At 32.8% G+C, this 131,394-nt stretch overlaps 2 protein-coding genes and 1 non-coding gene across 3 annotated transcripts; 2 read left to right on the top strand and 1 right to left on the bottom strand.

The window, feature by feature from the left end:
* Positions 1–26,262: 26,262 nt before the first annotated feature.
* Positions 26,263–26,335, top strand: Trnaf-gaa. Its single transcript has one exon. It is a non-coding gene; the product is annotated as a tRNA-Phe (tRNA).
* Positions 26,336–63,732: 37,397 nt separating this feature from the next.
* On the top strand, positions 63,733–126,995 carry LOC123704557. The gene is made up of 2 exons (XM_045652937.1): positions 63,733–64,777; positions 125,267–126,995. The coding sequence occupies exons 1-2, from the start codon at positions 64,084–64,086 to the stop codon at positions 126,610–126,612; spliced, it is 2,040 nt and encodes a 679-aa protein (XP_045508893.1). The 5' UTR covers positions 63,733–64,083; the 3' UTR covers positions 126,613–126,995.
* Positions 75,156–82,777, bottom strand: LOC123704565. The gene is made up of 2 exons (XM_045652945.1): positions 82,308–82,777; positions 75,156–77,100 (listed from the first exon to the last, which is right to left on the bottom strand). The coding sequence occupies exons 1-2, from the start codon at positions 82,316–82,318 to the stop codon at positions 75,429–75,431; spliced, it is 1,683 nt and encodes a 560-aa protein (XP_045508901.1). The 5' UTR covers positions 82,319–82,777; the 3' UTR covers positions 75,156–75,428.
* Positions 126,996–131,394: the final 4,399 nt, after the last annotated feature.

Below are 131,394 nucleotides of genomic sequence, written 5' to 3'. Positions count from 1 at the left end.
CGTCCTTTCGCGATAGTTAATGCAAACTCAGCGTGATTGCATTAAGCGGCCCGCGTCGCCCGACCCCCCGCCAGTTCCCCTCCGTTTCTCTGCACAAGTACATTCGTCGCCATACTGTAGGAAATATGGTAATACTGTGTTAATACTATGTATATCAATTATCAACTACCTAAAGCAACAATTTACGATGTAGGTAACTATTAAAATGATTACCTAACGTAAAAATTTTGTACAGATTTTTTTCAATTGATAAGAAACAATTGCAGTCAATTGTTTACGTAAAAACTACTGCGCGTCATTGCCGACATTCGATAAACATATTTTAATGTTATTTTTATTCTATCCATGTGTAGCGTCTTGTTTAATACCTACCTAGTCACTTGCAAGTTGTGATTTGTGAATCAATTGAACACACGTTGGCCCGAACCATAGAGTAAAAAATAATATATCGGGCCCGAACAAAGTGATCGCTATAAGCTAGTAGACGCACGTGACTTTTTGTTTTATAAAATTTAGCCCTCTGATAGGTCCTATGTAAATAATATAAATCCGCCCTGCATATCAAATGCCAAAAATACTTTTGTATTTATTTAAACTTATTATTATTTATTAAATTTAATCTTACACTGATTGCAGTTAGATACTTATAAAAAATGTATGCGCTGTCAAATAATATTATATGTTATATTAAAGAGGTATAAATTATCGTATTACATGCTTCGGCAGGTTGTGATCAGTAATTATACAGCCAGGCATCACGACCAATTAATCTAAGTGTTGAATATTATTAGATCTAAGATACAGTACTCACAACCAGGAATATTATCTAATTACTCATACCTTCTTACCTAAGAAGGTATTAGTAGGTAGGTACCTACCTACCTACGTTTAAAGTTTAAGAATACAGTTATTTGTTATCATTATCAATGTTATTAGGTAGTTACCTAGTTGCAGTTTTACTCAGGGGTTTATTTCGTTACCCAAGAACTGCGTCACAAATAGCGGATTTTATTTTTTATTATTTATGATTAACACACAAACAAAAATACTTACTTTACAAAATAAATATTGAAGTGACCAAAGAAAAGCACAAAAAACTTATCAAAGACTAAAATAAATTATTAATTCTTGTGTTAGAGAATTTATTTTATTAATAAAGTAGATAGACATTGACAATACAACACATTTATGCTATATATGGGTAACATGATAACTTAGATCCTATCCGTCGCTTATTGTTAACTTCATGAATCATCTAAATATGCTTTAAAATTGTACTTTAAGTGATTCATAGAAAATGTAATCTTTTGTGCTGACATTTTCCGCGAACATGCAACATGCTTCATTTTACTTTATAGCATCTAATAATCACTATGAAAATTTTGCTTCCTCGAATGTCTGTAAATTGTGAACTTTGGGAATTAAAAATAAGGCCATTTTAAAAGTAACAATAATTATAAGTATGGGTGATAAATAAAACTAGGTATTTTCCGGCAATTTCCTTAAAAATTATAGGTACCTATCTACAGTTAGGTACCAAATGGTCCCTCAAACAAAAAAACAACCTTCCTCCATATACCTATAGTAATATACAACACAAAAATTTTATTCAGTACGCATGAGTACTTCCTGAGATTAAGCCTTTTAATCAAACAAACAAATTCTTCAGCTGTATAATATTATTAGTTCAGTCGGATGTTTCATAAATTATTGGTAAAGCCACGCGCTCCTACTAGCTAAGATAAATGTACCGATAAAATAGATGACTGCAATATTGTATTCATCTCTCTCACGTTTTGACATCAAAGAAGCCTTTGCTAGATCTTCATTTCAAATATTATAATTGTACACAAAGGAAAATAATATTTTTAGACGGCACGGGCGTTATAAAAATAATTTGGCACTTGAGTGGCTAACTCTTAATTTCCTTGTCTTTAAATTCTATTTGGAAAGTATTAACGAGGCGCCTTATTTTCCTTGAAAACAATAATTGTGGGTTTTTTATGAAGGAAGCATACTTATACAGGGCATCCCACTATTGGTATACTAAGCGCGACTTGTAGTTTTGCATACACTGACCACGAAAATAATACTTAAACAACAAAATTACGTAACAAATTTTTTGCTAAATTTTTCCTGAAAATCCATGTTTTCTTCTCTAGCTTCGCGCAGTCGGCATATACCGCTTCTCTAATGTGAGCAATTGAGCATTTTGTTTATGAAAACATTATCTTAAACGATAGCTCACGTGCTGGTGGCAAAGTTGGGCGGGTTGCTTGTTTTGGGTGTGCACATAGAGTTTTAAGAATTCATCTATTTGAAAAAAAAAATGGGTCTGGAATTTTATAAGTATTTTTTACATACTCAGCGTATGCAAGACTATAACTTCATTTGAGCTTAGTATACCAACAGTGGGACACCCTGTGTATCATTCTATATTTTTATTCGACAATTTGGTTTTTACAGTGACAGAACTAAGAAATGATAATTAATTACTTGTGTTTTATATGTGTGTGTATCCCTGCTAAATTCTACAACATAATTAATATGACATTTTTATGTGCAATGTGTTCACAAAACGCAAATAAAATAATTAGTGCTTAAAATACTTTTCAGCTGTTTTTTTTAATAAATAATTTAAACTGTTTTACTGTTCTGTGTATGTATAATATGCGACAGGTGTACCTAGATTGTGTAATCTTGATTGTAATAATATTTAGACCTCTAGGTACCCGAAAATCACAAGGGGCATTGTAACAAGGGACGTTATTGTGATGGACATATCTACGTCGTTTGAATTAGCTATTGTGGAACACATTATATAATTTATGTATTGGTTTCAATATCTAACTACATGGTGTTTATTTTATTACGCAAATAAGTATTATTTGGCCCTGATAACCATTTTTGTTATGTTTTAAATAATCCAGATGATGATACATCTGTTTCAATAATCGCCTATATACCTATATGGACAAGAAGATAGTAAATCACTGTTGATGTTTATATTTCAGTAGTCGCTACAACTCTGGGATCTTTGGTTACGTCACAGAATAATAACTATGGTCACTGCCTCCTTGGTACAGTGGTTGCCGCGTGAGCGTAACACTGAGGCGTCATGGGTTCGATTCCCGGTGGAGACGAAGAAAAGAAAATGTCTCGGTCTGGTAGGACACAGAAGGCTGATCACCTACTTGTCCCTAAAGAAAATCGATCAGTGAAACAGATGTATAATGCATCTGCCCCTTACCCCACTAGGGGACATGGGACTTCACTTCACATGTGTAGGTACTGAAAAGAAGCAGTCAGTGTTAAGTGAAAAGGAATAATCTTAGCAATTTCAAGTTGTTTAGCAAACCACCTATACACCACACTTACTACAAAGTTATTTAGTGACAATAGTGTCAAAACAGTGTAGACGTGATGACGGTGCGACACTAAGATCTGACTATAGGACTATAGGTATAAATGTTTATGACTTCTATTGTGCTGCGTGTCACTATTATATTATTATAGTGTTATTACTTTGTATCATGTATGTATTGCTTCCATGTTTTGTACTGTTTACGGTACTGAAACTGTGACGTTTGAAAAGGTTGACTACTTATAGGAAGATGCTGGGATGTTCTTTTAAGAGGATTACAAGAGCTAGCTGAAATTGAGTAACTCGCGCACACATTAACACAATCGTCGACGGTTGATGGAGATCACGCCGGAGTATTGTACTAGATGGCGCCACAGCGACGTGAAAATAAGCTATTTATAACAAAACATACCAAAACGCACAAAGATAACAATTATTACAGCTTGACTTAAAAATAAGGTACAATTAGACACAAACGATACAATATTTAACATTAAATAGGTCCACTTCAGATTTAGCACGTAAAAATTTATTTAACAAATACAGATCTAAGAAACAACTAGAGGAGACAATTTGTTTATTTTTGGTTTGTTGTATTATTATTGGAAAATAAGGATATGGGTGATTAAGTAAAACTAAATCAATGATACTTATACTTTTTTTATTATTTGAAATAATATGTGATCGACAAAAAAAAACATATTTTAATCGTAACAGTGTAAAATAAAAATTATTTAAATAAGTATACTTTAAGTAAAATTGTACTAAGGACAAGTGATAACTGCGTTAAAAACAACCGACTTCAAACTTGCACTTGCAAAATTTACAAATACCTACAGACAAAAATGCTCATAAAATAAAAACTACTGGGCCTATCCCAATAAAATTTTTATGGGACCAATTCGACACCATCCTGCGTCGAACAAAAAAAGAATCACGTAAATCGGTTCAGAAACCTCGGAGTAATCGGTGTACATACATAAAAAAAAAAAAAAAATATACCGGCCGAATTGATAACCTCCTCGTTTTTTTGAAGTCGGTTAAAAATTGAAACCGACTTCAAAAACTAAAGTAAAAAAAAATGTTGTGTGGTTTTATGAAACCACGGTAAAAGTGAAACTTTTTTTCACACTATAGACATTTAACTAAAAATTATCGTATTTGTACGATAATTATCGTACGGATCGTGCGTCACGCGACACTTTAAAAAACAAGCATAGTCCAGAAGTCTAAGCATAGTCGGGATTCATATTGGATATAATTATTGAAGTGAAACTTCTTTATCGGGGTTAGAAAAAAATTGAGCGTAACATTTTTTCTATACGCGTGACATTTTTCCGTTACGCGCCATCTTTTTCTTATCCCTACCACGCGTGATTTGACGTATTTCTGTAAAGTTGCATACAGTAAATTATTTTTTGAAAAATAAGGTCATAAAGAAGTTTCACTTCTTTTAGCACACGCCACATTTTTTTTTAGTTTAGATTCTTTAATGTGTTTTTATTTATTTACATTTAGTTTTAAGCTGTGTTTCAGATGAACATTACCGTAATATTTAGTTTTAAGTTTCTTTTCAGGTGTACATTACCATATTTAGTTTAAAGCTTATTTCAGACAGTTACATTATATCGCATTTAGTACTCTTTTAGTTTATATTACACCAAATCAATATACGTATTTAATTTTTTTAAAGTTACTATAAGCTACTAAAATCTAAGTAACGTATACAGGTTGGCATATGCTGTGAATCGGTTTGCTGGAAATTTGTACCTACTTCTTTGTCGTTATCATCATCTTTGGTTTCGTTTTCCTCTTTATTTTCACCTTTATCTCCATTTTCGCTATTACTTTTGTCTTTGCTTTCAATTCTGTGTTTGTCTGTATTTTCATCACTTTTCTTTATATATGGTTCTCGAATTTTCATATTTCTTGAAATTCGGGGATCAAGTATCTCAGGTAAAATACAGTCAAAATAGAATTTACTCAATTTGTCTTTCATTTCTTTTTCCCAAAAAGTGTCATCTCGTGCAATAATTTCTGTTTTGAGCTTTTCTTTTTCATTCTCCCAAACGGCAAACAAGCAATATTTTTTTAAGGTCACGTGCAGCTGTCCTTGGACTTGGTAATACCAAGCATGTTTTTTATTGATGACTAGTTCTCCTGTTTTTTTTTTTGCCAGAAGTTAACTTTTTTTTTTTCAATGGCTGCTGCTATGCCCATTTTGTGTGCTGTCAAGGGACACTTTACTTCAACCACAGTATCCTCGCCAGTTAACCCATCAGGCGTTGCACCCAAAAAACACAATTCTTTGTCTATAAATAAACATTACAAACATTATTACACATTGATGAGTGGCCGTGAACCGTCACGGAGATTAGTCGCTTTCTAATTTACTGTCGGATTTTTATTCAAGTTCAAGTGTGTAAATCTAATTTCTTACCTTAAATTTACTATAATTATAAAGTAAACTTCTCTGGCTAATGAACAGTGCAAATTTTTTATATAATTGTCAAGATATATTTAAAGTACAAAGAAAATAAACAATCGTTCAAAACTCGTAACGGCCAATTCATCACTGCAATACGCGGTAAGCGGCCGAGGTGATTCATCGCTAGCACAACGTTCCGCTAAGCTGAGTCGCGCCGCCCGAGCGTCCCACCCCGCGTGCGCCTATCGCTTGCGCGGTGAACTTTGGACTCGACTCAACCGCAACGTACATTTTAAATACCTAATACAACGATGTCGGCGTCCGCTTCGTGCAGTGGATGCGGTAAGCGAATTGTTACCCTTGAATTTATGGAATGTTGTAAATGTAAGAAATTATATGACCTGGCGTGTCTAAATATAACGCACTCCACTTTCAGTAGCTATGATACCCACTTTAAGGATCGATGGTTGTGTCCACTGTGCCCTCTACCTAAGGGTGACAACAGTGGCACTCCGGTTAGATCGACTAGTGGTTCTGGGTTTAATACTACTTTTACACCAAAGGACACTATAAATATGACCCGTGGTAGCCGCGCCAGAGCCCAAATAAATTCAATAAATTCTGAAATTGGTAAAAACTATAATCCGGAATCAGAGATTCATCAACCAAAAGCAAAAATACAGGAGCCGAGTACGACAAATAAATGTAAATGTATGGATCAAAATGACATAAGAAATATTATAAGGGAGGAGCTGCAAAGTTATTTTGGTGGTCCATTTGTTAGTACATTTGTCAATGAAATAGTTCAGCAATTGATTGTCTCAAAATTGACAATTCAAAAACCAAATTGCAACTTGTCACCAAAACAAAAAGAATGCAGCATTGAAGCGGCGCAAACGGAGCAAGAACATCTTAAACCAGCCTCTAAACAAAAATCGAAGGCAGTACCACCGGTGTCACCATCTACACCTCTGCAGGGCAAACCTAGCCAGGATAAAGATTTCGCTAAACGCACGCTACCTACCCGGTCTAAACCAACGGTTTCATCTCCTGACACAGTCGTCAATTTGGAGCGCTCGGCTGCCGTAGATGATCCGGAAGCAACTACCGATTGGGTCAAAGTTGGTCACAAAAATAACCAACGTCCAACCCGACTATCCAGGGACGTGCTTCGAGGTACAGCAGCGCCTGGTGCAACAATGTTGCACGCTGCTGAGCGTCGCAGGTACCTTCATTTGTTTTATGTACGTGAGGGTACCACTGAGGAGCAGGTGCGTGCCCATCTCGTGAAGATATGTGGAGAAGATGTTTGTACCGTAGAGGCACTTAAAGCTCGCGGCCACTATGCGTCGTTTAAACTAGACGTCCCGTCCAAGCTTTCTGAGTCTGTAATGGCCCCATCAAATTGGGCACAGGACATTTGTATAAAACCTTGGAGGCAGAACTTTCGTGCCAAGCAAAAATCCGAAACAAACTAAAATTATTCAGGTCTTTTACCAAAATGTGCGTGGTTTACGGTCAAAAACGACAATATTTAATAAAAACATGTTGATGAGTGATTTTGATATAATAGCTCTCACGGAAACATTCCTAACCAGTTCAGTACTCTCCGGTGAATTGTTTCCCCCTGGATACGAAGTGTTGCGCGCGGACCGTGCTGGTGACGTAGGCTGGGGTGGTGTGTTACTGGCCGTACGTGACTGTTATGCGTTGCACAGACTTACAAATGTTGATGGGCTTACGTCGGACATGGAGATAATATTTGCTATTGTTAGTTGGAAAAATGTAAAGTTCTTGTTCTGTGTTGTTTATCTTCCACCCAACTATAATGATCACCAATATCTAAGTGTTTTGAATTGTATAGAAAATATTATATGCCAATATCCTGACCTCGAAATAATAATAGTTGGAGATTTTAATCTTAACTCATGTAGTGTAAATGTAAAAAATAATTTTGACTTCTTCTGTGATTTTTGTGAACTGACTCAATATAATAATGTATGTAATAAGTATGACGGATTATTGGATTTGGTACTGAGTGGGCTTGGATCTAATAATATTTCGGTTTCAGGAAATGTTGAGCCTCTAGTTCAACCAGACGCGTATCATCCGCCGTTATTAGTAAAAGTATCTTTTTTGCGTTGTGAATTGCCAACTGTTCAGTCAGCTCCTTCGACATCTCGACCTAATGCACCACCAAACTGGAACTTTCATAAAGCCGATCTTAGTGCACTCTACTCAGCCTTATGCCAATTAAACTGGTCGAAATTAAAGGGTACTACAGATGTTGACTGTGCTGTTGAAACATTCTATCAGGTATTGTATGAATGCATTAATACTTACGTGCCTCTTAAAAAGCAGCCCCGTTTACGTGACCGATACGTGTATCCATCGTGGTTTACTCCAGAGATCATTCGAAATATCAAACATAAATATTTTCATTTAACAAAATACAAGGCTAAGGGTAAAATGTTTAATAAGGAACTGTTTAAATATTATAGAGGGCATGTTAAAATGTTAATTGACAATGCGTACTCACTGCACATTAAAAAAACACAGAATAGTATTAAAGACGAACCTGCTAAGTTCTGGGAATACGTAAAAGATAAGAGGAAAAGCAGACGCAAGTGTGAATCTTTCATGTGTGATAATGTAAAGGTTGAAGGGGCAGAGGCCGCCGCTGCATTTGCTCGTTACTTTGAGTCAGTCTTCCAGCCTAGTATTCCGCGGCTAGATCCTGAAGCAGCATCGAGTTTTTACTCACCAGACTCAACGCGGATTACCATTGATTATCTTTGCGAAAAGGATGTAGATGCTGCAGTGAAAAGGCTCAAACTACGCTCTTCGATAGGACCTGACGGTATTCCAACCTTTCTTGTCAAGGATTGCGTATCTGTGTTAAAAGAGCCGCTTTTATATATATATAATTTGTCGCTCGAACAAAAATAACTGCGTTAAAAACAACCGACTTCAAAAACGGAAAAGTAAGAAATAAAAAAGATTTGATATTATTAATTACTACATATTATTTTTATGTGCTATTTACTAAAAAGGTTTGATGTCGGTGCATGGGCTTAATACTAAGTGCTTAGTGTTTGGCACCGACTTCAAACCTATTTAATAAATAGCACATAAAAATAATATGTAGTAATTAATAATATCAAATCTTTTTTATTTCTTACTTTTCCGTTTTTGAAGTCGGTTGTTTTTAACGCAGTTATTTTTATTTAATACTTTTTAGTGTATTTTTCAACACGAATCAAACGAGCCCAAACTCGATAAAGTTGAGTCAATATATTACTGAGTTCCTATGGCCACCTTCCGATTCCATCATCAGATCAGCTCCATGTCATGATAATGTTTCATCGCTATCCAATTTACATTCGTATACAAAATTTCAGCTCAATCGGTTACCGGGAAGTGAATCAAAGTTACTTGCTACATTGAAATTAAGTCATCGAGTACAGACAAAAATGCTCATAAAATAAAAACTACTAGGCCTAGCCGAATAAAATTTTTATGGGACCAATTCGACACCATCCCGCATCGAACAAAAAAAGAATCACGTAAATCGGTTCAGAAACCTCGGAGTAATCGGTGTACATACATAAAAAAAAAAAAAAAAAAAAAAAAAATACCGGCCGAATTGATAACCTCCTCCTTTTTTTTGAAGTCGGTTAATGAAATAATATGTGATCGACAAAAAAAAACATATTTTAATCGTAACAGTGTAAAATAAAAATTATTTAAATAAGTATACTTTAAGTAAAATTGTACTAAGGACAAGTGATAACTGCGTTAAAAACAACCGACTTCAAACTTGCACTTGCAAAATTTACAAATACCTACAGACAAAAATGCTCATAAAATAAAAACTACTGGGCCTATCCCAATAAAATTTTTATGGGACCAATTCGACACCATCCTGCGTCGAACAAAAAAAGAATCACGTAAATCGGTTCAGAAACCTCGGAGTAATCGGTGTACATACATAAAAAAAAAAAAAAAATATACCGGCCGAATTGATAACCTCCTCGTTTTTTTGAAGTCGGTTAAAAATTGAAACCGACTTCAAAAACTAAAGTAAAAAAAAATGTTGTGTGGTTTTATGAAACCACGGTAAAAGTGAAACTTTTTTTCACACTATAGACATTTAACTAAAAATTATCGTATTTGTACGATAATTATCGTACGGATCGTGCGTCACGCGACACTTTAAAAAACAAGCATAGTCCAGAAGTCTAAGCATAGTCGGGATTCATATTGGATATAATTATTGAAGTGAAACTTCTTTATCGGGGTTAGAAAAAAATTGAGCGTAACATTTTTTCTATACGCGTGACATTTTTCCGTTACGCGCCATCTTTTTCTTATCCCTACCACGCGTGATTTGACGTATTTCTGTAAAGTTGCATACAGTAAATTATTTTTTGAAAAATAAGGTCATAAAGAAGTTTCACTTCTTTTAGCACACGCCACATTTTTTTTTAGTTTAGATTCTTTAATGTGTTTTTATTTATTTACATTTAGTTTTAAGCTGTGTTTCAGATGAACATTACCGTAATATTTAGTTTTAAGTTTCTTTTCAGGTGTACATTACCATATTTAGTTTAAAGCTTATTTCAGACAGTTACATTATATCGCATTTAGTACTCTTTTAGTTTATATTACACCAAATCAATATACGTATTTAATTTTTTTAAAGTTACTATAAGCTACTAAAATCTAAGTAACGTATACAGGTTGGCATATGCTGTGAATCGGTTTGCTGGAAATTTGTACCTACTTCTTTGTCGTTATCATCATCTTTGGTTTCGTTTTCCTCTTTATTTTCACCTTTATCTCCATTTTCGCTATTACTTTTGTCTTTGCTTTCAATTCTGTGTTTGTCTGTATTTTCATCACTTTTCTTTATATATGGTTCTCGAATTTTCATATTTCTTGAAATTCGGGGATCAAGTATCTCAGGTAAAATACAGTCAAAATAGAATTTACTCAATTTGTCTTTCATTTCTTTTTCCCAAAAAGTGTCATCTCGTGCAATAATTTCTGTTTTGAGCTTTTCTTTTTCATTCTCCCAAACGGCAAACAAGCAATATTTTTTTAAGGTCACGTGCAGCTGTCCTTGGACTTGGTAATACCAAGCATGTTTTTTATTGATGACTAGTTCTCCTGTTTTTTTTTTTGCCAGAAGTTAACTTTTTTTTTTTCAATGGCTGCTGCTATGCCCATTTTGTGTGCTGTCAAGGGACACTTTACTTCAACCACAGTATCCTCGCCAGTTAACCCATCAGGCGTTGCACCCAAAAAACACAATTCTTTGTCTATAAATAAACATTACAAACATTATTACACATTGATGAGTGGCCGTGAACCGTCACGGAGATTAGTCGCTTTCTAATTTACTGTCGGATTTTTATTCAAGTTCAAGTGTGTAAATCTAATTTCTTACCTTAAATTTACTATAATTATAAAGTAAACTTCTCTGGCTAATGAACAGTGCAAATTTTTTATATAATTGTCAAGATATATTTAAAGTACAAAGAAAATAAACAATCGTTCAAAACTCGTAACGGCCAATTCATCACTGCAATACGCGGTAAGCGGCCGAGGTGATTCATCGCTAGCACAACGTTCCGCTAAGCTGAGTCGCGCCGCCCGAGCGTCCCACCCCGCGTGCGCCTATCGCTTGCGCGGTGAACTTTGGACTCGACTCAACCGCAACGTACATTTTAAATACCTAATACAACGATGTCGGCGTCCGCTTCGTGCAGTGGATGCGGTAAGCGAATTGTTACCCTTGAATTTATGGAATGTTGTAAATGTAAGAAATTATATGACCTGGCGTGTCTAAATATAACGCACTCCACTTTCAGTAGCTATGATACCCACTTTAAGGATCGATGGTTGTGTCCACTGTGCCCTCTACCTAAGGGTGACAACAGTGGCACTCCGGTTAGATCGACTAGTGGTTCTGGGTTTAATACTACTTTTACACCAAAGGACACTATAAATATGACCCGTGGTAGCCGCGCCAGAGCCCAAATAAATTCAATAAATTCTGAAATTGGTAAAAACTATAATCCGGAATCAGAGATTCATCAACCAAAAGCAAAAATACAGGAGCCGAGTACGACAAATAAATGTAAATGTATGGATCAAAATGACATAAGAAATATTATAAGGGAGGAGCTGCAAAGTTATTTTGGTGGTCCATTTGTTAGTACATTTGTCAATGAAATAGTTCAGCAATTGATTGTCTCAAAATTGACAATTCAAAAACCAAATTGCAACTTGTCACCAAAACAAAAAGAATGCAGCATTGAAGCGGCGCAAACGGAGCAAGAACATCTTAAACCAGCCTCTAAACAAAAATCGAAGGCAGTACCACCGGTGTCACCATCTACACCTCTGCAGGGCAAACCTAGCCAGGATAAAGATTTCGCTAAACGCACGCTACCTACCCGGTCTAAACCAACGGTTTCATCTCCTGACACAGTCGTCAATTTGGAGCGCTCGGCTGCCGTAGATGATCCGGAAGCAACTACCGATTGGGTCAAAGTTGGTCACAAAAATAACCAACGTCCAACCCGACTATCCAGGGACGTGCTTCGAGGTACAGCAGCGCCTGGTGCAACAATGTTGCACGCTGCTGAGCGTCGCAGGTACCTTCATTTGTTTTATGTACGTGAGGGTACCACTGAGGAGCAGGTGCGTGCCCATCTCGTGAAGATATGTGGAGAAGATGTTTGTACCGTAGAGGCACTTAAAGCTCGCGGCCACTATGCGTCGTTTAAACTAGACGTCCCGTCCAAGCTTTCTGAGTCTGTAATGGCCCCATCAAATTGGGCACAGGACATTTGTATAAAACCTTGGAGGCAGAACTTTCGTGCCAAGCAAAAATCCGAAACAAACTAAAATTATTCAGGTCTTTTACCAAAATGTGCGTGGTTTACGGTCAAAAACGACAATATTTAATAAAAACATGTTGATGAGTGATTTTGATATAATAGCTCTCACGGAAACATTCCTAACCAGTTCAGTACTCTCCGGTGAATTGTTTCCCCCTGGATACGAAGTGTTGCGCGCGGACCGTGCTGGTGACGTAGGCTGGGGTGGTGTGTTACTGGCCGTACGTGACTGTTATGCGTTGCACAGACTTACAAATGTTGATGGGCTTACGTCGGACATGGAGATAATATTTGCTATTGTTAGTTGGAAAAATGTAAAGTTCTTGTTCTGTGTTGTTTATCTTCCACCCAACTATAATGATCACCAATATCTAAGTGTTTTGAATTGTATAGAAAATATTATATGCCAATATCCTGACCTCGAAATAATAATAGTTGGAGATTTTAATCTTAACTCATGTAGTGTAAATGTAAAAAATAATTTTGACTTCTTCTGTGATTTTTGTGAACTGACTCAATATAATAATGTATGTAATAAGTATGACGGATTATTGGATTTGGTACTGAGTGGGCTTGGATCTAATAATATTTCGGTTTCAGGAAATGTTGAGCCTCTAGTTCAACCAGACGCGTATCATCCGCCGTTATTAGTAAAAGTATCTTTTTTGCGTTGTGAATTGCCAACTGTTCAGTCAGCTCCTTCGACATCTCGACCTAATGCACCACCAAACTGGAACTTTCATAAAGCCGATCTTAGTGCACTCTACTCAGCCTTATGCCAATTAAACTGGTCGAAATTAAAGGGTACTACAGATGTTGACTGTGCTGTTGAAACATTCTATCAGGTATTGTATGAATGCATTAATACTTACGTGCCTCTTAAAAAGCAGCCCCGTTTACGTGACCGATACGTGTATCCATCGTGGTTTACTCCAGAGATCATTCGAAATATCAAACATAAATATTTTCATTTAACAAAATACAAGGCTAAGGGTAAAATGTTTAATAAGGAACTGTTTAAATATTATAGAGGGCATGTTAAAATGTTAATTGACAATGCGTACTCACTGCACATTAAAAAAACACAGAATAGTATTAAAGACGAACCTGCTAAGTTCTGGGAATACGTAAAAGATAAGAGGAAAAGCAGACGCAAGTGTGAATCTTTCATGTGTGATAATGTAAAGGTTGAAGGGGCAGAGGCCGCCGCTGCATTTGCTCGTTACTTTGAGTCAGTCTTCCAGCCTAGTATTCCGCGGCTAGATCCTGAAGCAGCATCGAGTTTTTACTCACCAGACTCAACGCGGATTACCATTGATTATCTTTGCGAAAAGGATGTAGATGCTGCAGTGAAAAGGCTCAAACTACGCTCTTCGATAGGACCTGACGGTATTCCAACCTTTCTTGTCAAGGATTGCGTATCTGTGTTAAAAGAGCCGCTTTTATATATATATAATTTGTCGCTCGAACAAAAATAACTGCGTTAAAAACAACCGACTTCAAAAACGGAAAAGTAAGAAATAAAAAAGATTTGATATTATTAATTACTACATATTATTTTTATGTGCTATTTACTAAAAAGGTTTGATGTCGGTGCATGGGCTTAATACTAAGTGCTTAGTGTTTGGCACCGACTTCAAACCTATTTAATAAATAGCACATAAAAATAATATGTAGTAATTAATAATATCAAATCTTTTTTATTTCTTACTTTTCCGTTTTTGAAGTCGGTTGTTGCATGGGCTTAATACTAAGTGCTTAGTGTTTGGCACCGACTTCAAACCTATTTAATAAATAGCACATAAAAATAATATGTAGTAATTAATAATATCAAATCTTTTTTATTTCTTACTTTTCCGTTTTTGAAGTCGGTTGTTTTTAACGCAGTTATTTTTATTTAATACTTTTTAGTGTATTTTTCAACACGAATCAAACGAGCCCAAACTCGATAAAGTTGAGTCAATATATTACTGAGTTCCTATGGCCACCTTCCGATTCCATCATCAGATCAGCTCCATGTCATGATAATGTTTCATCGCTATCCAATTTACATTCGTATACAAAATTTCAGCTCAATCGGTTACCGGGAAGTGAATCAAAGTTACTTGCTACATTGAAATTAAGTCATCGAGTACAGACAAAAATGCTCATAAAATAAAAACTACTAGGCCTAGCCGAATAAAATTTTTATGGGACCAATTCGACACCATCCCGCATCGAACAAAAAAAGAATCACGTAAATCGGTTCAGAAACCTCGGAGTAATCGGTGTACATACATAAAAAAAAAAAAAAAAAAAAAAAATATACCGGCCGAATTGATAACCTCCTCCTTTTTTTTGAAGTCGGTTAAAAAGCAATCTATCCTCAACGCTGGAAGAATTCTAGAGTTACTCCTGTTCCTAAGACGGATAAAAGTGTCGAAATCTCGAACTTTAGGCCTATTGCGGTGCTTTCTGTATTTGCTAAGATCTTTGAATCAATGTTGGATAACCAAATTAATCAACAGGTATCTAACTTCCTGGCTGACTGTCAACATGGTTTTCGTAAAAACCGGTCTACCAATACCAACCACATCAACTTTATTGATTATGTTGCTTCTGAAATGGACATTGGTAACCAAGTTGATACTGTCTATTTTGATTTTAAAAAAGCCTTTGACCTGGTTGATAATGACGTTCTACTCCAGAAGCTGGCTGCGGCAGGTTTCACTCCTAAGCTTTTAAGATTTTTCTCAAGCTACCTGAAGGACCGTAGCCAGTTTGTGCGTATTTCTGGTCATGAGTCAGATGATTACTATACGCGTTCTGGAGTAAGTCAGGGAAGTACGTTGGGTCCAACATTGTTTCTGCTTATGATAAACGATCTGCCTAGTGCCGTACGATCCGCGAGGTGCCTTATGTTTGCGGACGATCTAAAGCTCTTTTTGAAGATTAGTAATGCTTCTGACGCTAAAGTTCTCCAGGAAGACATTAACGCTATAGCTCAGTGGAGCAGTACAAATCACTTGCCCTTCAACACTGACAAGTGTAAAGTTATGACTTTCTCGCGATCGCGTTTTCCTCTTTATATGACCTATAATTTATTTGACGTTCCATTGGAAAAAATTGATGAAATACGTGACCTAGGATTAATCGTAGATAGTAGACTGGACTTTCATTCACATATGATGGATATTTGCAAGAAAGCTAACAAAACCCTTGGCTTCATTATTAGAGTTTCCTCAGAATTTAAAGACAATAGAGTTGCCATGCTTCTATTTAATGCCTATGTGCGTAGCAAACTGGAGTATGGTGCTATGATCTGGGACCCATATGAAACGAAATACTCCTTAATGATCGAGAGGGTACAACGTAAATTTGCGCGATGTATATACAAACGTCGCTACGGATATTACCCACGTCTTTATCCATCGATGTACGTATTGGGTATGGTGGGTTTGAATACTTTGGCACTCAGGAGAAAGATTCTGTTGGTGGTGCATTATTACTTGATAATGCACAACAAAATTGATAACCGCGATGTTCTGGAGCGAATGATTCTCGGCCTACCAAGGGGTGGTGGGGACGGCGCGCTTACCGCGCGGCGGCCGCACCGCCTCTTTGCACAGCCGCTCACGCGAACGCACCGCGCTAGGAACGCGCCCACCGCGCGAGCGCGAAAGTTGCTCGGAGACTTGCTTGCCCAGTACCAACATCTTGACTTCTTCACTGACAGTATGACTGTATTTATTCGGTACGCCATTTATTATCTGGATAGCAATTTTTAATTAAATTGAGTAACTTTCTAATCTGTCTGATTTCTTCTGTTTCTGTAAATTTCCATTGTATTGTGTCCTATTATATCTGTATATATTATTATTATTTGTATTGTCATAATGTTAAATTAATTGCAGTTAGATATAAGTATTTTTCTTTTGTATTTTGACTTGTATATTTTGACTTGAATTGTGTTAATAATGATTAAATTGTACTGTATAGCATAGTGGTGCTTTGGCGTGACTGTAAGCCACTATGTTCTTGAAATAAATAAATAAATAAATAAATAAATAAATAAATAAATAAACCACAGGGTTTAATTGTTATGCACTCTTGTACAGCCAATTGAGCCAGTGCTGTTTTTTCATTTTTTTGACCATGGTTAATGGATTCTACGTGATTGATATTGCTTCGATAGAGTATATCTTTTACTAAATTAGCACATGGTGTATTAGTACGCCTTTTTATAACCCTGCCAAAATTGGATGCCGTCAATAAAGACCTTCTCATCTCTAGCCATTCTCCATTAGCACTTTGTAGAATTGTTTTTCTTTCTATCGTGGCTCGCTCTTCATCTGACTTTTTTAATGTTTTCATGAAATCATTTTTCATCTTTTCCAGTATTTCTGCCGGTATATCAGGCTTTTCACATGACTGGCCATAGTCCTTATCTCCTTGCTTTTTACCGAAAACTAGTCGTCTCTTTTTTTTTGTATACCTTTTACTAAGCACTTTTTAACCGACTTCAAAAAAAAGGAGGAGGTTATCAATTCGGCCGGTATATATTTTTTTTTTTTTTTTATGTATGTACACCGATTACTCCGAGGTTTCTGAACCGATTTACGTGATTCTTTTTTTGTTCGATGCGGGATGGTGTCGAATTGGTCCCATAAAAATTTTATTCGGATAGGCCCAGTAGTTTTTATTTTATGAGCATTGTTGTCTGTAGGTATTTGTAAATTTTGCAAGTGCAAGTTTGAAGTCGGTTGTTTTTAACGCAGTTATCACTTGTTGTTTAAATTTTCTATCTTCCCATAGTTTTAGTTTACCTCTTGGGCTTTTATTGGTCATTTTCTTATAAAGTTTTGACAGTGCATTTTCTTCATTAAATGACACTGCAGAAGCATCGCATCGCGTCTGATATGAATTTTTAAGGGAAAAATTTACTCTCTTCCCTCCTACGTATTTTGCGATAATGCTGTGATAGCGTTCTACTACGTTACTGTCCACGTCATGAAGTAAACTTCGAGCATGACCAGCAATACCTTGTATAGTTATACAAATTCTTTGCCACAGAGAACTTAGAACAAAATCTTTTGGAATATCCTCTTGTTCCAAAAGTCCCGTTTTATTACAGAAATATGATTTGCATTCAAGGTGATTTCCAAAAGCGTGATGATGTGCTTGCAAAATATCTTCATATAGATATTGCTTCTATTATAAAATTTATACCATCGGTGTCTTGATTTTCAGGCTGGACATCATTTTGACTTTGTAAATTATCATTAGCCACCTAAAATTCCAATATCCCATTATTATATATGTGAAATAAAAATAACTACGTTAAAAACAACCGACTTCAAAAACGGAAAAGTAAAAAATAAAAAAAGATTTGATATTTTTAAATACTACATATTATTTAGATGTAAATTAAATTTTTATTAATTTAAATTTTTATGGGACCATTCCGCATCAAACAAAAAAAGAATCACGTAAATCAGTTCAGAAACCTCGGAGTAATCGACGTGTACTGTATACCTACATAAAAAAAAATATACCGGCCGAATTGATAACCTCCTCCTTTTTTTGAAGACGGTTAAATAGGGTTATAATAGGGTGTTTTAAAACTTATTTTTTTTTGGAGTTAATTTTACTTTATAAAAACTAGACTTTATGTATAGCCTATGTCACCCGGACAATTTTTACAAAGCTATTGATACCTCATTCATTAAAATCAGTTCAGTGGAACAAACGAAAATACATATATACATACTATACTGCCAAAATCATTACCCTTCATTTTGGCTTCGCCGTAGTCGAGTAAAAGGTGGCACGCATGGCAAGATAATGTTACCATGCAACGTGTGGGGAATACTTTGAAAATTACCTGTATACTATTATATGCTTCTTCTAGTACTGGCTTAGATGAATTTGAACTTGAATCAATAACTTCACATTCATGATCAGTATGGTATACCACTGTATCCAATCTATAAAAAAATAAAATTACGTGAAAAGCCAGTTTTATTTTGTTTTTAGTTCTATGGTTCTCAAGATAATGTTGGAATATTTGTTTATTTCTTTTTGTGGAAATCGTGAGCTCGATGGTACAAGTAAAAGACTAGGTATACTAGTAGTAGTAGGCAAACAACTTGAACAATGACCTTGGCTGTGCAGAAGCGATATTTTAGATATGCTTGAGAGTTTGCCATTAGTGGACCTGCGCGAAAGTACCCCCACTCCGTCACCCAATGTTCAAGTTGTTTGCCCCTAACTATACCTACCTAACAGTCATACACACTTATAACAAAAAAAAAATATACCAGCCGAATTGATAACCTCCTCCTTTTTTTTGAAGTCGGAAAAGGTAGGTACCCAACATCGCAATTTTCCGATAAATCAGTTTTTACAAAATATTACTTACCTTTAGTATTATTATGCACTAGCTTCCGCTCGCGACTTCGTCCGCGAGGAAATAAGAAAAAGGTTTTTTTCATACGTAATTTTCCGGGATAAAAAGTATCCTATTTTATGCCCAGGATAATAAGGTATAATTATACCAAGTTTCATCGAAATCGAACCGTTAGTTTTCACGTGATGCCTTCACATACAGACAGACAGACAGACAAAAATTTTTTTTATCACATATTTGGGTTTGGTATCGATCCAGTAACACCCCCTGCTATTTATTTTTTCAATATTTTCAATGTACGGAATTGACCCTTCTACAGATTTATTATATGTATAGATTACAGCCTATAGATAAGGGGTGTAGGTACTTACGTCTGTAAAGTAATTTCCGTGTTGATATTTTCGACTTTCTTTCTTCTGTAAAAAATATTGATATGAAAACTTTCATAAAGATAATTAATTTTTTTTTATAATAATGCTTTATAATAATATATATACTAAATATCACTAAACATAATATCACTAAAATGCTTCTTACCTTTTACTATCGTTCAGACGCTCTGCGTTTGATTTATATGAACGTTTTTTAGTCCTCGTGACTGGTTTTATTTTATTTCCCATACTTCAAAACTAAATAAAATGAATTCTAAAAATAATTTAACAACAAAAACAAACAATTCTGGCGGGAAAAAATCAGCGAAACAAGCGACACGTCCGTCTAGCAACAGGCCTTGGCCGGTAGTGTCGGTACACAGGGGTTCACGCACACATGCGTACGTTTTTGGAAGGTTTTTGGTTTGGGATTAAGAATTTGCGATTTACACGAAATCTATTGATTGGACTAAAAAAATAAATCGACATTATTTTAGTATGTTGCTTGTAGAATTATTTGCCGTAAAAACAGAATGATTGCATGTAGTTTAGTATGGTTTTTAAGCATCAAAAGATTTTTTTAGAGGTACCTTTGTGATTTTTTTCTATCGAATAAAATAAGTTGTATTGTGTTTTCAGCTCGATATCTTACTAGTATATATCCTGAAGAATATCATAATTTATCTTAGATTTTTTACTACAGTTAATCAAATACTTTAAAGCATTATAAAACTCGAGTTTTGCCTCGTTTAGCTCTTCTAAGCCCCTTAAGGGAAGCAATTAGAAAATTATTGTATTATTTATGGATTTGCCATAGGATTGTTTTATAACAGTGTATAGTGCTTTTTGAATTTCTAATGATCCTTTCTCTGTTTATTTTTGCAAATAAGAATGTCTCATAGATGTACGCTACTTACGAGGACGGAATAACAAGGTAATTGTCAATTGTTCTGAATGATAGCAGTCGTTTGTTTACTTCTTTCATAGAATAGGTACCTACCTTATGTAGATGTTTTTACATAACTTACTTATGAGAGAATAGCAATTCCGACAATATTTTGGCATGTTTATTGTAACATCGTTCGATTTTAATATTTCTTTTGTAACAAATTGTTGTAGGTACCTACATGTTACAAATAAAATATATCATTTTAGGTTGTATTTTTAACAAAGGATGTCTGTTCATTTTGTAAGCAATAATAATATTATATTTTATTAAATTGTATAGGTACCTAATAGAAAAATAGACAGAGTTTGTTATGAGGTTTAACGAGCCAAAATAATATATCTAGTGTTCAATAAGAAAAACTATTTCACATACCTACCATGTAATTTACATAATAAAAAAGATTCCTAGAAAAATATGAGCAGCATTTTACATCATGTAAGTAATTTACATAGTAAAAAAAGAAAAGTTTCCTTTAAAAAATATGAGCAGCATTTTACAGCCGATAGCAAGGAAAGGATGCACTAGGAGTAGTAAGTGGCCCAATTACCTATATCCTGCGACTTTGCTATTCTCAAGTGTAGGTGTTTCATCTAAATAGAGGACATGAGTATAAGTGCATTAATGTCGTTTCATTTTAGTATTGCATCTTGCGTTTTATGCAATTCATAAATAATTAAATTGCTATAATTATACAGTATTTTTTGTATTTGTTATAAATTATTTAGATTTTAAACTACCTACAGCTAGCCTAGGCCCTAGGTATTATAGGTATCCATATTTGTCTACAGGTACCTATCTATCCTACCTATATCTAGGAAAAATTTCATTCACTCCATCTTAATGTTTTAATGTGAAAAAGTAAAATATTGATGTTCTCATGATTAAACATACATGCCAATAACTTTCTATCTTACAGTACCTAGCTGCTAATCAATTTCAAAAACATATTGTTCTTGTTAGACATTGGTTCGTCAAAATATAGCTACACATGGAAAGTCAGCAATTTGCCTGAACTTGATCTGCGAGTCATATTGCCTCTCCAATTAGTGCAAAGGGTAATCAAAGAGCTCAGGAAGCATTTACCAGGGTCCCTTAATCGATGAGAGCTGATGACGGCCAATTGTGAGCATCCGTTTGCTATTCTTGTCAACTGCGTGCCAGTGAACTTGCAAAGGCCATTCTTGTTATGTTTTTTCCTAAAATAGTTTTTCGCACTACGCAAATGTCGCGGCAATTAACGAAAGATGGGTGCAAAGAATATTTTTATTGCGTTTAATGTTTTGGTTGTGAGGATTTTTTGTCGTTTTAATGTGCTTAACTGATTAAGATGAGGATGGCAAATTGTTTATCTTGAAATGCCAGATTAGAACTAAAATTAATAAATAGAATTTCAACGAGTTGACTTATTACCCAAATCCTTTTGAAAAACACAAATTCCGAAGTAGGTACTTAGGTAGTTAGCAGACGGCCAGACGCATTCAAATGTCTAAAAAAACTATATCCTATGTATGTAAATATCGAAATATTTGTTCGCTCATGACGCTCTTCTTCTATATTTAACAAATAACAAGAACACGCATCTAAGGTATATTGAAAATACTCTAATATCGATTATCACTCAATCCACTTGAAAAATCTTATCCAATCAAACACTGACTTTTGGTAAGTGGTATGTAAATTGAATGTCATCAATCACGAAGAGCAAAAACTGTAGGTACATAATTGAAGTTAGGGTAATCCCAGTCAATCATTATATTTGTATATAGTTAGGTACCTAATGGTTTTGTGTATAAATGCTTTGTTTTTACGATCGTCGGGTTTTCCTTTACAAATGCTTGGAAATGATTTTTTAGAATAGTTATTAGTTGTCAAGTTGTTGGTATGAGCGTTGGACACGAGTTTAAAACATGATTTTGATGGTTGACGTTTTTGTCAAAAAATATAAAACCGTGGAATATTTTCTGTTCAAAACGTGCCTCGACTTCATCGTTGGCTCTTATCTATACTTCTAATATTATAAAGCTGAAGAGTTTGTTTGTTTGTTGTTTGAACGCGCTAATCTCAAGAACTACTGGTCCGATTTGAAAAAATATTTCGGTGTTAGATAGCCCATTTATCGAGGAAGGTTATAGGCTATATATCGTCAACTTAAGACCAACAGGAGCGGAGAAATGCAGGTAACACCGCGGGGCACAGCTAGTGTGGTATAAAAACAAACATCATTATATAAAAAAGATATAAAATATATTATCATAACAGTGATGACAAGTTGTGAATAGAGAAAAAAAATGCTGTTTTTAACAGAATGTATTTATTTTGCACAAAAAATCAATATTGCTGTAACCACAAATGTTTATATTATTTTATCCATTTACCTAGCGTTCTTATCTTATCTCTACATAATATTATTTTAACGCAAAATACATTAAGCACACAGTTTTTAAGGACGCTATAACGTATTTTTACAAAAACACGCTGTTTTTCGGTACCATTTTAACTTAAAGCAATTACACGTGAGAACATAGTAATATCTTAATTTAAAGATAATATATTCAGCTCTACGTTCATCTTATAAAAATTGTACGACGTCATACAAAATTGTCGCTGAAATACGTTTTTTCCATCACAATAAACGCATAAAATGCAAAAAAATGGGGTCTAAACCGGTACCATTTTAGGAAAATTAAGAGCCTAATCTATCTTCTTAACTGTATCTTATTGAGGGATATATAGTCCTTTATATATGGTGTAATTTTTATGAATCTAAATCAAAATTTTATTTCAATAATGAGCTAAATTAAAAATACTTGTCGATTTCTTCATACATTTTGTTCTCGCGGTTCGTCAGACCGCGCTCAGAAGCGCTCTTGGAAGGACGGGTGTATCGCTCCTCGTGCCAAAAATAAAAACGAAATAAAAAAGATTATTGTGCGTGCACTGTCTTTATCGTGATTTGAAATATTTGATACTTTTTATGAGTAAACTGTATAAGTTTCATATTCCAATTATTTGTAATTTAAAATTATGTTTTTAAAATTACCTTGCCTGATATCCTCTTTTTTATGGGTTGTTGAATAGATTGGTGGGGTAAAACAATTCAAGATGGCGTCGATGAAAATTTGGCTTTTTTTTGTGATGGGTGTCATTTTCATAGTTTTTGGGGTAGCTATTACCGAATATGAGGTCAAAACTGAAATCCAAGATGGCGCCGACGAAAATTTTACATCTTTTCGTCATGGGTGTCATTTTCATGGTTTTTGGGGTAGCTATTAACGAATATGAGGTCAAAACTATAATCCAAGATGGCGCCGACAAAAATTTTACAACTTTTCATCATGGGTGTCATTTTCATGGTTTTTGGGGTAGCTATTAACCAATATGAGGTCAAAACTGAAATCCAAGATGGCGCCGACGAAAATTTTACATCTTTTCGTCATGGGTGTCATTTTCATGGTTTTTGGGGTAGCTATTAACCAATATGAGGTCAAAACTGAAATCCAAGATGGCGCCGACGAAAATTTTACATCTTTTCGTCATGGGTGTCATTTTCATGGTTTTTGGGGTAGCTATTATCGAATATGAGGTCAAAACTATAATCCAAGATGGCGCCGACAAAAATTTTACATCTTTTCGTCATGGGTGTCATTTTCATGGTTTTTGGGGTAGCTATTAACCAATATGAGGTCAAAACTGAAATCCAAGATGGCGCCGACGAAAATTTTACATCTTTTCGTCATGGGTGTCATTTTCATGGTTTTTGGGGTAGCTATTATCGAATATGAGGTCAAAACTATAATCCAAGATGGCGCCGACGAAAAATTTGACATCTTTTCATCATGGGTGTCATTTTCATGGTTTTTGGGATAGCTATTAACGAATATGAGGTCAAAACTATAATCCAAGATGGCGCTGACGAAAATTTGACATTTTTCGTGATGGGTGTCATTTTCATGGTTTTTGGGGTAGCTATTAACGAATATGAGGTCAAAACTAAAATCCAAGATGGTCGTCGAATTTCAAGATCGCGTCATGGTAATACTGTCGCGTTATGGAGCAAGGCGGCGATTTTGGTATCTATGAATCTCGCCAAAGAAGTTTCACTCCTGACACGTTTTCTCGGCACACACGTTCTTTTTTATTTTATTCTCTTCGTTTAAATGTTTTAGATAAACTTTATTTTAAATAAAGTTTAGCGAATATATTTAAAGAATATATTTAAAGTTACTAATATCTGTCAGAATATTAACATGATTGCCACAGAGTTGCGTTTTATATTAAATTTCTAAATATGCATTTCAATGTTCTTTAAAATTGTTTTTTTTTAAGACTTTCTACAAAACTGTGGTTGTTAACGTTTTTGTTATTTTATTTAAGTTTACTTTAAAGGAGTAAGAAAAATATACCTAATTATCGACGGTTACATTGGGGATTTGGTAATAGCTGTCTCAAAAACCTTGAAAATGACACCCATGCCGAAAAGATGTAAAGTTTCGTCGACACCATCTTGGATTTTAGTTTTGACCTCATATTGGTTAATAGATACCCCAAAAACCATGAAAATGACACCCATGACGAAAATATGTAAAATTTTCGTCGGCGCCATCTTGGATTTTAGTTTTGACCTCATATTGGTTAATAGCTACCCCAAAAACCACCCACATTTGCAAATGTGTTTGCTACTTAGGAAAAGTTCATATTTAAAGATATAGGTAATGTGAATGTGTGGTAACGAATTTAATTTATTTCATTCCGACTGTTTCTCGGAATAACATACATTTACTAAGAATTGCTTACAATGCCGGGTTTAATATATTGCCGGTAACATATAATATTATGTATGATAATAATTCTTAAAAAAGTATTTTATACATTTCTTAAAAAGCTTCGATATTGTATACAATAATACAATTCATATTCAAATTGTTGTAAAATAGTCACACTTTTTTAAGTTGGTTGAATACACTAAAATACTTATAAGGATCGTACCTACTAATAATATGTAGTAACAAAATGAATTTTTAAAGTTCCCAGTAATCTTCTGGAATCAATTTCAATAAAAATATAAAAAAAAAATAATATCAAGTATGAAGATGGTCTATAAAATGGAATGCGCTATGTTTACGTGAGCGCGATGTTCCCGCGAACCACGTGGCGACGTTAGATACCTAAATTTGAGTAACGCAGATTTGTGACAGCGTCCTTAATACATAATCTCCAAATACAGTGCCGATAAACTTAATAGTAGGTAGTTAGGTACCTATCTATACATATAATAAATCTGTAGAAAGGTCAATTCTGTACATTGAAAATATTGAAAAAATAAATAGCAGGGGGTGTTACTGGATCGATACCAAACCCAAATATGTGATTAAAAAAATTTTTATCTGTCTGTCTGTCTGTCTGTATGTGAAGGCATCACGTGAAAACTAGCGGTTCGATTTCGATGAAACTTGGTATAATTATACCTTATTATCCTGGGCGTAAAATAGGATACTTTTTATCCTGGAAAAATACGTAGAAAAAAATTAATCTTAATTTTTCAGTTTTATCCATAGACGTTGTTCCGTAGAACCGCGAACACACGTTGCGTATTATTATAGGCCTAGCCGTATTTGGGAATTGGGTCCAATAGATATTTTTAAGATGTTATTGACAGATGTCAAAATGGAGAAATAACCATCCACGCGAAGACCGACATCCGCGCGAACGGAGTCGCGGGCGGAAGCTAGTACAAAATAAAATATTAGATTTTAATAAGTATAAAATTAAATTCTTATCATCATTTAATTTTTATTTTATTTTATTAAAATTATATGATATTGTTTTGTGGTATTTAAGACCCATTGTCATCGCCGAAATAGCTCAGTTGGGAGAGCGTTAGACTGAAGATCTAAAGGTCCCCGGTTCAATCCCGGGTTTCGGCAATTACTTTTTGATTTTTTTTTAACTTAGTGCATGTAAGTTATATACGTAGTGATGGTATATTTATAAGTACATACATTTTCCTAGATCATGAAAAAAAATCTTGGTATAGAGATAAGAGTGAGATGTTAAAAAATGAAAATGTTGGTAAAATTAAATAACGCAGAATACTGATATTATTTCCTCCCTACTGGACTCCTCATAATATTAGGGATTAGTTTTTTCTTTTCCTTGTTTTTCTCTATTCCCAGCATTAAATTGTGTCTTTGACTAATAATTAGCGCGCAAGAGCAACAAGTTGCGTCACTACGTGCGCGCACTTTCTTACTAGCCCATCCCGTCCGATTAGGGCCCTTCTGGCCTCCTCCACTCAAGCGACAGCTCAAGCCGAGGTTCGTGGTCCCCGTCAAGGGGGGACGCCCTTGTGCATGTCGCTACCAGGGTGAACCTTCAGTTCACCCCCGCGTCCGCGTTAAAATGTAGAAGCCCTTCTGGCTAACATTGAGAGACACCACACAAAAAAAAAAAAAATACTAGCCCATAGAGTTGATGGGAGAGACAAAATAGTTGCGGAGACAAAAGTTGCTCTTGCGCGCTAGCTCTTATTTTTAATTATAAATTGTGAATTGTTCATGCATTTTGTTATCACTTAACATAATATTATTTATACATTATATTTTCAGAATTGTCACACCACAGAAAATAGCATAGCATCAAATAATAACTATCCTTGCACTTAGTAACAACAAAAAGTTATCTATTATTTTTCGGTTTAACGACGACGAGTTTTTGCGATCTAACATTTAATTTAATGTCTTTCTTTTGTTTCTTTTAAAATAATTAATTTGTGTTTTACGTAGGAACACCTTCAAGTTTTTATAAATAATGCTGATTAAATAAATTAAATTAAATAATTATTTAAATAATCCTATTCGAATATTTTGTCCGTCCGTTGTTTGATTTTGGCCGTATTTAATCGTAATGATAATGAATGACGTAGATACGGTTATTATTTGTATCTACTAATTAGCTGACATTACGACAATCTGAACATGTGATGACTTCATTATTTGTTAATTAACCACAGATGTTATGAGAAAAATTGGTGCACGTGTGGGAAACAATGAACTTAAAAAGATTACATGTAGATAAAATTTGATGGTGCCAAAGATTATTTATGAAAAAGAAGTCTATTTTGTCTGTCTGTCTCTCGTTGTATAAAGCTTCTATCATATATCCTACTAAGTACTGATGAGATTTTGTCTGCTATCAAAAGGAATATTATTTCCGATACATTCCCGTTGGCTGTGTTATAAATTATGAAAACTGGACTTTGCCTCCAAAAATATTTAATGAAATCACACAAATAAGTAGTTCCTGAAAGAATATGATTAATAAACCTTCTCAGTATTATAATTATTGTACCTATTAGCTATAGGTTGTACATAATATTATGTACAGGGTGTCCCAAAAAGTAGTGATGAACGGAAGCTGGGAAGTAGAGGACCTAGAGGGCTATCCGAATCACCCCCATGTATGTTATGCGATTTTTCGTATTTTCAGAGTTATGATGTTTTTTTCAATTTTTCACCCATCGCCGAGTACGATGATATTTTCACTCATGGTGACGTCAATTATTGCGCTAGATGTTTGATTTTTTTTGTGTGCTAAGCTGAAAGATAGGCCAATTCATTATGGTTACATTTACTATCGTTAGATCTTCGAATGGAATAAAAAAAAAAAGAATTAAATGCCAAGAAAGATAAAATTACCCAGTATGTTCACAACTTCAAGGGCCCGTAAAAAAATAAAATCACATAAAAAAAGTTTTCCGTTTTGCTTTTAAAAACTTGCTCTATCTATCAGAGAGCTACTCTGAAAATTTCATTTTATTATTCAGAAGGCTTCAATCGAAAAATTGAAATCTAAATGTGGTAAGTGCGAAAATTGAATTAACATGATGATTAATAAAAACAAATTAAAACCAATAATAAGGTGTTTAATTACCAGAAATTTTTAGAAGGACCCCGCTGTTGCTCAGTGCAAGTGCAACATCACTGTAAAAAGATGTCTTTAAATGTCTGAATGCCCTTTTATCATTTTTAATGGTTTCTTCTGCTACTATGAATTTCCGGGTTATTTCGTCCAAATTGTGGCAGTCTCTCGTCTTTGTAGTATCCCCACGGAAAAAATCAATAGGTTTTATGTCTGGGGACCGTGGAGGCCAGGCTAAAGGGCAAAGATACCCTGAAAGATGGATTGGTCCTTGCAGCCTGCGCATGCGTCGGTGACGACTGCCTTAAAACCTGGCCTCCACGGTCCCTCGACCTAAACTCCATAGATTTGTTTCAATGGAGATACTAAAAAGAGCTCGGCTACTTAAAAGAATGCCGCAATTTGGACGAGTGATGAGTGAAAATATCATCGTACTCAGCGATAGGTGAAAAATTGAAAAAAACGTCATAACTCCGAAAATACGAAAAATCGCATAACATACATGGGGGTGATTCGGATAGCCCTCTAGGTCTTCTACCTCCCAGCTTCCGTTCATCACTACTTTTTGGGACACCCTGTATTATCTGAGATATTAGTATAAATATATTAGACACATCCAGTTATTAGATAAAGATATACTTAGATGTATTCTACTGATAGATTACCAAATAGAAACGGTTATGATTATATGACATGTAAAGTTCAAAGAAGCCGTCATCTCGGCGCGTTGCGTGTGCGCAAATAGCCGCCTTCCGCCACCACTTCCCGTTAGGTGACTCGGCATCAACTGTGATGCATCATAACTCACTAATACTTGTGTAATGTTATATGTTTATATAATACTGTATGTTATGTAACTTGTGGCACTCTGGAGCGGTTTGTCAATATAATTGGCCAGGAAATCCTTGTAGCGGATTTAAAATGCTAACTTCCAGGGTAATATTCTTCATTTACCTATATAGTATACATCCGCATTTATTTTGGTTTCCATTTCTCTGTGCTTGCTTTGCTCTTACAAATAAGCTATACGTTCGGACTCTAAAGTAGATAATGTAACCAAGACTGTTCGTAGGTTACCAAAATATTAAGTCAACGATATTTTATAAACTTGTTAGTTTGAATGTTTAAAATGATCCCAATCTAAAAGGAGAAGTGAAGAAGTCATGATCCCCAGAATACGACAATGCAACGACCTGAAACTACATCAAGAACGGAATTGAAAAGTTGATCTTGATTTTATTCCAAAGGTTTTCAAGGCACACTACGTACATAGTATAAAGAGAACGTATCCATAATTGTAACCACTTTATCCTAGTTTGTATAATCTTGTCTTATTATACGTATAGTTATATCTAAAGATATATTTTCCGCCTGGACTTTGCTCTTGTACAAACACTACAGTCGTAAAGCTGGAAAATGCCGAGATCTGAAACATTCCGAGCGTTAGTGCTGCAATTATGTTTACAGCTGTCATATGGGCTATGGCGTCAATCAATTTCAGGAATTTCACGCACTGCGGGAGGTAGTCACTAGTTTAGATATTGACATGTAGGGAAACGTTTTGAAGTGTAAATACACGTGCGATAAAATTGTATTTTCTACTTTAAATCTACCTACTAGCACAGAATACATAATAGTAGCTAAACGCTACAGAACGGACACTCTCCGCCTCCCGCCAAAATTAAACACTTACCTCACCCCGCACGATCAGACATGTTATGGTACCCATTTCCCCGCAAGGACGATACCAACGACGTCTTTAGACGAAACGCAACGAAGATTGACAACATTAATCAAATTGACTTAAAGCAATTTTATTATTTTGGATTTGTGATTATCGTTTTTCGTAGAAAATGGTTAGATATTGTGCTGTTTACGGATGTATTTCATAAAGAGTTTACACACACATTTGCAGTCTCTACAGTGTGACTGTCAAAACTATAATTTTGTATGGAGTGTCCGGGGTGTGCTACTAGTAAAAAACAAATATTTATGCAAATATTAAGAGAAATGAGCGTTTCATATTTAAATCTATATTGAGGCTAATTTTATATGTCTAATAAACGTTTTTTATATTATGCACCGTATAGTTACATCCTATAACATAGCTATTTAATGGTTTTATAATAGCACGTACAAGTTTTTACGTTTGCTCCTTTTTCCTTTACTACGGGTACCAACACAAGAAATATAAATAATTGGTAATGGTCATAAGAACCAAATGGGTAAATAATAACTTATTAATTTCGTCATTTAAATTTGCATCGTCTTATATAACTGTTATCACGATCAACCATTAAAGAGCAATTATGCAGAAATTATCGACAAAGTAAATGCGTCTAATTCCTCACGATTTCTGCTCATTTGTAAAACATCGTGAAACCACGTGTTGTTAACAATTATAAATTGCTTGTTGTTTATATATTATATTAAATCCTATTAAATGTAATACTTTTTAATGTCAAATGTTATTAACTATAAACTACAGTCTACACGTTAATTGGGTATACCATATAGGTAATTATGAAATCTGAAATACAAATAACTAAACGAAATATTACATAATCCATTTCTTTGGTATCGTTATTTGTTTTAAAATAATATAATACTTATACTACAGATCTTACAACTTTTCTAAATCATACAAGGATTAAGAAATACGTCAGCTCTCTGCTCTCTTTGCGTAGCATCCACAGGTAGCATCTGAAACAATACAAATTTAACATTAATTATTCTAAGATAAAGTGGGGACATATCAAAAGTCCTATTAAATGCTGGATAGAATGGTTAATTCGGGGGACATTCACCTTTACTTTATAACCTTTATTCACTACCTTTTTGTAAACATTGAGATTTAATTGTGAAGATGCTCAATACCATAACAACTTGTATAATCTGTACAAAACAGCAGTGCGTAAAGAGTCTCCTGGCTATTGAATGTCAAGGCGGGTTGTGGCTTGCGGGTAACCGAATACGTTACCATTTAGCAGTTCCTACACGTGCCGTAAGCAATCACCTTTGATGCTTTTAATTAACTCTTACTGGAAATGGTGTTTGTATTAGGTAATGCAGTACAGTCTCGCAGTTTTAATGTATCGTATGTTGGCAAGGAAAACATATGAGGTAATGTGCGGGTAAGAAACAGTTTTCAAGATTTGTAAGTGAGAAAATAGGCGATGTTTCATCTGGTAGGAGAAAGACATACCGCCTCTTCTTGCCATGGGATAGCCAAGATGCGAACATGCATTTTATTATTAACTGGATGATTACAAGCAACTTATCCAATTGATTATATTCCCAAGATTGTTTTAATAATTTTTTTTATAACAAATTGAAAAATTGTAACTTTGCATGCATGACGTGCATCATAAGTGTAAGTAAATAACGGAAATTTGCTCAACGGCAGCAAATGGGTTTTTAAGTAACTGTAGTCGTTGGAAAAGTCAATATTTACATTATTTACTCATGTTCTTAACGGAATTTTTTATAACTTTTATGTATTATGTACTTAAACAAAATTTCAGATTTTCCTGAACATAAATATTATTTTTTATGTGTTTTTATTTCTCACCTTTTCCCTGTTGTTTTACATATCCCATTAGTTAACTAATTGATTTGTTTACGGATAAGTAGAAAGGCTAGAGGTATGACCAACAATTATTATTAGTATTAACTGGTGAATAATGCTTCATACATACGTCGTTTCTGAATGCGTCGAGAACATCTAGTGGTTAATTGCGCAAATAATATGCTAATTCAGCCTTATTTTATTACATTTTGATAATTAGCAATGTAGAAACCTAAATCTGCCTACCAATTGTTAACAATGAAATAGGAGTTCACACTCAATCAAGGTCACTGAAAATCTAAGCTTCATTAAAGCAAAACTAACCCCAAATGTTCGGAAAAGTCATAAAGGCGCCATTAAAATGTGGGTCATGGGCGGTGCCGAAGTTGATGAAACTTTGCTTCGAGGACACTCGACCTTCCAAGGATTCTTTGGTCCCTGCTGCGTATATATTGCGACGAAGGGCGATTGTAACTTTAATAAGATCTTCACGGGTTGGATATTTTTAAACGAGTTTATTCAGCATGTTATCGAAATGAATTTTAATGCTGTGTCTACGCAAATGTTATACAATTGAAAAGAGAACACGATATTTAATAATTATATTAAACTAGAGCTCCGCCCCGGCTTCGCCCGTGATACATATTTCGCAATAAAAGGTAGCCTATGTCCTTTCTCGGGTATCAAAATATCTCCATACAAAATTTCATGCAAATTGGTTCAGTAGTTTAGGCGTGATTGAGTAACAGACAGACAGAGTTACTTTCGCATTTATAATATTAGTATGGATTAATTAATTTCACCATTTGTACCTATATGTTATTACGTTCTACAAACAATACGAACTCATGTCAAAGAATATGTTTTATATCAATACCTACTGTACATATTTTTTACTAAAAAATATCAAATAATAAAAAAAAAAAAACGTAACTACATTGTTTTTTTTTTTATTATTATTTGGTAGTTAAATATAAGAAAATATAACATATACCTATACCAAGTCAATAAAATAACACCGAGAAGAATTTTTCCAACAAAGCTTCCCAACTAATTGGATTCGATTTCACCTTAGCTTTTAAAAGTTTCGGCCATTTTGTCTTATTTTCGAGCTTTGACCGGCCAAGACCAAATTGCTGACTCGTAAGTTTCAACTTTATTGTTAAAACTTTGTGGCATATAGGTAATAGTATTTTTCATACATTTGATTTGTGCTTTTATATATAAAATTAAGAATTTACCTACAACCGATTTGGATAGTGTATTATAAATAAGTTTGAATGCAAGCAAAACAAATTAATGAATCGAAATCGAATCGAAACGAATCACATACATTAAAATATTCTGCTCTGGAGTTATAGGTAACCTACACTAGGTACTTCAAACAATTTTTTGTCTTTTTCATGTTTTTTTTTTTGTACATGTGATTCTCCGTATTTAGTATAATTTACATTTCTCAGAATATAAAACACACTGTGAAATCACCAGAATCGAACATAAACGGAACTTCACGCTACAGCATTTTCCTGAGAATTTTCCAAATTAAAAATGCAGTAAGAGATAATATATTCTAAAATTTAATGTTACAAAATTTAACATGTAGTGTCATTGAAATAAAAATCGAATGGTTTTCCACTATTAAAAATAGTTCACATATCGTATTAGTATGTACTATGTATGTTAATCTTACTTCTTTTACATAAACCAAAAGAATAGATAATGAAGTTCCAATGTGCACAAAAGAAAGTCAAATTGTGGCATACTGGCATAACTCAATATTCCTAGAACCCATCAATCTGTAACGTATGCAAATAAACATATTTCAATACATTTGCAGACGTCTCTATTTATTTTACACATTTCAAGATCGCTATAAATGCGTTTATGGCCGCTAAATCTTGGCTACAAACATCGTATTCGATATCTCAATATATACGCATTAACGTTTATTATTCCTACTATGTAAATTCAATACCTACTTACGACTGAAACATTAATATATATTTAGAAACTGAAATAAGTTGTAGGAGACGAGAAAATCAGATGAAAGATTTTCATTTCTAATCAAATTTTAGTTATGTTTGTTGGAAATGGATGATAAAGTCCAGCTTCTATTGAAGCTAAGAATTACAAATTAAATGAAATATTTATATCCAAAACTGAGTTTTAATTAATCATTTTAAATAGCTCTACGTATAATACAATGCCTGCAATGATAAAACCCAGTGCCTTTCTTACTAGCCTTCCATTTGAACAATTCAACTTCGATTCAGAGAATATGAAACTGTCTTTGTGACTACGCAAAAGAAAATGCTAGATTAAAATTGTATACCTAAAAGCAAAGAGAATATAACTACTAGTATGGTTGAATTTAAAAACTGCGAACAGCTCTATTTTTCTTTTTATATTATAAACATGAATTAACCAACAAATTCTTTAGAATACATTTAGTAGCATAGTTAATTCTAAAGCCTTACCAAGTTACTGTACTTTTAATAAAAGCTTTGAATTGCCTCATGCTGTTCTAATTAGCTGTATGTGGTTTTCAAAATATGAGTAAGACTGAAAAAAGTTCATTCATAAGGCCTTCATAAAACGTTTCTTTAACCCCGTCCTTTCATGCTGTTTGTATTAAAACCCGTGAAAGCCTGCGAGAGCTTCAGTTGCCGCGAGGGCGTCGAGCTATCCGCCCGCCCGCCCTACAACTCTTTTGTATGAAAGTTTTTGGTCCATATATTTTGGTAAGTTCTTTATTGATAATAAGTAGTTGAATAGAGTTAATTATTAAGTGGATTATAATTTCATACCAAATATTGTAGAGTCGTTTTTATTATACATTTTATTATTTATTATTATTTCAAATATATTGACAGCATTATTATTATACACGCATTTAACCATTTTCAAAATTTCCTGATATACTCTGTAGACTTAGATTACTTAGGATATCTTATTATTGTAATTTTTTATTGACTTAGTTTATTTTAATAATTAAAATTATTTATCTGTGATTGTGATAATTTAAATAGTGATAATAAGCGGTAGCTCCAATAAACTATTCGAATTTATTTATTTATTTATTGTTGTTTAAATATTCAAGATAGTATCAAAGTCATTTACGAAAATTTCGCCTTAATTTCTCCTGTTGTTTTGGGGCATCTCCATGGAAACGGAGTGTTTAACGTGGTTTAACCCAGCCCAAATAACACAGTTTTACTCAGCAAAGTATAGTTATTAGTTATTAAAATAAATAATCAATTTTCGCATTTAACTGGTAAGTATACGTAGATATCTCCGCTTTTATAAACTAAAGTAAAAAGCTTACTTTATTCATCAAACTTTACTTCTTTTATAAGCACTTTTAAATCGTCAGGTGAAATATAAGTGGAAACGGAGTGAGCAAGAATCTTTCGTATTTCTTCTTTTCAGATAAGATAAAATATACTTTAACACAATTGTACATTTTCAAATATATTATGATTCCTTTTCTTTGAAACACAAGCACATATTTGCAAGAAGTTATAAACACAGATAGATTTGCCATTCGTAGACCATAAAATATAGAATTCGATATTGCGTGAAGGGTCATGGGCAATAAGCTACTCCTATAATTTCTTTACATGATTTTGTTACCCAGATTACGTTTAGTTACAGTAAAAGCGTCCTTGGCCTTGATAGAACGTTTAGGAATCCATAACAACATTAAAGTCTATAGTTTTAATAGATTGAATCTAAAAATATGCTCTATCTAATGTTGTTTCATACATTCGTTTAGCACGCAATGTATCATGTAGGACAGACAAAATATATATTAATATTATAAAGCTGATTTTGTTTGTTTGCTCGAACACACTCAGATTAGGAACAACGGGTCCGAATTGAACAATTATTTCACTGTTAGATAGTCCATTTATCGAAATAGGATTAATGCGGGTAAAAACGCGGGTCACAGTTAATAATACTAGTACATGGAGCATGCATCTACAGTTTGTAGTTGAAGCTAAATTTTTAACAATACCTTTGTCTACCCTGTACGATGACCGACGTATATGGGTCAATTAATGTGCTTCGCCAGACAAATGGTTTTTCGTGTTTTGAAACAGCTTCGGTATGAATTGTTCATGAAAACTCACACGGGAAGATATTATGAACATGATGGTTACGTACATGTAGCGTTGTGGTTAGCCACAACATAAACAATGTTTTGAATTATAATTGCGATACATTTGTTGCACAGGTACCTAGGAATGTTGTTAAAGAACTATAATATGACGTTTATTTTTACGCTGACTTAGATACGAGATGAAACCCTAATTATGTTATTGCCCATTATCTATTGGCATACTATATTTCAGCTCTTTAACAAACTCTTATGATGCAGTTTAAATCATTCGAACAATTATTAGGTTTATTAAATTTTCATCGTATCTGACAAAAAGCTTATTATGATACATTAATCTAGTTTTGTAATCCACCTGCAAATAAAATTTTTTGAAAATGCTACTTGATTTTTGGTGACATAAAATTTCACTCCCTTTTGTTCTCCAATTCATTTACAAATCACAAATGGAAAACAGATTTGAGCGGCTAAAAGCTTTTTGTCACGAATTTTATATTCAGTCACATTTTTTTTTATCTCCTTAAGATCTATTCTGATTTGCTATTATAATATTAGCTATTACTATCAATAAATGCGATAGTTTTTAGAGTTTTTGCACCTGAATCATACCATTATATTTGGCCAGTATTTTTATTAAAGTTGTAGTAAACAGGATGTTACGTTTGAAACTGGAAAAAACCGGAATTCAACTGTAAAATACGCGTGCCGAGTGCAAGTAATTTACATATCCATCTCCTACACCATAAAAGTCGTTATTTAAAATGGCTCAATGCAGCTATGGAATATAAAACAAAGCGATCTATCGTCACGGATGCTGCGCCACAATGACGCGCCCAAGGTCACTGTCAGCACAGATAATATACTAGCTGTCAGTTTACACAGATAATGCAATGCTATTGTGAGCACCACATGATCGTATTGTGTTGGTAATGTCACATTACAGGTGTAAGAGGTGTAGTATTGATATTATACTATTTTTGTTTTTCTAGAGATAAGTTGTTTATACAAATGGGTTACGATCTTGATGATAATCTAGGGAGATCCAGCTCTTTTCATTACATCTGACAACATATGCGGAAACCAGAAATGTTCAAGTCCTATAATTATAGATATTATTAATATAGTTTGCACTTTGCATCGAGCAAACTCAAAAACGATAACCGATTTTTCATTCATCAGCAGATATTTCTGGGATTTCTATACATGCAGTTTTTTATCATTCGACTGTGGTAAGTGAGCTAGCTGTGTAGAGTAAATATTATGAAAAATGAAACATGAAAAAATATCTACGTAATTATATATATAATATATATCTAGTGAGCAGAACTTTTAATAAAGCAATGACTGGGAGTAATATTATACTTTATAACAAAGATGGATGGATACAATTTATTAAACTATGACTGATCACTAATACCTTGATATAATATTTGCTTTAGCTCGTATGAAAATAAATATATACTTGGAACTCTATTTTACTTTTAAAATGGCGGATTTTAATAAAATAAACACAAAATCTTACAACATCCGGTCTTGGAGATTAGCAGTATAAACAAACAAACAATTTTTTTTATATAATTGTCTTTTGCTTTCATAAGCGAAATACTATCTTATGAATTAAATAAAAAAACTACGTTTAATCATTTTTAAAATACGCTCTATACCTGTATGGATTCGATACATAAGAAATAATGTTTCTTTCTTCTATAATGACCTAATTTATTTTATAAAATGAACATAATTGCTAATGTTTGTTCATTTTCAAGATCTTATCCAACTCGTGTGGACATCAAATTATATCAAACATGTTATTTTACAAATATTTATTTATATAAACGTGTGTTTATGAGAACTGTGTGTCGTTTCGTCAGTTCTTCCAACTCATCGGACTGTGATATTGATTGAGTGCGCTTGCTAATTGTATCAAAGCATACATAATACTGCTTGTACTTGTATGTTTGTTTGCAATATTCTGCTATTATGTAGATTAAAATCTGTAATAATGAAATAAAGCCGATGATTTTGTTTGTTTTTCTGAACGCGCTAAGCTCTGAAACTATTATACCGATTTCAAAAAAATGTTGTGTGGTTTTATGAAACCACGGTAAAAGTGAAACTTTTTTTCACACTATATACTTACATTAAACAAAAAATTATCGTATTTGTACGATAATTATCGTACGTATCGTGCGTCACGCGACATGCGCTACGCAGACCAAAAAGTTTGAGACGATGTAATAAAAGTTTCACTTTAAAAATATTTAACGTGATCCTTAAATGCTAAAGGCCAAAGTATGACCAGGGGCAAAGCCGGGGCAGACCCTGTAATATGTTGAATATCAACGATAAAATATGTTGAATATCAACGATAAAATTATTTAGATTACATACATCACAATAGTGCAACATAACAGCGTCACTGTAATCCAAGCGAGTGTTGTGTCGCTTCAAAAGCAAGCATTCGCAAGTAATTGCAAGAGGATTCGATTTGCCGCTCTAACTAGAAACTCGATATATTCATCCAGAGAATTCGTTCTGGTTGGAATAACGTGTAAATGAACGTAACATACGCTTTGCTCGTGGATACAGTTTGTAGCAGTATTTTTGGATTAGTTTTACGTTGACCGGTTTACTGACAAAAATGTTAGTAAAATCTTTGATAAAATTTACCCAAGTTTCGTTAATAAGACACTGTATTTTTTCTTGAGTTTGATAATTAACTTTACCTGGTATGTGTAACGAATAAATATCGCGTTAAATATTAAAAAAGTAGGTTTCTATAAAAATAGACTTTCTGGCAAAATCCTTATGCGATACCGCGATACGTTATAGGAATATATTTTTTGCACTAGTTTGGCCTGGCATAATTTTATTTATTCTCAATTTTAATAGATTTTATGAAAAGTTCTTCAATATTTATAAATATTTTCTCTTATTTGTTATGCATTATAATAATGAAGGTCGTGTTATTGTGTAGCGCATCTGCGTTGCAGTTTTATGAAATATTGTGGTAAAGCGGTCGTCGCTAAATGACAATAAAATTGTATTCTTTGTTATATTCTGCCCGCAAAACATTGTAGAGACTATAATATTATGTGCCTTTATATTTTACTACTCCTTTTCGATAGTGCAAGCAACTGCGCCTGGTTGTACCTACGTAATATTACATACTAGCTTCCGCCCGCGACTCCGTCCGCGCGGATGCTGTCTTTGCGTGGATGGTTTATTTATCCATTTTGAGTAACTCGGAAAATGACATCTTATAAATATCCATTGGACCCAAATACGGCTAGGTCTATAATAATACGCAACGTGTGTTCGCGGTACCTACTACAGAACAACGTCTATGGATAACTGAAAAATTGAGATTAATTTTTGCACGCCTCATAAGCGAAGCGTTGAGGTGGGTACTACTGTCACTTCGCGCAAAACATCTGATTTTTCAAACTTATGATGTCTTTATGTATCATACATTGCACTTGTAAGATAATACATACACACACATATTAAGAAAAAACACTATTTTTAACATTCATGATATTTTTGATGTCATTTTTGTTATTTAAACTAGTTAAAAACAGTTTAAAAAAGTTCTGTCTTGGACGTCCGTGTGTCTGTATGTGCGGAGGATTTGTTAACACGATAGCGACCGAAATACTTTACCTACTAATCGAGTCTATTTTTTCTCTTACGCTTGAGTATGCTCAGGAATAGAACCCTTTCATTTTTCAGGGTCTGATTCGATGTGGTTTAATTGTTATTAAATAAACAAAAAAAAAATATCGACTGTTCTCCATAATTTTAGTATATCTATATATATTCTTTATTTTTTTTTATATTTATAGTGTACTCAAAATTCACCATTATAAACTCGATTCTTTATACTATAAGCCAAGGTTTAAAAAAATAAGTTGGTAGTCAGTCCCTTAAACCTGCGCAGTTTCACGTCTAGGTGGGGCCACAAGAAAAATAGCTCAATTATTACGGTACCGCTTTCTTTACTTTTCCAACTGTTTTATTTTATTTCTTTTTTATATTTATAGTGTACTCTTTATAAATAATCAATTTTATTGTAAAGGATGAGATTATGAGGCGTGCACTTTTGGATTTTCCAAACTATTTTTCTACGTATTTTTCCAGGATAAAAAGTATCCTATTTTACGCCCAGGATACCTAATAAGGTATAATTATACCAAGTTTCATCGAAATCGAACCGGTAGTTTTCACGTGATGTCTTCACATACAGACAGACAAACAGACAGACAGACAGACAGACAGACAGACAAAAATTTTTTTAATCACATATTTGGGTTTGGTATCGATCCAGTAACACCCCCTGCTAGTTATTTTTTCAATATTTTCAATGTACAGAATTGACCCTTCTACAGATTTATTATATGTATAGAATATTCAGATTTTGTTTGTAAAAGTACACGGGAAAGTAAAATGTGCAATTTATCTCAAAAAAAAATGATACGTTGAACTTTATTTTTCTGTTCCAATAAACGAATGTTTTCAGGAATTGTGTGAGTCACAGAACGAATGCAGTTTCTTGGTACAACTGAGGTCGTGAGTCGAATTAACTGCGGCTATCGGTCAAATGCTTTATTGGCGAAATGTTATTACTACTGCAGTTTCTGAAAAGTCCCAATATAATGATAAAATATATGACATGATGTAATAGAATATCAATTAATCATTTATCGCAGTACTTTATTACTATTGTAAAATAACATGAAATTAGTGAAGAAACTGTAACTACTTGGTGCATTTTATAAAGTTTTAATTACATTAAAAGGGGGAAAATAATTATAGAATTAGGATTATGCGGCTCTAGGTATTTTACAGGAAGATTTAGGTTATGTACTTAGTCAATTTCACAAACGAAATAAATAGCTGACAAGATACGTAATTGCCTGTTTTAAATACATAAAAATAATATAGTCGATTCATGTTCCCACTCCCAGGTACTTCAATTTAAACACATACATAAATATGTGTTCCTTTACTACTTTTCTTCTCTATCCTTCCTTAGTTCTTGTGATAAATTCTTTGGATACAATAACATATGATGTTGATGTATATTGTGTTTTCATTCAGCGTCGTCCACTTCATCGAGCTTCGATGCTTTGCCTTGTTGTTTACTATCTTTTACAATACTTGGACCGTGAAAAGACTATAGAACTATCAGTTTCTGTTAAAACAACAGTATAAAAATATGAAATAAGATATATTGAAATAAAATTACATACATGCTAAATATGTTTATTTATTACATTGTAGTTGTATACCTACTACAATACTATGTATTAGGTATTATTTAACATTTTTTTTTATTCCTAAAAATATTCTTACAAGAGTCCATCATTTAATTCACCGAGAACTAGTTTTTAATTGAAATAGAGGTATCCTTTTATAAAAGCTTTGAGATATATTCTGTACAAATGTTTTAGTCTGATAGTAAATAATATAATAAGGTTGTTTTCGTCAAAGAATTCTGTAATCTGGCTGTCCCATTAGATCCTTTTAATATTAGCCACAAAATCCTATTCCAGCTTGTTCAACAAAGATAAAGCAGTATTATCTACGTTAACAACGTAATGTTACATATAGTAACTGACCTTTCATAACATAAGTTGCGCTGAAACAGACAGGGGTTGCGCTGACTAGTAGAGAGTAGATTTAATAATGAACTCTTTCCTTAAATAATTTCATTAGATAGGTAGGAGTGAAAATAAGAAACATAACAGAAAAAAAAAGCATTAATTTATTAATATAAGTAATCGAAATATTAATTAAACAACGGTTTTTTTCTTTGTTTATGTTACTTATAATATAAAAAGGAGCCATTAAAATTGACGTCACATCGCATTGGTTCCGTATCATGATGTCAATCACATGAATATTGATGAAGTACATTTATTGGTCGGAGATTACCTAATTCTGTCCTTGTGCAACGTGGTATAAACGATGCCATCATCATCATCAAATTAAAAATAATTAAACTTCAATCTTTATAGCTATAGAATATAACTTTTTATGCGAAACTTTTTTTATTATGCTTGCTTACTGTAAAAAAAAAGAAATATTAAACCACAATTAATGTGTTTTATTATACAATACTATACAGTACTTAATAGTAGAGTTGACTAGAATACGAATTAAAAAATACGGTAACTTTATAATACAAATTTAATATTGCACTTGGTTGCTTTTTATTTATAAAAAAAACTCGTCCGTCAACTTCATCCAAGTAATGAATCAAAAGAGAAAAAGCTGAGATAGTTTCGCAGAGTTCCAGAGGAAATTGATTCGTCGGCGAAGGGCGGAGGATGGATGGATTTTCTTGGCTTTTACGAGGCAATTTATACGACACTAGTTATTGAGAGATTGACCATGGCTGGGTAATTAAAGAACACATTACACTATACATGGAGACTGTATTATACTTTATAGGCTACCCATATTTCATATGTTACAATACTTCTAAATAATTTTAAATTGAAGACAAATCGACACTTATAACTAAAGTTATAAACATAACTTTAGTTATCAAGCTATCAATTTAATAAAGTTAGATTACTGCAACAGATTACGTCAGGCTTTTTATTTAGACGTAATAGATTATTGTCGAAAATAAATTATTTTTCTTAGCTATCACAATAATTATTATTATAAAAAAGTGAAGTCCCATGTGGTGTAAGTGTAAGGGGGAGGTGCATCTTACATCTGTTACACTACTTTCCTTAAGATACAAGTTATAGATGATCAGCCTTCTGTGTTCTATCAGACCGAGACATTTTTTTTTCTTCGTCTCCACCGGAATCGAACCCAAGACCCCTCGGTGCTACGCTCACGCGTCAACCACTAGGTATATCAAGGAGGCGGTCACAATACTATAGGTAACTAAAAAAAAACTACCAGAAAGTACAAATTCAAATTGATTTCATTCCTAATCTTATTTTAAATAACGATTTGACACATCCCTATATCAAAAGACAAAAACATTTCCTCGAACAATTTAACGATAGCCAGAAAATAAATAGTCGTGAAAGTTCCCTCGAAATAATTAACGACTTCAGTTTACGTTGTGACGTAAGTGCTGAAATGTAGATTATTATTTAATATACACATATAAATTCAGACCTGAAGTTGTTTATGGATTACTAAAGTAGTCAATTAAAACTTAAATATTAAAATAAATACAATGTAGATATATGATTGTATTTGTATCAGATTATCGCAAGCATCAGCTAGTTTTATTAATTCACAAGCGAATTAAGCAGAATTATAAATAACTGTATGCAAATATTTGAAGACCGAACAATATGGTTTTGTTACAAACCGTTGTTTCGAAACAATAGAAATAAATTCATACACCGTTCTGTGACATTAATCTGCGAAAATATATTGTTAGCATTTATTTAAGTCCTTGAAACAAAAACGATAAAAGAAAGAACAATAAGTTGGAAACACATTGTTAGTATTTATTGGAAAGTTTTGGTGAGAGGCTAAGGAAAATTGTATGTAATTTTTGTTGAAATACGATTTCCTTGTATTCAATTAATTTTATTTATCAAGTTTTTTTTCACGAATAACGAGAGCCTGGGGGCTCGAAGAATAGTGATAAGAAGGCATTGAAAATGTGAATGAAATTACAGCGCGCTAACGAGGCATACAAAAAATGTCTAGTTATAACTAGAACTTTTTTTCTATTTCTTCACTACTTAAGGTAAAGGCTCCTAATACGGCGGTAGTCAAAATCGCTTCCTAATACGGTGGTATTTCTATTTTCGAGTTTTATTCCTGTTTTATAAATTTTAAGTACACCAAAACGTAAGCTATTTATTCCAAATTTATTACTCCATGACTTAACTAACGTTTGCAAGTATAGCACATAGACAACACAACAAGATCAATCAATCTGTGTAACGGCATCGACATGAGAGGTGTTTCCATACAAACGCGAAACAACAAAAGTAAGTACACTAATATTTATAAACTAAGTTTTTCGTATTAAAAAACCGTTCAAGTTTGTATATGTATTGTTTATTGCATTTTCCTACTATTACACTCACTATTTAAATAGCTTGTTTCATATTTGTAAGTCATTTTCTACCCAAAAAATAAGAAATAAAATACCGCCGTAATACGATACAAATTTTATAGATTAATCCTAATACGGTGGCATAACTCCGAAATAGGAAAAATACTGGGCATGTTTAATTGTTTATAACTTTCATTTTATTTACTTATTGAATTAATTCCAAGATTAGTGGGAATAATTATTAATCTGATAAATTAGAAACCATATTCTGCGGTATGTTTTCTTAATTAGAAATCCAGTTAAATATGAAAATGGTTGAGTACAAAATGTTTGTTTCTTAGAAGGGGTAAAAATAGGAAGGTGTATTTTAATGTATCACAAATCATTTATTTTGTATAACTGTTGATTTGAGTTTTACACATCTGAGCCAAAAAACTTTTAGCATTTGATTAAGCATTTACATTCTCTTGTTTATCGAATTTTTGATGGGTCAGAATTAGGATTATTAAAAACACAAGTAGTTTTCCTATTACGGTGGTAGATATTTCCAGGTAACTCTGTATTAGGTTATATATGATCTCCTATTACGGCCCTATTTCATAGAACTTAAAATTATCAGATTTAGGGTTGCGTAAATAAATAAGAAGTTTTGTGACTTTTTTTGTGGATTCTTATTTGATATGCGTGTTTTTTTTTTCGATAAAACTAAAAGCATAAAAGAAACACAGTAAAAGTGAATCAACGTAATCAAACCAATGGTTAATGAATAAAAAACTTACAATTTACTTTACTAACACATTCCTATTATTTAACAAATATTATTTGTACGGAACTTCAATGTATATAATATCTGACCCTCCGTATTAGGTGCCGCCTACCGCAGTATTAGGCTCTGACCAAAATCATACCTCCGTATTAGGGAAAATCGACATGACTATTTAAATATTTTTTTAAAATAAGAAATATCATGAAAATAAACATAGACTCAACAGCAATACAAAATTTAAGTTCCACTTTTAACGATAAAGTGGTTTGGCACCTTTAGAAAGACTTAGAAATGCTTATTTTTGATACTTACTTTCAAATGTTGCGAAATACCTCCGTATTAGGTGCTTTTACCTTAGTACTTTTTCACATAGAGCGATGACTCTTCTTTTTCTCTTAATACCACTAAAAAGGGTTATCGCCAATGTCCAGAGTATGTGGGAGAGACAGGACTCAAATTTCAGTCAGTAATTACAATTATTACAGTCAAGTTGTACTTAAAATGACAATTTTCAAGTCGTCCATTATTATTAAATAATGTGATCCACAATATATCTAGAAAGCACTGGAATGTTATTTTTTTATTTAAATTCCTTGATAGAACGGCACAAGGAGTGAAACAAAAGCACAAAGGATCCACTATAATAATATTTTTAGCATTTTTTTCACGAATAACCGCGGGTCAATTGTTTACAAAAAAATGCGTATTGCGTACAGCTAAGTGCAAAACCATGACAATTAATGTCACAAACACATTGTTTTGTCAAAATATCGGTACCTAAATATGTGGTAAATACATCCGTGATGCGGGTATCCGGATAGTTGTTGAACCAAAAAACTTTTGAAAATATTGTAAAAAGTCCAAAACTAAAACTCTAGTATAACTAAACTCGCTACTAGCATTTTTAATGACAATCCAAAAACGACCCAGAAAGGTTCTGAATTCGCTGGTTTTTTATGATTTATTTAAAATGTTTTATTGACTATACCTATTTAATCAGTAAAATATAACGTCAAGAATGGTGTTTAAAGAAAAGATGAATACTGTTGAAAAAAAAAAAACTGTTTCAAAAGGCAACAGACTCAGTAAAAGGCAAGAGCTGGCCAACCACGACTAGTAATGAATCTCTGAAGTATAGAATAATAAAAAGACGTATAATAAAAAGAAGTCTCCAACCTACAGAGTTGTTCCAGTCTTATTTTGTTCTAATTAAAAATGTCGCTTATTTATTCCGTAGTATACAGAAGAAAGGAGAAATAAACAAACATTAATTAATGTAAATAACGTAAACATCTTTCAATTTTATGGAATTCTTAAATCCTCAAAAACAGTATTTATCTAAATACCTATTTGAATTAATATTTTTATAGGGTGGCATCGGTTTTTTGGAAAATAGCTACAAACTTCGAATCTTCATACCCCATATTATATTGTTTAAGATCGGTACGGAGAACAAATTAACAGACATTTTATTATGAAGTAATAATATGATATGTTATTCTAAAAAAACGAACACGAATATTTAACGAGTATATTACAATTGCATTTATTAAAAACTAGCTTCCGCCCGCGACTCCGTCCGCGCGTATGTCGGTCTTCGCGTGGATGTTTTATTTCTTCATTTTGAGTAACTCTGACAATGATATCTTATAAATATATATTGGACCCAAATACGGCTAGGCCTATAATAATACGCAACGTGTGTTCGCGGTTCTACAGAACAACGTCTATGGATAAAACTGAAAAGATTAATTTTTTTTTTTTTGTAAGGTGTTTCTCAATGTTAGCCAGAAGGGCTTCTACATTTTAACGCGGACGCGGGGGTGAACTGAAAGTTCACCCTGGTAGCGACATGCACAAGGGCGTCCCCCCTTGACGGGGATCTCGAACCTCGGCTTGGGCTGTCGCTTGAGTGGAGGAGGCCAGAAGGGCCCTAATCGGACGGGGCATCGCGCGGCGCGGATCGCAGTCCTTATAATATAGGAGTCGCGGTCGTGGCAGGCGTGGCATCGTGCGGCTCTCGTGTGACGCAAACGGTTCAAGCCAAATCCGACTTTCGGAGCTACAGGTTACGGCGCTGAATCCACTGCGGTACAGAACAACGTCTATGGATAAAACTGAAAATTTAAGTTTATTTTTTTTCTACGTATTTTTCCAGGATAAAAAGTATCCTATTTTACGCCCAGGATAATAAGGTATAATTATACCAAGTTTCATCGAAATCGAACCGTTAGTTTTCACGTGATGTCTTCACATACAGACAGACAGACAGACAGACAGATAGACAGACAGACAGACAAAAATTTTTTTAATCACATATTTGGGTTTGGTATCGATCCAGTAACACCCCCTGCTATTTATTTTTTCAATATTTTCAATGTACAGAATTGACCCTTCTACAGATTTATTATATGTATAGATTCCCAAACAAGAATCGATTTTCAAAGTCAAACCACTTAACAATGATTGAGTTTATTTTGTTTCGTTAGCGAGTTAACGTGACGAATAATCAATTGTTTTGATCGCTGTTTTATGCACAAATATTTACTATTATTTGTGTTCAAAAGTACTCTATGAATTGCGTCAACGATTTAGATTTGTTATGATAAGAAAAAAATATGTTTGCAAGTCGAACTAGCTGTGGATTATATCAATGCCCAACGATTTTTATTGTATTGAAAAAAATTAATTCCATGCAAAGTTCAACTACAACTATATGTACAATAGTTATAATGAGTAACTTATTTATAGATTATGAATAGTGTAGCTTTTGTCCGTTATTTTACCAGAAATGTAAAAATTATGCCTACGATTATAGAATCTATGAGGAAAACATTTAATACGCATTTTTTCCTCTTAAATTCGGAATTTGGACTTAAAAACCATAAAATAAATAATTTACACAAAAAATAATAGAATTTATAAATAGACAACATCTCTGTTTCATTATCCCAGTACCAAGTGACATCGAATATGGCAAAGTTATCGTTTCGTGGTGCGGTGGTGCAGGCTCTGATGATGTCACACTGATAGCCCTAATATGAAGGCATTATGTGATAATCGCATTCTTATGACAAGAGCAGCCTTCAACTATGTTATCACTAGTCCTTCTATAGGATGGTTTCTTACAGGAATTATAACGACAAAGTGCCACATTAATATTTTTTTGTGACATTAATAAATTTAATAAATATTTTTATTTTGGTTATAACTAGTTTGTGCGATAACTTTTGATAATACAAAATATTATTATGTATATAGTTCGGAGTATTATGGGAGTATTTTAAGTTCTTTTATTACAGACGTATACCTACCTCAAAACATCATCACCATTAGGTATAGTTTTTATTTAACAACGTGACAATTCGTAACAATTGTAAAAAAAACATTGAGGCTTGGGATTTCTATGGGCTTGGGCGACATTTGCAATGGACAATGTCCACTTTTTGCTACCTTTTTTTGTAGAGCTATGGCCAAAGCTATCGTTTTTTAATACTTCAAAGAACTGACAAACAGACTTCACCTAATCTTCCTGCGAAGTCCCTGTGGTCTTGAATAATGGAATCTGGTTGAACGTCTACAAACCACGCTCGCACCAAAGCAATTGTTTGGGCTACGCCTCTTGCATACAAATGAAGCGTGCTACAGAAATTTCTGGAAATTGTCGTAATCCATACACTTTATTCTCTATGCGTCACGTTTTGATTCGATCATGCGTTTTCTTTGAATAAATTTAAGTACTTGACTTCGTCGTTAAAAATGAAAAACAAAATGGTAAATTTTCCATAATTAACTTCTTGTACTGTTTCGAATTGCAATGAAAACGTTTTAAATTGCATTGTATTTATTGCTACGTTGTTTCTGCTGTTTCACTCGCGTGACTTCGCGTTATCGCTTAATTTCATCGTGACCCAGGGTAATCTAAACTTTATTATTCTATACTAAATTCTATCAAAATATGATGTGCTTGAATGACCAAAGGAGCATAGGGTAGAATAACTTTAGTATGTCTAATACTTCAACCGGCGACTTTTCTTACCTCCACCTATTCTACAAGCTAAAATCTCTTTTATATATATATACTAAAACTTCTCAAAATCGGTCCTGTCATTTTTTTGAAGATCATCAGCCATCTGAGCCACACTTCATTTTTACCTCATAAAACAATCCGTGATAACGTCGCATTTCAATGCATCGTTGTTTCCAAGTGTATGCTGATTGCTTGTGGAGAGGCAATTAGCGCACATTCTAGTTTTCCTCATGGCTTAATGAGACAAATACAATAAACCTTTAATCGGAACTCGGTCACGGGCGCGCCATTGTATCAATATTGGTTCAGTCGCTATCCAATGCGACAGCGACAGTTATATTATGGAATGTGTCTGAAAGTCGTGGTTGCTTTTGTTCTGATACTAAAATAAGCCCGCGGCTACGCTATATACATTTACAATTTACTCGCTCACGTAATTGTTTAGTCTAATGTCAACCAAAAGAGCCCAGCGGTTCGACATAACAAACAGACATATAAAAGTAAGCAGGAAGGAAGCATTTGTTTACTAATGTCACAAAATAATAGTAGCTAACGCTAATGTTATAATTCAAACAATTATACCTAGTACATAATATTAACTCAATGATCTACCTATGTATGTTCCAATTGCACGAAGCAAGCGCCAAATAATGTTATTTTTTATTTATTTCATGACAATTTTCACACACGGCACGATCTGATCCCATACTAAGCTTTCGCTTGTTATTTAATCAACATAAAAATAAACTATACATTTAAAAAGGATACAAGTTATAAACTACTATTTAAACTTCTGGGGGCGAAATGGGAGATAGAAACTTGTATGAGGAATATTGTGATAAGGCGGAAAACTAGTCAAATCTAAAACAACCTTGTTATACAGATATCTGACAATACAAACGCCACCGAGACAGGTTTCTTTCTAATTGGACGTGTTCCTACGGAAACCGAGCTTCTAATTAAATCAATGTAGTACTAAACTACACTAAATATCTCGCTTTGATAAAACTGGTCTATTGATTAAATTCTACGTAGGTTTGATCTGTTTCTTGTTTTGATTCTTACCTGTTCTGTTTTTCTAAATTATTATTATCTTAAAATATGTTATGAAATCACGTTTTGTGCTTTTGTGCTTACACAGAGTGTAATTTATAGCCTAGAAAGATACATGGTGATGCTAAATCATATATATCGTATTACAAAATACAAGTTTACAATACAAGTATTTCAATATTTAAATTAATGAGAATTTGCGCAGAAAACCAACATAAATCGTTGTTTTGTGTTAATCCTATGTCACAGCCAATTGGTTAAATCAGTCGTTTCAATAAAGCTCTTGATTAAGGAGCTCAGTTTAATTAACTACCTGAATGACCGTTTATATAACAATAGCGTAACGTTTAATTGACTAATTAAACGGCGTAGTATTAATAATCAAGCAAGAGCCTATAGTATATTCACTGCGATATAGTTAGGATTTAAAAAAACACAGTGACAATTTAAAAATGTAAAATATTACCTTCAAATACTTTTTTTTTTAATAAATCGTACACTTTTAGTACATGACACACACAATTATCTATAAACTATAAAAATTATTTTAAAATTAGGTATTTTGCAAAAGTTTCGTATTTTACATTCATTTTGTATTGAGATTTACAAAGACGTAGTTGAAATAGGTTAAGGCAAATAAAAGATGATCATAATATCGAAGCCTAGGAATCTGCAGAAAACCTGACGTTGCCAAAAATGACCTATATAATATCACTGTTAGCTTTATTTCTTCAACATTAATTTAAATACAATTTATAAGTTTTAGAATTATACTGTGAAAACTGTCAACATTTTTAAGGACGAAAAAATAAGAAGAAAAAAAAATCAAGTTATTTAAAAAGCGAACCTGTTTGACGGGAATAAAATAGAAAATATTCGTAAACCTGATTGAATTTTTGCATATTTAAAGTAATTAACATATAAAAATTTACATTTTTTTAAGAAATCTTGCCAGCCTAGTTGTCTAAAATGTCAAAGGTTCAAATTCCAGGCCGGGAAACTAATTTATTGATTTTATCTTAAATTATTATCAGCACGTGTCGCTTTCAGTCCGACTGATTTCTCATGTTTTTGTGATTCTTTATCTGTTTTGCAATTGGCAGAGAATTGAAGATGAAATAAATAATAGATATTGAACTGCCTGTAACTCAAGTTTCCGGTTAAGAAACTTTGAGCGCGGGTATTAATATTATTTATTTATTTATTATTATTGGTATTCGATACCTGAAAAAGATATTGATGACTATAATATACTCCTTATTTCATCAATTTTTATACAGAGAAATATAATGTATTTGCAAAAATTAAACCTTAATTTTTCTATTTATATACTTTTTTGTTGTTTCTCATTTATGTAGAGCCGACAAACGTGAATAAATAAAATACCACTATTGATACGCCTTTTGATGTTTGTCAAATCGGTTTTAAGTAGAATTTACGATCTCAAACATTGAGAATAAATATTATTATAATATACCTACGGTTGGTATTATGTTTAATAGATACGTCATTATTCGGTTTAGTTTGTCCTTGTTAAAATTCTTATTTGAATAATAGAATTTGTTAAAAGAGTAGGCCAAGCGAACTTTGTTCGTACTTGTTACATATTTTAAAATTAATTAATAAAGTAATTTCTCATTTGATTCCATTTTTAAACTTTATAATAACGTAATAAGAAATTTCTAAGTCGGTAATCTGAATTTTTTTAATGTAATTACTCCATAAAATATCGGGAGCAGAAAAAAATTAAAATAGGTCAAACAGTCCCATAATATCTTTTATTAATAGTTAAGTAGGTAAATAAGTAAAATAAAAGAAAACGACACTCAAAGCCATAGCACCTAGGTCGTTTAACGTTACGCTAAAAGGTTTCTCATTAAATTTGTTTTAATTACATTTTATCCCACTCCGATGTTTTATAATTATATGAAAATGTATACTTTGAACACTTTAATATTATGTAGTAATATGTAAAAGTTTTCTAATTTATAACTTGAAAGATTTATTGACTCTTGCTAAAAATTTTTTAAGAAGATTGTCTTGTTTTTAATCAGTATTTATAATATAAATCTTTAAAGAATATGTGGCGACACGTACTTATAGTTATACCTAAATATGTGAAAATGATGACAGCGCAAGATGCGACTTGCGAGCGTGCGTTGTGTTACAATTTTATTTCATACAATAAACCAGTTGATATCTAGCGTCCGAGCGTTTCACTTGTCTCCTTTATTCACGCAACTTAACATTGGTGACCCCGACGTGATCTCAGCACGATACGATACGTGAAGTGACGTGGCGTGAGAAGTGATATCAACTCGCTATGTTTCCCATGTCAGGAAAACAAGTCGCAGCACCAGCTACGGAACCGACGCCAACACCAGAAAAACGAGATTCAGATAGAGACGCTACATATAAGATGGAGGAAGGACAAGGAGAATTAGCAGCAATCAGCGTCGGTTCTCGCATACCAGAGTTTTGGACTGCAATGCCGAGACTGTGGTTTTTCCAACTAGAAACCATAGTACGCCCGCAAAAGTTAGGAGACGCAGCGAAATACGACCTTGTTATCACCAAATTAGGATGCGAAACACTGCAGCAAATCAGTGATATCTGTTTTTCACCACCTGAAAACAACAAGTACGATGCTATAAAGGAGCGGCTCTTGCAAGTGTATGAAGAAAGTGCAGACAGACAGTTCCAGAAACTAGTAAGTGAAATGGATTTGGGCTCACAAAAACCGTCACATTTACTACGGCGCATGAAGGAACTTGGCCGAAATACCCAAGTTTCTGATAAAACCATCCATAGTTTATGGCTCTCAAGGTTACCATCTTCAGTACGAGCTGTCTTAACCGTGAGTCAAGATCAGACGCTAGACAATCTCGCGAACATGGCAGATAAAATATTGGAAAATATGAAGGGAGAACAGATTGCTGAAGTCCATAGTTCCAGTAGTCAACACCAGTTTCCAGTCAGCGATTTGGTTACTCAGATGCACAAAATGAATTTGGAAATTGCATCACTGCGCGAGGAGGTGAAGGACAGGCGACAACAATACCACCGCAGCCGTTTTCGAGGGTATGGCCGTGGACGAGGAGGATTTCGAGGAAGAGCGCGTTCCAGATCATCGTCAAGACCACGCATGACTCCAGAACATCCAAACTGGTTGTGCAGATACCACTTTCGTTTTCGTGAGCGAGCTCGAGCCTGTGAAAAGCCGTGTGCCTGGAAAGCGCCATCTCGGTCATCTTCACCGGAAAACTAAGTGCGGTACGGATATCGGCGGTGGATCACGTACCTAACAAGAATCACCGTCTTAGTGTATTCGATAAGGAGACCGGAATGACATTTTTAGTGGACACAGGTGCAAATATTTCGGTGGTACCAGTAACACGTAAGCAGAAGCTGTCCGGTGAGTGTTCTAATTATAAACTTTTTGCCGCGAATAATAGCGAAATTAAAACTTATGGTGTAAAAACAATACATTTAAATTTAAATTTAAGAAGGTCTTATCGATGGACATTTGTAATTGCAGACGTAAGCCAACCTATATTAGGAGCGGATTTTTTAGAGTTTCATAATTTATTAGTAGATTTAAGAAATAAGAAACTTGTTGACAGGGTAACTAACTTGAATGTTGTTTGTTCTATAACTAATTCGTCGCAGGCACCAATATGTACGATTATGGATACACACCCGCTTTATAATTTGTTGAAAGAATTTCCTAATATAACAAAACCAGTTTCGTTTAAGGAAACACCTACTCATGCCATTTATCATCATATTGAAACCACTGGTCCACCAGTTTACGCGCGGGCGCGGCCATTGCCGCCAGATAGGTATAGAAGGGTTAAAGAGGAGTTCCAGGTAATGCAAGAGATGGGCATATGCAGGCCATCGAAAAGCCCTTGGGCTAGTCCGTTGCACATAGTACCTAAAAAAGGAGGCGAGATAAGACCAGTAGGTGATTATAGGAGGCTAAACGCTGTTACTATTCCTGATAGATACCCTATTCCGAGACTAAGGGATTTTACTTACCTGTTAGCAAATAAAAAGATATTTTCGCGGATAGACATAAATAGAGCTTATCATTGCATATTAAATCATCCAGACGACATTCCCAAAACTGCGATTATTACACCTTTTGGATTGTTTGAATTTACTAGAATGATGTTTGGCATGCGAAATGCTGCGCAAACGTTCCAAAGATTTATGAATTGTATTGTTTTACAGGGATTTGACTTTTTATTTTGTTATTTAGATGACGTCATTTTAGCAAGTAATAGCTTAGAGGAACATAGGGAACATTTAAAATTAATATTTGAAAGATTTGACAAATATGGTATAACTATTAATTTAAGTAAATGCGATTTTGGTACCTAAGACAGAAATAGAATTTTTAGGCTACAAGGTAAATACAAACGGTATCCATCCATTAGAGAGTAAAGTAAAGGTTATTGAAAATTTTCCTAAACCAAAAACGGTAGAGGAACTACGTAGATTTTTAGGGATGATCAATTTTTATAGGTCACATTTACCTAAAGCCGCAGAAAATCAAGCTATATTAAATTCATTTATACATGGTTCAAAGAAACGCGATAATACTGTAATTACGTGGAATGAGTCAGCTGACAAAGCATTTTTGGAATGTAGGCGACAGTTACGACATGCTGTAACGTTAGCGCATCCGTTGCCCGATTGCGAGTTAGCACTTTTTACTGACGCCTCGAACACATGCATAGGTGCGGTTTTGCAACAATTTGTTAATAATGAATGGCAACCATTAGGTTATTTTTCCAAAAAGATCACAGATTCCCAACAGAAATACTCCGCATATGATCGCGAATTATTAGCTATTTATATGTCAATACAACATTTTCAAAATTTAATAGAAGGGAGACAAATAATAGTCTTTACAGATCATAAACCTTTAACATACGCCTTTACTAAAAAGAACTGTGAGAAAGAGGTAGCTAGGAGAACAAGGCAATTATTATATATAAGTGAGTTTACAACAGACATACGTCACATATCAGGTGAACAAAATGTAGTCGCGGACTGTTTATCACGAATAGAAAGTATATCAGGTCAAAGTGTAATAGATTATAATGAATTAGCGGAAGAGCAGAGTAAAGATAGAGAATTACAAGAGTTAGTCAAGGACAATACGCAATTTAGGGAAATTTTAGTACCGACATGCGATAAGTCAATTGTTTGTAACGTTAGCGGACAGAAAGCTCGTCCTTATTTAACAGAGAAGTTTAGAAAAATCGCTTTTGATATAATCCATAATTTAAGCCATCCCGGTATTCGCACTAGTAGAAAAATGGTAGCAAATAGATATTACTGGCCAGGTATGAATAAAGAGGTAGGGCAGTGGGCGAAAACATGTATTAAATGTCAACGTGCAAAAGTACAACGTCATAACAAATCCGAGTTAGGTACTTTCCCATCATGCCAACGCTTTGAACACATACATGTAGATATAGTAGGTCCGTTACCTAGCACACCTGAGGGCTATAGGTATTTAGTCACGGTTATAGATAGGTTCACGGGGTGGCCGGAAGCTTTTCCTATAAGAGATATACATGCGGAAAAAGTAGCAAAGGTTATATACAATGGGTGGATAAGCAGGTTTGGATGTCCTATCAGGTTGACAAGTGATCGAGGAACCCAATTCGAAAGCAATTTGTTCCAGCAACTAATGAAATTATTTGGAATAAATAAAATAAGAACAACTAGTTTTCACCCAGAGAGTAACGGAAAAGTAGAAAGATGGCACAGATCTCTTAAGGCAGCCCTTATGGCCAGAATGAGTGAGTCAAATAATTGGTTAACAGAGTTAAGTACAGTATTGTTAGGATTAAGAGTAGTTCCACGCGTAGATACTAGTATTAGTGCAAGCGAAATGGTGTATGGTACAAACATAAGAATTCCAGGTGAATTTTTTGAAAATAGCGAACATCATTTTAACGAGGCACATGATTATGTTAAGCATATTAGAAATATAATTAGCAAATTAAGACCTAAATCAATACGTCAATATAATTCTAGAAATATTTTCGTACATTCAGATTTGAAAGAATGCAATCAAGTATTTGTTAGAAATGATACGGTAAGAAAATCACTTCAACCACCTTACGATGGCCCATACAGCGTCATAAGTCGTGGTAATAAAAGTTTTGTTATACAAATGCCAAATAGAAAGGTTAGGATTTCTATCGATAGGTTGAAGCCAGCCTTTATATTAAAAGATGATGTTAATGTGGAGAACAATATTGTTCCGCATAACACTCCTGTATCGAAGTCGGTTCAGCATGCGCCGCCCATAAGCGTAACTAGGAGCGGTCGCGTAATCCGACGACCCGTGCGATTCGCCGATATATAGTACTTCACACGGTCTTTAATTCTAAGCATTATCTGTGCTGTTATTCAATGTATCATACTTGTGTGTTATATACATATTTTTATTTTTTTTTTTTTTTATTTTACATGTAGCTATCGCGTTTTATACAAATTTTTATATTAATTGTTCACTATACAACGTTTTAAAGTAATTTAGTTTGTTTTTATTGTTTCATATTATTACTGTTTATCATTACATGTTTTACATAAATGTGATTAACATTATATTGTGCATATTTTACATTTTTGTGTACCTATTGCGAAAGAATAAAGTAATACGATAGTTTTGTTTTTACGCATTGAAGATGCCTATTTAGTATTTCGTGTTTTATAATAATTAGTACCTATTTACTAAGTAAGTTACATCGGATTACATAGGTAATAATATGGTCACTCTTTTAGCATTTTTATTAAACTTTATTTATACAGTTCAATCTTGCAATTAGTTAATAATTTATATAATATTTTTTGTAACAACCTATAGGCCGCAACATTCAAGTAAGGAACCCCAATTAGTAAGTAAGTCTAAGCGAAGCGTTGCATATTTTTATGTAGGTCACAGTTACAATGCAATTTACTTACGTCTTATGATATTTGTTTCATTTGCTATCAAACCTCATTAAAAGTACATTACTTATCTTATTTTATTAATATAAAGTAAAATTATTTTCAAAATGGGTAAAAGTTACAGTAAGAACGAAGAAATAATTATAGCTCAAAATGGAGCTAATCAATTGGACTTTAATAATATCGAAAGACACATGAAGAATCATTATTACTTATCTGTTACAGTTCTATTGTTAATTATAATTATTTTATGTTATTTGTGTTGCGGTAAATGTACTGGGAGAGTAAAGAAATGTTTTAGAAAGGAGATGGATAATGTTATTCAGAAACGAATGCAGCAAGTTTAAATAGGTATGTAATTTATAAACATAAAATATGTTATATTATGTTCCTAGCTTATTTAAAATGTTTGTAACTAGATAAACTAAATGGTAATGTTTTTGTTTTAGGTTTTTATATATTGTATTGTATAATTTTAACTATTGTTACACATTTTTTTTTAAAAAAGGGGGGGAATGTTGTGGCGACACGTACTTATAGTTATACCTAAATATGTGAAAATGATGACAGCGCAAGATGCGACTTGCGAGCGTGCGTTGTGTTACAATTTTATTTCATACAATAAACCAGTTGATATCTAGCGTCCGAGCGTTTCACTTGTCTCCTTTATTCACGCAACTTAACAAATAGAAATAAAGTATTTGAATGTTATAAACTGTGGTTATAAAGCTATAAATTAAGTACACATTCATTCGGGTTATTTTTAGGTTCGCGTTTTCTGCGAAAAAAAAATGAGTGCTTATTATTTTTACCTCGAAAGCACTCGCCCACTACACACCTCATACTACCACGCAATTGTCTATTAAAAAAAAAACGTCTAAATAAATCTCGTGATCCTTACTTCGAATTAAATTATAGCATTGATAGATACAACACTTGACCTTCCAAGTTGATATGGGACGTATCTCGGTGGCGGGAAAATTAATAACAAATTGGTTTTATCTCTGGAGCGTTATATTCTGGAATTTATTTCGTCTACTGATTGAACGTTAAATGAATATGTTTCAAGGACCGTATATTACATGAGTTAGCTTTTTATAATAATTATACTAGCTTTCCGCCCGCGGATTCGCCCGCGTTTTGAAAGAAAAACCCGCATAGTTCCCATTGCCGTGAAAAGTCCGGAATAAAACCTACCCTATGTGTTAATCCATATTCCATTATCCAAGTTACCCTATATATATGTGTGCTAAATTTCACTATAATCGGTTCAGTAGTGTAAGTGAAGGAGTAAACACATACTCACAAACTTTCGCATTTATAATATTAGTAGGAAAACTTTTAGAATAAATAAAAAACAGTTACGCTACACAATAATTAACATGGAGATATTTTAAGAAAGTAACTAAAATAACTTAACATTTAGGATTATAATAATAATTGTTCAATAATATTTTATTAGTTTCATATTCGTCATATATACTGGTAGGTTTCAAAATCAAAGTACCTAATTAAATTAAATTTTACTAGAAACAACCAAAAATTTCACGAAATAACAAGTCTAAAGGTCAATTAATTGTAATTAAAATGTAAAATTTACCTTTACTTCATAAAATGTCCGATTATTTATAAATCTAAATCAGCATAATATATAGAAATTGGTCCGCTGTACATGGAGCAGACTTTTGTTATACGTATAGTTATGTACCTGTGTGTGTGTAGAGTCAGGTGTTCAAAGCTATACCACACATAATATCCTCGTATACTAGGCTGAGTCGATGCATGTGTTATTTTTATATGCAGCCTGTAGTCTGTAGGTCAATAGAACTTGTGGGTAATGTAAACAAGTTTTAGTGACTTAAATCCAGTTCATGCGTACGAAGTACCACATCTTAGTGTTAAAAGGACTAAATTAATAGGACAAAAGAAAAAAGCTTTTCTCGCGTATAGAACAAACTGTCTATCTCCATTTCATCAATTTTAAGTTTATTTTCTTAATTGTCAATTTCCAATCTATCACTATATGTAAAATTACCTCAAAATCGGTTCAGCAGTTTCGTAACGGAATATCAATTTTAAAGCATAATATGTAATCTAAATTTAATGCACCACCACTACAAAATATGTAATCCTTATGGTTTTTCGGGTTGTCTGGCAGAAATCGCTTACACCGATAAGACCGCCCTCTGTACATATTATAACTTGTATCACTCTTATTTTGTAGTCTTGTATTTTTGTATGCAATAAAGAATTTTTCATTCATTCATTCATCAATATACACTACAACCGAGACATCCTGGCTTCGATCGCCGGAAGAGTGCAATGAATTATGTATCCCACTAGACTTTGGGAAGATATTTAATAACACTTTATACTCCTATAAAAATATAAAAAATTATCCATATTGCACACTAATATAATACACTACACAATAGGACAATAGAGATGGCTTCTAAAGCAAAAATGCTTTCGCAAACGGTTCCAACACAGAAAGGAGAACTATTCCATCAATATTGAACTGCACCTATACCTCCAGTTATTATAAAAAGTGCAGATAAATAAACAACAAGGGATATCCTTTGTCCAACTGGACATCAAATATTGGCAGGTGTTAATTCAACTTGGACAACTAGATTATGAATTTTATTGTCATACAGAGCACTTTTCTTTATTAAGTTTTAGGAAGTTTTGTGGAAATGTATTTATTTTCATCAGCGAATGTCACGTTTTTGTAACTGCGTCAGTTGGCTTTTGTTGTTTATTTTTTCGAGTATTTGTATGTGACAATACCGTTATCAAAAATATTAATAATGTGGCGAAATATTTACTAAAATTTGAGTTAATAATAACTAGAGACTTTTTTCAGATATTTTGGGAGTGTCTTCTAAAGAATGGTATTGGTAACATAATATTAAACACAGTTGAATACAATAAATGCGTTGATTGCTAGAAAAGCATGAATAATATATAATCTACATAGTTGCTATTTTTATCACTGTTACATAACGTATACATGACTCTATTAAAGACGAAATATTCAAACGTATATACGCAATTTGTATTTGAATCACGGACTCTGCATTGTTGAGTGTTACAGATCAAATTAATGCACCGTATTTTAGGTCTTATACACCTGCTAGAAGGGTGATATTTCTACGATGTATTTTTTAATTTATGGGTGGTATTGTGGTGTTTGATACACCGGAGCATATTTTGATTGGGGCTTCCCGCTTGGGACTTTAAATCACTCAGGTATTGCGTTTGAAGAATGTTTGTCATAATAAATCGTATGATAATATATCTTTTGTGGACGAGGTGCAGACTTTTAATGTGTATTGTGACGGCTTATTCCTATTAATAAATATTTTTTAGAGATATTTGTATGTGAATATTTTTTATCCTTAATTTTTGCGTGAGTAAATACAATACTTACGTTTTAATTCTTCGTAACACAATATCTAAAACTTAAACTAATTTTGTCTCGATATGCGTCTGAGTTTAAATGGCTATTGGTAGAATATTTTTTTTCGTTTGCTAGTCACATAAAAATATACTGAAGCTCTAGGTGTAAAGGCTAATTTTCTAAACGTTTACTATATATTTTAATATCTCAGCGTTTATAGTTGTCAGTTTGTCAAGAGAAACCAAAAAATAATCGTTTAAACTTCCCGGTAATTCCTGTGGTATTTTCATAGGTTTCTCTCCCATAAAAGTGCAGTACGCCCTAATTTTAACATAAACGCAACATTGATTAATCCAAGATTTATAAGAATATTTTTTTATATAATATTTATTTTTTATTACCCGAGCGAAGTCGGGTCCTACTTGTTTTACAGTAATTATATGTATAAAAAGAGTAAAGCAGGATCGAACCACCAACCTTTTTACTAGAGGATGAGAAATTGTTGATATCGAATTTTATCAACACAAGTGTAGATGATATTACAATACAATATATCATTTGACCCATATTCCAAGTGTGCCCAATTTCTTACACCAATTGATAAAACTTATCTATAGATTATAGATTGTTTATTATATTTGGCAATATGATCTTTTCGTGATGTTAACAGATAAGTTTTCTTTATATTATTTTGTATAGTTATTAGCTCTTATTATAAATAGTTACCACTGTTCTAAATTCTAATCATTAGAACGTGACCATTTTATTATGAAAAATTGTCATGACATTGCCTACTGATATTTGGCACAACATGCATAATTAAATGGTTGTAATAATCCGATAGAAACATTTAGAAAAACTTGAATGAAAATAAATTCACAAACAAAGGCAACCTATTTTTTGGAGACACCAAAAGGTGTCTCTATATCTGTATAGTGTTAAGTCTACTATGTGTCTCTACGGTGGCTGGAAATTCTAAGAACTTATCTGTAGGTATGTGTAGGTAATTATAATTCATGAATTATAATATTGAAAAAAAGCAAATGCAAATCAGAATATCGTAATATGCAATAGTAGCACGAGTAATGAAGTAATGAAAACATGCGTGGCCTAATACAAATAAAAAAAAAAAAATTTAGAAATAGACTAATAATAGCTTTGTTTACATTCATGAGGAATTAGACTAATATCAGCTTTGCTTACATTCATTATCAGGAATTAGTTATCTATTTTTAAAAGTGTAATATACAATCCGAAAATAAGACGTTTGGAACCCTCGACGAGAGTTGTCATAAACATCTATATAGATTCTAGAGTTATCATAATCTAGATTCTGCAATTATAACACATATGAGTTAATTAAGCGCTGTCATTATTGCGTTGAATTGCAAACATTCCGATTAGTGGATATGCTAATTACTAACCTACAATTCTGAATAAACACTGAAACGAACACGAGGTTCCAGCGTGATTGCTGTACAAACTAATAATATAATATGTCTCAGGTTAAGTGGTTAAAACTTGGCTTCATGAAGTCGGGTATTCGAAACCGTAAAAAAAAAGTAAAAGTAAAGTAAAGTAAAGTAACTGTAAAGTTACTGTTCATATTTATCACAGAAATTTTCGCATTTCATGATTTCTATAAATAATTTATATGTGCAGAATAAATTAATAAATTTAAAGTGACCACAGATAGTAAAAACTGATTTTCAGGAGCCTGTATCTTCAATGAACAATAACACATGACATGAATATGAAATATACAAAAAATATTAAATAGAGCTTTGAGTTGATGATAATAGTGATGATATTTCTTTACTCTTAATATAAAAAAAAAAAATATTGGAGTGTCAAATGTGCTCTAGCTATGGTCTATATATATATCCAGGTCACAAATTTCGGCTTTGTCAGTCTGTTAGTCACGATCCACTGTACTGATTTATTCGTATAGATTGTTCCGAATTTGGGTCACGTACAATTATGCTGTCCTTCACCGCCATTAAATTGTATTAACGCAATGAGTAGGTTTTAATGTGTATACACACGTGTACCTTTGGATTAGGTAGATGGAGTTGGTATAACATTTTAAGGAATTGTTCCAAAGTTCTAAATAATATAACACATAAATCATTGAGTAAAACAGAAATGCCAGGAATATAAATCATAGTTCCACAGAATAAATAAATGAAAAACTAAATAGATACTTGACGTAAACCCAGAGATACATTTTTTTATTATTTTTTTGTTTTTAAGCAACTAACTTTCAGTTCATAATAGTAAAGCAGTTAAGTAAAATAAAAAGTACAAAAGCTAAGTCAAGAGCTATTTTTATTATCTAGTCTTCAGTCTGTCTTAATTATTTAAATTAAAAAATAAATAATGCACTCTACATTTCTAGAATGTAATACATTTAAACGTTAATTAAACATTAACTGCTTTAATATTATAATATTGCATTAATCTAAATATAATGAATAACCGTTACTTCCCGAGATCAATTAAGATAATTATTTGTTCATTAAAACATAAATATATGTATAAAAAGTCGTAGAATATAATATGTGATCGAATACAGTTTAGAGGTATCGATTAACAATTCCGTTAATTTTTATTTCTATACATTCATTTAATAATCCAAATTGTATATTTAAATCTAAAATATAAGAACTTACATGTTTCTTTTTAGTTTTTATGTATGTAGAGTTTTCTTAATATTTGCGGCGTGCACGCATCAATTAAAAATAAATGAATGACGATTATTACGCAAGAATAAGTATAACTCCGATTTTATTCTTCACATATTTATTACGAATGTATTATAACTGAACGGACAAAATAATGTAAACTTTGCGGTCATAATTAACCTTTATTTTAATTCCATACGTCTTGTAAAATATTGAATTATTCTCTACATTCACCGAAACAATATTAGACGATATTATATTATTTTAAATTAAATTCAAATTCAACACAATATCTCAAAGAAACGGTATCAATCCAAAAATAAATGAACTTTACACAAATATTCGAACTCTTCCTCAGAATTCTAATTAGACATTTAGCAATATTAGTATGAAAATGGCTATTTAAACTAAAATTTATCGAGTTGTTCACCTTTGAACGATAGAGATACATTCAATAGTAACAGCAGTAGATTTTAGATTAATTATTCAAAACGGTTGATTGTTGAATTGTCATTGTCTAACTTAAGCTTGAAAACTGCACACGACAATAACTTAACATGAATAAGTAATATACATATTTAGTTCTGATAAAGTTATCGGAGTGTATTGTTTTGTCGCTACAGCGCGTATATTATTATGATTGTTATTTGTTGCAGGTGATCGCCGCGCGCTACGGCCGCATAGTGGATTAGCGCACACATAACTTGAATCGGAACGGTCGCGGGATCAAGTGCGGAACCGCCGGGCAGTGCGCACACGCCGCGCGCCGCCACTCCGCATCGCTCTGCCGCCGGGGAAACGCGTGCTCACTCCGCCGCCGAAAGTTTCGAAACAGCCTCTTACAAGTGTTGCAACCGCCGCCCGCAACACTCTCGAAATCGTGTGTCTATCGGAATTACGATTCGCAACATTTTTTTGTCGGTCGTTTTCACCGAGTGCATTCAGTGTGGAAGCCGCATTCCGAACCGGTGTTCTTTAATGGACGAGTGTACTACTGTGTGTGTTCAGTGACTGGTTTAGTGTCGCCGTGAACTAGTGCTTAGAAAGTTCCCCTCGAGTGAACCCTCCCGTGTCGTTCATAATGTAAGATTGATAAAAAGCTACTAGAAATGGCTCTCGGTGCGCTCAGTGAAAACGAGCGTCTTTGCTTGGACGCAAAAAGCCAAGAACGACAGGACGTCGAGAAACCGACGTCGGACGTGAAGTCGAACGGTTTGAGAGTTCGCTTTCTCGATGAGGAGGGCAAAACTGAAAGAACGGTCGACGCCGATGAAGTGGACAGTGCCGTGAATCGGGTCAAAAAGATACACATTCTTAAAAACAGGAGCTCGAGCGAAACGAGCATTCTCTTGCGAAACACCTCTCTCATAAAGAGGCGTTCGACGGAGCGCAGATACAGCGATGGGAATCCAGACAGCTTGAATAACAATTCGCTCAGAGAGAATCTGAACGGTAAAAGTGAGATAGAAAAGACTGAAGACGGTACCAAAGAGAGTCACTTCCGACGCAACAGCAACGTGTACAGCGTCAACCAGGCGAAGACGTTGACGCCGGAGCGGAAGCGAATCCCGCTAACGATCCCGCGGCTGATCAGCCACAGAGAGCACGTAAAGAGCATTCTGCCCGCGGAAGTGTGTCTCGCAGATGTCGGTACCGGGAAGGACTTTACGGCCCGTGCGATTGGGAAGTTGTCCCGGGGTTTAGGAAGGCTGCTGCGTCGCACCAACAGCGTCCGGATCAGTGAGCCAGATCCTGTGTACAAAGTTGCGTATCTTGGCAACGTGCTCACCGGCTGGGCTAGAGGTGAGTTATCCTTATTTGCTACTGATAAGAAATTAGCTTATGTTTCCGCTACCATAACTTCTGTTATCATAACTGCAGTCGTACAGTTAATTCACAGAACAGATTGTGAGAAGTATATTCAATTGTATCACTTGGGTGCGATTAAAACATGAACTTGTAGGTACCATAGAACACGGTTTTATCCGCCTGTATTTAAATTAACCATTTAAATGATTAAACGTAGCTAGATCTTAAAGTTTTTTGTAATTACTTCCTGAGACAGGTAATTAAGCGACAATGTTCCGCCAACGAGGTTTTTGTAGAGTCTTCAAGTTCATACGTACTTAACAAAGATATTGAACATTTAAATTAAAAGAGCCTTTACGTAATTACTTAATACGCTAATGGTTTTTATGAAACAAATAAATGAAGTAATTTTTTATGTACATAGAGTCAGAATGTGAATTCTCTACATTTGCCATGAATTAGGAACACGTTGATAAAGATACAATTTTAAATTACTTTTTTGTGTACTTGTATACTACCAAAGTGTAAATAATAATTAAAAAATCTTTTTAGCATTATCTTTATAGGAATATGTCCTATTATTAACCTCATATCTATAAATTCATATTCCCATTTGTAATCAATTATTGGTTTTACGAGGATGAATCAGAAACTAATTTTGAAAGTGTTTATACAAGAGGCACATTTGTACATAAATTCAGTTGAATTTAAACACCTGTTTGTTGCGATTATGTAAACAAACCGTTTCAAAATAACATCACGTTTTCGTATCGGTAACTAGACTTTTATTGGATTTCGACGTTTTCGTTCAGAAACGGAGTCGGATTTAGGAAATTGTAAGGAAATCTTTAGTGTGAAATATTTCATAATTAATTGGAATTTATAGGTAATTTGCGAAGTAGCAATAACTGATAGCAAGGAATGATTAATTGGAATTTATAGCTAGTTTAAAAATAGAGTCTAATAAGAACTTGTCACAAGGCTTTTTATAAATAGAGTACGTAATGTTTTCAAACTTATTAATACTTAGATTGTTATTTATAAATTATAGTTGCAACTCTTAAAAAATAATGATATCCCACCCACCTTTCAAACAAAAGTTAAATTTAATTTATTAAATTAATTTTTCGAGATAAATAAATATTGTTATTTTCGTTGTGAGTAATCATCAAGCTTATTCTTATAAGACACGTAAATGGATAGTTTTAGTGCTTCTTATCAGACTCTTTGTAAAAATTCATATAAGCACATGAAAATCTGTAATTGTTTACTTTTAATGCATTTGTTCGTATTTCATGCGGCGCTATCTAGAGCGATTGACGTGATTTACTAAAAACATCGGAAAATGCAAACAATAACCTAAGATAGTCATATCAAGTAATAATTAAACCGTTTTAAATCCGTTTTATCTCCATGATATCTAAATTAAATAAAACATCATGCAGCAAACCCACTGATCTAAATAAATACGGTAGTTTAATCTTGTACAATATGATTCACAGTTTAAATAAGAGATAGATTATAGTATTTAATTAATGAAGTAAATGCTATAAATGATATGGTTTTCTTTACATAAGAGGATCTGTGCCATATTTGTTGTTGTGACTAGATAGTGGACTAATCTTTTTTTCCTTTTATATACATTTTATGAATGATTTGATGGACTGCGTGACTTCGCTCATGTATAATTTAATTATTATTTTGTAAATATTAAATTATTTGATTTGGATTTTACGTTTTGAAATGGTAAATAGATTATTTAAAAAAATTAATATGTATGCAGTTCAATCGAATTTTGAAAATCATTTAAAGAAGAAGTGTTTCTATATTCATATTAATATAAAAAATGCATATACCTAATATACATACTATCGGTTTGCGAATAAATTATATTCAAATTGTATATATTATATAGTTACGTTTGATTAAATTTTATAATCAAAATCTGAAGTAATGCCCACTGATGCAATATCAATAAATTTAGATATTTGGTATTTGAAAAGATTTATGTGTATTTATTGTATTAATTAAATAGCATTGGCTTAAGTCCAGCCAAAGCTTGTTGATTTGGTTTCTAAAGGGCAATAATTTCAAATTAAATCAAACATGAATATAAAATTACACGCAATGTTTTAAAGATCAGTAACTTGTTAAATAACAAGTTCTTGGACATTTAACTTTCCTGAAAATTATTTTCGGTTCCGTAACTAATTCGATAATATTGTGGAAATAAAACAATATTTTAGTTATAGATTTTTGTCATTAACTAAACTCTACATCAAATTGTTTATCTTTATTCATGCAAGGGGATAGTACCTAAATAATACATATAATAAAATATTTTTGACTATATTTAATAACTAAATTCTAAAAAAATAGCCATTACTAGGGAGTAGTTGAAACACAGCAAATCACAACCAGCTAGCGAGTAAAACCGCAGGCAAAAAGCTATATTACAAACTCGTTAACAGGTCTGTAATCCATTAGTTTGAGGGATTTGGAACAACACAGAGGGTTTAACAAAGGCCATACATCTAGTTCAAGGCGAGTGCATCTGAGCAAGACGACTTACTCTTTATTATCAGATCATTTATATATTTTAGAAGTGTATTTAAAATCGCTCTATGTAGGTATTTAACATAATAACATTAACGCTGGTTATGTTAGTTCTGAGTGACATGCTATTTTTAACTGTCGTTTGAAGACAGAAGGTTCTTTTTTAACTTCCGACGTTAAACAGAGTTTTAGCAAATAGGATATAATATGTGTAGATAGTCTATGTGCCTATTAAACTACTCTATGTGCAATGGTATTTCATATATTTTTTTGCTTAAAAGAGTAAAAAATATTCTTCAGGGATTAATTTTTGATTATTAATCCCAATATTTATTATATTCATAGTTTCAAAACTGCATTCTCGTCATTGAAAGGCTTAATTTGTAAATATGATTTTCAAATATTAAGGGTACTATAGTGACAGATATTCTTAATAACCCACTTTATTAATAATAAATCATTCAACAGAATTCAATTAAACGTCGTTCAGACACAAGCCTAATTATAGACGATAATAAATTATTAATTTCTGAAATAACTATTCGTTATTGGTTAAGTATTGTGTAAAATGTTAATGCAAAACAACTGTTTCGTTAATATCAATGTCTTGAAATCGATTACGCTAACTAAATTAATATACTTATACCGTATGACTAAATAGTAAAATATGTTATTATTTTATGGTGACTCGTTGGCCGTATATATAATATAATATAAATATGCAAAATACTGAAAAAGTAAAAAATTTAATATTTTAGACCTATAAATATTCCATATAGAGATGATTCTGTCATAACATAATTTATGATTTAATAACCTAGTTGCATAAGTGTTTTGCATAATTAGTATTTATTTTAAACGATCACAGTTTAGTATAATCAGTATATTTATAATATTTGGAATGTAACATTATTGCAGCAAGCGCTATAAATTTAGGAATTTCGATGCATCTGGAAAAATATTTTCGAGTTTAACAGAGCGAAGATTGTAAAGATACGTGTGATGTTGTAATTTTTCCGTGCGAATAAATTACATTTGTCTGTTCGTGATGTATGTCTATCTGTATGTAGATTCATAGTAGATATTGAATATTTTTTTAGTTGTATATGATGTTGTATTTGATTTATAATAATCAAAACTGACAGTAAACTGTATAACAACATTTTAAAAAGATCTACTAAGTATGTCAGATGAACACCGAGTTTAGCTTAAGGTTCCTGTTATAATAATTATAGAAAATGAAACCAGTAGAGATTAAAATGAATAGATTTACCTAAACAAAACTGTATTTTGCTTCACAAAAAAAATAATAGAGCAATATCTGTTGAAATTTGGTTGGCCTATAGTTTACTTCAATAACATTTATTGGAATCAGCCGAGAAGCCTCATTAGTAATTTATACCTAACTAGCAAACCGGGCAAACTCTGTTTCGCCAACAGAGACACCTTTTCTTTGCTATAAACCTCAAGGAGCCCGAGACTTTTCCAACGAATGCAAAACCGTGGAAATCGCTTCGTGCATTCTGGAGTTATAGGAAATATCAGGAAGGAAAACCCGACTTATTTTTATTTATGCCTAATTATGTATACAAGAACAGTCGATTAAATATTAAACACGGATTAAATTGAATCTGCTTAATGGATGATCGGTACTACATACCTGAACCTATGTAATGAGAACAATTCATTATTCTGTCTTATTACGTGTTGAAGTTAGCGGTGGAATTCTATGAATCATTATTATATCATACTGTATATAAATAGCTTTATTAGTTTTTTTTAGAAGTAAAGCGAGAGAGAGAAAGATATTGAATAAAATAAGAAAGAAAGAGATAAATATTGTCAATAGCTTATGAGTCTAATAAGAATGGTCCATTCAATTTATTCTAATTCTAATTAAATATATTAACATAAAAAAAGATTTTATGATGCATAATTGGTTTGAATTTCATAAAGTTAAATGATAATTAGTTTTACCAATCTTTTTTTTATATTTAATATGTGTGACTTTGCTTAACAATATAGGATAGTTTTTTATCCGGATTAAATAAAAAAAGATAAATTAAAGGAATCACGTGGCGTAAAATTCGGTACAATAACGTAATTATTACGTGTGAACCAATTTTTTGTGGACAAGCGTTTAATGTGTCTGACATTTGTGGGAATTTTGCATTTTTGTTAAATTCTCATCAAACTAGAGTAAAAATAAGAGCAAAGGACCTAGACAGAAAATAATCAAAAAAATTGTAATAATTATATTTTATTCTAGTTCTTGTGGGACTTGCGTAGTTGTTGTTTTAACGCTCGATACTTGAAACAAATAATTGTATGCAATTAAATATTCATATTTCTCAGCATTTAAGCACATTTCATTACTACATAGTATAACTAGTGTTGCCCAAATTCAGTCTTGGTCTTGCAGTCTTGGTCTTGTTCTTGCGTTTTTGCAAGACCAAGACCAAGAACAAGACCGCGTATTTTTAGCAAGACCAAGACCAAGACTGACCGTGCAAGACTTGAGCAAGAACAAGACATAGCCTGCAAGACTCTTGCGTCTTGCAGCTAGGACTTTGATTTTTCGAAATTCTTATCAAATCTTCAGTTATTTATTAATCTGCTTGATCTTTACCATGGCTATGTTAATTCAAGCTCACAATGTTCCAATTGTAATACGTTTTTCTAAGATTTAAAGTAAACTTTAATAAATAGTAATACCTAGACTAATAGGTAATTGCAAGACTTGCAAGACTCTTGCTGCAAGACCAAGACCAAGACCAAGACTGAGAGCGCAAGACCAAGACCAAGACCAGGTGTATTGGCGCAAGACCAAGACCAAGACTGGCGAAGTCTCGTCTTGTTCTTGCATTTGGCCAACACTAAGTATAACAAAAATGGTTTATTCTTATAAGCACTTATAACAGTCAACGTAAATAGGAATGAGATAACTTTAAAGATTGACTTATTTCATTAATTAATTTTCTTACAACATACAAAATCAAAAAATACTTACTCAAAACGTTAAATTTACTTGAGAGTCTCAAGTACCTGTCCGGGATTTAAACAGAATGCTCACATTATTTTGGTAGGTACTAAATTCATGACCAATTATAATAACAATCTATAAATAATACAAATTAATGCAGCAATACTTGTATTTTATGTTACCACCTGGTAACTTAATTGTAAAGGTGTAATCTGAACATTATTTTTGAACAAAGAACAAAGTTTATCAATCATTTGAGCTGTGCCATGGGAATGGCAAGTCAGTTAGAAGTCAGTATATATAATATATTTATTATTGGTACTGTAAATAATCATTATCTGATTAGAATTAATGTTTCCTCTACTCATTGATTATGTTTTAAATAATACGATAAAAAGTGAAAGGATGTAATTATTTCCGCTTTCTTTCCCTTCTACCTTCTCTATACATGATACAACTCAAGAACGGATGAACCATAGAAATCTAAATAACTGCCTAGTTATTTAGATTTCTATGGGATGAACAGATTAAAAAAGGTTTTAGTGACTAGGTTATATTTATATCATAGAGGAGTATGTCAGACCTGCTTCAGGTAAGTCGATTAAAATCTTTCAAAATATTAGCTCTTGCAAATTTATCTCATTATTAGATTACCACCCACTCGCACAAATACAATAAGATTGTATTAAAAACTAAATTAAACTATGGTGTTAGGTGGCATATCTTAATTTGTATTATATTGTATTTTGTGCCTAATGTAGGTGTATACAATCATGTGATAAATATCAATTTTTTATCAAATAACCTACACAATACATAAGTACCCTTGATACATAAAGAAGTATACCCCGACCTAAGTGTAACTTATTAAATTTTACCCAAGTTAAAAGTACCTAACTAATTTTATTTATCTTTATTGATGTAAGTTTTATACATAATAATAAACTGGAAATGGGAAATAAGAAAAGTTACTCAATTTTCGGGAAAATTTAACACAACATTAAAGATATAGATATCTATCAGAAACTTTTCCTTATAGCCTGAACAAATGGATAAATGTATAATTGCACAACTAATTAAATAAGCTTATAATACTGAGCTGGCTCAAAATTTACTGCAAATTAGTTTTGGCGTGCAAACGAGTTATTGCATTTGAGTCATAAGCCGTTGATATGTCTAGTCGCTTGTTTGTATCCGGGTTTTGGTTAATTATATGAGGAATTACGTCCTGGGTAACATTTAGAGAACTAGAGGTTGAAATATACTTTGAGGAATAATCTGCAGAAGAAAATGCGATGCGATTATCATGAAAGTGGCAAAACAGTAGAAACTGACAAATGTGAGTTGTCGAACTTTATCACACAAATCATACTCAAATGAGTATGATTTGTGCTTGATTGAAAAAGTGGCTTATACTATAATTTAAACTCTAATATAATAGTTATTTTAATCTGTTCATCCGTTCTTGAGTTGTATGTAGAGTAACTAGCATGACTGTTTTATATTAAATTACAGTTATTAGGTTTTAACATAAATAATATGTGATATGCAACGATGGTTAAAAATTATATTATAATATGCATTCATGTTGGTGCTAAATCAGATATTTTTATGACAAAGAAGTAAATAAAACATCGATTATATAATATTATGAATTTAAACTGGATTATACAATATGCATACAAAAATAGATTCAAAGACTAATTCAAAATTGAAAATAAAAAACCAGTTTTTATATTTTTATCCTGTAACCATAATAACGGATTTTAATTTGATTTATGTGTTGTTATGTAATGCAATTAAAACCATTTTTCATAACTCCGTAATATGACATGAGCTGATATACTCTATAATCATCGCAAAAAACTCTACATCTGGTGAGGCAATTAACATATTAACTTTTTGCTTCAATTTATAAGCAGAATTAAAACATCAAAACTAAACACAACCAAGTGTTAACCAGTAAGTATATCGGTTATGCCAACAATACTATGAAACCAGACATTCAGCAAATTTATGATACATTTGATGTAAACGAAATGGAACTTTAAGTTGATGACAGTAAAGGTGATAAAGAAACCGAAATGGAAATGGTATCAAAAACTCTTTAGACCGTGACTGTGGGAGCGAACAATGATGTTAGGAATGTGGTAAAAAAAACGAGTGAGAAAGATCCCGTAGAGTGGGATAGATGCTTCCGTTAGCGGCTTGCATGTGAAAATAAAACGTCTCCAAACAGAAAAAAAGTAAGAGGCCTTCAAGCTTTTGAACATCAATTTTGTAAGGTTTGAAGATCACTTGTAAGATAGTTGATGGCTAAATGGAAAGTAGATTTGGAGTGAAAGCTTTTGTATGGTATAGTCCGTCTTGTTACTGTAATTATGTAACAGACTGCTTTGTTTTCAATTGTGAATGTCAATAATTATGAAATGTCAATCAAATGTAATGAGGATGGTGGTCGTAAGACATAGTTTTAAGATTATAATTTTAATGCAGATCGAATACATTTGAGTAGTGTAATCTTGAAGAATATTTTCATACTAAACACACATAATATGTAAGCTGAGGCACAAACATAATATTTGATGACACCTGCAGTCACCACAGCAAGAGAAGAGATTATAAAATCTTTGGTATTATAACTTCTTAGTTGAAAGTAGTGCTAATAATTAATTACTTACACAAGAAGTCTTTAATCGTCTTTTCAATTTCGTACTAGCTCATAAATATTTGTTAATCTCAAAGTTTAAACTTTAAATTAACGTTACAAAAAGAAAACACAGCCGCGTGGCATTTAGATGGCCTTGAGATGCCTTGAGCTAGCTCGTGACGTCAGAATGGGGAATGGCTTTATCAACATCTTATAATTTATAGATTTAAAGATGTATGAGCTAATTCCTTACGTTATGTTTCATAATACTTTTGGGGGAGTTGTCTTCACGCTTTCGTAATCATTTTGTAACATATAAAATGTAGTAAATGTTATAAATTTATTCAGCCGCGACGAATTTCACTTTTTGTGAGTCGTAATCTGTAATGCTGAATAGAAAAAATATACCTATTACATTTATCTATAGTTATATACTCTATCTACTACCCATAGTAGAGACTACCAAAGCGTTTTATACATAATCTATTTTATGCAAATCCGTACAAAAATGTCAAACGTGAACTCTTAGCGTGAACTATCTAGCTAAATTATGAACGTACGCAGTATGCACATAACAGTAGGTATAACTCATGTATAACTTTATCCCTATTATAAACATCAAAATATTTATCAACAATAATTCATGTTTTGCTATTGATTTATTGGTCATTAAATTTAAAAGCGATATAGGTTATATTGATTACCGTCTGCTTTGATAGTTGCTAATATTGTAACAAAAACAATTAGTAATATGTTCCCACGGATATCTGTAACTAGTAAATTATGCATTGTTTAATGCATTAAAACTAATTTATCGTAAAAAAGTGTGCTAGAAATTGCTGCTATTAATTAATTAATGATATTACTGTAATTATTAGCATAATGGTTATAAAGAGCCTTTCTATACTAATATTATAAAGCTGAAGAGTTTGTTTGTTTGAACGCGCTAATCTCGGGAACTACTGGTCCGATTTGAAAAATTATTTCGGTGTTAGATAGCCCATTTATCGAGGAAGGTTATAGGCTATATATCATCACGCTTCGACCAACAGGAGTGGAGCCACGGGGGTGAAACCGCGCGGAGCAGCTAGTTAGTTATAAATTCCAATCTTTGTTTAGTCAGGTGTTTTGTCGCAAGTTAAAATTTTCCTTGCAAGTGTTATATTTATCAGTAAACATCTACCAGTATTATAGAGCTAATCAAACTTTAAAGTACATTTTTAATTGATGAAACCTATAGACAGTATAAATAAGTACGTAATACTTCCCGAGCATACATAGCTGAATATCAAGATAATATTACAGTTACCTCAATAATATATTATGTATGTAGAAGTAGGTATTATAAAATTTTAATGTTCAAAGTCACTGTAAGAGCTAGCGCGCAAGAGCAACTTTTGTCTCCGCAACTATTTTGTCTCTCCCATCAACTCTATAGGAAGTTGCGTCGCTACGTGCGCGCACTTTCTTACTTGCCCATAGAGGTGATGGGAGAGACAAAATAGTTGCGGAGACAAAAGTTGCTCTTGCGCGCTAGCTCTAAGTGCAAACGTAAGTTACGTAAATAGGCGTCTATTTTCTCTATTTGAAAATAATTTTATATAAAGATAACAATCCTAATAATTTTCAACAAAATAATTTACAAACACGAAGTTTCTATTGTATAAAATGTCAAAGTTCATAATTATCTTTGATGGAATTCAATGAAAGTAGGATCATGGGAGCAAAGGTTAGGTTTCAGTCAGGAATAGAGAAAGTCGGGGTTATAATGAAATTCCATATCCGATGGAAAATATTCAATATTGAAGCGAGGTCTGTGTAAACAATATTAGTGTAATACGCTGTATTTGTCCCTGACTATATTGCGTTGAGTTCCAGGGTTGGTGTTTGGAGAAATATTTGTTCCAAAACATAATCTTCCGACAGTGTGTTGTGTATATATACCATAAAAATCGCCTTAATTATGTAAAGAAATACAAAATAAAACTATCATAATATTTGCTATCAGATTAGGTACTATAAATAACTGTGTGAAAAACAAAATATACCTACCTACGTACATGGTAAATGCGCATTGTGATTTTTAATTTTACATAATTAGCTAATAACGTAAACAAGAAAAAGCGTGACATTTACATACTAATTATATCGACCAGCCCGCGAAGGCGCAAAAAAAACCGAAATTTACTTTAAATTATTTATTGTAAAAAAAATTACATAATAAATTACTCCTAACTTAACCTACGTCCCTCCCGTTCGATGTTAGAACTAAGAGTGCTCGTCCTCCTCGGCGGGGTAGCTGCAGCGTCGCGGTGGCGATGATTGCCGCAACACTCTCTGGAAGCGCAGGTGTGCGCGATGTCGCAATTCCTAACAGGTGCAGCTTCTTGGGTGGCCCCATGCATCCTCTAATCTTATATGTAGGTACATAACACCTCCCTCCTGAAGTTCAGCGATTATTGGCGGGCAAGGCTCGTTAATATCGCTGAAATTTCACCCTCCGCCGATTGATGTTCTATTTCTTCTTTTTGATTACCATGAACACTCGTAGTAATAGGCTTTGATGTACGCAGTCTCCGTACGACGTACCATGTCACTAGGGCAACTGCACTCGTTATTAATATAACATATATCGGTATTATGGAAGGCTGCATATAGAGAATCTCGTATCCGTTGTTAGTACTGATAGGCATTTCCATTGATATAGCTCTGTTACTAGCGTGTAATTTATCCAAATTTATCGAATTCAACTTCAGAACTTCTTCATCTGTATTATATTGGCTGGAATCTGGCAGGTTTGCAATTTTCATTATCTGTCCTTTGATATGGTCTTCTCGATTGACTATCTTGAAAGCCTCCGTTTGAAGAATGCAGTTTTTGGGTATTGTGGCTAAGTAGCTTCCTTTAATGACGTCATATTGATCTTGCGAGCATGATAAGTGGATTTTTGATGGCTTGGGGAAACTGATGACGTAGTGGGCGTCGTCTAATTTTTCTAGTGCGGGCGCTCCGAGCTCCACAGGCGTGAAGAGACAAGATGCGACGACTCGTTGCGTGGTAATAAGGTGATACACGCAGTCATTTTTGGATCGATGATGGTTCAGCTTGTCCTCACATAGATACCCTAGGCCAGACTTCGGGCATTCTGCCTCCATGTACATAAAATCCTCGTTGTGAATTGCCACAAAAGGATAGGGTGGAATTAGGACTTTACTATCTTTATTAGGAACTATGGATAATTTAAATAATTCAAAGGTAGCAGGAAGGACAACCGGGAACATAAAAACTATAACTATATTCCTATTACTATAATAATAGCCTAGTTTAACTAAATCAAAATATTCTCTATAATTAACTTGAGGGATTTGCTCTTTACCATAAAATTTGTGTAATTTATTTAGCATTTCTTTTAGAGAATTTGAATTGAACATAAGATGATGCGTACTTTTCGCACGAATAAAACCTAATAAATTTTCTAATCTATGTAATTCTTCAGATATATCATCTATATTATCTGATAAAATCGCTACGCGTTGAATTAAATCTATGTATAGAGTAACGTTTAAATTATTGGCCTTTAAATCATTTATAGCTATTTCAATTTTTTCCTGATTTTTAATTAAGTTGTTTAAAATATCAGATTGTTGTTCTATCCAATCTTTACTGAGGCTTATATGATTATTCATTTCTGTGACCAATTTATTCTCATTATTTTGTAATAATTTAATTGCGGTATCATATTTAATTGCATCTGTATAGTCTAGATTACCAGAAATACTTTTTATAACTGAACCTAAACCATCTATGAGACCTCTCTTTATGCGATTGGGTTCAAAAGTTTCCAACTGATTTGACAATTTAATAATCTTATAATGCAAGTGTTCAATATGTGAATTATAAAGCGAAAATAATTTATCGTGCAAATTAGGCGTTAATGAATTTAATTGATCCTTTACTATGGTTATACTATCACGAATATCCTTTAAATTAATAATTTGCAAAAATGAATGATAATGAGTGACAATTCTAGCAGTTCCAATATTAAATGGTAATATACCAGGTCCGTCATCCAAGCTAGTCAGGGTGGGATCTTCTGCTTGAATCTGGCACAGGATCAGAGGAAGGATTCTGTAACAATTTAGGTACCCTCTTAAGCCTAGATTTAGCAACAGCGCCATATTTCTTCTTAGTATAGATATGAATAGGTAAATCAGCCAGTACAGTATCGTGCGTAAAACGCGGTGCGGTCTTTTGTCGACTAGCCCTAGGATTTCTTACAAAAATTTGTTGATCTGGATAATACTGTATTTCGGGTTCGCGGTTCCTATTAATGTTTTCTGTAATTTGAGTACGGCGTTCCAAAGACGATTCATTAATAATTTTGAATACTTTGTGCATACTATCGCGATGTTCTTGCATATATTGCTGTAAGACATTTTCTGATAGATCGATATCTACAGGATCGCGGGGATCTAAATGACCGGTTATAATGTCAAGAGGCCTGCACTTCGTAAAACTGTGGATCGAACTATTATAGGCAAGAACAGCATACGGCATTAAGTTAATGATTAATTCACCACGTCGTTCAAGTTTTAGTAAACGTATGTGTTCTAATAAAGTTGAGTGAAGCCGTTCTACCATACCATTTTCGTTAGGTGCATGAGCTAATAACTTATGGTGATTTATTCTATGAAGCCTTACAAATTCACTGAATATTTGGTTCGTGAACTCAGGACCTCGATCCGTTACGACAGTCATAGGTAAGCCATGATGTGTACCAAACGTCAAAAGAGCCTGAACTACGCTTATTGCGGTTGCGTCCTTTAAACAATATGCTTGAGCATACTTAGAGAATGCATCTATTATAGTGAGATATTTCTGAGAATCAATAGTAAGTAAATCGAGATGTATTATTTCAAAAGGTTTTGTAGGAGGAACTACGATTCGAAATTTTGGATTTACTGGAATTCTATCATATTTCCCTTGACCACATATGCTACACTCATTAATATATTTAGTTACTGCTTCCTTCATTTTAGGCCAAAAGTATTTCCTAGATAAAGATAAATGAGTTTCGTTAATTCCGCGATGGTTAGTTTTGCCTTCATGATAATTTCGTATTATTTCCTGTTGCTTAAAGTAATCTTTGACATTTTGCAATTCTAATTTTGTAAGAACTAAATCCATACATGAACTTTTAAAATTACTCTGTATTATTGGAACTATAGTACACATAGCATCAGGGGGATGAACTAGAATTGCAGTTTTTATCTTAGGATCTACATATTTTTTAATTAGTGAAACTATTTCGCTATCAATATTCGCTTTGTTAACATTAATATCTATCTTAGTATGATTTTCAAAAGGTTTTGAAATTATAGGCTTACTCGGTACTCTATCTATTAAAGTAATAACTATCTGTCTCTTAAATTTATTCAACGGGTGATCTGTTATAGGTATATCTAGAATTGGGTTCTCCGCGTCAGTATGAACTGTGACGGTGTCGGAATTTGCTGTAAGAGTACTTGATTTCGAATGTGCAGTAATCGTACTTGAATTTGAATTAACAGTAATTGTATCTGAACTTCTTCTTATTAACGAAGGTGTTGTTTCTGTTGGATTAACCGCTAAAGAATCTGTTTCCTCATTGTTAATTTGAATACGCGATAAAGCATCGGCGTTACAATTTTGCTTTCCCTGCTTATAAATTACGGTGTAATCGTATTCGCTAAGTTTGAGCCTCCAACGTGTGAGACGGGAATTAGGTTCCTTTAAATTCATGACCCATTGAAGGGGCCTATGATCAGTTATAATTTTAAACTTGCGGCCAAAAAGGTAAGGACGGAAATATTTCGTTGCCCAGACAATTGCTAATAATTCCTTCTCAATCGTACTATAATTAATTTCGCTACTATTAAGTGTACGTGAAGCGTACGCAATTGGTTTATCGGAACCAACGGGGCCTTGCGAGAGTACAGCACCGATGGCTAAATTCGACGCATCAGTCGTAAGAATAAATTCTTTATTGAAATCAGGATACTGGAGAATTGGATCGTTCATTAATAATGTTTTACACCTATCGAAACATTCAATGTAATCTTTAGAAAATGTTATCTTTGAACCCTTTTTTAAGCATTGTGTCATGGGCTTCGTGATTTTAGCGAAATCTGGTATGAATTTCCGATAATAACCTAATAGACCTAGAAATCGTTTAATATCGGTTGGAGTTTTCGGAAGGGGATACTTTTGGATGGCAGATATCTTATCTGGGTTAGGTTTTATCCCATCTTTGCTAATAATGTGACCTAGATACGCGGTTTCGAGTTTAAGAAATTCCGATTTATCCATTTGTATTTTAAAGTTGGATTCACGCAATTTCTGAAACACTTTCCCAAGATTAACGATATGCTCCTGTAAAGAAGTGCTAAATACTATTATATCATCTAGGTAGACTAGACAAATAGAATTTTGCAATTCTCTCAGTACATTATCCATTACTCTTTGAAAAGTAGACGGACTATTCTTTAGACCCATGGGCATTCTTAAGAATTCAAAATGACCATGTTCTACACTAAAAGCGGTTTTTGGAATGTCAGCTGGGTTCATTTCTACTTGATAAAACCCACTTGCTAAATCTAACGTTGTGAAGTATTGACAGTTACCCAATTTATGTAAGACATCTGTAATATTAGGAATCGGATATTTGTCATCCAAAGTTTTCTCATTTAACTTTCTAAAATCAACAACTAAACGCCATTTAACTTTGCCGGATGCATCTGCCTTTTTAGGTACCACCCAAATAGGAGAGCTCCATGCTGAATCTGATGGTCTAATAATACCCTGTTCTAACATCTTACTTATCTGATTCTGTACTTCCTGTCTATGAATAAATGGATAGCGATAACTTTTCGTATAAACCGGTATTTCATCCTTAGTTCTAATAGAATGCTTAATTTTATTCGTAAATGTTAAGGTTTCTCCTTCTATATAAAATACATCCGCATACTGTGAACATAATGACTCTAAATTTAAACGTTCCTCATTATTTAAGTGATCAGTACGCAAGCGAGATAATACCTGTTTCACACGGTCGGACGAACGTTTGGTGCGCGTGCACTCGTTATTATAAACCTCGGCACATACTGGTCGATCCATTGAAAAAATTACGTCATTACGGGTTGGATTAGAAATTTCCACGATAGCGCGATTGCTTTTCGCCTTCGTTAAACATTCAGAAATATGACAATTACATATAATTTGTTCCGGTATAATAGCGTCTCCATTCTCAACATCTATAGGTAATCTAACTAATTTACTACTTCCTGCGGGTATGACGTCCTCATAAAGATTAGCGTTCCGTGAGTCATATACTAATAACCGATTCGTAGCATTGCAAGTATTTAAAGTTTTAGTTTTATAATTAATTGATGCTTCCCATTTATCTAACAAATCTGAACCTATTAAGCCGTCGAAATAATTGTGAAATTTATAAACAAAAAATGTAATATCGTCAGGGTCATTAAATTCAGGAAAACTAGGTAATGTTATAGAATAATTACTACGAGTTACAGCATGAACATTACTTACTTCAAAGGGGTCATAATTAAGAGTAACGTCAGGAAAATATCTCTGTACTGCATCAGGGCTAAGAAAAGATTGGTTAGCTCCAGTATCAATTAACAATTTAAGTGGAGGATTATGAATTTGAATATAAGGAAGTTGACGTTGCGTGTGTAGATTTAATTCTATTTTGGTTTTTCTAATTTTGGTGGATTCTGAAAATCCTGATCGTGTTCTGAACGTACGTCACACGTTTCATCAGAATTTTCAGGTGCGTCTGTCTGTTCGCAATGTACATAAGGTTCATATTCCGTACAGTAATATTCATTATTATAATAGTTATCCTCATAAGGATATAAATCGGTACAGTAATATTCTTCGTTATCTATATATTCATTATGATTCATCTCCCTAGTCTTAAAGTAATTACTCGGGGGTGGATTACCAAATTTTGACCAATCATGAGCGCGTGCAAAAGGTGTTGGTGGTAAAGTCTTTGTAACGTAATGGCTAACGCCACTCATAGGATGCGGTTTCGGTTGCGCGGGATGTTTAGGCTGTAATCTGAACGTATTGCTCTGCGGGTTATAGTTAGGGGGTGCAGCGCGGAAAATTTGCATAGTACGAGTAGGACGTGCTGGTCCCTGTGGTTGATTAAAATTTCGATTAAAATTTGGTGGCTTAAATTGCGGTCTGAACGAATGTAAAGGCTGTAGTTTAGAAGAGATAGGTTCACTAAAATCATTATGTCTATAAAACGGTTCATTCGAGTACGGCATTCTAAAGGGTACGTGGGGTTTCCTATCAAAAGTTTCATTACGTTGTTGAAGGTATAAAGTGCTTTGTTCTTCATTCACGTATTCTAATGCTTTTTCAATGGTTGCGGGGCGCATGCAACGTATACGTGAGCCTAACGGATCTCGTAGGCCACGTAGGAAAGCCTGTAGTGTTAATTTTTGATACAGGTCCCTTTTTGCCTCACGAGTAGTAACGACTGTTTCATGTAATGCTATATACGTCATTATAGTACTAAAAAGATGTTGACATTTTTCGTAGAACTCTTGAGGAGAGCTACGACCTTGCGTTAATAAGGCTAAATCGTTATAAAGGGCGGTCTCATCTCTATGGTCAGAAAAGTTATTAACTAATACGCTTTTGATACCGTGCCAAGTAGTAGGTATACCGTTTGCATTAATAACTCGGGCTGCAGGCCCAGTGATTTTATTTAAAATACCATTACATAACGCGGCAGTTTTTAAAGTATTTCCGGGATCTTTTTCTATAAATTCCTCAGCCAATTGGTCACTTAAATGTATAAATCTTGTTAAAACGTTAACATTACCATCGAATTCTGGCAAAAGCCTAAGTGCATTAAAAATTTTATCTAAATCTGACATTTTAGATATCTGTATTTCCTATACTTATAATATAAAATATATTAAATTTAATTAAATTTATTAACTTCGTTAAACTAATATAAAAAAAATAATAATCTTTACCTAATTAATATATCTGAATTATGAAATGAATTAATTCGCAAAATTTGAAAATTAATTAATTCGTAATTAATTAATATTTAAACTTATTAATCTTTTATCAACCTAATATCTATATTTGAATTTTACAATTTGATTTTGTAAAATTCGAAAATTAATTCGCGATGAATTAATATTTTAAACCTACGCGCTACAGTTCCTCGGTTCCCGTGAATGGGTAATCTAGGAAAACTTACAAATCTAGGAATGGCAAGTCACTAAGAGAATTAGTGTACTTACAGGATTTTCATTTCGGCCTTTCTTGCAGTATCAATGTTCGGATACCCTTCGCGTTGCGGCGGCCAATAGATGTAGGTTCTTGGTCCCCGTCGTCGTCCCTCCGATGGAATGGCAATTCTCGATGCTTGTAGTTTCGCGTTCCGAGAGACGGCTCTCGAGGATCATCCTACCGACTGCGCCAATTATATCGACCGGCCCGCGAAGGCGCAAAAAAAACCGAAATTTACTTTAAATTATTTATTGTAAAAAAAATTACATAATAAATTACTCCTAACTTAACCTACGTCCCTCCCGTTCGATGTTAGAACTAAGAGTGCTCGTCCTCCTCGGCGGGGTAGCTGCAGCGTCGCGGTGGCGATGATTGCCGCAACACTCTCTGGAAGCGCAGGTGTGCGCGATGTCGCAATTCCTAACAGGTGCAGCTTCTTGGGTGGCCCCATGCATCCTCTAATCTTATATGTAGGTACATAACATACTGCTATAAATATGTACACTGTGACGCAGGACATGATCTAAACATTCGGATTAGCTCTTATCTTTTAGATAGCGTGGATTAGTCTTATAGTCTATCTACTGGGCTTGTGATACATTAAAAAAGGGTAAGGTGCAAGTCTATGATATATAAAGTAGTAAGTATATCAAAGACTTAATCGTTAAGTTTTAAATGTGTGTAAGATAACAAAGTAGGATTTCATTAATTATACATAGGTACGATTTTTGAATCACTGCCAAACTCAGAGTTTAGTTTTGATAAAAAGATAGGTACAAAAATGTTTAAAAGTATTTTCAAGTAAAACAGTATTTTCTTACGTTTTAATAAAATGATTAGAGTATTGCGTAATAAGAAATTCATTTGAATACGCTATGTACCTAAGTTATTTTATTTTATTTTATTTAAAAGTTACTTTTTAGTTTTTACATCTATTTTTTAGTTATAGTCTTGCACCAGTAAAAGCTACTTTATCCCTGAGCAACAGAGGCTATATTCATTTGATTATATTCCAAGTCAACGAGAGCCGGGCGAACGATCTATTCAAAAGCAAAACAGACTAATTATAACGCTCACAGTTAAATCAGTTATTACGAAATGATCATAATCATCAATCGACCACTGTATACAGTTATGATGGGTCACGGTTCAATAATGCTTTCACTATCGGTTGACCCCTCGGGAGCAAGTTATCTGGTGACCGTCTCAAGTTACGAGTTGTTGTTGTACTTAATGATAAATTTATATAAAGCTATGATTAGAAGTTGGATAAGAAATGTGTATCGAAGTAAATGCTGTATCTATAAAATTAATTATAATTAAAGAGTATGTTTGTTTTGTTAAAATAATTGGCTTTACAATAATTGCATATATTCTGAGTATTTATACCACAGAAAAGGTTTCCAGATATTTAAGACTTAAGAATTTTTATACAACTATAAGATTTAAGTGCCGTAGGTATAACGAAGCTTTTTTGTTAAGTTTTTATTTTATTTTTTTCGCAGGTGCTATAAAAAGATTTCTATTTAATTAATTTAAAACGCTTTTTGCTTTTAGTGCTCTACGGATTTCTTGAAATTCCTTGACCTTTAACTAATTACTAAAACTGTAATCATCATCACCATTTACATTGCTCGTTAAGTATCTCAAAAACAATTTTGTGGTTTTTCTCGCCATAAAAACCTAGTAATGGACTCTTTAAGGTCAAAGATGCCGTGAAATGCAAACACCATTGTAAACACAAACAGTTACAGTTTTTATATTTAGTAGTAGTTAGTATACAGTGTTTATATTTAGTACTTTGCGCTTATATCTACATATTATAGCACTAAAATTCGACTAAGAATTACTTTTTATTGTGCTTAATAATGCGGGTGATAATAATTCTTCACCTTAGTTAGAAGTTTTACTCAAGTGCTAATTCTAATCAGCCGTTTTGCGGCTATAACAACAGACACGCGTCTATGCATAGTGCATACTTTCTTTCGCCTTTATATTGTTATATTTTCTATACAATGTAGGATTGTAGGTTAAATATTTTTGCCACATTCTCTAACGTTTTGGTAATAGTAAATTACATATTTTTTGCTAAAGCAAAACAGTCTCTATGATAGTAAAGTTGAGTGCACATAGGTAATCTTTTTCACAAAATATTATGTAACTCATTAGTATTAACAAAAAATATCAACAATATCATTATATTACATTAAAACATGTGTGAATAATAAATATTGGGCACTGATGATGAATTGAGTTTTAGAAGTGGGTATATTCGAAATAATATTTAATTATTGCAAAAAGTGTTGATAAAAAACTACCTGGGTCAGGCTAATATCCGTAATAATAATTATTATTTGAATATTAATTTAAGTCTAGAGGTTTATTGTCAAAAGGTTACTATGCTTTAAAAATTAGTGGAAGATTTTGAAATATATTTTCACTATGAATTACGATATTAAAAGAAAAATATCAGTCTAGTTTTCTAGTTTACCAGTTCAATTGAATGTTCGTTGTATTTCATACAATACATATGTAAATTTAAAATGTAGTGTATAAGAAATTATTGCTTGGTTATACATGCAAATTAGGTAGATTTTATAATTAAAACAAATTTAATGAAAATGTAGCACTTTGTATGATAAATAAGTAACACCTGTGAATGTATTAATGTATTGTGTAATATGTAAGGTGAAGTGAGTGAATGATAAAGTAAATGGAGAGATCTAGACGAAAAATCGAAAAAAGTGAATGTAATAACTGTACTTAGAACTAGCTACTTGAATTAAACTGAAATAAAGCCATTATGATTTTTATTTATTTATTTTCGATCGTAAAAAGTAGCGATATATAAATAGTAGGAAGGACTTTTAAAAATAAATCATCATTCATTTAGGAATTACCATGACATAAATAGGAAATTAATAACATTGGGACAATACTGCTATTGTTAATTTTATTGCTAAGTTTGCAAAGACAACTCCTGGATTTATAATTATTAAAAGCAATTGAAGCTGAAGAGTTATTACTTTTCATTAATGCACTTGAAATTATAAAAATGTTTATTTTTCGTGACGCATTGAAAAGTTGAAACTTTCCGAAATGATTATTACATCCGTATTGGAAGCGTTTTACATCTTTCATCGTGTTGTTTATTTGAACGATCGAGTCTGAGAGCCACCTGCTTCAATGTTATGATCCCAACATTTCCGAAGCGTTTAAATAGATTTTATTAAAGGAAAATTTCACTCACATTGGGCTTTTCATTTATCTTTATGTGGTCTTTTTCATACAGATTTATGGTAATTTTTAAAAGGAAAACATTGTAAGGTTGTAATTATTTGAAAACATTTATTCTTTTTGATTGAAAGCTTTCATTTGAACAATAGGACACAGTATCATCTATACTATTGGGTATTGGGGAAATAATTGTTTTCCTTATCTCTATGTAAAGATGTCGCCAATACTTTGCAAGTGTTATACGTGGTCTTTTCTAATATTTATTTATTAGGAGTTTGTTTTAACGAGAAAAAACTAAGAAAATATTATATTAAGTATTAGCTTACCGCCCGCGGCTTCGCCCGCTTTGTCTAAAACCTAATAAATTATATACTAAAACCTTCCTCTTGAATCAATCTATCTATTAAAAAAATCGCATCAAAATCCGTTGCGTAGTTTTAAAGATTTAAGCATACAAAGGGACATAGGGACATAGGGAGTAGGGACATAGGGACAGAGAAAGCGACTTTGTTTTATAATATGTAGTGATGATATACTGTAGGCCACTGTTATTGTCTAGTTTCAGTAATGTTATCAATAAGACTATAAAATATTTTATTAATAGTTTTTACTCAAATCCATACTTAAAGACACTACACAAGATAAAATATTATTTTATTCCCCAGTCACCCCAATTAAAATTTGTTGTTCTTATGATAAATATATTTTGTCTAAAGTTATATTTGTATGATATGAACGTTATTCAGCACTTATGATAGAGATGTCTTGTAACAATATCATTCAGTTTGATTAATTATTGTTATTTCATAATAACTGATGTCTAAAAATGACTCTAAAATACGCGTAGTATTTTTAGATATCTACTAATCTATGTTTAATGTTTATAATTTAAGTGAAAACATTACGATATATTCTGTCTTACCACAAAAAAAACTTTAGACAGGGTTCTCTTGTCGTATTTTACATAGACAACTATGAAAGTGACAGATCCCTAGTTTAAAGTTAGACTGTGTTTAAATTGTTCTTGGTAATACCAATTATGCGGAATACTAGTTGATATAAAAACGAATTAATGGTGTTTTATCAACAAGATACTTATTAACTTTTTAAAATAATTCATTCTATTACCTCATACATAACGAACCTAAAGACAGGTTTATCGTTAGACTATCAGCGCAATATCCGGCCTGTAATTGGACATAAGCTGTATTAGTGATGTTCTTGTGAAATGCATATTTCACAGTATTTAGTTCTCGTTTTATATTGTAACTTACCACGCCCATAGAAATTGGAGTTCTTGTATAGGAAAAGTTTAAGTAGTCGATGTGTTTTAGATTAATGGTACCGTTTCCTTTAATGCTTGGGATTTTAATACTTAATGAATCGTAATTTGTGCAAATAATCAGGAAGAAGATAATATCTTTGGAAAGTGTATGATAATAGTTATAATATATAGATAAACAAACATACATATAATTTATAGCTAAGCCGTAAATTACGATTTAAACGCCAGTCTCTATATCCATTTGTAAATAATCTTGAATCACACAATAATAATTTAACCTACTCGGTCAAATTAGCTACGCACACGAGCGACGCCGCACACTCAAGCTAGTCTAAAATTCATGCGTATAATATTTATATTTACATAATATATTTTTTATTAAAACTTGTTAAAATGTTTATCCAGTTATAACATTGCACCGAGCGTGGTCTGCATGACCATAAAAAGCGAATCGTTATCGGAACGTTGCGAAACTTCACATTTACATAAATATATTTTTTTCATATAATAACGTATTACTTTCTTATGAATTTAGGTCACGAACAAGCATTGTTTATGGATTGTTTTGAAACGTTTTAATTTTGTTTGTCATTCATGTGTAACCTTGAATATAGTATGTATTTAATAAATATAAATTATGCTATGGATATAGCGGTTTAACTCGTAGTATGAAATAACAAGGAAAAGAACATCTCTCTGTGGTATGCCGTATGAGTATTGTGAAATTCCATGTTTAATAATTAATTTCATTTTAATTATTAATAGTATGTACCTAGAAGGGAACAGAACAGCGACAGAGTAGAAGAAGACAAAAACATAAAAAGCTATAGGTATTTTTAACCCCGACGGACCTCAATTACTGAATAATTATCGAATAAAATTAATAAATTTTATAGCCCATTTAATGTGAAGCAAGTATGTAAAAATGTATGAATATTAAACTAATGTATGACGTCATTTGTTCTAACCGATATCTAGATTTTATTACGCCTAAATTAGCTTAAAAATCACATTTACACAAAGAAATGATATTCATTATAAGGATAAAATTAATATATTTACTATAATAAATGTACAAGTCTACACGTGTGCAAGTCATGTGTTCGTATTTTTTTTATTTAAATTAAGTTTGATATTTAACTAGGAATTATAAGGTTCTCACAAATTACTAGTCTTCTTATAAATGCATTTTATTTTATAGTCTCTTACATACATAATAATATGTATTATGTATTTAGAATTTTAATGAATATATAACTAGTTTATCTCTAGAATATACGTTTCAGCTTCAGGCGGAACTTTCTAAAGAAACCTAAATTATTTATTTTAAAACTTTATTTCTATAGTCACAAATTTAAAAAGTAATTTAAAAAAATCTCAATGCGTATTTTCCGCACACCATTAAAAACATTATCCTCCTTCTGGAGGTGTCGGTAAACCTATTAATTTATTCTTTTCTTGTTTCAGGTAAATACAGACGCAGTTCTTCCCTTTAGCACTCCAGTCGTGTAGTACGGAAGTGATGTTCGTAGTCAGAATTTTAATACCTTTACAGGTCATTTGCATGGCTCTAGGAAGTCGTATTGTTATTCACGATCGGGTATTTAGTATTTTTTTAACACGCTATGTGACTATTGTTTTATATGATAGGAAAGAAGCGATGGTTTATGCAAATATGTGTGCCATGATATTTTTGATCAATTGAAGGTAATGTAGTCGAATGAGTTACGTGAATATAAAAATAAACATGTTTGTCGGCAAAATATGGTGATGCAGTACAAAGTTCGTTTAACCAGTTTTGTTTGCTAATTGCACAATCTATTATATCACACAAACGAATTAAATACAACACCGGCGAGTTCGTAAAAAATCAAATGTCAGAGTTTATACCTATCGTCATTAATGACCCGATCTAAAAGAATTTTTATATCTTATATATATCGACTTTGATACGGAAACAATATTAATAACTGTCTATTGTTGTTATTATTTCCGTGTTTTACGTTCAAAGTTAGCCTTTACAGCGGTTAACATAGATTACGTGGATCCAATGATTTTGTTCGCACGCGCACGGAGCAACGGGATGGCGTAATTAAGTCGACTTATGGCATCATATCACGATATTATTTCATTAGAAAAGAACGGGAGTTTGCCAGGAATTTTCATAATATTGTAGATTCCATGGAAGGGATGGATTGCGATAAATTAGCTATCTCAAAGAAGCGTTCATGCATGTCATTAGATATTAATTTAAATCGTCAATTTATTTTTAATTAAAAGGTTCCTTCGCTTATCTATAAAATAATAATTATGCAATCTGTCATATGGTCTGATAACATAAATAACATACTTAAAAGTGTTTTTTTATGTTATTTAACATAGGCTAACGTACTCTAACAATGGATAATAAAATAAAAATGAAATTAAGTGTTGAGGCAGTCATGTTTAATGTTTTGTTATTTGTAATTTATAAAGAATTAAGCATTGATTTATACATTAATTAGCGACGTTTCATAGACCCGCTTTATAATTATTCAATTATTGAAAGATGGACGTCTTTTAAACCATGATTTGAAAGAATATTTTTTATCCTTGAATAAACAAGTTTTTAAAATAATAAAACGACTAGTTTTGATAAAGTTCATATATTATATCGTGTTTCAAATCTATTGTGAAGTCACCATTTATTTCTGACTCTACATTTTAACAAACTATGTATTTTATTATGCAATACATTCATGGTGAATTCAGAAAATTTTGTGTTATATTATGAAGACTAACAAGCTATTAAGAGCGAAATAATATTTTAGGATTCGATATTAAAAGCGCTTCTCATAATTAGAAGCGTCCGAAAACGCAGTCAAGAGTGACTACTGACTGCGTTTACATAGAAATGTTCACCGCTAAATAGTAGTGATAGTTGTTTAAAGCCTTCAATTAAACATTAAGTCAATGTTTACTTGAAGAGAAATTTATTTTCATTCATTCAAACAATTGAAGACAATTAAAAATTAAGATCCCTGACGAAGCAGTAAACTCATCCCAAATAAAGCATTGGAAAATTAGTATAAATCCTTCGTCGTAATAAACAGAAAACTCTTTTTATGTCATTACTTTGTTTGTTTATTTAATTATCGAATCATTGTTTGTAAACAAGTTAGGTAACAACGGACTTTTCTACGAAATATGAGCAAACATTATATTTTTGAATGGTTCCAATAGAATCATTGTCAACATTAGTGACGTCATATTTTTAAATGTTTTATTCATTTTTTTACTCAAAATATTCCTAAACATGATTTGTCAAGATTCTCTTGTACATTTTTGACACAACGAGTTTGGGATCACCAATATTCACGTTAATAAATTTTAATTTAATTATTTGAAATTGACACCTATGGTAATAATTTTATTATGGTAATTAATAAATTATTAATGTTCGTTATTCTTTTTATCGCGAAAATAACATGACTAAAATGGGTGTAGGTAAGTTAAAAAAAAATGCAGAACAAATAGCAAAAATACTCGGGAGAAAAATACAAAAAACTCATCAAAATTCCTTTTATCAATGAAAAAAAAAATTAAAACATTCTTTTATACTTATTTATAAAACCCGGAAAAGCCGCGAACCCTGACCTCTCATTGAAATAACATCGACCTCTTCAATAATCTCCATATAAAAACAATTTCTCTTATCGAGAATATAAAGATGATATTTAATATATTCATTCGATAACAGCTAATTAGTAATGTCTTTATAAATAATAATAATAATAATATATTTTTATAGTGGATCTGTCATAGCAATATGAATTCTTTTTTTATCGAACTTTGAAAGGAAGAAAGAATGCGTGAGGCAAATGCATTAAAGAAATTTTTCTTTTTTATTATTACGTAGTAGTTATTATTACGTAGAGCTGACCTAACGGTGCATTGTTAACATATTTAAATTATTTACTAATGAACATTACACTACGACTGTCATAATATAAAGAAAATAACAATAAATTAAGTTCTTATATACATCACTACATAGTATAAAACAAAGTCGCTTTCTCTGTCCCTTTGTATGCTTAAATCTTTAAAACTACGCAACGGATTTTGATGCGGTGTTTTTTAATAGATAGCGTAATTCAAGAGGAAGGTTTTAGTATATAATTTATTAGGTTTTAGACAAAGCGGGCGAAGCCGCGGGGGGTAAGCTAATAAGATAATATAAAGAAGCAGCTATGCTGCAATGTTAAAAAGCAGTTTCAGAATATGTGAATGTGATAGTTATAACGATGATGCTGATGAGCTGAATTTCAGTTTAATTACTTCTAAACCATTTCGAAATATGAGTCAAACATTTTTTGATGAAAATACCTATTTATTATGTTCCTAAATACCAAAAATTCCTAATCTTAGACCACGCAGTTATATCTTTTATCCACGTCGTACTCGTATAGTATTTTAATGGTGTTAATAAAATGAATTCCTTCTTATCACAGAAATAACTTGTATGTGATACTAGCTGTGCCCCGCGGTTTCACCCGCATTGCTCCGCTCTTCCGCCTTCCTCGATAAATGGGCCATCTAAAACCGAAAGAATTTTTCAAATAGGACCAGTAGTTCCTGAGATTAGCGCGTTCAAACAAACAAACAAACTCTTCAGCTTTATATTTTAGTATAGATTAAAATTACCCTAATGCTGTTAAAACTGGGCTATACTTCATACTGGATGTAAGTGGCTCAGTGATTATAGACACGGTGTGTGAGTTTGTGGGTTGTCAGTTCGAATGCGTGTGGAAATTCATTGGGTATTTCTTTATTTATGACAGAGAAAGGAAAACGTAAAGTACTAGTTAGCTTTGTTCTTGGACAGTGTATAAAAGAAAGTCGTGTTAGTTACATCATTGGTAACTCAAGAATGGCTGAACGGTTTTTAGTGATATTTGGTTTGACAGTTTGAAAAACTTTCAAGTGCAGAAAGCAGTTAGTTAGTAATATATTATTATTGGAGCGGAAATAGGATGGGAAAGTAAGGGCTGATAAATGATAATAAAAGGACAACATATAATTGCTATGCTAGGTACATATTAAAATATTGATTATTAAATTATAATTTTTTATGTGTTTTAACGAATGTATTTAAAACGTGTATTTTGTAATACATTATCAACATGATATTGGCCTTGCCGTAATTAAAACAAGCAAAACGAGAGCGTCCATGATATTTGGGAAACGCGGTCTACTTTTACAATATTCTACGACCTACGTAATCTAGAATAATTTTTATTTAAACGGTACAGAATTAATATATTTATTGATGTAGTAAAGTTTCGTATACATTTTGGTAGGTATTGATTCTCATCGAATTGTGATGATTCCTCCTTTTATGAAAAATTCTAGAATGTTCCTTGAATACTTTCTTTTTATTCTAGCCATATTATACAAACGAAATTTTCTTGAGACTTGAGAGGATTTCTTTTGTTAGGATCCTGGGTCCTTCCTCAGATTATAGTCATTTCTATTTGGGTTTGTATTATTATTGTACTTAAAATATAAGTATCAGAGCTATAATATATTTATTATCGATATAAATGCTTATATCCGTATAATATACTGAGAGAATGGATAAAATGGAGCTTTAATTATACGCGTTTGTCGTTTTATTGTTAATGTTTTATTTACATTGGGCTGACAGGTTTAAAATATATTTCATCATAGAAAAAAATTTACAAACCCAATCATCAATTACATATTTCGATTAACGCTTTAAAACAATGAAAGCATAACAAAATTATATAATTAAAAAATCAAGAGAAAGTAAATTTCTGTATTTTTCAGAATTTGCGTATAGTCCATTGAAAAGTAACATAATTTCATTGAAAATTTCATTGAAATTTTATTGAAAAATATAAATAGCTCTAATTTCTGAACATTTTCACTTATAGCTTTTTTATTTATAGTTAGTTCTACGACAAAAAGTTACTGGACCAAAGTTGTAGAGTATTTAATTTGCGACAGATAATGTTAACAATTTTTTTTTATCAGATAAATAGTTTATGAGATATATACTTTAGTGTTGCCCAAATGCAAGAACAAGACGAGACTTAGCCAGTCTTGGTCTTGGTCTTGCGCCAATACATCTGGTCTTGGTCTTGGTCTTGGTCTTGCGCCAATACACCTGGTCTTGGTCTTGGTCTTGGTCTTGCGCTCCCAGTCTTGGTCTTGGTCTTGGTCTTGCAGCAAGAGTCTTGCAAGTCTTGCAAGTCTTGCAATTACCTATTAGTCTATTACTATTTATTAAAGTTTACTTTAAATCTTAGAAAAACGTATTAGAATTGGAACATTGTGAGCTTGAATTAACATAGCCATAGTAAAGATCAAGCAGATTAATAAATAACTAGTAATGCGCATAGGTCCAGTTTTTCATATTCTTTGATACAGTTTTTTGCGTCTCATAGAATTCCTAAGCGTACCTACCTAGTTATACACCGAACTATTCACCTAACTACTCAGTGAAATAGCGCTAAGTCCTAGCTGCAAGACGCAAGAGTCTTGCAGGCTATGTCTTGTTCTTGCTCAAGTCTTGCACGGTCAGTCTTGGTCTTGGTCTTGCTAAAAATACGCGGTCTTGTTCTTGGTCTTGGTCTTGCAAAAACGCAAGACGCAAGACCAAGACTGCAAGACCAAGACTGAATTTGGGCAACACTAATATACTTAAAACCATTTTAACCGCTATTTTCAAGATGGCGGCCATGGGACAAGAGTGGCGACCCCACAAACTTGGTTTTAGCTTCACACTGACCCCCCCTACATATCAAAAGAATAAAATTGCGTCCTTTAAAAAAACGCAAGGTTAGGCCTAAAAAATGTAACATTTCAATGGACTAGTAGGTTGGATCCTGAACTGAATAAATATATAGGTAGATTTATTAATCGGGAATGACAGTTAATGCTCAATGCTCGTGACATTTTCTTTTAATAATATTTGAATATTATAAACGACTTCAAAAAAAGGAGGAGGTTCTCATTACATACATGCACAGTGCACACCCACAATACTTTCCAGCAGTCACTTCAATCGTACCTACGCTCTTCTTCTCTCAGGGACACCAACCACTTCACGATCACGACATAATAAAATATTGGCATATCGCTTGGCCCAAGAGGCGTTGCTGTTGTAACTGCCCGCGGTATGCATACAGAGTGAGCAACTTGCTTTATTTCAACTATTTGTGTCTTAAGGTCGTTTGTGTGGAAATCGAGTGTGGCTTAAACGGTAAATGTGTTCTAATTTGCTTTAGAATGTAAACATAATGAGTGTACGAAGATTAGTTTTTGGACATTTGGAAATTGTGTTATAATTTCAGTGTGAAAGATTAACAATTTGTAATCAATTTGGTTGATGCTTCACTACCTTTGAATTTACATATAAATGAGTTTGCCTTCATAACGTTAATTCAGAGGCACTCTAAAAACTTCGTAAAATAAGATGCTTGAGTATAACAATCTAATGCGACATTTCGTATTGGGCCTCAAAGTAACTATAAGCGATATTTTGAAGTATAGCATCGTATCTCGAAGTCCGATAACCCCGACACATATAGGATGATATAATGTCGCCTACGCTACGTGATCTTTTCGCAATGCTCAGGTTAATCAACTCTGTAGCAATGTTGCGTAGTGCTAGTTGCACGTATCGACATATTCTAATGTCTTTGGAATATTAAATGTCATTTTTAACACGCTTTTATTAGCTTTACTGTATGTTTGTGTGTTTAGACACGATTTGGATCAACTTTATACGGCCAGATTTGTTTCAAACTTTTTACACTTATGACATAGATCGGATCATATAACATGGATCGGTGATAATTCAATAATTTCAAAATTTCATGAGTTAAGCGTGCTTTTAAGGTTTTAAACTATATGTATTTATTAACTTTATTTACGCCGGAATTTAAAAGTTACGCTGGGTAAAAGAACATGTACAATGCACATGCCTACACATGAAGCCATCATTAGTCGTAAGTAGATAGGGTTACATAATAAATGGTAAGTTTTATTCAAATACAACCAATAAACCTTTAAATTAAAGGTTCGGAAGGGCATATTGACAATTCCAAGGCAATACTCAGGTCGCATGCGGTAATAATCTCAAAAAATATATCATACGTAAAAAACTTGAAGGTTTCGTGTGTGGGTTTTAATGAGAAAATACATAACATTGATGCTTTGAAGAGTTTTTTTTTATTATTATTTAATGACGTTAGACGTGTAATGGTAATTAAGAGCGGTAATTATATCGGCAGTAGCTGTGACTTGCAAATATGTTTATATTAAATTTATATTATGTGGTCATTATAAAAAAAGGATCGTAATGTGTATTTCGGTTTAATCCTAGGTGAAATACACTAAGCTTTTGAGCTTGAGCTTTTTAATAATTTTCAAATTGAATTTATAATTTTCAACACTACGTCAATTAGTAGCTTCGTTACTGCTCGAAAGGCGGATTAATGTTTTTAGGATTTTAAATTTAGTGTAATTATGATTATCTTTAACCATTAATTTTTATATTTACTACACAATAGCTCGGTTAATGGTATTTATTTTTTGAATACCTAATCATAAATTATATTTAAACACAGAGTCCTGTTTTAAATATGTATTGTATAAAACCTTGTTCATGAATTATATTTAATCTTTTCTTGTGAATAACAAATAAAGTGCTTCACAATGAAGCAGTATCTAAACAGATAAAGCGTTTTATGTCAGCGCTATTTTATCGCTTAAGTTACAAATTAAGCTCTCTTAAGCTTAAGCACGCGTTTTAGAGCTCTCAGTGAAGCTGCTTAGCTTAGCTGTCGAAGAATCGTTCTTAAAAGACTAAATTAGAGCCTGTTCTAAGCCTTCAAATTTAGGTTACGTTCGCTGTTGCCAAGCCTTATAGCTTACGTTGGCGTTTATTAAATAGCTTATTTTCAATACCCACTTTAACCTTTTATATAGGGTATTTAGGAAGTAAATGGGGAAAATTTCTAGGCAGGCTTTTGATACATTTTTTAGTAAGTTAGTTATCTGCACGAAAGCTCGAGAAAAAAATAATTTCGCCGATTGACGTTTGACTACCTAAATGATACCTGTTAATTGTATGTTAGATTAATAACAAAGTTCCTGCTACTACACTACCAAATATGGATAAAATAGAGAAAACACTATTGGCCCATCGACTGACAAGTCCCCAGTTTTGCATGAACCCCCCAGAGTAGTATTAATATTTAATTAAACCGAAACACATCCTGGAAGACCACACGCTCAAACTTTGAATGCAATGAATGAGTACCTAACCTAAACTTATGTTTATAGTATGTAACTTACTCTAAATTTTTAACTAACGAATGATATTTTTTATAAATACCTATGTTTAAAATTTAAGTTTCTCATGTAAGTGACTTAATGTCTTAATGGGAATAAATGTCTTTAAACCTTAAACCATCACTTATGTTTATCACGTCCGATCGTCGGGTGAAACGGGTAAGTTCAAAATGACTTGAGAGAGCGGTAAGTTCAATGTAACTTTCACTGCAATGTATTGACTCCCTTTTACGTATATTTGACAGTGAAGTTTCGTCTTTATGGAGCTTGCAAAAGTTGTTCGAGACGGCTTTTGCAGTGACAGACTTATAGGAAGTATGGTTTTATGAATTACTAGCTGTGCTGCGAGGTTTACACCCGTGGGCAAAATCAAGTATTTTATAGCTCATTCTGTTATATGACCAATTTTACTATAAAATTTCATCCGAATCTATCCAGTACTTTTTTCGTGAATGAGTAACAAACATACATACCAAAAGCGAGTTTGTGAGGATCAACGTTAGAATGATAAGTGAGAATAAAAGGTTTCCAACGATATGAATTTCTACAAATTGAGAGGTAACTTAAACTTCGGAAATAAATAAAAATGGGATAGTTTATTCATATTTACTTAGTATCCGCAGACAGAAAGTTGGTGCAGTTTGAACACCCACGTGCTTCATAGAGCAAGTGTCATTGTTTGTTTTACAATCTCTCTCTCTCTCTCTCTCATTGTATCCATCTATCGTCCTATTTGTTTATGTATATGAAAGTTATGGAATATACTATGATTACAATGCATTTTTATATGATTCAGTATTCAATAAAGTGCAATAGACATTTTAAATTTCTATAACCAAATTCTTCAAATGTTTAAATGTAAGGTATGATGAAGTTTACTGTTGAGAGAAACAATTTCTAAAGGGGATGTTAAGAACTTACTAATTATTTTAAGATCAATTTTATCACAGTTATAATTTTAATATTATAACCCATTAAGCATGGCATCCACTTAAGGGAATAAAGTCAAACTTGTTTCAATAATTACATCGAGATGTTCAAATAGTTTTACGTTCGCTCAATGTTAATGGTGAAATAACGAGATATAATTTAAAATAAGAAAAAATTATTACGGTTGAGGTCGTTTAAAGATAATTAAAATTATTAAACATATGAAAAAGTTAACCTGCACTGACGGGTTATATGTAATTTTGGACAATCATGGGAAAATATCTCTCATTAAATATATTTTTTACTCATCAACTTCTTTATATGGACTTTTTTAATTGTAATGTTTCAGGATAACACAAATTATTCAAAGATTCATATTTAATTAACATCACAATTTCCTTAGTAATTATTTCAATGCAATGAATATATATTATCTACATGCAATACGTATTAATTATATTCAATTATATATTACCTCCCAATTTAAGGCGCTGAAAAAATAAAAAAAAGTGTTGTTTACGTCGATTGTGGCTATTCGCTTTCCTATTCTTTACAGGAAAAACATACTATTTATAAACCTAATAATCTAAGAGTGTTTAGAAATAAAGTACAAAAACATGTTTATAAACATTCACAATACGTTTCTCTCGGTTGCTGATGGTTTAGGTACTGCTATGTAAACAAATAATGAATGGAAAACTTAATAATTTAAAAAAAAAATCTAAATTCTAAGAATAAAATCTCACACTTGAATACACGCTTATGAGCCTAAAAAGGAATATTATAATACTTTTCACATACATAATATAAGTTTATGTGCTAATAAAATCCAAGAACCAACTACGTAATAGGAACAAAATGGTTTTATTAAATATTACATAAACATAGCGTGTAAAAATAACTGGTCATGATAACATTTTCCATAGAAATTTCTCGACTATTTTATGTGTGATAGTTACGGTTATTTCTGATAAAAATGTAGGTACTTTATACGACCGCGACGGTATGAAATTTTTTCTTAGTTCGACGTAAAGACGTACATTTGATGCCTAATAAATGAACCTTGTACATTTTTCATTCTTACTAACTTTTAAACAACATATTTTTTTAAATTAAGTATTTATCAAGACAAAAATAATTGTAGGTTCTTCAAAATGTCATCAAACATTGCACCTACTTAGTTTATAAATCTGTGAGTATTTGATTTTACGCGAGTATTATGCATTTAGAAATTAAAAATTTTGACGTATTTGCATATAAATCGCGTTTAAAATCCGTTAAAATCTTTAATTTCTTAATTCCAAATATTTATCAAATCCGTTCAATACTTTTAATCTTAAAGGGCTCAAGTCTAGCCTAGTGCCTAGCCCAAGAGGCTAACAGCCTACTTATATCGCTGCCCTTTAAGTAAAATACCTGCATGGAATTCGATCCCGTTACCCTAACGGGAGGACTCACTTAATAGATGCCCGTCGCCAAAACACTTTACATATAATGGTAATAGCATTTGCTTAGAATCACTTTTGTATTGAATCGCGAATATATTTGTACACCTGCAATGGAAAGCCTGTACATTGAGGTTATACATATTATTATGGAACAGTGTTTTTGAACAAATTTTACCTATTTCCACAATCAATAAGTATTATGGTAGGCTAATGTTGAAAAATAACACCTGTTTTCTATAAAAAAAATATAAAAACAAGCGCGAACTCTTAAAACCAATATACATAATATTCTAATATATTATATTATAAAGGCGAAAGTTTGTAAGGATGTATGGATGTATGGATGTATGGATGTTTGTTACTCTTTCACGTAAAAACTACTGAACCGATTACAATGAAATTTAGCACACTTAAAGAGGGTAACTTGGATTAACACATAGGATAGTTTTTATCCCGGAAATCCCACGGGAACGGGAACTATGCGGTTTTTCCTTTGCAAACGCGGGCGAAGCCGCGGGCGGAAATCTAGTGTACATAATAAACGAATCTATAATCGACTCTATCTATATTCTATATTCATTTACCTAGTACAGTCAGAAAAAATGAGGACACCTATGACGTTATGTTTAAATTCTATTTTGAAATACAATGCATATAATATTCAAACTTTTTTCTTTACCACAAATTCTATCCTTCTACTGAAGGTTATTGACGGTTTTCGAGTAAATACGAGTAAATAAAATTTGAATATCTTGTCTCTCATCTGTAGACTGTCTGTAACAATTAGATTCGTCCTTTCTTTGAAGAAAAACAAAGGTCTTTATAGAGCGATGCAAGTAACAATAGACACGGCAATGACCTTTATCTGTAACCTATCTCATGAGTATGTGTATAAAAACGAAAATGAAACATTTGATGCATATTTCTATTATGTTCATATTTATTTCTCTTTTGAAATAATAGCTATAGATAGGGAGGCGAGGTAGCTAAATGGCGTAATTCAACGGCGTCGCCGAGACTTATCAAAATCGAAAGATAAAATAATTTTGAAAAGAAAAGCTTCTATGGTAAAAACCATTTTAGCGGTGGGTTTGGCGTGTACGGATTTTCAAAAATGTAAAAAAAAAACAGTAACTTGGGCATTCTCGAGCGCGTCAGATATTCATACTACGTATGCCCCAAGTGCCTCTGATAACAATGGTATACTAATCTGCCGGTTTGCTTGGTGGGGATAGGCATATAAGATCGTCAAAAATGCACAAAAAAAAATTTACTCGAGCGCGTCAGATTTTCGGAAGGGGTGTTAATTAGGCCCCAAGGAAGCTCCCCTTAAAAAAACTGACGATTACGGCGTGACGATAAGTTACGATGAATTTTTGAAAATGCAGAAAAAAAAAGTCCTTTTGAAATACTCGAGCGCGTCAGATTTTCATAGGGGAGGTTTATCTCGGTATCCTGAAAGCATATTTTCTTAATCTGACAAAAATGTTGGTGGGTTCTCTTAATCTGACCGAAAAAGGTTTGTGGGTTTTTTTTTTAATCATCGTTATTTCATATCAATTTTTCTTAACACTCTCAGTTTTCGAGATGTACCTACTCAAAATACCGGGAGTTTGAGTTTTATGATGCTTCAAGTAAACAAAGTTTTAATTATGGACAAAAATGAAAAGAGACCTTTTTTTGGAAAATAAAATTACCTTTTTTGTTTATTTAAACTTCTTTTTTGGAAAAAGTAAAGTTCGCGACTTATATGCTGCAACGCGTTTTTCGGAAGACGAAATGGCTCCTCCAGACTTCCGGTCATGCGGAAACCGGCAGATTTTGTAGTTTTAGTAAGTTTTAGATTATATTCTTCAAAATAAAAATAAAAACAATCGCGCTCGAGAATGCCGGATTAACGTTTTTTTTTTACAAGTTCGTGACCCTATAACTCGGCGGCGTCAAGGACTTATGGCCAGATTAGTTAAATTTAGTCTTAAAACACTAAAATCAACCCCCAATATCTTAATCTGACGCGCTCGAGTATTTCAATATATCGATTTTTTTTTACTAATCTGATCGTCTATCCTAGGCGCGCGTCACTACATATAGAGCTAAATAGTTTACAAGGTTGTTCTATTAGGTCTAAGGTATCTCTCATATCTTAAACTGCCACGCTCGAGTATTGCAGAAAATTCCCCTATTCGCCTCCCTATCTACTATAAAGAAAATGTGACGGTAACTCGTGCGGCGTGCTTCTTTGACTGGTATAAGTATAAATTGTACTCTGATTTCTAATCTACATTTTAAAGAAAGACAGGTAAAATTATTTTCCACATATTCATAAATGGCGTAGAGATTTTTATCTGTTAATAATTTATTTCAAATTTACCATAGATATCCGTTTATGGCCAAGAACCTGTAAAACTTAACCATCAGGTCAAGGAGTTTTAATTATTCATGACTTAGAAGAAATATTTAGTAAATTTACATTAATTTTATATGTATCTAAATGTGGATCAACATGTCTGTTTGTCACAAAGTGTTCGAACTGCTTAAAATTAAGGTTAATTTTAGCTTCTAACGTCTCGTAATTATACATTTTGCACAAAATTTCTCAAAAATATCCACTAATTTTTTTACAACACATATATAGAGAAAGAAGACATTATGTAACAAACATTAAATATATTTTTGAAAGGAAAATCATACATTTTAATTATTTCTAAATCTATAGTTCTTATAACTTTTATTCTAATAACGTCAAAGAAAATCTTCATTCAAACACCATATAAAGAGCAACATAGCGGAAAGCTATAAATAAAATCTTATCGAATATCGAAATCTTCAAATAGAAGATGTCTATCTGCCCGTATGGGAAGCTATGTGACTGATCGGCCATGACCTTCAGGCTTCCTTACCATGAAAGGTTGATGCAGTTGTGCTGACTGGCATAATTGATGGCTTGTACTATTTTCGGCGTTGGTTTTTGTTCCTGGGTCGATTTATTTTGTTAGTTAAGCTAGTTGTTTTGGTGTCATCAGCGTAAAGCCAGTTGAGCATATTCAAGACATATCAATCAGTTCAGGCTCATCGAAAGATCTCTTTATTCGACACTAGAGGCCCGCCCCGGCTTCGCCCGTGGTACATATTTCGCAATAAAAGGTAGCCTATGTCCTTTCTCGGGTATCAAAATATCTCCATACCAAATTTCATGCAAATTGGTTCAGTAGTTTAGGCGTGATTGAGTAACAGATAGACAGACAGACTTACTTTCGCATTTATAATACTAGTATGGATTATAATTCTACTGTTTTTAACAAACTTTATTTTGACACTAGTTCGCCCCGAATACCTTTTTTGTCAGTCTTTCGAAATTTTATCAGCTTTTATCTGTATCTAAGATTATCCTCACCCTCTTTGTTTGCTTTTTGCTTTGATTTACATTACCAACTGTTTGATAGCATCCCAGCTCATCGCAGAATCGTTTTTCATGGAAAAAGAAAATGTGTTATTTTTACTATTTTCGACGTAATCATAAATTTTTTTAGCTTTTTTCTTCACTAGAACCTTCCTTTTACCTTTCAACAAAAACATTGATTTTCGCTTAGGAACACATTTGACGATTCATGTTTATATAAATTACAAAGACTCTGTCCTTATTTGTATAGATAATTGAATAAAGAGCCCTGTATATTGAATAAAGATCGAATACATACTTTCTTCAATAAAATCCTCAGTGAGGTTGACTCTTCAATGATATGAGTGATTCGAGCGGTCGGCCCTGACCGTGCGTCCTCTCTTAACCTGTTTATAAGGGTCTTTCCACACTATACATTTCGCTTTTATCATTTTTTAAATATATGTACGATCTTAATATAAGTTACATGAAAAATTTTGAGCAGTAGGGTGATTGTAATAAAGACATCGGGTTATTAAAAATAACTTCGTATCTATTTTTTGAAAGCATAAAACATATAGATTTAGGTACGACTAAGAGGCCCATTCAAATAAAAATTTCAAAGTCCTACCATGCTATACTGATTTGAATTGGTAATGATCTTAATATAAAAAATATTAGCTTTACATTTCGTGCTGATGTTTATCGTAGGAGAATATTTCAAGGACATCAACAATCATCAAATACCTACAGGATAAAATGGAATTAAGTAATGAGTAAGTCTACCTAAAACATCTTACCTAACTTCAAAACAATGTTGTAAACAAAACAACTGTAGAAGTAAACAAGTAAACAGTAAACACTTCGAGGACAGTAATGAAAATTTCGATGACAATGAGGAAGCGGGTTTGTACAAAACGCTGATTACAGAACAATGTCAGCATTTTAACAACATTACGCTAATGTTATGTGTGAAGATGCTCTTATAATTTGACGGTTTGCCAACAAACTAAACATCTGGTGCATTAACAATACTCTTCATTCATAAACTGGGAAAATAGAATGAAAATATACTGTTTTCATGCCAAATGAATATCTGTTAATACTACAATGGTTTTTCTTATAACTTATAGAATCTGTAAGTTATATTGTACTATATTTGGGAATTATGTTCGTAAATAACTATTAATTGTCTTATTTTATTATGTACAAACACAACAAAAACTTCACCACTATGTAGAGTAGTAGAGTAGGGTTAAAATTTTTCACGTGAACAATAAAAAGAAAATTTATGACTGCAATATACTTAAAATCATGCATATTCATCAGTTTTAGACTATAAATTAATAATTAATGTTGATTCTCTCTCACTATTAAAACTTTATTAATATTGAGCAAACCGGTCGTTATTAAAATGAGATAATTTATTCAACTATGAATAAAATGGTGGTTTTACATTTTACATAGTAACAGCTGTATACTGATGTCAATCGATAAACATAATAATGAATGTATAAAAGTGTTTATAAGTAATAGTTCTGTGTTTATTAATTGATTTAACTATCTTGAAGCTGTAAAAGATCGTCTGCCATTTTATAAAATATCGATGATATTATTTATGTAGTAGCTACTAACTTGAACCCGCGGCTTCACTCGCGTCTTAACAGAAAAAAAGCATTTGTGCTTATGCAGACACCTGCACCAAATTCCATTCAGACATGATACGGCGGTTTTTGCGTAATAAACATACATCCATACCTACACACAAAATAATTGAGTTTGTAATTTTAGAAGAAAAAAATGAACGTATTTGGATAGGTCATTGCTGGCAAAGTATTTAAGAATATAATGATTATTTATACACGCATACAATTTCGAGATGTTGTCTGTTTTTTGTTGGTAACAAATTTTGATTTAAATTCTGCATCGTGCATGTTAACTCTAACGATGCCGATTTTATAAATGATGTGGTTGTTTCAAGAATTAGATACAAAAATCCAGTTTGAACGAATCCTGTATCGAGTACTGTGACCACGACCTGAGGGCCTTTCAAGGATTCCCAACCAGTTTTTAAGGTACAAATTATGAGCAATAAAACCATTTATTAACTTTTATTTTGTTATTATATGGTGTCGTTCACCAGTCCGGTTGGTTTGGGCAACGGTGGTTACGAAATTTAATTAGCTTTAACGCCTCGGATGAAATGTATGCCTATGTCATCAAGATAATCTATCCAAGTAACAAATTTGAGTTGTTTTTGCGTAATTTAGTGTACGTAATATATGTGTACGAGAATAGCGAGCATTAAATCTAAATTAAACTTTCGCATTTAATCTAAATTATCATATGTCATACAAATACACACAGCAATAGTAAAACGAAAGACTTAATTACTGTAGCATTTATAAGATTTGCGTTGTAATTCTAAAAATAGAGATGTAAAGGAAAAAATTGTCCATACTGTATATATTCTGTACTGCATATTCTATCTTAATATATATAAATCTCGTGTCACAATGTTTGTCCTCAATGGACTCCTAAACCACTTAACCGATTATAATAAAATTCACACACCATGTGCAGTTTGATCCAACTTGAGAGATAGGATAGGTTTTATCCCGGAAATCCCACGGGAAAGGGAACTATGTGGGGTTTTCTATGAAAACGCGGGCGAAGCCGCGGGCGGAAAGCTAGTACAATAATTGGTATCGAAGCCGCCGGCTCCACTTGAAATAAGTACACTGTACAACTTGAGTGAATTTAATTTTTTTAATGTTGTATTTCTCTATTTAATATCATTAAATATGAGTTAAAACAGTAAGTAAGTTTTAAAGATTTAAAGTTAGGTTAGTTTTAAAGAAAACAATAAAACCATTCGGAGGAAGAGGACATTCTATTTGACATACTTTATTTGAACAAAAAAAAAACAGTGTTTTATAAAAATAAATTATAAAGTGCGAGAAATATGTGTACTGTATTGAAACCGGCTATATCAAAGGTCTTAGCAACTGAAATCACAACAACCGAAGCAATTTTATGATGATTAACGTGCGTTTCTTTAAACCAATTATATATAATTCCATCCGGGCTCAAACCGTGGTCACATTAGCAAGAAACCTGAGAGCATTGTTTAGGTGTTTTTTCTTCGAAGTCATTCGAAATTTAAGGATCTTTTTTTCACGTTTGTAGCTACTTAAATTCGTATTAGTTAACTAAAGTTTTGCAAATGCGAATCAGTTGATTGGTAAAAAATAAGTAATAAACTAATATAACCCGTACCACAGGTTCTTCAGAAGTCAGAACCCACTTCGGGCACCAGCTCTCATAACATAAGGTTGCCTAATATATATTATGTTTTAGTATTATTCATCCTTTGTAAAGTTTTTAATCCTTGTGAGAGAGATAAATAAATGTTTTTATTTTTTTTTATTTTTATATTTTTTTTTTGTAACAACATCTAATAAAATAAGTTGGTGTCAAAATATTCAAACATTTATTAATTCAAAGCTTCTTTAAAAAATACCTTAGAAGTGTCATGATCTTACGTAACAATAATATTGTATGTTTTTAATAAAGTTATCTAAGATTTATTTAAAACAATTTCAAAATCATCCTTATACCAACGTAAGCTTTCTGTTTCCACTGCAGACAGATCATCCTATGAGAGTTTTATATAATATTAAACCATTATGTGTTCATCATATGAGGCATGACTGGGTTTTATATAATGTTATTAAAATAATTAAGTGATTGATACACGGGATGTCGCCACCGTAGGATGATTCAGAGCGTCATTAATTGCTCAAATTGACGGTGGTCGGAGGGGTCGCTAATGTTAAGAGGTTAATTATGTGACGGAGAAATGTCATCGTTTCGTAACAGATTTGTGGGTGATTCTAAAATACTATAAAAATACACATGACGTGGTAAACCACCACATGTGTATTTTTATAGGTGAGTAGTTATTATTTGAACAATGGGTTTTGAGTGCCATTTTTATTGAAGAAAGTTTCGTTATGGATTGTAAGCATATTCTGCATCATGCATAAATGCCTACTACTTGATCAAAATTAACGACAACGGTGAAACGTACCTAGTGATAATACCTACGAAGGTATTTATGAGCCTGAGGTAATTCGGTAACCTCTGAAAAGAGTTCTTTAAATATAGTTTACATTAAAATTATGATGTATGAAAATAGCTTATGTGTTTACAAAAATCTGTTTACGTAAGCGTTTCGAAGTAAATAAACGCACATAAACATTATATACTTATGTATATACTATACGGATGTATGTAAGTATGTATGTCACGTGTCGAATCTCCACAATCTGCAAAGCAAATTCACGAACGTCTCCGAAATAAATGAGGGAATAATTTAACTTGCATCGAGAGAGAAAGTTGTGAGTACCGGAATATAGATTTACTTGTCTGTTGTTTTACGTGTACAATTTATTGTACATATAATTATTGGTTGTTGCTTTGGTTTACAAAACACATTTAGAAAATTAAAAAAATAAGTACAATATAAAATATTTTGGTAATGTGATCTTTGGCACTTTCGAATTCACTTTCAAATTTAATATATTTGTTAAAAGCTGACATGTTAGGTACATGATAAGAAATTGTTTAATTTCCTCACGAAAACAAATAATGTAAAAGGAAGTAATTACTCCTCAAAAATTGCTTTTTCCCTCTATAATTGATAAAAAGTGTTTAGCTATACAGGGTTATTTGTAAAACACCGGCAACCTCGCAGGACAAGATAGCTAACATCATAAATAACAACATTTGTTCTACGACTTTTGGCATAACGCAATAAATTATTTTTAAATGATTTTTTAAGCTTTTATTGTACGCTCCTAACATTTTTAAGTCCATGTTCTATTCATTATCGAAAGGACGACGCGACGCGACGCCCCCTTTCTCGCCCTTTCGGTTCTTGTTTACGTAATTTTTGGAATGCGCGTTGAGTGTATAATATTCAAACGGAAAATTAAATGAATATTTATTTTTATATGAAAAAAAAATCTAACAAATTACCAAAAGTCGTAGAACAAATGTTGTTACTTATGATGTTAGCTATCTTGTCCTGCGAGGTTGCTGGTGTTTTACAAGTAACCCTGTATAAACGGATATTAAAATAAAGGAAACAGAAATAATTTCTTTTTAATGTCAACAATAAACAGATGGTGCAAATCGCTTGCGCAAATATTATAAAGTGGCACATAGAAATGCTGAGAGTCGTCTTCCGCCTAAATTTGTGTCAGTGTGTTTCATGCGGGAAATTGCTAGTGTTTTATAATAGAAAGGTCACAGATTCGATTCGTGTTGTAATACTTGATCGATGAAATCGATGAGATTTATCGTTTTGTAATTTGTTTATTTTTTCGTTTGTTTGTGTGCGACTCTATGGAAAGCTCAATTGATTTTAAACGCCTTTTTTCCGATCACTCGTCGTTAAATTCTTTATTGTCCACATCAACCTAGAGAGTGTATTCAAACAAAATATCGTATGCTTACTGTTAAGCAATTCAATACGCAATAAAATTAGTTTGAAACCATACAAAATACTAACCCTAATTCAATACCATATCTATGTCAACATTCAAAACCCTTCGTGACAATCAGACGCACGGAAGTCACGTGTAGTCGGCGCCGCGACTTCCTGCGCGTGAGTCGAAGCCAGCACGATCACTGAGTCACGCCTCCGCTAAGCAGCAGCGGTTGTTTTATTTGTTACCGTGGTTGTGGCTAAGAAACAAGCCTGAAAGCAGGGGCGGATTCCTTTTACTTAAAGTTTAATATGAATGTGGCTGTACGTTTAGTTAAATGCGATTAAAAGTAGGCTGTGTTATTTTCACTGAAACATTGATAACATTTTTGTTTCTCTTACGTTTCAGTCGGTTGATTATAAATTTCAGTTAACATCCTTTTTCTGTAGACAGCTTGTAATTAATAAATGTAATTGATAATCTTGTCGCTCGTTAAAATTGAAAAGATCAAAGCTGTCAAATCTGTCGAAGGTAACTATTTTAAAACTCTAATCAAGTAATAAAGCGTATCTAATTTTCAGTTTTGGAATACTGTACTAGTATTAAGTATTCTGTGGTTTGGGCGTTTATCTACAAAGACAAATTATGAAATCTACTGATATCATTTTTAAGAGCTTTTCTTTATATATTTAAAAACATAACTCTTAAGAACTGTTAAAGGACTCTCTTCAAAGAAGTTACGTGTTGTAGCCAAGGTTTCTGATACTGTATTATATTCAAAAACCTCTTTGATTGCCAAAAATTTGAAGCACCATTGAGGTAATTCTTATCTTTACTTGTATATATTTAGACTAGTTTAGATCCCGTGGCTTCGTCCGCGTATTTCAAGGAAATTCCCATAGCAAAGAGATATTCCACCTCGGTAAAAAGTAGGCCCATTCTCTAGGCCCCTAATTATCTTCAGACTCTAAAATCATACGATAAAAATTTTCCGTTGCGACATGAAATAATGATAAACACACATATTTATATTAATGAGTATTTCGATTTTTTATTAAATCCGCGCTTTTCATAGCCACGTACTCAACAAAAATAACAATTACACATCTATTACTCATTAGTGGTTACATATCAACTTCGTATTTGTATAATTGTGAACAAATGTAGGGCAAATATTGTTTTATGCGCATTATCATGTATTACCCGCGTGTTGGATAATTAGTAATACGGATTTGTTGTTAGTGTACAGTTTTGTGTAGTTGTAAGATATAAGTTTGTACGGTGATGTAGGAAGTGATTGGAACTATGTGGGAACTTGCAACTAGGCTTATACGTATACTCGTTTAGTATGGTTGAAATACTGTGTGTGAAACTAGAGAAGAATAACAATTGCAATCAATAAATGAGACCGTAATAAAAATGAGTCGTGTTACATCCAGTAAAGTGCCTAATATTTTTAAACGTTTAACACTCGCGCAAATACGTTTATTAGGCACAATAATACCCCAAAAATAAACGTGCACATATTAATCGGTTTCTTTTAAGCCAAGTATTCTCATTTCTCGTAGATAAGTGATTGCGATCTTCACCGATAGGTTTAAAATTTAAAAGGCTTATTCAATCGGCTAGTTACATAAGTATTGGGCAATAAAAACAACCGATACGTCGAGTCGTTGACACGCTCCACTTTCCTCTTTGGTTGGCCCGTAAATCGGTCACGTGGTCACTTGGTAATAACTCATAGGTGTACTAAAGATAAATATTATTGACTGCGTTTTTGTCTTCTTAAAATTTACATTATACTTGATATTATCGTCATCAGCAACCCATATACGTTCCCTGGGACACTGGCCACCTATGAGGGAGGTTACGTGATATATTCTGATAATATGATTGGTTTCATTATAGTATACTTGAAAGAGCCGTAGCGGCTCTAGTGTTTTTAGGTATTAAAAATATTTATCAGATACTAGCTGCGCTTCGCGGTTTCACCCGCGTGGCTGAGCGTAATGATAAATGGTCTATCTAACACCGAAATAATTTTTCAAAATAAGACCAGTAGTTCCTGAGATTAGCGCGTTCAAACAAACATACAAACAAACAAACTTCAGATTTATAATATTAGTATAGATTTGTTCATTTCTTACACGCTTCGAGCGTGAATCAAAATGTAATACGAAGGTACCTATAGCATGTTTATAAGCTGTATGAGTCATAGTTTAAGCTTTCGTAAGTTTGGTTTTAGATATCTAATCATGTGTGTGTTTATAAAAGGTTCATCATTTTGCTTTGAAAATGTAACAAGTTTGTGTGTAGGAAATTTTTCCACAAAAATAGATATTCTTTAAGTATTGCTCTACACGTGTTTTGTAAAAGTCTTTATGAATCCTTAAATTGAATAAATTTTGCAAAATTCCCAAAAGTTGAAGAGGTTAGTTATGATACGACATGATCTTTGTATAAACTTGTGCCTCGTTTTCATTTCATTAAACTTTTGGTATTCTAAAGGCGAACATTTTTGTTATAAAAGTATTCGCTTTTAAATGTTAAAATTATTCAAAGTTTAATATTTTCATTCATAACATTTTACAAGTACTGTGTGAATATTCGATTCATATCAAACATTGAATATATTTCAATAGTGTCTCTCCGACTCTCCGTTAAAAATATTTTTGCGTTAAATTTATTTTATTTTTGGAATTAAAGCTGTTGATACTATTATGTTCCAATGACTGTCCAAAATCTAATATAAAAGATTTGTTTGTCTTACGAAATAGTGAACATCAACTAAAATTTTCTAAAGTAAATCTATTAACTCTCACAACTAAAAAAACAACTACGTTAAATAAGAACTCATTCTTTGCAAAGGTTGAGTAAATGATTTTATAGTATCTTTATTCTTAAATATTTGTGAAGGGTAAAAAATATATAAAGACAACAACAACGACATAATGTATATGTACGGTAAACGTTTTTGTGTAACATTTATAAGCATTTATCACATAATTGACCATTTAGGTTGGTTTTAACGTTTCCAAACAAAACAGAATTTTAACAAACATATTTTTGATATGCATTTAAGATCATTACGCAACTGAAATTGCAAAGAACTGAAAAAATAATATAGGTACTATATTATGTTATATGTAACGTCTCGTGAAAAATATGATATTTAACGGAACCAATGATTATGTTTACTAAAACGATTATTATGATCGAATTTAATTTGCGAAAAACGTTATAATCATTTAAATATATACTAAAATCGTGTTACTATGATCAAATTGTTGGTATAAGTAATCAAAATTCGCGATAACTGTGACTGCCTCATTAACATTAGAATTAACATAAACTTGTGTGAGAGTATCATGTTTCGTAGATCGCAGAAAATATGTAACTTAAATAAATATTAAATAGGCATCATGAATCACTGTCGCCATGTTTTGACGGGTAAAGTGCGTGGACTGCCAATTAGATAATTACGATTAGAGCATTTTACCTACATATCTATACAAATAATTACACTTGGAACATCCGTTTATAATGTCAATAAAGAGATTTTTATGCAAACTATACAGTGTACATATAGCTCGGGAGACCATGACAGATTTTCATGACTGTCGCGAGTGTAAATAGAATGCATTTTACGAATTTTCAGTCGGGAGGAAAAAATGAATCGAAAATGCACGTGGCTCCTAGACCAATAGATTATAAGTAATAAGGCAGACATGGTAGAATGTAAATGCATTCAATGGTTAACATTTTGTCCGTATCTTGCGGATTATTTCTGAAAAGACTAAGTAAGTCGATCTGTATTTCATCGGTATAATTACACAGTTATTTTGATAAAATAATTATTGTTTCTTTTAGTAAAAGCCACTTAATTCCTCTTTGGCAACAGCTACTTCTATTTTTTATCCATCGCAATATTACTTATTTTTCGATTTCAAGTTTTTCTCAGATGTAATACATCATTAAACGTACTCTGAACTTTGGTATTTTAAATTAAGTAATTATTAACATGGTTAATTAATATTTCGTTTTATAAAAATGACAACACAATCAATATTAAAATAAAGATTTGAAAGATTGAAAATTCGACGACGCGGTTGGCGCAGTGGTAAAGTAACTACCTACTGAGCCGACGGTCCCGGGTTCGATCCCCGGTCAGGGCAAATATTTGTGTGATGAACTCAATTATTTGTTCTTGGGTCTGGGTGTTATTATCTATATATGTATTTATTAAATATTATATTTATCGTCGCCTAGTACCCACAACACAAGCCTTAATTGAGCTTACTGTGGGACTAGGTCGATTTGTGTAATAATGTCCTATAATATTTATTTATATTTATTTATTTATTATTTAAAGATTAAATATTCAATTCATAAACACTTGTAAAAATTTACATTACTGATACAATTTGGAGTTTGAGTGTGAAATTCACTTGATCATTGTTATTTTTTCAAAACTGCAGCGAGGATCGAACCGACGACCTTCAAGTTTTTCTGAACCTTGCAATACGTTTAACCTCAGGTCAAGGACCGTAATAAAAACAAAAGTTGGACATCGATAAATTGATGTACTTGTAATTTGTATATTCATTATTAGATGTATGGTGTCTTAGATATTCGGTTCATTATTATTTTCATTCGGAATATAAATCTGGGTATTTTACTTTATATAATTATTCAAACTTAAACTCAAACTTTGATTTATTCAATAATAGTTCTTCTAGAAGCACTTTTGAATTGTCATAAAATAGCTTTACCATCTACCACCGATTCGGAAAGCAGTTTCTACGGAGAAGAACCGGCAAGAAACTCCGTAGTTGTTCCTGGAAAATAAGTTCGTAAAATATTTACTTTTGAAAAATATGTAGAGTGTAGATGGTTACACCCTCTACATAATTATTTTCTTTATAGTAAACAAAAAAATAGCTCTAAAGGCTAAGTTCCTTTTGATACCTTGCAGTATATATTATAAATGTTGATGGGTATAAACGTTAACATAAAAGGCTTATCAATTTTTATTTATCAAAGATTTTCTTAAAATTATTAACTGTTAACAAATCACGCAGCTACGCGTGTGACCCCTGCAAGTTTATCGACCAGTGTAACGAACCTTTACGTTATATAAACATCATATATTGCATCGGCTTAAATATTTGTTATGTGCTGCAATACTTACATATCTAAGCTTACAATATAATAAAACTGCCAATGAAAAATACAACTTTAATTCCAGAAACTTCACAAAATTACATTTAAATATTTCTGTCTTTACCAATTTAACAGTTTTTCTTCAGTTTTTCTACATTTCAGCATAAAAATAACTACCTACTTATTATATTATTATTATCTACATAATCTCAGGTGTAAAATAGTCAAAATTGCAGTAGTTTATTTTTGTTTATTCAAAATACAATAACAACTGTCGAGACTTGAAATTATCTTCTACATAACTTACATAAATTATCAAATAACGACCTTGTTTGCTCTCAGATAATAATTGCAAGAAAAAATACGAAAATACTTTAAAATTGTTCGTTTATAATATGCATGCTGATTTGAAAGCGTACATTGGTTAATCGTAGGCCTTGTATTGTGAAAACCGAGTTAATGTATTCTATATTGTTACAGGTAATTCCATCCGGTTTGCTTCGAGTGTTTGAGGGTATTTATAAGTATACAGTATAGTGTAAAGGCTTATGTTCCAGAGTGAGGTATGGGGCTATATCTTTAATTGTAGCTTCAATTTTGGCACAAAATGTTCACGTTCCTAGGTGTTAAATAAGGTATATTACGTACTTATTCTTACAGTAAGCAGTAAAAAGTGATCAAAGCAACTGAGATCAAATACATAAATCAATATTTAAATTATTACTGTCAATTTCATAAAATTACATCATTTATGTTTCTTAAAAATATTAAATATTTATGTTTAGCAAAAAAACAAAGCTCTGTAACGAATCGAAACAAGAATCCATATTAGTTTAAAGCCCTCATGACCTCAAGGGCCCCGGTCGAATGAAACCAATAAAACGCTAAAAAACCTATTTCCTTTATTAACAGCAAGGACATAATCAGATAATGTGATATTCTCTTTGTCACTTGATGCAGGGAAACGGTTGCAATCAATTTTAATCCACTCGTATTATTTACACTTTTATTTAATTGTGTTGTTTATTCTTATTGTTAAGGGTTAGCTTTTATTTGGAGTTTTTATACCTAGGTCTTGATAGAGATGTCACTTAAATTAAAAGTTATGTTACCTGTAAAATTATTTCAGTCATGTACCTAGTGTACACGTCTCTACATTCTCTAGTAATATTTGCATGCATAGAATTCGATCAATAAAACTGATATAAACGATATTTGTTTATTTATTGCATCATATTTTAAAATGCAATATCCAACGACACTACATCTAACATGGGCCGTGGCAAATAATAATTATAATTCTTAAATTTATGACATGAATTTTATGAAGTAAAATATATTTTTACAAACCCTTTCGTAAAAAAATCAACACAAAAAGAGATACAATAAAAAAACGGACATTAATTAAAATTCCGTTTTGTAGTTTTCTAAATTAAAACTTCAACTGCATAATTCATTCAAAACATTTATTCAATGACTACATCGTTGCAAATTTATCAAATAAATACAAGCATGAGTTAAATGCTTACTAAGTATATTTATTTTAAATTAGCACTATTTTGCTAAATCGTGAATGGAAATACAGAATGTTTGCTTTTCGTATAATTATTGCACCACGAATGTTTTATATCATACTAGCTTTCCGCCCGCGGCTTCGCCCGCTTTGACTAAAAGTCTAAAACATAATAAATTATATACTAAAACCTTCCTCTTGATTGACTCTATCTATTAAAAAAACCGCATCAAAATCCGTTGCGTAGTTTTAAAGATTTAAGCATACATAGGGACATAGGGACAGAGAAAGCGACTTTGTTTTATACTATGTAGTGATGATGTAGTGATTAGTTTATTTTCCTCCAGTTTATATTCATTGGAAATCCACTTTCATTGTTTTTGAGGAAAGCTCCTTATTTCTGGTATCCGCTTTCTTTATTATTATATTTATCTGTTTTATAAGGAAAGAGGAAGGATGACTACCAAAGTAGACTCTTCCAAAATATCACATTAAATAGTGCTATACAAAATCGTAACTTTTTTTAAGTACATAGTAATTTATTGAATATACAACATCACTTATATTATAGTCATACAACACATAAATTAATACACTATCTTTATAGATATTACAATTAATATATTTAACTATCACGAAATATTTTAACTACGAAACTCTGAAGGCACTCAAAATATTATGAGACATACACTCATACATCGTCACATAAACATTTTAATCGCCGAATCACTCCACCTACGAGCTACATTATATCTTCTTCATCACGCCAATAAACCTTTAACTCGTTTACAGCCCCATATCTCGCCTGTAAAACAATTACGACCAAATATATTGAAAGTGTCATTGACATTGGAAAGTTCTGGAACAGACAATCAGATTAAGGTTCAAGCACAGATAATATAACACTATAATAAGTCACAGTAACATTTTATAGTTGGTAGTTAGTCAGTTGTCTCGATTGTGTGGAAATATGGTAACTCAATAATCGGTCGAGAACTTTCTTTGTTTTTATTAAATTGAAAAGTTTTGCATTAACTGAATGAGAAGAAGCTAGTAAAATATGAAGATATCGTTTTCTTTACGAAACCATAATAGTCAAAGTTCGAGAACTTAATCAAGTTATTATTATTTATTGGGGAATTAATAAAGATGATAAAAACACGATTTATGATAATTATGTTCATTTCAAAACGAGTAACTAGGTAGCTTTTATAAGCTATAAGCTATCAGATATTCAGTACTTTCCTAGTTTCCTCACGTCTTAAACTCATTTACTAAAGCAGGCAAACATTCATAAAATTATATCAAACATTCTACACTTATATCAACATCCTAAAAACACGTCGCCAAAGAAAATGATCAATATAAAAAGCCGTGGGTAATATTTGTTATTGTATACAAGACACGTTAGCAAACACATTAGCTGAGATTGGCCCGTCTAATGTAATGATATCCGAGTGAAAACCGAGGATACAGTACAGGTACATACATACATACAGATACTTGATGTTCTTCGTAGAGATTTGTTGATAAAGAAACTACATAATATGTGTGTAACTTGATACAATGATTGACATTTAGCGAATATGTTTTTCTAAAGCTCTTTAAAAATCAGGTTTGTTGCGCATTTGCATTATAAAAAGCCGTTGTTGATTTAGGTATTATACGGTAATTATGCCAGAAGTATTTTACTGTTTTAGGTTAGGAATAAACAATACTCATTTATATTATTTACTAAGACTTAGGTACTTTTATCGGTCTATATTCTAGCAAAACATTAGTTTGATGCAAATTTAATATCTATGCAAATGTATAGTTAAAAACTAGGGTACGTGTATAAAAGTACTTTATAATTTTGATATCCGCAATCCTACCCTATATAATTAAACAAAATTTCGACGAACTTTTCTCAATTAACAACTTTTAATTAAAACTTTACTAGGTTCCCGATCACGTTACTTAAATGAGTTAAAAGATAATTCGCCGTTAATAGCTTCGTAAAAGTACTGAAATGGAGGCTTTTTACGTTTATTTGGTAATTTGCTTTATAATTCACAAAGGAAAGCTTCGATATCTACCAATTTATCCGCAAAACTAACTTTGATGTAGGTAAATAAAGGTATTGGATTTTTTATAGGGACTTTAGAAGGTACAATTCAAAATCATTATTTTATTTATGGTGACGATTACTGCTTTAGGGGAAAAAATATCAAGAAATAATTGAGATATTATAGACATATGGGAGACATGCATAGAGTTTATATATATCATATTGTGTACAGGCCGGCGCATTCTTTTTCATAATCAGAGCGCATTCTAAATTTCAATTTCAACATTAGAATTCTGAATGGGTTTTTTTTTTTTTTTTGCTCCGTCGGAGGTCACCAACTGTAGTGGGGTTGTGAACTCAAAGACGATACTGATCGTAATGATTTTATTTTGCACACAATATCCGTATTTATACAAAAATCGACCAAAAACAAAACCAATCACAATTCTAATGTTGAAATTGAAATTTAGAATGCGCTCTGATTATGAAAAAGAATGCGCCGGCCTGTACACAATATGATATATATAAACTCTATGCATGTCTCCCATAGTGTCCCCCCTCAAGACATTAAATTGATATAAAATTATGTACGAACATGTGCAACTTACATACATACAATAACGTTGATGCTTACTTGTATAGGAATGTGATAATAACTTACAATAATCGATCACAAATGTGTACTCAATGTATATAATGTAATATGATGCAAATGTTATGAATAAATACCAATAACGATGAACAAATATTAGATAATAATACTAAAATGTTTTTCCTTATTTTGTTTGCGTGATCAAACGCGGATAAACGCTTAAAAATAATCGTATTATTCAAAAATAATTTCTTGACAACCTAGTAACTATAAATATCTCTAAAAACAACAGAAATTATAAATCTGTAATAGGAAGAGGAACGACGATTTGGTGTGAAATATTCGGAAAATATAAAAATGTTAAGAATCCGCCTTAAAGACTTCATAAATAAATAAATTTAAATATTTTCATAGACCCGACGAAATCAACGAAAGACAGGAAATGAAACCGGTTTTAACTTCGGTTAATTTCAGTTAAAAGGACATTATTATTGTAATATGTAATTATTTGTGTTCATGGACGTATAGTTTGGGACAGGAACCGCGGCGCTTCCGGGAGTATCTACGTTATAATAACTTTATGAGGCCTTTCACTTATAATTTTTATGTTTACAATTTAATATCGAAATTCACATAGAATATTTTCTTTACATGACGCATTGAAATGAACAAAATAGTACCTTTAATATTTTAAATCAACGATCCTAAATCGAGGGAATTTTTCAATTTTTATTTCTTTCTTATAAAGATGATTTATAGCTAAACATAACGAATAATACGAAATAAAACATACGAAAGATTTGTAGACGCAGACGCGTCAAAACAAACATTGTCTACATCAGCCATATCAGACGTATTTGATTCAATTTCCAATTCGCAAAAAAGCAAAGATTTATGTTTCGATTAGGAAACGCTCTCAGAAGTGCTACATTTTCTTTGAATAGCGATTAAATTACAGTATGATTTACGATAATCCATCTCATGAGAGATGGCACCCTTAAGTGATACTGCGGGTCAATGAACCCGACAATGGGTTGCAACGACCTCGTGACGTATACGATCTGATAAAAAGGATTCTTATAAACAATGTATGGTCGAACTATAATTGTGTTCTGGGAAGATTTTTTGAATGATTGCTTCGAACACGTATTCCTTTATTTAATTACTAGGTTTGGATCTGGTTTTACTCGTGTACTGTGCTTATCACGTTTATTACTAGCTTATTACGCATTTGGTGGTTCCGAACAACAATTTTCTTTAATATACGAATACCTTTCAAGGCTTATTTTCCGCAAAAAAAAATGGCTTTGTGAGTAAATTCAAATTATTTTTATTCAGGTCTTGTTGATCTATGCTAAAATTTGACACAATTTCTTCAGCTGTTGTTATGAAAACGGAATACCTACATCTACAATACTTACATTTAGGTGATTATTTTTTAGATAAATGATATCATATTACTGAATTATCTCTTATAGATGATAATGTGACAAACAAATAACATTAAATATAAATATTATCCGAAGAATGGCGCCCAAGTTGGCACTGACAGCTGGTGAAAGCGTTTGCCTACTTGCACACCGGTTTGTGGCCCTTCGTGAGGCCATGAGACAAGCGGGGCCATAAGCAAAACGATAAGCGAAAGCGATTTAATTGATTTTAGATTTAGTTCCATGCGGTAAAGAGCCGGTGGGAAACCGGCCTTCACCGATCTGATACACAGATGAGACGTATTCTTTATGAAATATAATTTATGAACAAAACTATGCCTATGATCACTTGCCTAGTAAAAGTGCTCATGACTATTTTAAATTAAATTAACTTTAAGGTGAATTCGTTCTCCTACTTATAGTAGGTATAGTAGGTAGGTTACTTGTGAAGAAAACCCAGTTGAAAGTGTAGGTACTTGAAATGTTTTTGTATAAGTATAGATATCGTATAATAATACAATCGGAATAATTATTGTTTAATAACACTTCCTTAATAAAATCGATTGCTGAAACTCGTTTTATTTCCTCAAGCTGATTTCTGTTACGGTTTTTAATAAAATTTGTCTGTGGAATTCGTAGGTAGTGATGAAAAAAAATCATGTTACAAAGAAAGTAATGCCAGTGCTAGGCTCAAAAACTGATCACCATTTCTATTAACATTACAAATCCGCTCTTTTCAAGGCCTCAGTTAAATCGTCCAGAAATAACATGACCTGATAGCACACTTGTTTTCAACACACCCTTCAAGTAAATATCTCACAAGTCACACAGTAGGTAGTAGGTACACTAAACTTAACCAACTTATGTGCATACTTATCGCTCGTAATATTATGGAGTAAACATGTATCCTGTACATCTCATGTTGCTGTTTACAATAATTTTATATTTTTTCTATAAATGAATTTATTTCCTGTGTTCTAGCTATGCCCGGATCTTTGCCAGTTTTAACAGATAATATTTCAACATGTACTTATGTGCTAAAGTATGCAGATCCATTTCGACTAAATCCTAAAGTTAGCATGGCGTTGCTGTATCATAATTACATAACAAAGTCAATATATTACAAATACAAAGCTTCACGGTTGTAATGGGACTACGTATACATAGTAAATACATCGTAGATATGTAATTACATAATTTATTACAAGCCAACGACCTCTGTTCTCACGGAGGAGTGAAAGTCTCTGATTGTTTTGGACGAATCAAATGTATGTACCTCATCTGTGGATCAGCACTTATACTAGAAACGCAGTAATTTGTATGGGAGACATAATAAGAGGCTTTGTGACGTAAATATTCCATCATTAAGGGCCTTTATTACTAACTTTTCATTCACATATTCAAGCCAAATCTCTAAGCTTTTTACTAATATAATTGTACTATGTAGTGTGAGAATAGTTGCTATTATAATTATTATGTATGTAGGGAAACAGATAAAGGTATCTATATGAAATAAGTAACGAATAATTTGTTTACTGTATTAATTAGTCAGCCGAATCAATTAGTTTGACCTCCAATATCCAACTTCCTACTCAGAGTATAAATAGGAAAGAAAAAAGTAAGTATTTCGTATAAACAAAATGAAAATATATTGAGTAAGTGAAACTTCTTTAGGCGTGTTGAGAGTAAAATTTCAAGGTCGCGTTATGGCAATACCGTCACGTCATGGAGTAAGGTCACACACACACACGTTTTTTTTTCTTTTTTACAGATTTGTATTGTATTTGTTAAATAAGTACCTATTATGAAATAAATGAATTAATATTTACAATACTAATAATTATTTTTATTACCTTTACTACTTACATAAATATCTGCCAAACGTAATCTTACTTTACATAGACGACGCGGACGTAGACAGGAGATAGTTTACAAACAACTTAGGCATTAACATCAGAGCACTAAGTTATCACCAGAACTGAAAAGACATTACGAATTCCGTACATTAGCGTCGTGTTAACAAGAACACGGCCTAACGGTTACGTCACTGTGACCACTGCCTTATGTAAGGTAACGGTCATAGATAGGGCTGCGAAAAATGGTAAATTTCTTACCATTGTGCTATTTTTAAGATATATTTATAATAATATAAAGGCGATGTAGTGAATATAGGAATTATTGTTGTCTTTTAAGGGACATTAAGTCACTACGTGACGCATGTGGATTACATCCCCAAAAACATTTTATAAACGAAAAATGTACAGTTTATAGAACACAAAATACAAAACTAGAATAAAAAAGTTTCAGATTTAAAGTGTTCTTTTGTGTTAAATAATAATAAATTTACTATTTAATTGTAATTTTGGCAGCCCTAAACATAGTTACCTACATCTCAAATGACTCGTGAGATATAAATGAGACGTCTTCCTTATGTTACGTTAATATTTAACATTTTACTCACGATAATTGTGCAAAATTTACAGAATAAACAAGTTTATATCAAGTATATCACTTAAATAGTATAAAACAAAGTTGCTTTCTCTGTCTCTAGATACCTATGTCCCTATGTATGCTTAATTCTTTAAAACTACGCAACGGATTTTGATGCGTTTTTTTCAATAGATTCAAGGAATAAAAAATCGTTTATTTAGTACATATACATTGACCTAAAATTAAAACTCGACGATCGCCTCAACTAGGTATAAACCTGTGCTAGAGGCGACCGACGCCTTCCACACAGGACATTGCCAGTACTATACAAAAAAGGAAGGTTTTAGTATAAGTATAATTTATTAGGTTTTAGACATGCTGTGTGTCACAATATTTCATATTATACACCGTAGATTATACTGGATATAAAAAATAGATATATTTTTTACATTTAATCTATTTATCCATAAAATTGATTACTTACCATATTATAAACGAAAGAACAGTTATTTGTGGTTATATACATGCAATCGATACGCTAATTTTTCATTCAATGATAAAAAAACTTAATAAATAATTAAAGGCTTTATCACGATTTAATATTACCTATTTACATGAGATGCCTATTTCTCATACTGTTACTGTTATTATCTTGTTGTTATAAAAGTCTGTTTATCTGTGTCTTTGAATATCTTAATCTTAGAAAGGCTTTAGCAAATTTGGCATATTATTAGCACTAATAAATATAATTTCTGTGTATTGTACTTATTCATCTTTGTATAAAAATTAAAAAGATACGACGCAATAAAATATGTCCAAAAGAAATATTAAGTAGGTACCTATGTATCTATTAGTATATTCTATTAGTATTTTATTTATTCAAATTTATAACCTGTCTTTTAATCAAAGCTTCAACGCACTTAATACGTGGTTTGCTCATAAATAATTTAACTTGCTAACAAGTTATATAATAAAAAAACCTCATATATTAGCTAATTAGCATTCTGATACTAATTATTAAAATTTATTGTCGGTAAAAAGTTCATTATATAGGGATCGCGACAAAGCTCGCGGAATTGTTCATATACTGGCGATTAGCGTATATAAATGTGATAACAAGTTTTCTATGGTTATCTGTGAATCTATTCAAACATATAAAAATTTATAATTATGTTTGTTCTCTCAAAATTACCGGCTGATGAAGCTTATGTAGCTACTAGCATGATGTTTCTTTGAAATGGTATTTAGGAACCAAAAGTACAAAATACAATCTGAAAATCTATGGGCTCTATATAATATTATAAAATATAATATACCTAATTAGGCTCTATTCTATGTAGAAACTAATAAATAAAACCTAGCTCAGGGAGAGCTATCTATTTAACATACTTAATATTATGTAAAAAAGCATTTGGTATAGGTATGATACCTATTATGAGGGTAAATGTTTTCACAAAATTATGAATTCAATGCAAAATTTTAAAGAGTAGATATTATAGCTTTTAATCGTTTTTTTGATGTGCTTGAACAGGTAGTATATGTATGTGTGTAATATATTAACTTACCAATACATCAAGGAAGCAGTAAGTTCCGTTATATTATTAATAATATTATAATAATATGCATAGCTGAGTTGTCGTAACTCCGCGTTAAATAATATATTCATATGATTTATTTCGATTAATCAAATTGAATTATTAATCAAATTGGCCGCTGACCATAGTAACCATTTTATTAACCGACTTCAAAAAAAAGGAGGAGGTTATCAATTCGGCCGGTATATTTTTTTTTTTTTTTTTTATGTATGTACACCGATTACTCCGAGGTTTCTGAACCGATTTACGTGATTCTTTTTTTGTTCGATGCGGGATGGTGTCGAATTGGTCCCATAAAAATTTTATTCGGATAGGCCCAGTAGTTTTTATTTTATGAGCATTTTTATCTGTAGGTATTTGTAAATTTTGCAAGTGCAAGTTTGAAGTCGGTTGTTTTTAACGCAGTTATCACTTGTTATCTGGAGGTACATGGTTTGAAAAATTGAATCGTACATTGAAACAAATAAGAAATGTTTGATATGATCATTACAGACAGAGAAAATCGATCTTTATACGAAAACATATGTACAAGGAAACAAGCATTATTAAATAAGCTGAATAAGTCAATTTATTCATCAAATTTTCAATGAATGACTGATTTTGTTTCCGTAGACGACGTTTTTAAATCGATGCAGTTTTTATGAGCTTTTACGTCACAAACGAATATTATTTTTTTATATTTTTCTAGATTTATATTAATGCAAAAATCATTAGTTAATCAATTATTACAGATATTCCTTTTAATATTTTTTTTTTATGTGTTGCGATAATTTACTGACAGTATAATGGTTTTATTATGTTCTAACAGTAACTTGATCGTATCAGAAAAACCTGTTCTCTTTTTATTAATATATAAGTAAAAAAAGATAACAGTGCTAATAAATGACTAAAGAATAATAAATGTCAGGTCTTCTTTTCGCATAGGTAATTCTTCCTTGTAATCTTTGCCAAATGCGATAAAAGTAAACTTAGATACCGACATCATTTTGAAAGTGGGAGTCGAGCATGCTTCGGCACGAATTGGGCCACGCTCGCACCGGGGAAGGTACCACACCCTCACAGAATATCGGCGCCATAGTGACAGTTTACTGTCGCGTTCCGTATGGTGAGTGAGGGGTCCGGAGGCCCACATCCCTTCCCATCCCCTACCCATCCTCTCCTTTCCTATCCTCATTCCCTCCCATCCTCGCCCCCTTCTCCCTAAATCCTTCCAAATTCCTTTGAGGATAGCAACACATCCACTTTCTAGTGGAGTGGATGCTTATGGGCGGCGTGTATCGCTTAACACCAGGCGACGCGTCTGCTCGGTTGCTATCCTATAGCATAAAAAAAAAATCATTATGAAAGCTCTGATTAATTAAGTCCATGTTCTGTTTAAACGACTGCAAGTGATAAATAGGTTTGAAAATATTTTATGATTGTTACTTTAAGTGCAAGTCGTGATGGTCGAGTAAATAATTAAACTTCTAGCAGCTAGTGTTCACAAGAATATGTAGGTAACTGATTTAAAGCCTGGTTTATTCGAACGCTCTCGTTTTTGACATATTTTCCTATTTAATAAATGTTTGAAATCGTAGAAATATTGATAAAGCATTTGAATGCCAAAAAACCAAAAATATCAAAATCGTAGAAATTTCTTATAAAAATAAAATTGCTGCATATCTTTAATATATATAAATCTCGTGTCACAATGTTTGTCCTCAATGGACTCCTAAAACACTTAACCGATTATAATAAAATTCGCACACCATGTGTAGTTCGATCCAACTTGAGAGATAGGATAGGTTTTATCCCGGAAATCCCACGGGAAAGGGAACTATGCGGGGTTTTCTCTGAAAACGCGGGCGAAGCCGCGGGCGGAAAGCTAGTACATAATATGTAAATCGTAACTATTCAAGAAATCTGACTTAATGAATTTTAACATGAAACCTAGTTATGGTTCGTTAGCCCCACATAGTCAAGCGGAAGGTATAAGTCTTGGGGTGTTAGGGGTCACAGGTTCCTGACCTCCACAAGGACAGGTGTATATTTTATATTTTGATATATACATTTAACACCACGACGCTAAAATTGATTATTATGTGAAAAAACCACGAACGAAAAAATATTAAGAAAAACGGAAAAATATATAATCTCCGTCTTTTGGTAACAGTGCGACAATTGAACAAAGACTTTTAAACTACATGTGACGAATTTTTAAAACGGTGTAAAAGCGAGAACAACGCAATGGTGTTAATTTAAATAAGTCTTTTGACCTATTCCTTGACCATTTTAATAATATTATGTAAACGAATTTTAATAAGTTTAAACTAGAAGTTGGCTAGCTAGGCGATTTATGAAATATTCATCCATAAGATATTATATTATTAAATTCTTTCTTATAATTAAATTCTTCCTTGGATTATGAATTTTAAAGAATCTCTACTTTATGGAAAATATCTTTTCATTCATATTACATAGTTTGAATGCATATATTATAGGTAGCAGTGTAAGTTATACATATTACGAGCAAAGTCAAGGTCCTCCAAGCTACACTATACAAGTTTACCATTTTATAAATAGACAATAGCTACCTGCTGGCTTTAAAAGTTTAACCTTAAATAGCGATGTCCTTTTTACGCTGCGTCTGTGCATTCCTTATGAAGTACACGATCACCTCGACATTACACGCTGATCGATATCGAAGCTGTACCAGATGATAGTCACGTGGGACGCACGCGCACCCACGCGCGCCCTAAATATTATCCAAATGTATTACTTAACAATTATATCACAATTGAGATATCATTTAACACTTTCTGGTGTCTAAATAGGTAAAAAACTCATTTATGAAATACTAAAGTGGTCATGCAAAAAGTCTAATTAATTTTGCACTGAGCCTTATTTTTGTGGCTATTTAGATTATGTAGGTATACTGATAAAAAAAGCGAACATTATATTATAAAATGTTGGATAAAAACTCTTTGCAGTTAATGCTTGGCGAATAGTTTTTATGAACAAATGTAATGACCCAATTATGTGTAATTTACAATTTACTCAAGGCTTTTTCTCTCTTTTCAGGTGAGGGTTGCATAGAGAAGCCGCTCGCTACTCTATGGCGCAACTACCAACAATCCACGAAACCCGACGTGGTCATGAAGCTCTCCGTCACCAACTCCGGCCTCAAAGGCTTCACCAAAGAACACGGACTCACGGAGTACTGGTCCCACCGCATCACCTACTGCACCAGCCCACCCCACTACCCCAAGCTCTTCTGCTGGGTCTACCGCCACGAAGGGAAGAAACTGAAACACGAACTCCGTTGCCACGCCGTTTTATGCACCAAAGAATCCATTTCAAAGAGAATTTCTGAAGAATTACAAGTTAAGTTAAAACAGGCCCTAGTCGAATTTAAGAAGGATCGTATCTGCAAACAGAACGCCAGGCTCAGCCTTGCGAATAGCATCTATGAGAATCCCAGTATGCCCCGTAGAAAGATAATGCTCAGTGTAGGCGCACTCAATTATAGGCCACCGTTGGAGCGTTCCAAATCAGCTCCAAAACTCGGTGCTATTGAGGAACTTTGCTCGGAAGAAGACGAAGAAGAAGCTGAGATGAATGCGAAGAAACCTATAGATGACGATTACGACACACAAACTCTGGACAGGCGGCGGCAGGATGTGAAATCACCTCGCAAATTATCATGTCCAGACGTCGTCAAGCGAATCCGTTCTGAATCAGAAGGTTCGGACGCCGCTGATGACATTATACACCTTCTCGTCCGCGAGACAAATTACAAAACTGAAACCGAGGAACCTAGTCACAATGATACCGACAAATTGATAAAACCACTAGAATCGATAGCGGAGATGGGTGAATTGAGCACGATTTGTGATAGAAAGGAATTGCTACAAAGTAACTACCTCGTCACGGACAGCGACGACGGTTCTGTTTCTTCAGGATGTGAGACTGCAAGTACGGTGACGTCGTCTGACACTGAGCCCATCTCTCTGCCACAATTCCACGAAGAGAACAAAGAGGACAGCGATGACGAACGAGTGTCAGCATTTGACAGCGTGCGTTTTGGCACCATACGTGGCAGCAGCAGGAGCTATAACCATGCATCAATAAAGGAAGAGTGCGAAGACATCTCAGATGAGGTGAACCACGTACCGATCGGAGAGAGGAACGGTTTTCGACGACGGTCCACATACCCGCTGCTACGAGGTGACTCCGGCGTGACGAATCTCGAAGGCAAATTTGAGTCGCTCATTGACAATCTAACAGATGTAGAGAGCTTGCACTCGAGCACTGAAACCGATGTATTCAAAACGGTCGGCGACAACGACAGCGCTTGCAGCGATGAATCGGGATATTCTGAACTGCTGGAAAAGGAAAGCATTATTGGCAACACGATAATGGTTTAATTTAACGCCACATACATGCACGGTTAAGATGATATCTAGTATAGATTAATATATGTGTGAATAGTAGATAATTATACATGTAAATAAATAGAGAGATATTATGTACTTTTTCAGCTTGTTTTGTATATATTGTAAAATAAGATTTATTAAGTCGTGATTTATATGAGATTTCATTAAATTCTAATTCTATTGGATGACCGTATTATGTTATGAATAATATATGATATAGAACCATCTTATTGAATTATTGTAAGTATGCTCGTCACATTGTCACGGTTAGTAGGTACTTACACATTCCATGTTTATACATTTGTATCTCAGGTCATTCACCTATGTCTGTAGAGAAAAATTACTTTAAAAAATAAATATTAAAAACAGTTAAAGAGATTTATTCATTTAATCCCTCACTTAGATATAAATCGTAAGATTTATCAATAAAAAAGTAAAAGTCTCTTTTTTTAAATTGATAAAGAACTGTATCTCAGGCACTACAAAAATAATCAAGAAGAGGCGTATCACTCAAAAACTGATACTGGATAGATTTTGTCTCCTCATTTGCTTTCAAATAAATGAAACATTATTAATCGATTTAATATATTGTGATGATAATATAACCTACCTACCTGTACCTACTTTTGAACTACTGAACCCGTTTTGATTAATCTTGTACTATTTGAGCATACAAGAAACACAAATCTAAAGAAAATGTAGGTATCTCATTTATTGTATCAAATAAATTAATCAAATCCATATTAAATTGGAAAATTCACCTTTCTTATACTAACATCTATATTATATTAATTTATATAACTAAGTAACTATAACATCTAGGTACCTATACTTAATATTTTAAAGCTAAAGAGTTGGTTTGTTTGTTTCTTTGTTTTAATGCGCTAATCTCAGGAACTACTGGTCCGATTTGAAAAATTATTTCGGTGTTAGATAAGCCCATTCCTCGAGGAAGGCTTATAGGCTATAATAATTATAATATATCATCACGCTAAGACCAACAGGAGCGGAGCCTCGCGGGTGAAACCGCGCAGCGTAGTTAGTAAATAACTTCTTATTTCCCTTTAGTATGTATCCTCAAAGGTTATTAAATGAAAGTAAAATTATTATTTCAATTAATGTAGAAAATGTGACAAAAACTGTACATCAGAACAATTACTTCTGATGATGTGAGCGTGTGACGCGTGCTCAGCCGCTATTGAAATTAAAATTCCGATCACGAGGTTTTTTAGTTGGTATTTCGAGCAACTACCTACTATGTGAATACTTTTCGAATATTAATTAATGTTGTTGTACTGGCAATACGATGTAGATGTTTTTCTAAATACTTATGTGTATCAACGTGACAATTTCAGTCAATTATATTGGTCTACAAATTTTACCTTTTCACATGCTTCACATCAAAATATTATTGGATCTTTTGAGTACCTACACAAAATAATATAAGGCACCTTGCTGATTTCTAAGGAGAAATAAACTCTAGATTGGTTTTACAAAGCCAGTTAAAATGCAATCCCTGGATGATTACAATAGCGTTAACCTAACGCTATTGTTACATGGTTAAACTTTGCCTTATTTAGAAAGATGTTTAACTGATCAATATATTAATAGACGAGCCTGTAAACGAGTTGCGAAACCTAATATAACAACAAAGGAACAAAGATTACACAAACACACTACATATTAAAACATTACTATTCATAGCACTGCAACTGGTTTCAATCGCTACAAAAGAATAAATTATATTTTTCGGTCGGAACGCATATAGGATAAATACAAGTATCATATTATTATTTTATTTTTGTGATAAAATAGGCTATAAAAATATAGTAAAGAAAAAAATATATTACAAAGTTACCTAAATGTTCTATAGGAAATCACATAAACCACTTTTTCCTTTTTTGTCTAGCAAAAATAAACGAAATTTAGCGCCTGTTAGTATAAACTGTTTTTATATACAGGAGATGATAAAGATGCTGCTGCAGAAGTGATGCTGAACTTCAACGTATAATATATTAGGTAATTAATAATAAGCAAAATAGAAGATAATCATACTTACCTTTGAAAAATATAGAAATACCTACTACCTACGTGGTTAGCGCGAATCGATTAGAAAACAGTAATTTATATGGTAGGGTTTATTTTATGAATCGATAACAAGCGCACTTATTGTTTATTTATGTCCTGACAAATTTCATCAAAAGGGGTAAAGATATTTTTTTTAAACTTAAACAGCTAAACCATCGTAGATGTAGGTACGATTAGCGCACCCCAATTATTATTACCCTATTCCAGTTTTAACCGACTCACCATGTGTTGTTACACTTCGTTACCCATGTTAACAAGTGCTAGCTTACTGACAAGTAATCTGTATCATAAAACAAAGCTGAAGATTCTGTTGGTTTGAACGCGCTAATCTAAGAAACTACTGGATCGATTTAAAAAAGATTTTCACCGTTGGATACGAACAAGATACTAAAATCGTAGCTAGTAGGGCCCATATCTATATATTAGCCTATAAGTATATATACTTATAGGGTCAGTAATTAACTCTTGTCGTCAACACAAACCATGTTATAATTTCAAAAATTAACATAGGCTCATTGGCTAAAAATTATAAACGGTAAACTTCCTTATGGGTTCAGTGAACCCGAAGGTCGCTCTATCAGCACTAATTACCTCCTCAATATATTGGAAGTCAGTTTATTGCCTTATGAAAATACCACTTTAATGTTTACAGACATATTATTAAAATATGTAGTTATACCTTTAACCTTCTAAAGTTCTAATAATGCAAAATGTGTTTGTACTTTCACGATAAAAAAATAGAGAATTTCGCTTCTTTTTGACTGGAGAGAGACATTAAAATGTATTATGTTAATTATCATGAAAATCGGATCACATTTTAAAAATTACTTTAAAATTTAAATCTTTAGCCATAATTTTTAGGGCTAAGTTATTTCTACTGTATCGGCGAAATAAGCCGCGGGTAGGTACCTACTTAACTACTAGTAAATATTCACATACTAGGTAGGTACATCTTACGCAAAATATTTACCTAATATTATCGTCGCAGCAATTAAAATACTGTTGCATAATGCATGTAAGTTACCTACATCAGTAGGTAGGTATGTGACAGATTTATAACACATACTGTAGGTATCTATTATTTTATGATCTACATATTTGTTAAGAAATATGTATGTAATTAATCAACATTTTGTATCTTCACTGATAGTTTATATTGTTAACTAAGTTTGTTACCATGGCAACAATATTACCTACTATTGTAAACGTACCTCATTTTACAATAAAATATATAATTTAACTAGCGGTCCGCCCCGGCTTCGCCCGTGGTACATGTTTACGTTTTCTCTACATAAGAACCATCCTCGTACTTCAAGGAATATAATAAAAAAAGAATTATCGAAATCGGTTCAGCCGTTCTCGAGTTATGGAATTACAACGAAAAGTGGCATTGATTTTTATATATTAGATTAACATACCGTTCTACTTTTAAATTAAATAATGAATCGTAGGTACATATTTAAAATGAAATCAATAAATGGTTATTCTTTATAATAACTGTATTTTAGTTATTATCAGATGTAATTGTTATAATCGCTGACTAAAACGGAACTACGGTTGACGTAATTGCAAAAAAGTGTAGTTTCTAAATTCTCACAATGGATATTTATAACGAAAATGATTAGAATATGTATTCAAAATCTATATATTATAATATATAAAGCTACACTACCACTGACTCACTGACTCACTGACATCGGGTTTCTCGGAAACTACGCGGAAAGTTGGGGGGATTTCGACGTAACCGTGTAGAGGTGCGCCGAGTGACCACCGGAAAAATATTGACATCTCCAACACCCTGGACAAGAGAGTGGACCCCTGGAGGTGCGCAGAAACGGTGCCACCTGGAGGGGGGGTGTCTGAACAAAAAATGCTCGGAACTGGTGGCGATTACCAGGGGAGGTGGAAAAATGGGGATTTTCGCGAAAACAAGATGGCCGCCGTACTTTGCCAAAATCGCCGTTTATGAATCCTTACGTCTCAAATTTGGCACACGTGCTCTATTCGAGCTGGCGAATCGATCGGTACCCCGTTCGAGTGGCTCCGGGCCCCAGTTTCCAACTTTCATACAACGTAAACTCCAACGGCCTGCGGAAACGGTGCAAGTTGGGTTGGGGGTCCCGAAACTAAAAATGATCACCACCCTGGGACGCTACCAGGGAGCCGTAGTGGGACGCTCGATTTTGGAATTTTTCCATTTTTGGCGCAATCATAAAAACGTAAATTTAGCCGAGGTGGCGCAACGCGGAACCACACTCTCACCACGTTTGTACTCGCCCAGCTCCCAGGATATCCAGAAAAATCCGAAATCTTGAACTTTGTCACAGCCCGCGGAGACGGTCAACGGCCCGCGCAAACGGTAGCAGCTGCATCTGGGGTGCTCGAACTAAACTTGGAGTAGACCTCGAGCAATTACCACAGATAGTGAAAAAAATTCAAAATGGCGGAAAAAATGGCCGCCGCCATACAAATGCTAAAATGGCCATCGCTGATCCGATTGCGCTGAAACTTGGCACAGGGGCTTTAATCGAGCCGCACATTAAGATGGCATACTCATTATCGAGTTTCCACCGCTGGTTTCCAAGTTTCATACAACGTGAAATTGGACGGCTCTCCGAAATGGCACTAGATAGCCGGGGGGTGTAGAACTAAAAAATGATGAGGAACATGGGGCGCTACCAGGGC

This window comes from Colias croceus, chromosome 2, assembly GCF_905220415.1.
Source record: "Colias croceus chromosome 2, ilColCroc2.1".
Lineage (NCBI taxonomy): Eukaryota > Metazoa > Arthropoda > Insecta > Lepidoptera > Pieridae > Colias > Colias croceus.
The sequence above is the reverse complement of the archived record's forward strand: the minus strand, read 5'-3'. Positions and strand labels throughout refer to the sequence as shown.

What these genes read in the sequence shown, in the direction of transcription:
- LOC123704557 (XM_045652937.1), top strand. Translation starts at nt 64,084, where the DNA reads ATGGCTCTCGGTGCGCTCAGTGAAAACGAGCGTCTTTGCTTGGACGCA. An exon ending in GCTCACCGGCTGGGCTAGAG is followed by an intron (nt 64,778 to 125,266) that starts GTGAGTTATCCT and finishes CTCTCTTTTCAG; the next exon opens with GTGAGGGTTGCATAGAGAAG.